The sequence below is a fragment of the Schistocerca serialis genome, chromosome 11 (assembly GCF_023864345.2).
Source record: "Schistocerca serialis cubense isolate TAMUIC-IGC-003099 chromosome 11, iqSchSeri2.2, whole genome shotgun sequence".
Taxonomy (NCBI): Eukaryota; Metazoa; Arthropoda; class Insecta; order Orthoptera; family Acrididae; genus Schistocerca; species Schistocerca serialis.
The window spans coordinates 109,860,698-110,004,876 of record NC_064648.1 but is presented as its reverse complement, the minus strand read 5'-3'; the positions used below and the strand labels follow the sequence as shown (position 1 = coordinate 110,004,876).

At 42.2% G+C, this 144,179-nt stretch overlaps 2 protein-coding genes across 2 annotated transcripts; both read right to left on the bottom strand.

Annotated features, from left to right (window-relative positions):
• Positions 1–18,792: 18,792 nt before the first annotated feature.
• On the bottom strand, positions 18,793–32,381 carry LOC126426905 (ankyrin repeat domain-containing protein 1-like). The gene is made up of 2 exons (XM_050089006.1): positions 31,750–32,381; positions 18,793–19,367 (listed from the first exon to the last, which is right to left on the bottom strand). Exons 1-2 carry the CDS (start codon positions 32,052–32,054, stop codon positions 18,881–18,883), a joined length of 792 nt encoding a protein of 263 aa, XP_049944963.1. The 5' UTR covers positions 32,055–32,381; the 3' UTR covers positions 18,793–18,880.
• A 19,167-nt stretch (positions 32,382–51,548) lies between these two features.
• Positions 51,549–117,772, bottom strand: LOC126426507 (TD and POZ domain-containing protein 1-like). Its single transcript, XM_050088413.1, has 4 exons — positions 117,733–117,772; positions 74,922–75,495; positions 68,097–68,243; positions 51,549–51,939 (listed from the first exon to the last, which is right to left on the bottom strand). The coding sequence occupies exons 2-4, from the start codon at positions 75,482–75,484 to the stop codon at positions 51,549–51,551; spliced, it is 1,101 nt and encodes a 366-aa protein (XP_049944370.1). The 5' UTR covers positions 75,485–75,495; positions 117,733–117,772.
• Positions 117,773–144,179: the final 26,407 nt, after the last annotated feature.

Here is a 144,179-nt window from a genome sequence, read left to right as displayed (position 1 = left end):
TATTAACAGGCCTAATTACATTAATAGCGATTTTGCTACTGTCTTCTTCTTCGCCTTAATACTTCCTGTTATAACTTCTCTCTTCATAATACCACTGACTTGTAACACTGCAAATTTCTGTAACCGTTGTTCTAAACTGAGTGGACTTGCCGTTATAACATCATTACTTCTTCCCGGATAATTGATGGTGTTGTCGAATAAAGATATGGCAAAAGTAAAATGTTCAGACACATGTGCATTACACAGTCTCCGGTACACAAAACATCTAAAATGGCTGATTATTTATCTAAATGAGATATTTTAGTATGCATATTGATTGTTGTCATTGTTTTGTTATAACTAATCTGTGCCACACTTTTGTGAGGTGCAAGGAACATGGTGCAATCAGAGTGTTACGAGAGACGGCAAAGACAAGGATTTTTTTTGTACTCTGTGCTAAAACTCTTCCCTTCACCTTCTCCCTCTCCTTGTTGTATGTTTTGCGCCTACATCCGGAGACTGACACTTTTGAACGAATGAAGCGGTTTCTCTTTTCTCATCTCTATAATGTAAAGTATCTGTCCTTACTTTATCCTTCTCTTTCGATGATTCTTCCCTTTACCTTTCCCGCTGCGGCGTTTGATAAATTTTGCTTTCTTTCCTTATCTTTGTTCATCCCTTTTTCTTTCTTTCCTCCCTGTGCGTCTGAAGACAAACCCACGTGTTCTCATACGTAGCCAGTGACGGGGTGACGCGTAATTCCCCACCTCGGGTAGACAAGTAAGACACATACGTACCACCTGGTAAAGGCCAGACCCAGGGAGGGGTGATTACTTGAGCTGGTACCTTCCAAACTTGCCGATTGTTCCCTCTGTCCGTTTCTTGGGAGCTGTGAACTGAGGTGTGGACAATCACTCAGAGAGGGCCCCCACTAGGAAGGAGCACGTTATCGGAGAGACGCCAGTAATCGTGGGGGATATGTCCGCAATTGTTTCTTCTACTTCTACAATTTCTGTCCACAAGATAAAACTAGATGACTCTCAGCCACAGAAAATTCTTCAATCAGTGCCAAAGTTCCTAGTTGTTTCTCGGTCTGATGGTCAAGACTTCTTAACAGTAAACACTTTCATTTTTCAGAAAGGTGTCGACACAACTGCAGATCTTGTAGTCTTGGTTCCAGTTACGAAGTGGCGCCTTGTTATTAGAAACAGGCAAAAAATTGCTTCGAACTACACTGTTGCAGGCCTTCCCTGTCTGGGTGGAAGCTCACCATGCTTTAAACTCAAGCCACAGTGTGGTTTATACAAGATCACTCGATGGATTATCAAATGAGGACATTCAAAATTACCTGTGTGATCAGGGAGTAACGGCCGTACATTGAGTAATGAAATGGATTGAGAAGGAATTGGTACCAACCCTCACTCTCTTCTTGACGTTTGACAGAGTTCAGCTTCCATTGAACATTGAAACAGGATATGAGATAATTTCAGTTCGCCCTTACATCCCCAATCCTACGCATTTCTGTCAGTATCAGAGGTTTAATCGTTCCAGCCAGTCATGTTCCAATATGGCCAAATGTGTTACCTGTGGTAGAGGTGCCCTTGAGGGTGATTGTCCACCACTATCCCCTCATTGCATCATCTGTATGGGCCACCACGCTGCTTCTTCTAGAGACCGTCCTATTTTTAAAAATTAACGAATTATTTAGGAAACCTGAGTGAAGGAGTGTTATTCGTCAGTAGTAAGCCCATTGTTCTCTCAGAGGGTAAATATAGCACTGTCCTCACCTCTCCTCCACCTACTAAGGAGGTAGCCATGCAGACTTGCGATCTCACCTTTAGCGCCACGGTCGTCATATCGACCAGCCCAAAGATCGCCCACCTCCCCATTATCACCTGCTGACTCTGGGACTTAACCTTCATCGGCTCCTGCTAAATCATGGGCCCCAAAATCGGACGCCTGGACTACCAAAAAGAGCCTACTCGAAGATTTTTTATGTAGCCAGACCTCACAATCATCTACTATTCCTTCATCTCAAAATCCTGCTTCAAAGTAGGCTCATAAGTAACACAGTTCCTCTGCCATGGCATGTCTCTTCTAAAGCGCCACCCAGCGGTATCCGCCCTCTGCCATCTTCTGTGTTCTCAGAGATGCAAAGCTGGTGGCCGATCAACAACCTGATTAGTAGCGGCAAGAGCTACTCCCAAACAATATATGGGTCAGGATCTTCTGCCTCTGACTAAATGCCATTCCATCTCATTGGCCACCAGCACTCAGTGGTCGCTGACCTTACGGCTACCATAGTGAGATTTTTCCTTTTTCTTCCACCATATGTCAATTATCCTTTTGCAATATGTCTTCCCTCATTTCCAATCAGTCTGGTTTGATCTCCTCTCTGTTGCTGGTGTTCTGGCACACAGGGGACTTATGATGCTATCCAGGATCACCCAATTCACTTACACTTCCTTCCAAGCTGGCGTTGGCGCTGTACATCTTTCCCTTCTCTGTTTGTACCATATACATCTCATCGTCCCCAGCAGTGACAATACCCGATGTGCTTCATCTCCTTGGTCAGTCCCCACCCCCCTACTTACTGGTATGGGACTTCAAAGCTGACCAGCCACTTTGGGGATCTCTGTGTCCTTATCCGAGATGCTCCCTATTGATTGACCTCTTCCACGAAGCGATTCTTGTTTGCCTCAGCACTGGGGAACCCACATTTTTGTCTGCCTCCACGTCAACCTACTCTCATTTTGACCTTGAATGGTTCGCTGCTGATACATGCTTGAGTGACCAATTTCCATGACTCCTTGGATGACAGCCACAAGTGCCATCTATGTGCCTAAGGCGCTGGAAGTTTTCCCAAGCCCATTGGACACTTTTCTCCTCTCTAGCAACATTTGATGACCATAAATTTCCTAGCATTGACGATCAGGTCACTCATGTTACGAAAGTTATTCTTACAGCTATGGAACGTTCAGTACCTTATACCTCCCCATTGCCCATGAGCCCCCGGTTCCTTGGTGGAACGAAGCGTGCTGTGACGCAGTACGTGTGCAGTGACATGCCCTTCGCGTTTTCCTCCATCATCTTATGTTGGCCAACTGTATCTGCCATAAGCAGTTACGTGCGCAATGTTGTGCAATACCAAGAAGGCAAGCTGGGACTTCTTTATTAGCTCCTTTAATACCTACACTCCCACATCAATTGTTTGGAGTCGAATCCGACTGTAACGTGCACATCAAGCCTCCCCTGACCTCTGGGCTAACTGTCATGCAGGATTCCTTAGTGGATCCACTCGCAATGTATAACTCATTGGGTCGACACTTTTCTGAGATTTTGAGCTTTTCTACTTACCCACCAGCATTTCTGCCAAAGAAACGATTAGCTGAAGAGCGACCTCTTGCTTTTTCCTCTCAAAGTCGTGAAAGCTATAATGCTGTTTTTCCTATGCTGGAACTCAGACATGCACTCTCCCCCTCTCGCTCTTCTGCATTGGGATATGATGATATCGACGTCCAAATGTTGCTGCACCTATCATATCCTAGTTATGATACCTCCTTCGCCTTTGTAACTGACTTTAGGCCAACAGTAACTTTCCCATAAGATGGCGGGAAGCAATCGTCATTCCTGTTGCAAAACCGGGAAAGGACAAACATCTCCCCTCCAGCTATCGCCCAATCTCTCTCACACGTAGGGTTTGTAATGTTTTGGAGCCTATGGTAAATTGCCATTTAGGGTGGTGGCTGGAATCCCGAAGCCTTTTAACAACTGACCAATGCGGTTTCCGACAGCATCGTTCTGCCGTTGATCATCTTGTTGCTCTCCCCACTTATATCATTTACAATTTCCTCAGGAAACGCCAAATTGTAGCTGTATTATTTGATCCGGAGGGGGCAGACGTAATCCACACATCGTTCTCTTGGGCTTTCGTGGTTGGCAACCCCTTTTCATTCGTTAATTTATGACAGAGCGTACATTTAAGGTGCGGGTGAACACTACTCCGTACTTTCTCCCAAGAACACAGGGTGCCCCAGGGCTCCATGCTAAGTGTTGTACTTTTTGCCATCGCCATAGACCCAGTTATGGATTGCCTCCTTCCCGATGTCTCAGGCTCGCTTTTTGTCGATGATTTTGCAGTCTACTACAGCTCTCAATGGACCAGCTTTTTCGGACCTTATCTTCAAGGATATATCGATCACCTCCACTCATGAAGCATCTACACTGGCTTCCAGTAAGATCGTCAGTGTAAATTTTTGGCGTCGTACGAAGTTTTATCCACGTTCCCTACACATAGGCTCTGTAGACCTTCCGTTACTGACGTCGCCAAATTCTTGGGACATGTTTGAGAGTGAGCTGTTCTTCCGACGTTTCAAATCTTTCGGCTCACTATCTCCGATCCCTCAACACGCTCCATGTTCTGAGTGGTATCTACTGGGGAACAGACAGTGTTCCTCCTCTGCGCAGATCGCGCCTTAGTGCGCTCGAAATTGGATTATAAAAGCATAGTTTACGTCTCTACATGGCTGCCTTTTCTTCAGCGTCTACATTCTGTCCACCACTGTGGACAGCGTTTAACATCTCGAGTTTTTACACTAGCCCCATGGAGAGCCTTTACGCTTAGACTGCTGACACTCCACAGTTCAGTTGGTGAGCTGTCCTTCTGAGTCGTTACGCTAGTCGTCTATCTTCCGTGTCTGCTCATATGACCCATGCCCTTTCTTTCGACCCCTCCTTGGATTTAGGGTATGCTGACAGCCCTTCCTCTCTACTATCACTGGGAATCTGCTTCTGTCAACTGCTACACTCACCACCTTGGCTTCTCCCTCGGACCTGCCTTCTCTGTGACCTTTCTCACCTTCCCAAGGTTAGCACCCCCCAACTTTATTGTTGGGCATTTGCTGCTCTGTTTGCACAAATGGAGGATGCCACATTTATTTACATGGCTCCAAGAGCACCTTTGGTGTTGGGAATGTCTATATTATTGACAACACCCCTATTAGATCTTGGCTTCCCGACCATCTCTCTATCCCATCCACCCTCTGGTCCACTGGATTCAGGACTGCCTACACATACTCCACTCAGGTGGCATCTCTGTGGCATTCTTCTGGATCCTAGGGCATGTTGGTATGTGTGGAAACGAGGGAGCCGATACAGAAGCAAAGGCTGCTGTCTCTCTTCCTCGGCCCACTGTTTGCATGGTTCCCTTTGCCAATATACAGAACGTGTTATGTTATCGTGTTGCTCTTTTCTGGCACACACACACACACACACACACACACACACACACACACACACACACACACACACATTGTTCTGTACATCTGGATAGTAAATATCGGGACACAAACCTTCTTCCCTGTGCTTGGACATCATCATCCCGGCCTCGTTGTCGGGAGGAGAATATTTTAAAACTAGACTCCAACACTGTCTTTTTAGCCATCGACATGTTTCTAAGTGGCGACTCTCCCCTGCTCTGTCCCCACTGCTCTCAAGAGACACCATTTACTTGAGTGCCCCTATTTTAATCCGCTATATGCCTGTTTACAGCTGTCGCCTGATATTCTCCCCTTTTAGAAGATGATGCACGCTCAGCTGATGGCGTCCTTGCGTTTATAAGTGTTAGTGAGATTCTTCTTTTGAAGCTCGTTTCGGGGAAAACATTCCCACTTCAGTAGCACTTTTCTAAGATTTCTTTCCGTTTCCAGTGCCCCTCCTCCAGTTTTGCTCCCATTGCTGCTGATTTATATTCCTGTTTTTACCCTTCACCGAGCCACAGAATGGGCGGTCGTGACGTTAGCTGTTTTGTGCCCTAAAACTATAGTAAAAAAAGTAACAACAGGCATGATAAACAGAAACTCAGCCTGCAGTAGATCACATTTCTCTCTGTCAACACATTTAGAGTGCTGAGATCACATCATTTATTGCTGGGAAGAGGGGTGCAGGGGCAGCCTCTTTACCCCAGAGCAGTATTTGCATCCAAAGTTTTCAGTTATTTGTTGGATATAACCCAATCATTGTCTCCCTCTACAGGTTTCACTCTCTACTGCTTTCATGGCGTTTATTTACTGATGTCTACACATGTATCCTATTATGCAATCCCTTCTTTTCACAGTTTTCCATGTACTGCCAGTATCATAAATCCTGCAGAGAACTTCTGCAGTTCCTTTATTCAGTTCACCTTATTCTCAACATCCGCATTTTGAATGCTCCAGTTCTCTTCTCTTCCTGTATCTCCCATAACCCATGATTAACTTTCATACAATACTGTGCTCCGAATGTACATTCTCACATATTTCGTCATCAGATCGCGGCCTATCTTTGGTACCAGAAATCCCAATTTTTCCTAAAAAGATGTTTTCCTGTGTTACTTTACTTCTTGTAACAACCTGGCTTTGTCTTTTTGTGAAAATTTGCATCCCAGGTAGCAGAATCACTTAAATTCCCTTACGTTGTGGTCTCTAATTTTAATAAGTTTGTCACTGAGCTGTTTCGCTGCTCTACGATACTTTCATCTTTCTTTGTTCAAATCACAATTCTGTGCTCATCCAACTGTTCACTGCATTCAACAGGTCTGGTAATTCTTCTTCACTTTTGGTGAACATGGTAATATCACCAGTGAATTTTATTAATGCAATACCTTTTCCCTCAGTTTTAATTTAATTCCTGTGAAGTTTATTCAGTTCCAAAAACGATTCCTTGATGTTAAGATTGAATAACTGGGGAGACTAACTGAATCCCTGTATTTCCACTTTTTAGTCATATTACTTTTTTAAATTTTTTACTGTTCCTTGTTGATTATTGTATATTCAGTTACGTGTATAATCTTCCTGTCGTGTAAAAAATTTGTATTTTTAGAATTTCACATGCCACACTATTTTACATTGTCAATCTTTTTGAAGGTGGGCTAATCCAAAGAAGTTTCCGTTGATATTCCTTACGCCTTGCTTCCCTTATCAAATGCAAGATCAGATCTACCTTTCTGAACCCTTTACCTTTGTTAAATACAATCTTTTCGTTCTCTAATTGATCCTCAGTTTTTCCTTCCGTTCTTCTACATATTAATCTTGCCCGAAATTCGAATTCATTAGCTGTTTAGCTCATTGTGCAAAAGCTTTTGCATTCACCGGTCCTTCCTCGCATCTCAAGTGTGCAGATGATATTTTTAGGGAAGGCTGCTGGTTTATCTCTAATGTCAGAGATGGTACAGATGAAGTTGAACAGTCGTTTCATTGCAACCTTCTGCAAGCATCATATAAGTTCCAAAGGAATGTTATTTAATCATTCTGCTTGGTTTTTATGCTAGTCTTCCCCTGTTATTCTCTGGGTCTAATGACTAATGTTTCCCAAATCGACTTTCATTTCTCCTCCTATGGCGTCATCCAGTAGTTCGTTTCCCTCATGAAGGTGCTGCTCTGCGTACCATTGTCATTGTACTGATGAGCAAATCCCACAGAGGACAATTCAGTAATGACAGCACATGTTAGGCCAAATGTCTTGAAATTTTTCCTGGATATGATATCCCAGAGATCATACACATTTCAAAACTTGTTGTTGAATAAGAAATTTTCTTAGTCGCCCAATGTGTTAATGTGATACTTTTCGAAGTTTCGAAATGTCACTTGTCCTTACCATTTTACTATCTGTTACTATTATAACAGTTATAAAGATAGACACTCATACAAATGCCTGTACCTGAAGCACATTGTTTGCTCCATACTGTTTGGTTTCAGGTGCCACACATCATGGATTGGTATCCACCCAATCCTAGGACGTTTATTCTGTATAGTAAAAGACAATATAGAAAAGGGAGCAGACGAACTGCAACACAGTTACGTTCTGTGGGCTACATACGAATAGCCACAACCCACTCGCATGGTACAACTTGATGTGATTGTCACTGCCAAGTCGTTTGCACTATCTGGACAGCTACTCTTGTTGTCAGCGTGTGTTCTGGGTTTGTGTGTGTGTTTGTGTTTGTGTGTGTAGGCCCACCGCCACCACCAATGCCGGCGCGTCCCGCCAGTCTCTTATTGCTGTCTCTCACATGGGGTGAGTTCCCTCATTAAAGTGTAAATTCTCAGTCTAAATTTAGTTTTCATCAAAGTGAAGTGGAAATAAAATCAGAACATACAGTCAGATGAATAATAGGGTGGTATCCACAGGATCAGGTCGTAGTATCATGAGAGAGGGGTTAATTAAGAACAGGTTGGTAGGGGAAATAGTGATTTATTGTCAACAGTTCAGTGATTAATCTGATCAAAATCAGCAAACCGATGCCAACAATAATTCAGACAATGCCATACACAGAAAATCTAGTCGCAGGGAGAGAGTATGAGTGCACTGAATGTGAAACACGCTGCATCACCAGAGATGTATTGGAATGGTCTAGTAGGGGTCAGGCAAACATACGTTTAGGAGACCATTTCGGGTGCTTGGCAGGATTGAGAGAGGAGAAAGAACCCAATAATTTGCCATGACATTTCTGCTAGTAGAAAGAAATATACTCGCCAAGCACCAAACAGAAGCAAACGTCAGCAGAGCCTCAACTTGTAACTGTAATTTTGGTGCTCACGGCGCTTTAAACCTGTTGCTCAAACTGACAGAAACATCATCTACAGCGGGCAGAGCTTTTGCTTCGCATATTTGTGGTTACTGGGACTGGCTGTTACGCCAAAGTCCACAATCATTTGTGGTATGCATTCCTGTCTCTGTCTTGCCCAACAGTCTCCTACACTCCTACACTCTCCAGCTACCTCTAGCACCATGGCAGTTATTCCCTGATGCCTTTACATGTAACCTATTACCCAGATGCTTGTACTTGTCACACTTTCCCGCATATCGCTGTCCTCACCTATTCAGCACAGACGTTCCAGAGTTCCTGTGTTATAAGTTCACCTAATTTCAACCTCCTCCTAAAGCACCGCATTTAGAATTCCCCAATTCCCGTCCTGTTTTTCCCGTAATCCAAGAGTCATTTTCATGCACTACTGTGCTGCAATCGTACATTCAGATTTGTCTTCCACAAATTAAAGCATCTTTGGTATTAGTAACTTTGTTTTGTGAGGAAATTTCTGTTTTTCTATGCTACTTTACTCCATACAACAACCATGCTTTGTCCCTTAGCGTGAAATGGCTTCATGGGTAGAAGAATTAAAATAAATATAATTCATCTACTTTGTGGTTCTTAATTCTGAAGTAAACTTTGCCACCAATGTTATTTCTGCCACTTCTCAATACTTTCCTCTTTCTTCTGTTCATTAATCCTAATTCGGTGCTCATTGCACTGTTCATTACATTCACCAACTCCTTCTCACTTCCAGTGAACAAAGAAATATCACCAGTGCATTTTACCAACATAGTCCTATTCACTTTCAATTTAAATGAAATTCCTGGAAGTTTCTTCAATTCCACCATCCATCCTTCAGTGTTCAGTCCGAACATCTGTGGAGACTACCTGCATCCGCGTCTTTCACCATCTTTCATCAGAGTACCAGTCCTTGTTGATTATTGTACATATTATGTTACCTGCGTCTCCCTTTGTCTCATATCCATTTTTAAAGAAAAAATTCGTACATTTTCACTGTTTCACATTGTCGGTCGTCATTTAAAGATTTACAAATCCAATAAAGATCTCTTGATTTTTCTTATTAATTTCTTCCTCAATCAAGTCGAAGTTCAGCTCGGCCGCCCTGGATCCTTTGCTCCAAATTTAGCGTACTCAAACCGGTCCTCAGCTTTGTCTTCCATTCTCCTGTGCGTTGTTACCATTCTTGTCAGTAATTTGGCCTTGCGCGTTTCCAGAATGTTTGGATTATCCTTTTCCGCAAGTCCGTTGTTATAACTCCTGTCTCATGGATTATAAAGACCAATGTGAATACTCATCTGATTGCCATGTTCCCCAATAGTCATGTGTTCCGAAGGAATATTAACTGACCATTTTGGCTTGTTTGTATGCGACTTTTCTGTAGCGGTGTTAAAATGTGACTTAACGGTCAGTCCCCCACGTTTTCCAATTAAGCTTTCATTTTTTCTTATGTCTTCAGATAGCTCCTCCCACTCATAAAGGTCTCTAACGTACCGTTTTCTGCCATCTGTTTTTCCCTGCACGTTTAACAGAGGAATTCCTTTCGAACTCTTGTTGACACTTGTGCATTTAGTTTCACTGAAGGTTGTTCCGACTTTCTCATGTGCCGAATGTGTGCTTCCTACGTTCATTTCTTCTAATTCTTCGTGCAGTCATTCTGCTTTTACGTCCCTCAAATTTCTACTGATTTCATTTGTTAGTAACCCATAATGCTGTATTCCTGCCGTGGCATTTTCCTTTTCGTCAAACAGTTCAAACGATTTCAGTTGCCTGAGACTGCAGTCATGTGTGTGAATTACGTTTGCCCGTGTGTGTGTGTGTGTGTGTGTGTGTGTGTGTGCGCGTGCGCGTATCTATTGTTGATGAAGGCCTATGGACGAAAGCTTCAATTGTGAGAGTCTTTTTGTTGTGCCTATCAACAACTCAGCATCTCCACCATATGGTGACTGCCAACTTTCCTTCTCATTATATTGTTACAAATATTTCTTCAGAGTTCCTCTCCTTGTACCTACATTTATTTGCCAAACTTTCGTTATTCATATTTTCGGAGACGTCAACCACTGTATGCCTGACCTACCAGCTATGGCATTCATTATCACATTATCTAGAGCTTCATAGAAATTCAAATTTCCATTCCATTACTCAGCACTTCAGTATCCATTTATTTACACATTGATTCCTCATGACAATTCTCTTAAAATTCACTTCACTCCTCATCATAACCAAATTTTGATCTGACTGCAAATCGGTTCCTTAGTACGCCTTACAATTCAATACCTGATTTCGAAAGGTGTGTCTGGTTGTGATGTACTCCAGCTAGAAACGTCTTTACCATCCATACATCCGCCTCCCTCCCTAAGAGCCGAAAACGCGGAGACACAGAAGCAGTCATGCAAATGTCACAGAATACAAGGTATAGCCTTGCAGCAAGTCCACCATCGAGAACATGTGGCGGAATGATGCAGGAGGGCTCCTCCACAGGGAGCGCTTGTAACAGTAACACCGACGACCTTAGCGATCGATGCTAACGTTAAACATCTGTGAGGAATTTTTGAGAAAGTTGTGGCTGTGAGGTAACCTAATGAGAACAGAACAATCAGGCTGGGATTCTTTTCAGAAACACACCAGTAGAGTATAACCAACAGTAAACAGGTGGGGTCAGGAACAGACGTTCTCCCAGCACAAAAGCCAGTAGTAACATTATGTATTAATATTGGTCACCAGCCTAATTAGGCATTCTTGTATCAAACAATATAATAAAGCAGACGGCTGTTTCTAAGGTTAACCCAACGTTCCTTCACACACACACACACACACACACACACACACACACACAAATTCTTTCTTTATATCTGTTCACAGTGCAACACAGTAACCAAAACCTTGCAGATAAATGTAGTAATAACTTGGAAGTCAGACAAACAAATGGCTAATGAGATAGCAAACAGTAACACATGCCTCTCCACAACATGTACCTTAAATGAATTAGATGCAGCAGTTCATAGAATCAGTCACCAACACACATGAAACTAATAGCAGTAGTAAAGAATTCTGATTTAAATGAAGGGGTCTTTAAGTCATAATCTATAACACCATTGCTTAGTATAGGCTCTATATGCCTGTGCATTAACCAACTTGAATTAGAACAGCTAACACAGGAAGTATTTATTTCTTAAGCTCAGTCTGAAGCAACTGAACAGAATGCAAATCTAACTGCATTGGCTCTGAAGGAACCTTTACTTTGCTACATTAACTAATTAGCCTACAACATGAGGGCCTTAAACTTTTGTGGTTTGAAGAACCATGCTTATTAACAAAACTTCACATGTGTGTATGGGAAATGGTAAGTATTCTCATCAATATTTATTAAGTGAAGCACAACAAAAACATAGCTCTCTAAATAACAAATGTGCTTTGATAAGCAGTCTTTTAACATACTCAAAATATATTTGGCTGTGCAAATGCCAACACAACATTAAAATCAAGTTCAGACACTTTCTCGTGAAATGAACAGTGATAAAACTTCGTAATTATGATCAAAGTTCATAAATGCAACAATTAATCATCTTTTTTGACTTAAAAGCCATATTACTTATCTTTTAACTAACAACTTTAATATTTTCGGGCAGCTGGTCAGGAAAGGCAAATTATTTAAGGAAATGACAGCAGATAGATGTAAAAATGCACTGGAAATGGAATATTTCTCAAAATAAAAAACTGAACTATCAACACTATAACTCCACAAATTAGAAAGAAATCACAACTATTTTTACAGCTGCCAAATAAGTCTCTGTCATAAGTTAGGACACACCGAATTGGTTTTTAATTTGGGATAATCATGGGTGTGAGGTGGAGCTTTTAGCAGCACCATGATTATTGTTAGAATCAACCATATTTCACAAATACTTGGCCCATTTACAGACTGCCAAATATAACAATTTCGTCGAAGGCAGGTGGCACTGGTGGCATAATTTGCAGCGGCTGTTAACATGGCGGCGATGCAGTCACAGCAGTACTGTTGGCCTCACTCTGCTGCAGACCTTGGCGTCGGAATTTTATTTTTACAGGTCCAAAAAGCAAGCCATGATATTAGTATCACCAAATACAGCACCCAACGCCCATAAATAACGCTCTTATTCTCATCTAGCCGCAAAACTCAAAGAATATTAGCCATAATGATGAGCTGCTGTTAACGAGATGTGAACTGCAGCACTGCTCAGCTTAGCTCTCTGGCAGATGTCACAAGACCTAATACATTCAGTGACCTTTCTACTCGCACTATTGGCAATCACTATAACATTAGCCAGGTTATCTAGACGGTACATTGGCTCACTGTGGTCCAACACTAAGCGAAAATAATCTGGCATCTGTATCAAATTGGCTAGACCAACACACCCTCCATTCGTCAGTAATGAACTCATTCCTTCTATAAAAGATATTTTTAAGAATTTTGGAATGTTTCTTAATCTGGGAATACTGTATGTTATCAAAATTTACTTCCATAGAAGTCGAATTCTCATTTTGGTGGTATCTCATGTTTTTGTAAATTTGTTCAGTTTTCTTTTTTGCATGAAACTTCCTTCATGTAATTATTTTGTAAAGTTCCATCTTCATTGCATTCCTTGGCTACCTCATCAATAGCATTGAGACAATGCATCTGCCACATAATTTTCTGTACCCTTTACATAGCAGGTGATGTGGGTCTTGTGATCACTGGCGAAAGCGACTGGGAGAAGGTATTGGAGGTCATCAGCAAATTTGAACTTGCATCAAGTGCGAAGCTAATCAACATAAAATCATGCATCATGAAAGTGGGGTGTGGAATATTTTTGCAAAATAGACGAGACCTCAATGTGGTTGCCCATACGAAAATTTAGGATATTGACTACTGGTCTGATATCAATCGTGCTACTGCAGCAAACTCTAGGAAAATCCTTCGCAGCGTTCCAGCTAGCATCGGAGAACATAGCGCGAGAAGACTCGACGACATCCAAAAGCCAGACTCTGCAGATATGTGCATGGTCTCTGAAGTCAACTGTGTGGCACAGGTTTTACCCGAAAAACGTGAAACAGCAGCAATATTTGTCACAGCTTTGGGTCATTTTGTAACTCTTGGTAACATTTTTAAGGTAAAGTTTGACATGTTGACCATTTCCGCTGGAAACCTGGGGGATAAAATCTCACCGATGTTATGGAAGAAGACACCCACGATCCTCACGTCCCACTTACCAGACGAAATTACTCTGACTGTCTTGATCCAACCCTAGATGTAGATCACATCCCCAATGGCTTTTATCATTGTGCACAATTTTCATTTGAACTCAGGTATACTCGAAACAGAGTTGGCCCATCGAATATGGTAGAAGTTAGGAACATATATGTGGAATTTATTGGGAAGCAAAAGCAGAAATGTGACTGTACAAAAGAGCTGCACTACAGCTAGAAGGTCATTTGGATAAATATCAGCAGCCCTCCCGTACCAACAACTGTGCAAACTACTAGCACAGGGCGGTAAACAGGAAAGTAGCAACCACAGCAAAACATTAAATCCATCTGAGAAATTCGCCAACACGCAAGAATTGCGACCTGATAGACATAGAGGAAGACACGATTGTGTGCGCTTCACCGAAGGACGTCTGGCGAGTTATCAGACAATTGATAGCCACAATAACGCGAACTCTACCTAGCCTGCCGATTTTTTGAATCCTGGAGATGTAACATGTACATTTATAATGAAGAAATGCTGTAAACAGAGTTAAGTCATGCCCTTGGTGCTACTCACAAACGCCAAGACTGCCTGTCTAGACAAGCACAGTGTTATGCTTGGGAAAGAAAGGTCATGTACAATCCGTATGTATGCAACAGAACAAACATAAACGAAATTGTAGTCACAAGGCCCATGTAATCAATGCAGTCTAGTCAAAGCCTGCTGGAGGCATCAGCATAACTAGCAAGCGAACAGTTTCTTCAGTGCAGTTTCTTCAGTGGGCACAAAAAGTTTGTGGGAAAACTTATTGTTCATTTGCACATTAGTGGAAAACATGTGAAATTTCAGTTGTACACAAGTGTCTCAGTAACACCGCTGAATCGTAACTTTTAGGTTCCCCACGCCTGTTGTAAGTAGGTTGTTTAGGTTTTCTTATTGGTAACGCCACGTAGCGCTCTGTATGAAAATCACTGGCTGTGCTGTGTGAAGTCTGTGGCTGGCAGGCATTGTTGGAATACTCGCCATTGTAGTGTTGGGCAGCTGGCTGTGAACAGCGCGTAGCGTTGCGCAGTTGGAGGTGAGCCGCCAGCAGTGGTGGATGTGGGGAAGTGAGATGGCAGATTTTTGAGAGCGGATGATCTGGACAGAGACAATACATTTGTAAGACTGGATGTCATGAACTGCTATATATATTATGACCTTTTAACACTATTAAGGTAAATACATTGTTTGTTCTCTAACAAAATCTTTCATTTGCTAACTATGTCTATCTGTAGTTAGTGCCTTCAGTAGTTTGAATCTTTTATTTAGCTGGCAGCAGTGGCGCTCACTGTATTGCAGTAGTTCGAGTAGCGAAGATTTTTGTGAGGTAAGTGATTTGTGAAAGGTATAGGATATTGTAAGTCAGGGCCATTCTTTTGTAGGGATTATTGAAAGTCAGATTGCGTTGCGCTAAAAATATTGTGTGTCAGGATAAGTACAGTCTTGTATAATTGTTCAAAAGGGGACGTTTCATACTGTATAAACCTAGCATGTACCTGATGGCTTACAACAGACAAGACATTCCTGTTCTCAGAAAATGTACTTTGCCTGTCATGTATCGCTCACATTCGCGAACTTTAACTTTCAGTGTGCTACAATCATGCGATTGTGAGAACTTATTTGGCCTTGACTCATTTGATTTCTTTGGCTTTCAAATTCAGTACAATGTGCTGGCATTCAATGCATTCAATGCTAAAGACAGTGTAGCTAGTTTGCTAAAAGAATTCCCTTAACTCTTTTCTGAACGTTTAGGCAAGGCTAACAGTTTTGTTCCACATATTGGTCTACTATGAATTTCTATGCTCAACCGACATTTTACCAGGCTAGAACTGTTTCTATTGCATTACTGGACGAAATAGCCGCTGGAAATAAAGAATTGCAAGCTATCGGAGCTATTGTTCCCATCGGTTTTTCTTCCAAACTTTCAGGTCGCATTCGCCTCTGCTTCGACTTCAAGTGCATGGTCAACCCACAAACTGTGATTCATACTTACTCCTTACCTCGCTCAGAGGATCTCTTTGATAGATTAGGCGCTGGTCGCTACTATTCAAAAATTGATTTGTGTGATGCGCGTCTTCAAATAACGCTCGATGAAGAATCTCGAAAAGTGTGTATAGTGAATACTCATTTGGGCTTGTTTAAATATTTGCGTTTGCCTAGTGGCAGTGCTTCCACACATGATGTTTTCCAATGTTATTAGGAACAGCTGACTGCTCAAGTGCCAAACTGTTCAAACTATTTAGACGATATCGTTGTAGCAGGTCGTACACCTGAAGAACACACTGCAAGTTTGCGTGCTTTGTGTGTTACCTGATGCAGGACTAAAGTGTAGACTGGACAAGTGTGATTCTTTTTTAAACATGAGTTACAGTATGTTGGTCATGTCATAAACAGTCAAGGTTTACATCCTCTTCAGCAGCATTTGTTAGTCATACGAGACCTGCAGTTCCTCGCAATGTCACAGAATTGCAGTCAGTTTTAGGGAAAATGAACTATTATTCTCGGTTAATACCGAATGCTGCAGAAATTGGAGCTCTATTCGACCGCTTGCGTCGCAAGAATGTCCCCTTTGTTTGAACAGATAAGTGCCAAGTAGCTTTTCGAGAACTTTAAGATGCGTTGCTCAGTGATCGATGCTTAGTTGACTTTGATCCTGACAAATCAACTGTATTGCCAGTTGACGCTTCCTCTTATGGACTCGGTGCAGTTCTTTCACATAGACTTGGTGATAAAGACAGGCCTGTTGCATTCGCATCAAAAGTGTTTTCCAAAGCTCAGTGTAATTATTCACGAATAGAGAGAGGGGCACCGGCTATAGTGCATGGTGTCACCACATTCCACCACTATTTGTATGGCATGAAATTCTACTTAGTAACGTATCACAAGCCTTTGCGGTCGTTGTACCTATTGGCCAAAAATTGCAATGATGGGCTTTGTTGTTGTCTCAATATCAGTACGAGATTGTAAATCTTATGACAGATCAACATGGTAATGCGGACGTACCTTCACGTATTACGATGGACCCTGATACAGACTTCGACGCTTCTGCAGCATTTTGTTGTCACATCGATGGTCAGGATTCTGAATTGCTTCAACCTTTTCCCCTGATCAACAGGATAATTGCACAGGCCACGGAAGCTGATTCAGATTTGGAGATTCTGCTAAACTACATTCGCACAATTTTGTCTCGGTCATAGTATAGCATTAAGAAGTCCGTAGCGCGACAATACTTTGCACGTCGGCATAGCCTCGCTATAAAGCGAGGGGTGATTCTTGTTCAGAATGATAGTGGACTGACACTGGGGGATGATTACGAAACAGCGCGTCGAGACTGTACTCGGGAGGGTATGGACAGCCAAATAGAACAGCGTCACGCATGTGGGGAAATTCGGTCCGCTCCACCATACAAATTCTCTTCTTGGCCGAAATCGCAATCACCATGGCAACGTGTGCACATAGATTTTGTGGGATCTTTTTGGTTGCTTGTGGTATACGCTTATAGCAACGATTTCTCACCTCCTATCGTTCGCATCCACAAGATGGACCATCGCTGGCGGACACTGCTCCACCTGCTCCACCCTCCTCAATATCCGGCGTCGAAGTATGGACGCAGACGGTGGGCGCGAGGTGAGATCGTTCGTCGACTTGGTGCTTGCGTGTATCCCATTTCAGGCCCAGACGGATTGCAGCGCCGAGATCAGGATCAAATTCGCCACTGTAATGTGCACAGTGATCTTTGTGTATCTCTTCGCCCAGATTCACAGATCCTGAGGACGCTGTGGCCACAACAGCTGTCAAAGGGTGTCGTCACGACACCACAGGACGACCCCGTGGAGACGGAGGCGTCGCCTCCTCCTCTCGTCCTACCCAAGGAGCTGGACCCGCCAACGCCGCAGCAGCTTGCGGCTTCTCCATCTGGTTATGGGTCTCAGGAGTTGGATGCGTGCCCTTCTGTGCGTTTTCTGGGGGACGTTTGCACCTGAGCGCAGGCCAGATGGCGGTCTACAACTGGAAGCCTGACGTCCGCTGCAGCCACAGTTTCCAGTCCACCGCTGCCTCCACACTCCTGCCTTCCCTCCCGTTGTCGCGCTCCTTATACGACGAAGGTCCGTCGTTTTGGGGGGAGGAATGTTATGGCGTAAAGTCAAGCGCCGGCACCCAGTCGGGAACGATAGAGCAGACAGGGCTGTGAAGAAGACGTCACCCAATATCACGCTGACCGACCTCTATCTAGGACCACAACGCGACAGCTGCGGCCTTCAGGGGAAGAGAACATGAGCGCCACGCCCAACTTGTCGCGGCCACTTCTACAGCAGAGATTAGTCACATCAAGACCAGTGACTTAGGAATTGTTTATACTGAAGAGATTTCTTTCTTGCATGTCGCCCTTTGCTTGCAGCACTTCTGTGTTATTGTCAGAGTTAAGTAATGTCATTGATTCATTTCGTAATAAAACTCTTTATTACGATTTGCTAGAAGTATTGTCTAGTGATCCGAGAAGGAGGTTTCCTAGGCCGCCGGTATTCGACGGCTTGACAGTATACAACAAAATTCAGTCTGGAATCGGAACTAATGTGTCGTAAGTACTGGTAATAACACCAATTTTTAACTGCAGACACAAGTTGCTCGACTGTCAGCACGTTAGGTACAGAAGTAAATTCAGTGAAAGATCTCAAATGAAGATGTATTTTAAGTACAGAGCTTATGTGTCGGCAATCTAGATATAAGGAAATTCATAAGAGTTTTATATAAGTTCCACATAGCACCAAACATGCGTCTAAAAATTATTTTTCAGTAAGAAAATATTGTAGAAAACTGGTGTTCATTAGTAATAGAGAATTATTCGGTTTGTTTTGAATTTTCACCAAAAGGAGAGTCCCTCTTTGAACTTATGGTAGTCCATAAACACACTTGGTGTTATGGTACTTGCGTCGTTGTATGTACTACGTAAATTAGGGTGCAAACCAAGACTGGAGGATAAACTTTTCTGTATTCTTTATTTTATAAGTAACAAAGATTACATAGAAGGCTTTATTTATTTTACTCCAGAGTCGTTTGCACTATATTTAGCTTGATCGTAGGATGTCTACGAGCCGCTGGTGGTTGTTCCACTCGGCTAGCGCCAGCGGCGTGTCCCCACCGTTATTCCTGACTTCCCTGTCGGCCCCTGCCTCCAGTAGCGCAGTCGCCGCGTCTGCTTGTCCACGCCGTGCCGCATCGTGCAGTGGTGTGTCCCCACTGCTATCCCTGGCGTTGCAGTCGGCAGAGGATGCCGCCAGCAGCCGCACCACAGCCGCCTTGTTATTCCATGCAGCATGATGCAGAGGCGTGTTCCGCCAGCGGTCCCTGGCGTTGACATCAGCTCCTTTCTCCAGTAGAAGCCTCACCACCTCCACGTGTCCCCTGGCTGCTGCCCAGACCAGTGCGTTGCGCTGGTTTTCGTCCATCGCCTCCACGTCCGCCCCCTCTGTCAGCAACGTTCGCACCTTGCTCACTGACCCCTCCTTAGCTGCCGCAATCAACATCTTGCCCTTCTCTCCTCCAGAAGGATCCCTGCAACAAACGGAGAATACTTACAAATATCTCCAAACACGCACGTCTGAGGACGAAACACTATGGCAGAAGCAGAACTGTGATGAGTCCCTAAAAGTCAAGAAGGTTACCGCAATGCACTGGTGTCCAAAATTAAAGCTTCTAACTGCGATTTTTCGTCCTGTGCCCAATTCACGATGTAATCATGCAAACTGTCAACAGATGTCTGCACAACCGTGTTCTACACGGAAGTTAGCATTCCAGTCAACGGACAACCACGCCCACGACGAAGTCAGCGCAGCTAGCAATGGGGTAGTGTTTGCTGGGTACTTCCACATTCGCAATCGCTGTAGACACAGTCACAGATGGTGCAGTATAATACAGAGAAGACACATCCCAGGCTCTCCGCAGTGGGGGGCCATTGGAAGAATGGGAGGAGGACAGTCACAACCTGATGTGGCCCGATGGCTTAATGTGAATCGCACTGTTGTTTATCAGATGTGGCGACGGTTTGTAGAGACAGAAACTGTATCTCGAAGACGAGGGCAGACCACGTATGATACGAGAAAGGGAGGACCGTTATTTGGTTAAAAGGGCAACACGGTACTGCCTTACTACTGCACGGCAACTGGCACCTCACCTTGCAGGATGCAGTGGATGTGTTGTATCTAGGCAAACGTTATACAGAAGATCTCACCAGAGTGCCACTTATTGTGAGGGGCCCGTTGTTTATGTACCTCTGACACTTCACAGAAAGAAATGTGTAGAGTGAAATCGTCAACATCCCACCGAATGGCCGAACAGTGGGCAAATGTTATCTTCACACGTGAGTCCCAAAATGGTGTGGAGAGTGTTTCTCGACGGATTTTCATATGGAGGGAACGTGGAACAGGATTTCGTGACCCAAATATCGTGCAAAAGAGACTGAAATCAGGGAGGTTCTTTAATGGTATGCTCAGCGATTACGTGGACTACCTGAACACCTCTTCATGACATTGTATGGGTGAATTGGCAAGGCTTAACTCCTGTAAGGTATCGTGACGAGATCTTGGAACCTCATATGCCGTCGTTGCGAGGTGCTGTGGCCTACACTTCGTATTGATGGACGATAAAGGTACGCCTCATAGAGATCACCTGATTGAAGGTTTCTTGGAAATTGAAGATATTGCACATCTGGGATGGTATGCTCGAGCTCCCAATTTGAATCCCATAGAGCATGTCACGGATACACACCTCTACCAGAAAACTTCAGTGAGTTTGTTTTTACTCTGCACGGCAGAGTATACGAGAGGATGTAGAAAATCGTACATTCAAGGCTACAGCGAAGAGACAAAAGAGAAATACGAAACGTATTGTGGTCTCTATGACGCCAACCCATTCTCCCCATGAACAATGGAGAAGAAGTCATAACAACAATGATTGAAAATAGAAGACAGAAGTGGTAACACACTGTAGAAAGCATTAACATAACTCACAGTAGTCGGAATGTGGAGACTGCTCAAAAATTAGGTGGTATACCTACAGGTACACCAGGCTTTGTTGGCAGTACAGCAAACCAAATAGCCTTCCAGTAGCTGAAAAACGGTAAAGCGAAACACAGACTGAAGAAAGGGCATGCGACTAGACTAGATGCTTTCCATGAAGAAAATAATGATACACGCGATCATACATTTACAATATCAGAACTGAAAGAAGCAGTCAAAAGTTTAAAGACTGGGAAGGCCGCATATTAAAAATGAACAGATGATACGTCTTGGTGTCGGCTCTAAATTGTGGCTGTTGGAGTTTATGAACTGCTGTTGGGCAAATGGATGAATTTGAAATCTGCAGACAGGCAAAAATAACTGCAATTCTTAAACCTGGTAAGGACCAAGACGATCCTAAGAGTTATCGGCCAATCTCTCTGTTGTGCACAACATACAAACTATTTGATACTAAACAGATTCAATGAGCTGATTGAGGGCACCCTAATAAAAGAGCAAGCAGGATTTAGACCTGGTAAATCTTGTACCAGTCAAGTTCTCAGCCTAACCCACTATACTGGAGATGGACTTGAGAAAAGACGAACTACAGGAATGGTGTTTATAGATTTTACGGAAGCATATGATACCATCAGTCTCAGAAATCTCATTGCAAAAGTGCAAAGAACAACAAAAAGCCCTCAATTCACTTCTGTACTCAAATCAGATCTATTTAACGGAAGGTATTTTGTTGAGTTCCAAGGTAACAAGAGCAGATGGTGACTACAAAAAGATGGGCTTCCCCAGGGCAGTGTTCTTGCCCCCAGGTTATTCAATATTTATACAAATGACCAGCCTATTAGTCCCTGGTCAAGATCTTTTATTCATGCTGATGATAGGGCAATAGCAGCTCATGCATAAAACTACAAGGATATTGAGGAAATACTAGCAGAGAACCTGGAAAATCTTACCAACTATTACAAAGAAAACCAGTTGAAACCCAATCCAAGTAGGACCCAAACTTGCCTATTCTATCTTAACAACAGAGAGACGAAGCAAGAACTGAATGTTTGGTGGAATGACACAAGATTAAAACACTGTCCTCTCCCTGTGTACTTGCGAGTTACTCTTAATAGGACACTGTTATTCAAGAGGCATATTGAGAAGAGCAAGGCAGAAATCCAATCACGGAATAACTTACTTGGCAAGCTAACAACATCAAAATGTCGAGCTAATCCAAAAGTTTTACGCACCACAGCAATGGCACTCTGTTTTAATATTTCTTAAATTTAAAGAACCTCTCACACACCGGCCTGATTTAGCTTCACTGATCAGGATAGTAAAAACATGCGTATATTAAGGGAATTTTCATTGACAAAGCAGGCTTATCACATTCACACAGTTCAATACTTTTCTGTCCTGATTAAATTAAGCTTAAATTCCATAAGGCAGTGAAGCAATTTCGAAGTCTCGGTGCGACGAAAATTGTCAGTCGATCTCCTGGAAACATTTGTAATAATTATTATTTTTCGGTGATCACATGGGGAAGACCGGAGATCTGCTGGTAAGACCGTGTTAGCCTGTTTATTTGAAGTAACTGGATATCTTGAGCATTCAAAACGGCAGGTTCGTCCAGTGTAAATCAGACGTTCCCCACTGATCCCGTGCAACACGGCGTAGTAAGCAGACACTGTCAATAATAATAATCCGTTAAATAATACTCAAACACACTTACTTTAGTTTAGTTCATGTATTAAACTCCTTCCCATACAGAATCTCATCAAGATGGCGACTCGCTCAACAATACATACATATAGATCCTTCTTTTACGACTAATCGGCAAGAAGTCCCTATTCTTTTCATAAGAGAAAACACAGATAGCAGAGAAGCTATTCCATGGAGTAAATGGACGCTCCAAGGAATAATTGGGGCTGAAACTACTTTGCATTGATAATCGGTAAGATAAGAAGAGATATTTCAAGATATGTACTGAGTTATATAATTTATAAAATTTCTGAAAATATCGTGGAGAGACCGCTGCAGGAGACATTACACTGTTACTCTGCTGCTGAGTTTGCAAGTCCTGCTTGGGAGCAATGATGCCACACAAACAAGCAGGACACTGTCCTGAACCAGATGTGTAGACATATTACTGGATGTCTTAAGCCAACAAGAGTAGAACACCTACAATCCTTGTCAGGAATTGCTCTGCCAAATGTCCGACGTTCAATACAGAGCAGAATTGAACGAACAAAACAGGTTCAAAATCAACGTCATCCGCTCCATGGGTACCAAATGTTACCTAAATGCCTTACGTCAAGAAGTAGTTTTCTCCACTCAACCCAACCACTCACAGGTTCACCAAAAACTTCTAGAAAAAGACTGTGGCAGGAACAACAAGAACATGCACACGATTCTGAGGAAGTGCTGCCATCAGGTGCGGAACTTGAGTGGGAGAGATGGAAAACCGTGAACAGGCTACGTTCAGGAATAGACAGATGTAACAGAAATCTGCACAAGTGGGGAATTAGTGAAAGTGCTTTGTGTCCATGTGGGAGCATCCAGACGATGTCCGTTAGTAAACCACCCAAGAGCGTGCACGGCCCAAGACCTGATGACATGCACCGAAGTAGTGAGGGCAGATGTGGACTTCTGGAAGAATGACATGTGAAACAAAGACTGTATAAAATTTTATTATATTGTATATAGGTTTCCATGAATTTTATTTTATAAATTAGAATTGCATTATTGTAAATTTCATAGAGGACAAATTATTCTATAATGTGTGGATTTATTGTAAATTGTTTATAGTATGCATACGAAATATATGTAGTAGTGAGATGGGTTGCATCACATAAGCATCCACCAACAATTCCATAAGACTTGCGAGTAGCTCTGCGGGAGAAATGGTGTTATTGCCTCCACATGAGATTGATGACATCATTCACAGCTTGCCTTGTCGATGTCCTTACCGCAATAACCATATCGTTGGTAAACTTTAAGTTTCATTTCTCAGTACTGCAGTATGCTATCCTTTTACACTGATTCTTCTGGTCGACTCTCTTAAACCTCACTCTACTCTTCATAATTACTAAATCTATGTTTACATCTGGGTACACCTTACATCCCATTATCTGATTTCGGAATCTCTGTCTCACTATGATGTAATCCAGCTGGAATCTTCCAGTGTCTCTGGGTCTTTTCCAAGCTTATTTTTTCCTCACATGTTTGCTGAACAGAGTATTTGTTATTACCATCTCAATTTCAATGCAGAAATCAATTAGACTTTCACCCCTCTCATCCCTATGCCAAGCCCATATACCCCATGACTCTTTCTTATTTTCTTTCCCCTGCAACTGCATTTCAGTTGCATACTTCCTCTCTTTTCTCATTTTGCTTGTGTCGTTACCATGTTTACCTGAACTATCGTTATTGGCGTTCGTTTGATTTCGAATCTGGTGAGAAAAACTCTGCCATAGAGCTATTCACAGTAGCCCACTCTCTCTCCTACTTCTTATACATAATGAATCCTACTCCCATTACAGCATTTTCTGCTGCTGTTGATTTACCCCAATGTGTCTTATGACAAATCCTTAGCCTTCTTCTGTTTCACTCCAATGACCCCCCCCCCCCCACCGTATCTCGACTGGGGCCTTTGCACTTCCGTTTTTAGACTCCCTAGCTTTCTAATTACGATCAAACTTCTGAATTCAAAGCTCCAAGTCGTAGAAGGTTAGCCCTTCGTAAATTATTCCGTCTCTTTTCCATTGTCACTTCGAACTTGGTAGTCCACTCCCAGAGATCCAAAAGGGTAACTTGTCCGGAATCTTTTCTCAATGCAGATTGTATCAAGACAGTTTCCCTGTTAACGACGTATGTCCTATGGATACACGTTATGTGGTTTTAATTTATTCGATTCCATTGCCTTCTGCATCCTCGCGTCATTGATCATTACTGACTCTTCACCCTTTTAAGGACAGTTTCCCACCCCAAGGGAAAGGAGTGCCATGAAGCTCTGTCGTTCCTCCACCCTATTTGACAAGGCCTTTGTCAGGAAATTGGCGACTTCTTATGCTGGTCGTCTTTGCTGACACTGCTGTTAATTTTTGTTCAGAGGTTAAGCAGTGCCTGTGCTAGAACCTGGGACACAGAAAATTTTGACCACTAGTCAATGGCGCACTCCTAAGCCATTGGTATATAAAAGCAGACACTGTCCCAACGTTTATTAGAGTAACGTATAGAAATGTGAAGTATGTCGTTCAAGAACTTTTTGAGATTTTGGTAACATTGTTAACAACGTCTTTTACTTTCGAGATAGTACAGCACCAAGAAGAAGCAGTGCGACATAAACGAAAGTTGGTAGGAGTGTTTCTAAATCTGGAATATTATGTATTTTCAAATTTCAAAGAAAGAAACAAAGCCAAACAGATAATTGCAGCATCCAAGAAGTAATCTTGGGAAGACTTTGGAAACAGGGTGGAGACTATGGGTCAAGCTGCTGGAAAACCATTCTGGAGTGTAATTAGCAGTCTTCGAAAGGGAGGTAAGAAGGAAATGACAAGTATTTTGGACAGGTCAGGAAAACTGCTGGTGAATCCTGTGGATGCCTTGGGCAGATGGAGGGAATATTTTGAAGAGTTGCTCAATGTAGGTGAAAATACGATCAGTAATGTTTCAGATTTCGAGGTAGAACGGGATAGGAATGATGATGGAAATAGCATCACATTTGAGGGAGTGGAGAAAATGGTCAATAGATTGCAGTGCAATAAAGCAGCTGGGGTGGAATGTAAGGTCTTAAATGGCTGCACAGGATAATTGAAATGGCCTGGGAGTCGGGACAGGTTCCATCAGACTGGACAAAAGCAGTAATCACACCTATCTTTAAACATGGAAACAGAAAAGATTGTAACAACTACAGAGGTATCTCTTTAATCAGCGTTGTGGCTAAAATCTTCTCAGGTATTGTTGAAAGGAAAGTGCGAGTATTAGTTGAGGACCAACTGGATGAAAATCTGTGTGGGTTTCGGCCTCTTAGAGGTTGTCAGGACCAGATCTTTAGCTTGCGGCAAATAATGGAGAAGTGTTATGAGTGGAACAGGGAATTGTATGTATGCTTTATAGATCTAGAAAAGGCATATGACCGGGTTCCTAGGAGGAAGTTATTGTCTGTTCTACGAGATTATGGAATAGGAGGCAAACTTTTGCAAGCAATTATAGGTCTTTACATGGATAGTCAGGCAGCAGTTAGAGTTGACGGTAAATTGAGTTCATGGTTCAGAGTAGTTTCAGGGGTAAGACAAGGCTGCAGCCTGTCTCCACTGTTGTTCATATTATTTATGGATCATATGTTGAAAACAATAGACTGGCTGGGTGAGATTAAGATATGTGAACACAAAATAAGCAGTCTTGCATATGCGGATGACTTAGTTGTGATGGAAGATTCAATTGAAAGTTTGCAGAGTAATATTTCAGAGCTAGATCAGAAATGTAAATACTATGGTATGAAGATTAGCATCTCCAAAACGAAAGTAATGTCAGTGGGAAAGAAATATAAACGGATTGAGTGCCAAATAGGAGGAACGAAGTTAGAACAGGTGGACGGTTTCAAGTACTTAGGATGCATATCCTCACAGGATGGCAACATAGTGAAAGAACTGGAAGCGAGGTGTAGCAAAGCTAATGCAGTGAGCGCTCAGCTACGATCTACTCTCTTCTGTAAGAAGGAAGTCAGTACCAAGACTAAGTTATCTGTGCACCGCTCAATTTTTCGACCAACCTTGCTGTATGGGAGCGAAAGCTGGGTGGATTCAGGTTACATTATCAACAAGGTTGAGGTTACGGATATGAAAGTAGCTAGGATGATTGCAGGTACTAGTAGATGGGAACAATGGCAGGAGGGTGTCCACAATGAGGAAATCAAAGAAAAACTGGAAATGAACTCTATAGATGTAGCAGTCAGGGCGAACAGGCTTAGATGGTGGGGTTATGTTATATGCGTGGGAGAAGCAAGGTTACCCAAGAGACTCATGGGTTCAGCAGTAGAGGGTAGGAGGAGTCGGGGTAGACCAAGGAGAAGGTACCTGGATTCGGTTAAGAATGATTTTGAAGTAATAGGTTTAACATCAGAAGAGGCACCAACGTTAGCACTGAATAGGGGATCATGGAGGAATTTTATAAAGGGGCTAGGCTCCAGACTGAACGCTGAAAGGCATAATCAATAAATGATGATGATGTTGATGATGACTCAAATTTCAATGCAGTTGCTCAAGAGTAGCACCACTACAAGGAAGCCAATCAGGCTTGCTTTAAAAACACGCTGTAACGGGCTTGAGCGTTAGTTACCTTTGAGTTTGTACGCAGTGAGTTGATGTAGGACAAAAATGCCTTTGAGACGACAAAGACGCTGTTAATAATATCTCATAGAGACTAAGCGAAGTCTGTACTAGGGCTACGAGATTCTGGTTGTTCCTTCCGTGATGTAGAAATATTTCACAGTAATGTACCCACTATACATGCCTGATGGCGGCGGTGATTAGAAGAATATCCGGTCGCAAGAAGACTGGGTTGCAGACGGCCACGTGACACTACTGAGAGGGAAGACCATCCTGTTCTGCGTATTACTCTGGCGCATTGTAATACATCTCCAGCAGCAGTCTGAGCAGCAGTTATCACCAAGTAACACAATGAACTCTTACAAATCGGTTACTTTAAAGACAGCTCCGAACCAGATGCCCTGTAGCATGCGTTTCACTGATCCCAAACCACCAGCCTCGGTGCCAGTAATGGCCATATTTTGATTAGGCCAGTTGGGGGCCTACAACCAGCCTTTCTGTGTGTTAACACACTGGACCTACACCTGGAGTTATGGTCTGTGGTGCGATTTCGTATGACAGCAGGAACATTCTCATGGTTATCCCACACACCTTGTCTGTTTCAACCTGGTGATTCGATCCGTTCTGCTGCCATTAACGAACAGGATTCCAGGGGTAGATTTTCAACAGGATAACGCTCGCTCACTTACCGCTCTTGTAACCCAACATGCTCTATAGAGTGTTGACAAGGCTCTTGGCATTCTCAATCATCAGGTCTGTTTCCAGTCGAGCAGATATGGGACATCATCATATAGTAACTCCAGCACCATTCACCAACAGCATTAACCGTCCCTGTACTGACCAACCAGCTGCATCAGGCATCCAACTCCATTTTAAATACTGATATCTGATACTTGAGCAACACAATCCATACATGTTTGCATGCCTGCATTCGACCTTTTGGCAGTGCTCCAGCATTTCACGTGTCCAGTGGCTTATCTCGCACTTACATTAACTTGCGATCCTGCAATGTTAATCAGTTAAATATGTTACCCCGGCAAATCTATTCCCGACGTTTCACTGTTCTATATAAAAAATTTTTGGTTTTGTGATTCTCTTAAATCCGTGTATTTATAACTGTAAACTATTTTTGTTTAAAGCTGTTCTTGCTTTTAGTCTTCCAAAGCCTATATTTATGTAGGACCTCTTACTAGTCACCACAGACGTCTGATGCCGAAGAAAAAAGGAAGCTTTGGCTCTCTTTCGCCCTGTACATTGTTACTCACATTACTACCATGTTACGCACGATCTGCTCTCCAGGCTGGTTTTCTTAACTCACTCTCAACAAACTTTTCACTCCATTATCGAGTATTGTCTTAATATGTTTCATTTCCTGCTCTTGATAGTTTATTTCCTCATGCTTATGTTTCTCTGTCGCATTTTAGCCAGCTATCTCCTCTTTTTGTATTAGTCTTTTTATGCAGAAATATTTTTCCCATTCCATGTCTTGTCTCTTATTCAACAACAATATTTTATTTTCTAATTTTTTTTCAGCTCCTTTTCTACTGATAATCTGCTAATTTTATATCTAGTACGTGTAACATAATTTACAGACTTTGCCTGAGATCATAGACATTAATTATTTTTGATTATGCTGCATCATCTTACATTGATGAGTTTCTGGTTTATCTACAAAGTATTCTTCGAGGTACTCTCTATCTTTAGTCTTTCCTGTTACACTTACTTCTCGTTGGTTGGCTTCTTATATCAAATGTCTGATGCTATTTGTATACAACAAATTGGGTAAATACCTATCAGGCTCTCAATATTATAAAATTTCAGCGTACATTCTCTGCAGCTTTCTATATTATCAGACCCATGGATGAAGTTTTGTTGACTGCCTGTGTGCATAAAGCTTTTAGACTGGGAAAAGTATTCTGAGAAGTATTTGCTCAATTTGTGGACCACTCGAGTAAATGATTTGGCCACATCTGTGGCTGACCATAATAGGTAATTAAAGCCCGAAATCCTTGAATCACTGGGAGAGAATAAGTTTTCTTAAGTCCACTGAAACATTACTGATCCCATTGTCATTGTTAAAATACCTGGTCGGGTTCCGTGTTTTCTCCTGAATAGGTACAGACTCCTCTATTGCCCAATAACTTGTTGGATTCTGCTCTGATTAATTGTAAAGGCACATTGAATACTCTGAATGGCCACTTTTGGGCCTGTTGAATTCAGGCATCAACTGAACTGTGTCTTGCAACAATATCAGTTCACTATCAGATAGGGTTTCTATTTCACAAAGCGACAGTAAAATATCGGTGACTACCACTATAGATCAATGATTTCAAAGAAGAAAAGTGAAGTGATGACGAATTTACGCTGAAACTTCTGTCACTTCGCCTGTAAAACTCCCTGAGCTACAGAAAGTTTTACAGCTGGCGACATATGGCTACTGTGTCCATCTCCACTCAACCATGCCCACACAATAGGATTGTCCTGATTTTTATTGATCCAAAATAGCCGCCTTTATCACTTGGACACCGACAGGTCCGACTTCCACTTTCGTATAAGCTCATGTTGCCACGAATGATTTCCAAAATCTGCCAATAGACGTTGTCACATACGTCTCTCGTAGTAGGATAAGCCACGGATCTCAACTCATTAAACTCCCCCAGCTACGGTGTTACCAGACACCCTGTGAGAGAATTTCTCATTATGCCGTTGGGAGAATAATCGTGGAAATGCAAGTGAAGGGTTCTTCCCTACATGGGTAATTCATGAGATAGGAAACCATGTACGTCTACGTCTACGACATTACTCACAATAAAGCGCCTGGCGGAGGGTTCAATGAACCACCACCAAGCTGTGTCTCTACCGTTCCGCTCTTAAACGAGGCGCGGGAACATTGAGTACTTAAATTTTTCTGTGCGAGATCTCTTATTATATCGTGATGATCATTTCTCCCTATTTAGGTGGGTGCCAACAGAATGTTTTCGCAATCGGAGGAAGGAAACTGGTAGTTGAATTTAATGATAGGATCCCATCGCAATGAAAATCGCTTTTGTTTCAATGGTTGTCAATCCAATTCACTTATCATGTCCGTGGCACTATCTCCACTACTTCGCGGTAATAAAAAATGAGCTGCGCTTCTTTAAACTTTTTCGGTGTCATCCGTCAGTCCCACCTGATACGGATCCCATACCGCACAGCAGTACTCCAAAATAGGATGGACATGAGTGGTGTAAGCAGCCTCTTTAGCAGACGTGTTCCACCTTTTAAGTGTTCTGCCAATGATTCGCAGTCTTTCGTTTGCTCTACGCACAACAATATCTACGTGATCGGTCCAGTGTAGGTCATTTGTAATTGTAGTCCCTAAGTACTTAATTGAATTTACAGCCTTCAGGTTCGTGACACTTATCGCGTAATCGAAATTTTGTGGATTTCTTTTAGTGCTCGTGTGAATAACTTCATACTTTTCTTTGTTCAGGGTCAATTGCCACTAATATAGACCAGGAACGATAGAGGACCTGTAACAATTCCTTGGGGAACGCCGAATATTACATCTGTTTTACTCGATGTGTTTCTGACAGTAAATCACGAATCCAGTCGTGCAACTGAGGCAATATTCAATAAGCACGCAGTTTAGCTAGGAGACGCTCTTGAGGAAATGTGTCGAAAGGCTTCTGTAAATCTAAAAATATGGAATCATTTTGACATCCCCTGTCGATAGCACTCATGACTTCACAAGTATAAAGACCTAGTTATGTTCCACACGAATGATATTTTATAAGCCCTTGCTGATAATGTGTCAATAAATCGTTTTCTTCGAGGTAATTCATAATGTTCAGACACAGCATATGTTCCAAAACCCTACTGTAAATCGACGTTAGTGATATGAGCCAGTAATTCAGCGTATTACTCGTATTTCCCCTTTTGGGTATTGGTGTGACAAGAAAAATTTTCCAGTCTTTAGGTGCGGATCTTTCTGTGAGCGAGCTGATGTATGTAATTGCTAAATATGGAACTTTTGTGACAGCATATTCTGATAGGAATCTGCTTCTATGTGTCTCACTTTGAAGTTATTCTTGATAGGAATTCAGGAATATTTATTTCTTCTTATTTGGTCAAGACGTTTCGGAAAACTATGAACAATAACTCTGCTTTTGTGGCACTGTCACCAGTGACTTCACCATCGTTATCACTCAGTGAAGGTTATTGACTGCTTCTTTCCACTAGTGTGCTTAATGTATTACCAGAATATCTTAGGGCTTTCTGCGAGGTTACTAGGCAGAGATTTCGCTGAAAACTGAAATTGATCCCAACACACCAGCAAAGTCGTTATTTTTGGGGAAATATTTAGTGTTATCTTACGCAAGTCAGCTGTCTTAGGAACTGAAAAGGAGTCATGCAACAAACCTGTAGAAGGGTGTATAGATCCCCTTATATCCTTGCCTCGTCGAACGTCACAATTAAGGAAAGGAAGAACTTTATACCTGACCTACAACTTCCGCTTCGTCAAAAACGTAAAATAGCGACATTCGATTTCTTGACTTTATCACTTGGCTAACTGCCCAACATGTCGCACTGTGATTGTGGACAGTCTACACATAAAGTGACTGAACTCACCGCAGGAGAGAGATGGCGACGTCATCAGGCTGGGGAGTCGTCTGGGGAGAGGTGGGGGGCACAGCTGTGGCTGGGCTCCGGCCGTCGTCGGTGTGGCCACTGTGCGGCTGCGAGGAGGGGCCGGTCCTGCTCTCTCCAGCGCTTGGCGTGCTGCACAGGAGGAACACTGCCTCAAAAAGGGTTTTCACATCGAATCCAGTGGTCAGATTACCACAGACTGTACATCTGAGGTACCGTCCACACACAGATAATAGAACACACACTGCCAACGACAGTAGTGGCCCACGTAAGACGAATGACAGCATTCAGGTAATCATACTTCTTCCTTCTCCTCATTTTCTCATACCTGTAGCCTAGCATATTACACAATATTTGGTACAAAATAAATATAAAATGCATACAAAGCTCAACAACTGTGCTTACAACACCCATTGGTCAACATAATTTCAATAGACAACAGCATAAATCACAAAGAAATTTGAATGACAGTAACCCTTAAATGCAGTTAATGTGGTACTACCGTCATGAGATGGTGTTTGTAGCTCGTATGTTAAGGGGGTTGGACGTCAAACGGACCGACTTGGAGCAGAAGAGGCATCACAAGATACTAAATTCTACTGTCTATATTTTTACAAATGAATTCATAGAATTTTTGTCTGCATGACCAGGATTCACAATCATAGCAGTGGAAGTTCAAAAACATAGGTAAATAAATTATTTTTACATGTGAAATTTTATAATTTTTTCACTTACTATTGGCTGCATTTTTTGCTATAGGTACACTTTTCTTCATAAGTAAGAGAGATTCTTCGATGAACTTTGCACAGCATACAATCCATACATAAAGGTGTATGAAATTCTAGAATTTATTTCAATTTCAAGAAAATGAATGACCTGTTACATTTTAAACTTCATGTTTAGAAAAAACTCAAATTTTATAGTTAATTATGTGAAACTTTACAACAGTTTTTAATAGAGATGGAAAATTCTAGAGTTTTGCATTAAGGAGTTTGTGTTTAATAAGGATACCACGTTGGAAAAGGAATGGCATATTTATTTTGGGTGTTACATGTACCTGAGAATAAAAATTTGTGTTTTGCAGAAAATGGCCATTAAAGCTTCTGGCTGCGTTTGGCATCTTTTAGAACTGTCCAGCAGCATAAAGAGGTTTTTTTTTCCAATTTGTAAATCAGTTTTCGTCTTTTCCACACTCCTATGATTCACTCATTCCGAATTTATCACTTCCAAAAATGATTTATGTTCTTTCACTACACGCTCTGTGTTTATTGCATATAAAGCTTTGATGCAGTTCACTTTTCCCTTGATTCCCATTTTCTCTAAAATACATATCCAGCTTTACACACTATCATAAAAAAAGGAAACTGCATTATAAACACCAACAGCAAGTACATCTCTTCCACACAAAAATTGGTTTTTGGCAATCTTTTCCATGCACATTCATTAAAGCTTTCATTGGGGTTTGGGTGCCGCCATCAACACGTTTCTTCTATGTCAATAGTCTTTTGTTACACGTATGACCATCTCTGGCGCAAATATAAACATTCGAATTTTACACAGCGAAATACACGTATGTATGACAGCAGACGTCTGTGGTAAGGGGTGTAGCGCTTAATCTGGGTACACACAGGACCAAATAGCGTGCCTTATAATCACTGAAATATATATGTTTTATACATCAAACTTTTCAGAAAGATTACAAAACAGACATATTTTCGAAAACTCGATTTTTTTTTAATTTTTGACTCCCTACCCGCTTAGGAGACAGGAATCCGACTATAGGGGAAAAAAATAGGAGATAGGTATCTAAAAATCTCTTTGGGTTCTTTCGTCGCTGTTGTCTGTCAGAATGATGCGAAAATAAACCCAGGACACGAAGAAATGGGATATAAATCAAGAAGGGGATGAATTATGCCAGTGATATGATGTTGTGCAACATTACTGATGGCCCAAAACAACACAGGGACCGCAACGCTCTCGTGACGCGATAGCACATGGGGAATGGCTCCAGTTCCGCCCTGGGGCCACGATGACGACAGCCTAAGTCGCCAGCTGCCCCAGGCGTCGCGTCGCCCCCTGGGTAAACGGCAGACAGCCCGGCGGCTGCATCGGGGGTCACCACTGGGTGAGGCGAATGCCCCGCCGAAAACTGGGGTCGACCTCCATGTCTGTGTACAGCGAGAGAAACTCGAAAGCGCCGAACTGCTCCTTTGCCAAGCAGACTACCGTCACAAGGGACGTCATTTCCGTCTCGCCGCTCGCTACTCGCTATCAAAGACAACTGAGGCGTAAGGTATTTATGGTATAATGAAAAAGTTGATCTATGAATACTAGAAGTACACATATAACATGTAGGGATTAATTCTTGTCACTTTACTGTTCCATCAAGTCGTTAGACTTCCACGAGCCTTAAAAAAGTGTGCTCGTACGCCATTGCCGAGTAATAGCTCCTCTGCGAGTTTTTTCTGTATGTTGGTATTTTAATGCCTCACAAGGAGGTGAAAAAATAGCCAAATACAGTATGTCTACAAGGCACAATGTCGTTGATAAATGTTGCATAATATGAAACGAATGAGGTACGATAGAAAACAGTTACCGAATTTTCAGATGTTTAAGTGAATTTCGCCCAATTATGGTAAATAGAAAGAAACGCTTGTTGCTTACTTTCATGTTCCTTCCATAAAACTGCACGATAGATCGTCATGTGGTCGAATGAGTCATTTTAGATGAAAATTGCCAGTTAATTTATACGTCTATTTCTACTCTTAACATCACCATACAATTACTATTCTTTCCCCCCAAAATGGTAACAAGAAATACAGATTGAGTTATCAGTTCCCATCCATAACTTTTTACACATTACAAACATAGAAGGTCTTCTACAGAGTAGAAGGAATTCTCAAGCAGAAACTTTTTCAGTTTATTTCCAAATTTTACCATACTGTCTGTTAGACATTTTATATCACAGGGTAAGTGGTGAAAATTTTTTGTTCAAACCTTAATGGCAACCTAAAGAAAACCTTAATGTTCAGTCATGAATGTAATTTTTTCTTCTATTATTGTGATCATGTACCTCATGGTTCCTTTTGAACTGTAGTAGATTGTTTACAAGTTTCATGAGTGAATAAATATACTGTGAAGCGGTAGTCAGTAGGCCCAACTCCTTAATCAGATCGCTACAAGACGATCGGGCGTGAGCGCCACATATTATTGTTACAACTCGTTTTTGGGCAATGAAGACCTTCTTTCTTAAAGACGAATCACCCCAGAACATTATTCCATATGACATTGCTGAATGAAAAGAAGCAAAATATGTCAACTTACTGATTTATCTCTTTTCAAAATTTGCTATGATTCTAAGTAAAAATGTAGCGAAACTAAGTTTTTTTAGGAGTTCCCAAATTTATGTTTTTCCAATTAAAATTCTCATCAATATGGACACCTAAGAATTTTAAAAGTTTTCACCTTATGTATTACTTCACCACCGTGTGTTACAGTTATCACAGATGCAGTACCCCCAGAGGTGCAGAACTGTATATAATGTGTCTTTGTGAAATTCAGGGTGAGACAATTTGCAGAAAACCAAACAATGATACTTTTGAGAACTTTGTTTACCATTTCTTCCAGTTCTGTATTAATACTGAGAGTGATTACAATACTGTTGTCATCTGCAAAAAGAGCTAATTCTGCTTGCTGTACATTAGACGATAGATCATTAACATATATGAGAAACAGTAGTGGACCTAAGATTGAGCTTTGGGGAACCCCATATGTGATTTCCACCCAGTCAGAATTATGTCCCTGAATTCTGTTGGTTGAGTTACTACTAAATACAGCTTTTTGAAACCTTTTGGTTAGATGTGATAAGATGCATTGGTTGACTACACCATCAACCCTACAAAATTTATCTAGCAGTGTATTATTATTTACACCATCAAATGCCTTGGATAGGACACAGAAAATACCCACCGGTGCTGTTTTGTTATTTAATGCTTGTACTATCTGGTGTGCGAACATTTAAATGGCATTCTCAGTAGAGCACCCCTTCTGAAAGGCAAACTGTGATTTGGTGACAATATTATTGTTGCCAAGGTGAGATAATCTTCTACAATACATCGCCTTCTCAAAAATGTAGGTAAATGATAGAAGCAGTGAAACAGGTCGGTAGTTGCTGATGTCTCTCTTATCTGTGAAATAAAAGGTGTCACATTCAAATTCAAAACTGAACGCTATTCAGTCTGTGAATCCAAAGAAGAGTGAAGACACCGATTGAAACAAGTGTACTGTTACAAGTCACTGTTTCAGAATTAATAATGCGATGCGTGACAGATAAATTGAAGCATACCGAAAAAACGGTGAGATGTCATTCTGGCTTCTTACACAAACGCGCCATCAGCTGCAGTGTAACTGATCAGGGTCTCAAATCTCCATGACAGGTAGACCGGACACCACAGCACGTTTATATAATGCCCATGAACAGTGTCAGATGTTGTGTGATACTTGTGAAGGATACAGAGACACTTTCTACGCATGTGTTACCTGCAACTGATATAATTTGGAAGCTGCTCCACTCTTGATCTCCAGTTGCGTGGCTGGTATAATTGTGCAGCTATAAGATTTTGGGGCATTTAGATGTTACAGTGTAGGACTGTTGAGTTGCACATGACCACGAGGGCAGGCATTATCGTTGTCAAGGTTACAGTCTATCACGTCTGGTCAAGACAAGGGAAGAATGCCATATTGCATACTGGGCTCACAGTGATCCCTTTACAACTGTGCCTACCACCTGAGACCAAATAATGGTCTTTCATCAGCAATGTGTTATCCTGCACCATGGTTCAGAGATTCATTTATTGGTTTATTTATGTCATTTTTGCAATACCCTCTTGGGTGGAACAGCGATCATTGCAATTTATAAATAACAGACTCATTAGCCATAACATTATGATCACCTGCCTATCATCGATTAAACGTGTACTGGCAATAGCAGCGTCACTTCACGAGGAATGACTGCTAGTCAGACGCATGTACAGTGCATGGGGGCTTAATTAAATATTTTGAAAATAATTTTTATATTTTTAGTAGCTGTAAGTCCGATTACGCTGTTTCGTAAACGGTTGGCCCTGACTAGTATTATTACGCTATCTGACTGCAAAGAACAACAACAAAGAATGAAATGAAATTTTCGTCAACACAATTAATTAAGTCCCCAGCAACTATAAAACCTACTAAACCAAAGCACAAGTGTAATTGTTCTGTGTGTGGGAGTGTGACTCAACGTACACATCTGGCACGGTTCTTCTTCAATAAGACAAGAAATTTCAAATACCATTTATACTGAAGTGATAAAAAAATAGAAATACTATAATTGCTCAAGAAAACCAGGATTGCACTCTAATACAAGAACACAAGCCAGATGCTTTGTTGACTGAACCTGTAATGACGCATTATTTAGGACACTGAAATAATGAGAAAAAAAAGTAGTTTGTTACCTTAATTTATATTCATGAAAAGCACTCTAATCATTACAATCTCTCCACACCGACTCGTTACCATCACATCTCAACCAGATCTCTCCAATATCACATCTCAGCAAGCACTGCCTACAAACACTCTCTGCTACGAGTTCTTAACAAGTACTGACTACCACGAGTCCTCGACAGGCACTCCCTACTACAAGCTCTGCCCAAGCACTGTGGAGGCGGCTGAATAATACTCTTTGGCGCAATCTCTGGCGCAGTGGCTCAGTGTAGCCACCTTTCATACGCCTCTCCTCCACAGGCCAGAATTTGATGGTATTTTTGCCAGCATTGGTGGTGAAAATACCACCAAATTCGTCCACAAAAATACAGACAAAAATAAAAGATAATATTAATACCTAAATATCACATAACTAGTTAAAATTTTGGCTTTGCACTGACCTTTCAATAACCTAATATATAAAATACAGTAGGCAATACAAATTCTTTCATACATGTGGCTTTACATAATAGTTTACACAATACACAAAAAAATCAGTTTATATAAATGTTCACATAAAATGCTTTGAATGATTCAAAAAAAAAAAAAAAAGAAAAGAAAACAAGTAGTTGATAGATCCAGCAGTAGCACCAAGGTCAACAGATGCAAATACCAACAAGTGACATCATTTTAGTAGAAACAGTCCATCAGTGGCACCCAGTAATGTTGAGCAGGTGCAGACACCAACAAGTGACATCTTCTCAGTTGAAGCAATTCCATCAGTGGCACCCAGCAATGTTGAGCAGGTGCAGACAGCAACAAGTGACATTATTTCAGTAGAAGCAGTTCATCAGTGGCACCCAGTAAAGTTGAGCAGGTACACACAGCAACAAGTGACATTATTTCAGTAGAAGCAGTTCCATTAGTGGCACCCAGCAATGTTGAAGAGGTGCAGACACCAACAAGTGACATAATCTCAGTAGAAACAGTTCCATATGTGGCACCCAGCAATGTTGAGCAGGTGCAGACACCTACAAGTGACATCATTTCAGTAGAAGCAGTCCATCAGTGGCACCCAGCAATGTTGAGCAGGTGCAGACACCAACAAGTGACATTATTTCAGTAGAAGCAGTTCATCAGTGGCACCCAGCAATGTTGACAGATGCAGACACCAACAAGTGACATCATATCAATAGAAGCAGTTCCATCAGTGGCACCCAGCAATGTTGAACAGGTGCAGACAGCAACAAGTGACATTATTTCAGTAGAAGCAGTTCCATCTCTGGCACCCAGCAATGTTGAACAGGTACACACAGCAACAAGTGACATCATTTCAGTAGAAGCAGTCCATCAGTGGCACCCAGTGATTTGGAAAATAAGATTTGCTTTAGTTTTAAGGTAGTTTTAAGTTTCTTGAGCAATAAAAGACTGCAGTCGTTGAATTGAGTAAGGGATGTGCCAAAGTGCCACCTGCTGTTTTAGTTTTAAGTTATGGCAAATCTCCTTTTTACCAAGTAGTAAAGGTTTTCTTTAAATCCCTCATTCAGACCAGAATGTCCGTATATGTGAAGTATTAACCTAAGTTAAGCTTTCAAAGGACTGATATTTTAAGTCGCTAGAACCATGTACGATGCAAAACTGATACATTGTAATCTGTAGATTACACAGAGTATAAGCAGCAACATATAGGTAATGTACAAAGAAATTAATAATGGTAACAGCAACTGTGAGTAGCTTTGACGACTTAGTATGAAACGTATATAATTCTATGTGCCTTATGTTATGTTTGTTTTGCTCCCTACAAGGAGAGATCCTTAAATACTTCATTCACTAAGTATGTGAATCCAATAATATTACGACTGCGCGTGAGTCGTAACGATCTTTCAGACTCATTACTCCTCACGCGGGAAGCGATGTAATATTATTGGTATTTCCGTCCTACGAAAGCTTTGAGTACCCTTTGAAAGACATTTGTTTTGTATAATTTACATAACTGTAAAGATGCGCATCTAGCGCGGACGCTAATACATCGATTGCACAGTCAAAGAAACATTTTAACAGAAGCTGAACTGTCGTTCCGCTTCGATCTAAATAAAAGATGACGGTAGAAAACTTTTGTAGATCTTCAGATTTTAATGTGCTTCTGCTTGTTATGTGAAAACGTAGAGGAGGTCGACTTTAAGTTAAAAAAGTGAGCGGTCTTGCTAAGGTGCAGACAACATTATTAATTAATAAAATTAAGGTAATTCATGTTCGAAACTGTAAATCAGCAAGTTATTGTTATCGGAGGTGTTGAACAGTGCAAGAATTGTCTTCAACGAAAGGAGAAAAGTAGGGACTATAATTTGTAAAAAAAAAAAACGTGAACCAAGGAGACAGCACAGGACAGGCTGAAATCTGATCGCACCATACTGTTAAAAAAAGTAATTATGTAAGTTGTATTGTTTATAAATAAGCCCTAATTTTGCTAGTGAGAATTGTTTGAATATATTTAGTGTTTACCAGACTTCTTATTCTGTTCTTTTCCTTTATACCTTTTTATCCTCTATGCCATATTACTTTTTATAAATGTCAAACAGCCTTTACTACAGCAGAGAATACTGCGGCATCCTGGTCGTAGACAGAAGGCCGCTCCTTGTCTTCTATACAATTCATAGCTGCCCCATTTATTAATGATTTCATTTGCAAATGCATTTTCTTTTTACTGTTCATTGTGAAAGGTCCCCTAGGTAATTATAAAATTCATACTGATTACGTAAAGAAATCCGGGTTGTTCTTTTCCAAATAATAGAAGTCTGCGTAATCAAAACCTAGCCTCCTTCTGACAACGATCAGGAGCCGACCAGAAGACGGACGTCTTCGACCGCTTTCGTGTCTCCTGTGGCAAAGCTGTGCCAGACTGGAAACACGACATTCTAGTATGAAATACAGATTTAAATTGATAGAACTGAAATATATTTAACGTAAGAAAAATAATATATTTTTTTATCATACTAGAAGCGTTTTCCTCTTCTCAGCTGCCTCTTTTGTATTAACTGTTGCAGTGTCTGTTAACGATGACGTAGGCGCTGTGACTTGGGGAGAGACACAAGTTCCTTTACTTTGTCTGGCTGATTTTTATCCTTCAAAATTAAATGTGGCGAGAGCAAAGTTGCATCAGTAGGGACAGAATTAGTGGTGATCTGAAAAATCTGTCCAATAGAGTGTGTTGTTTGGTTCGTCTGTTGCTGCTTCACAACTGTCTTCCTTGGGTCTGACTGACTGCGAAACGTCGAAATTTAATCCATCTGCATTGACTGTGGCAAAATACGTGTCAGTTAAAAATGATGTGTACCATTGGTTATTTTCTGTGTGTGAAGAAAGCTCTAATCTGTTAATTTCCCATTCGTGTATTGAAATGCTCTGCTGAAAGTGTAATGCATCTTCATAGTCCGAAATGTCATCATGTTCTGTTAAAAAACCCAGACGCAGCTTAGCTTCAGTTTTTAAAAAGTTGGACGATCCAAAAATCTGCATAAATTGTGTGGCTGTGAACAACAAATTTTAAGTGTGTGTGTGGTTTTTACATCTATTCTTTTTCCTGAAACTGCTCCTCTAACTTTAGTCCTTTGTAATGGGATTGTAGAGCAAGAATTATTCGCATTGCGTTTATTGCCCGCTGCATCACTATACGATGTAACTGGAGATCCGTAGTCAGTCAGTGCGGTGAAATTATGTCAGCCACTTGGTATGCTTCTAATCGCATGATGCACATTCTTTTGTGGCTGTTCTTTTCCCTGCAATAACGTGACTCTTATGTCTTCCGACGTGATGATATGTTGTCTTACTGTATTGATACCATAAAAATTGTAAACTGATTAAAACCTGAACTTTACTATTAATCTCTTTAATAAAAGCAAAGTGGTCCCCGTGTGTTAATGGTCTGCAAGTAATGCTGTTCGTGAAATGTTGCCTGTCCGTTGATAATTTTCGTAGCAAACAGATCCTGAAATGGAAACATCTCACCTCGTAATGTAATTGCTTGGAAACACAGTGCTTGGCTGCTCTCTGCGCTCCAGTTGCAAATTTCTGACTCCAGTTGCCGAGAGCCCAGTGCAGTGCTCCAGACAGCGAGCAAACTGTTTTATACACACCACTGAGTGTGACACTGCTTTGAATAAAAATGGCTTGGACCGAGGAATTGGTGAAATATGCCTTTAGCAAAATGTTTTTACGTTATCGGATATATTAACACCCGTATGCACTTCATATTACAACATTTATTAATATTGTCAAAGGAAGACACCGATACCAAAATCTTACTCTCACAAACGTCAGTGAAATAACTGACAGACATGAAACAACCCTCACAGTGAAAATCAAACAATCTTTAATCAAAAATCTCAATTTCCTTGATGTTGCTGTCTAATTTAACAATGAAACTAATGTAACTAGCGCGACTGCAGTGCCACTAAATAAAAAAAATGTTCCCTTCATTCCTCTTCATACTCTTTTCTGATGTCCTTACACCTCATTTCATTCTGAACCGTTAATCGTATCTCTCTCCTCTGTTTCACAGCATTCAAACACAGAGCACTTTACTTAAACGCAGGCGCTCTGAACTTCACGCCTGCACTGCCCAGAGCCCCCTGCTCGGCGTCTCAACTCACAACTACCCCCCTGACGCTGGAACTCCAGCGCCCCTCTCTCTCCCCGGCAGCGACGACAAACACGTGGACACCCTCCAGCGACGCAGCTGCTCCTCCCTTCTTCCGCTTGGTAGGTAAACAGACCTGGTTAGACACTGTTCATATGGGACCCTGCTGCCTCAAATGCTGTCTCCTGTTCCTTATCAGCAGTTTAATGAGCGCCACGTCGCTGCCGCCATTTATTCTGATATCGACTGCATTTTTTTATTTATTTTTTGCCAAGGAAAGATCCCCTGCCCTGCTCGGAAGGAGGCTTTTAAATGAAGAGAAATAAGTACTTCCTTCTAGCACTGGGTAAGTAATTACATGTGGTTAACATTTTTTTAATATTACTCTCTGCAACGTCAAAGGCTATTATCTACAGCTTCCTATTTGGAATGTGGTAACAGGGGGTATTCTGCTGTTCTTTATCAGCATTTAACGGACGTCTTTTAGTCTACTCTGCCGATGACTGCATTTTATCTGCAAATGGAAGATGCCCTACTCGAACACTCTTTTTGAGAACATCTTTTTTATAACAAATTACATCTGGTTAACGTTTTAAACATTACATTCTGCTGCCTCAGAAGTTTTCTACAGAGCCCCACATGAATTGTAGTAATAGCAGTGTTCTTTTCCAGCAGGTTATGAATGTGTTCTGGCTGCCACCATTTCCTCTGTCAACAACTGTGTTTTATTTGCAAAGCGGAGATGCCCTGCCCAAAAGCACGCTATGAAACGTACAGAAATCAGTACCTCCTCCTTTCATTTGGTCAGTGATTACATCTGGTTTAGACTTTCAATACTACGTTCCACATATTGAAAATGTTACAGTTCTCTTGACGATAATGGAAGAGAAAAACGTTGTAATTTTGTGTCGCGTCACCAACACCTTAGTGAGTGTGTCTGCAGTTTCTTTGCTTCAGTCTGTCATCAACTGAAGGCCGCGGCAGGCGCCTCTTGCCGACACACTGTGGTGACGTCACAACACCACCGCCCACACACGCTGGCCCCGTAATCGAGTGAGCCTGGCCTTGTTGCCTCTCACCGGAACAACAAATCAACACTTTGAAGTCTGGAAACAAACAAACTGAAAGGCATTTACTAAAAAATATCTTAATACACAACTAAATTAAATTACAATTTTTTTACAAATAATTTGTATACGTAATTGGCTTTCGTGTGAAATGGTTCAAAGCATTCTGGCATGCACAGCGCAACATCACACACTGGACAACAGTATGTTGTTTCTTTCCTTTCGCACACTCCAGTTTATTTTTTAGCTTTGCCACCAGACACTTTACACCAGGCTGTTCCAACCGAGCTCCAGGGAGCCGGAGCGCTCCGGAGCGCTCACTGCGGCAGCTCGGAGCCCGCGTGGAGGGGGAAAGCGAACCCACTGCCCCCTGGCCGCATGCAGCCGCGACTGACGCAATAATCCGTGTTCAATGACAGCTATGACTAGCCGCGGCAGCCCTGTACCTCTACTGGAGGATACCTTTCTATTCATTGAGAGGGATGGTCGTCTGCAATGTCTTGTATGTCATAAAGTAATTAATTCTGCGAAGAGGTACAATATACCACGACATTATTCACGTCTTCACGCAGCGCACTACGATCAGGTAGAAGGCGTTGCATGCAGAGAACTGGTAGCCAGGCTTAAGAACGATATACCAGGAGACGTAAGTTCAAAAACGGTTTCGTAATACGGAGGGTATCAAAACATGCAACATAGTTCGTGTTCTGTAATGCGTTTATGATTTTCAGGTGAATGAGAGCGGAGAAAACACTACTGAATCTGCAATTCGAGCAAGCTACAGAGTCGCTCACATCATTGCGACAAGTGGCAAGCCATTTTCTGTGGGACCACTCGTAAAATCGTGCAGGGTAGCAGTTGCAGAATGTTCGTTTCCAATGGAGGTGCAGGCAATTGGAGGGGTTTGCCTGTCGAAGCAACCAATGTCTCGTCGAATCCTGGACATGGCAGCGGATTTAGAGACACAGCTCAGGAAAAAGGCGGAGACCGTTGTTGCATTTTCGCTAGCGCTTGACGAAAGCACAGACATATCGGACTGTGCTCAGCTTGCAGCCTTTGTGCGTGGTGTCGACATGGAGCTGAAAGTAACTGAAGAACTCTTGGATGTGGTACCACTCGATGACACCGCAACAGGACGTGACATTTTTGAAGCTGTTTGTGAATCAGTGGACAATACGAATTTTCCGTGGGATAAGCTCCATTGTGTAGCGACAGACGGTGCACCACAAATGATCGGGCGTCACCAAGGTTTTGCTTCTCGTTTGAAAAATAAGCTCGGGGATGAATTCGGGAACGACATTTTGACTCTTCAGTGTTTTATTCACCAAGAGGCACTGTGTGCTGAAACAGTAGAGCTAGGTGGCGTAATGAAAGATGTCGTGAAGTGTGTGAATTCTGTGCGGCGTCACTGTATGAATCATCGCCAATTCAAAGGATTCCTGAAAGATATGGAAGCGGAGTATGGGGATATACCTTACCACAGTACAGTTCGTTGGCCGAGTCGGGGAAAAGTTCTTGATGTTTTCTTTGCCATTCGTGGGAAAATATCCCTTTTTCTCGAAATGAAATGGGAAGAAATGCGTTGTCTGAAAGATATAAAATCGATATCAGACCTGGCGTTCCTAGCTGATATAACTATGCATCTGAATAATTTAAATCTGTCACTGCAGGGCAAAGGGCAGCTAATCGTTGACATGCATGACCAGATCAAAGCGTTCATGGAAAAGTTACGTTTATTTGAGAGGCAGATGAGTAATGGAAATTTAACGTTCTTCAATCGTCTTGCTTCTTTAAAACTACCTGAAGGCACTACTTCCGGCGATTACCAAGCAAAGTTAAAGCAGCTCATCACGTCGTTTGAAACACGTTTCCGAGACCTCACTAGTTTCGAAATGGAACTTAAGGTGTTCAGCACTCCTTTTTCAGTTTCCCCCGATGACTTGTCACCGTCACTTCAATTGGAGATTATTGATTTGCAAAATTCAACTTTGTTGAAAGAGAGGTACTAGAATACGTTGGATTTGTCACGATGGTATCGTTCATTACAGCAAAAAACGTTTCCCAAGCTTGCTACAGTCTGGAACCACGCGACCGCTACGGTCGCAGGTTCGAATCCTGCCACGGGCATGGATGTGTGTGATGTCCTTAGGTTAGTTAGGTTTAAGTAGTTCTAAGTTCTAGGGGACTGATGACCTCTGAAGTTAAGTCCCATAGTGTTCAGAGCCATTTGAACCATTTCCCAAGCTTCATAACAATGCCGCTCAGATCATGTGCATGTTTGGATCTACGTATTGTTGCGAGCAGCTTTTCTCAGCAATGAAAAGAGTAAAAAGTAAGGAACGATCGTTTCTTCAGGATGCAACAATGAAGGCCATCTAATGAAAAGAAAATGTCAAGCTACAGAGGCCCAATAAATTCAGAATGCAATTTCTTGTAAAACAGTTGTTTCTTATTTATTTCCTGAACATCGTATTCCCTGATGTAGCATGTCACCACGTCTTAGCATCTAAGAGTATGCGGTTGTCGATCTTCTAAGACGCAGCTGGCACATCAAAACGCTTGCCTTGCCGCCTGCCTCAGCCAGCCATGCCACGGGCCGGCCCACTTGAATGGTCACAGCGAGCGACACGGCTCCCTGCAGCAGGGAGCGCTCCGCGGCTCACAACGGAGCCGACGAGCTGGAACAGCCTGCTTTACACCATCTCCACGGCCTCGCTTTGCTGTCAGTTGCAGGAAATTTTCTTCCAAAATGTCGCCCAGTTAGTCTGTCGCCTGCAGTCCAGCCACCGTGGCCAGTGTTTCTCCAGTTAACACACATGAGTTTACGTGCAGGACGTGGTTGCCTGTGTAGCATTTTATACATAATGTAACTGTTTACCATTCCCCAAATGAAAATTCTGTAGATAAGTAAGTCGTATGTAGGACTTGCCAACATGTTTTGTATTATTTTACAGTCTGATATGTCACGTGAACGAATTATTTTTTTGAGTGATGTAGTGGCAATTACTAATTATTCTTACAAGTATCAAATAATTCAAAATGAAATTCACGCTTTACGTCAATCCTGTAGCAGACATTTGTAAATAATTTCCGGACACCGGATTTTGCAAGGTTCAGTCGCCACTCACTCGCGTTACGGAAGAAACGTTTGCGGTTAACCCACGATTTGTACCGACCAATGAAATGTATATTCACCGATGTTATGTGGAGGAGGTTACAATTTAATTTCCAGTATTCTCTGCCAATTATTTTGGGACGAGGTAGACCTTTTACTTTCTCACTTACAGTGTCACGGTCGAAGAAGCTGACAGGGGCTGCGTCGTAATCCTGCACAGTTACTCACAGCCCGCTGTGGTGTGGAGTCTGTCAGGCCTCGAAGCCGACACTGGCGAGGCGTGCGTGCAGTGAGTGCGTGTGGCGGCACGCCGCTCAGCTGCGGCTTCCGTGTCCAGACCTGCAGTCAGATTTTGCAGGGCGCCACAGGAGGGTGTCGCGCCTTCTGAGTCGATCGCTGAAAAATCTTTCCCTTGGAGCTCTCTTGTTCGATGCGGAGGGAGTGCAGACGTTTAGAGAGGTGACCACATTCGCAACGCCTGTCACAGTTCGTCCTCACGGCTCTTTTTCTACATCCTTTAGTTACTGCGTTCGTGAAGAGTTACTCACTGAAAAAGGCGCAAAATCTGCATCACGAAACTGTGCACTTGGCCGGTGGCCATCCGAGCGAGAAGCAGAACGGGTACTTCTGCGCATGCGTGGGCGTATCGAATCCGTCTGCTGGTTCTGTGATGCTGGTACCCTTTCTGCCTCCAGATAGCTGTCGCGCTGGACCTGTACTGTACGTTTTTGACAGTTCGGTCACTCTCTTAATAGTAACTGGTTCCAGAACAGAGGAGCGTTCCGTTCTGACAGCTAGGCCAACAAATTTAATTACCATCAATGTTCATGTCCACCGTAAGGTACAGCGACTGTCACAATATATCTGTGAAAATATATCATTTTAGATGTTTCAAACAGGTAAATGAAGTCTAAACACAAAGCTTAACAATATTCAGGGCCAACATTTTAATCAGAGTAATTTGTTTTGCAGACAAATGACATACAAATTAGATTGAAATCGGCCAGCTCTCTTGCAGGCGAATTGTTTGACGTACTGACAAGCCTCTAATTCGCATCGTGTAGCGTATGCTTCACATATACATATTTACCAAAAGATGTGGGAAATCCTGATTAAAAAAAATAGTCCGATCGTGCATATGTAACGTCAGTCCCGGATGGCGCGTAAATATTTAAGCGGAATGTCTCAGCGACAGAACATGCAATTGCACGTCTGCTGGGATAATGTTGGACGTTTTCAGGTGTAAACCCATCCCTTAAAAGAACTGCCGTAGCGTTGTTTATTTCTGCATCGATAATAATGACAGCTTGAAAGCCAGCTGATGTCCCCACAGCTGCCGTTGAGACTTGCTGCAAAAATAATACATCAAACGCGACATCTTGTATTAAATCATCTAGCGCACTAATTGTAACAGAGGTTGTTATCGAAGTAATGTTTAGTGTTAGTACATCGTGGGGTGCCATTAGATAGATGTAGCTTGCTCTGACTGCGAAATTGCTGCGAGAGCGGGAGAAAATATCCTTGTAATACCGGGACATTAAATGGCAACCGGACGCTGGCGTCTGCGATCATCACCGATTTATAAACTGTTGAGTACAACTGGAGCTCTAATCGCTAAACAGTGTTACACATTTTATGTGGGAAGTGATCGTCCTGACTTAGTTTCGGCCCCCCTGTCGTGTGGCCGGTCTTCTCTCCGCCGCCGTGGTCGGACCGCACCTACCGTCTGCTCCCTTCCCGCCGCTGCTTCTGCGCATGCGCGGCCCTCTGCCGGATTCGCTGTCCGCATTCTGCATCGCGCCCCCACCTGCAAGTTTCCCCTCGGCGACTGCGCGGGCTGTCTGACGCCACCTGTTGCTGTTTGCACGGGAATAACAGTGTTGTAAGCGTTTCTGCGTTACAGACAAGACCGAATGTTTACACAGGCTTTCGTTACGTAGAGAGTAATGCAGCATGTTACAGATATGTTGCTCTTTCCGGAAACAACTTTCTTTCGCGTCATTTTTATCGATGAAATTCGGATCTCGGAAATTTCTTTGTTATCTCGTGATCTGGCGTGCGCAGACGCGCACTTAAATGAAAACAAGTGCCGTAAACTCATCGCTGTGAAACCGGGCTTGAAACGCATTTGGTCAGTACACACCTGTCTGAAGCGTAATTCACAACGCTCTTCCACTGACACCCGCGCTGTTGGTGCTGCAGAGGAAAGGAAAGCTGAAGCCTGTTTCTCGTCGCTCTTGCTAAGCACAATAATATTCCCTACTTATTTTCTATTTCTCTTTATGGTCGTATTCAGTGACACTGTAACGCTTTTGTCATATCTGATTCCCCACTCTACCCTAACAGATTCGAAAAGTTCGGGTCTATTTGTCACTTGCTAGTCTAAGATGCAGTCTTCACGACTCGTTTCTCAGATTAATGGCCCGAGGTAGTTTTTGAGTGAAGCACTTTGATCACTTTGTCCCGATTCCCTGGCCCTGCCTTCATTCTCAGCCACCTATGTCGCCCACTGCAGAGATGGAAGGTTAAAGGTTCCACCTAAAACTATAAATAACCAGGAAATGCACGCCAGTTGTTATCCGGGTTTCTTACTTTCTATTCAGAGCTCTTCATGGACGATATTTCTCGCATCGTCAGTGGGGACTAACCTGACCCGGTCTTTTTCTTAATATTCTACAATCCTCCATTCCGAAATCACTGATATCTGGGAAGCATGTCAATTTGAATGGCAAAATTTCAGCTCGGTTCTTGATTGGTGGCTGAGTTACAGTAAGCCTAGTGTGCGAAAGGACCCTGTCTGCCACGGTTCTGAGGCAGCTTTTAGGAAAAGGAGGACAATGCAATTACACAGTCAGTGTTTGAAAGACGTACTCGGCCCTTCTGCTAGTCTTAACGGGAACTGATAAGTTGGGCAAAGACAGATCAAAACTGTTTATTCTTGTCGACGTGAAATTTTTCAGTCGATTGCAAACATTTTTATGAGAGTACAACAGGGACATGAAGAAGACTGGAGCTCTATTTCAGTTTCTCTACACCTGACTCAACCGATATATTGCTACCTGCTGCGCGCGTCTCGGTAGAAGGAGCGTGAAAGTAAAAACTAAGGAGGGAACATGAAAGTAAAAATTAAGGAGAACGGAGGTACACGGTGGCTTACCGGCAGTGTTTCACACCGCGACTGCAACAGGAAAAGGCCGAAACAGCTGTGGTACTCAAACTATCCTCCGCCACACATCAGAATGTATCTGTGAAATTATCATTTCAGACTTTCCAAATCGGTAAGTTATTTCAGAAAGGCGTTATCTTGTGAATTTTGGAGCAGTTTTCACACAAAGTGGGATGCGTTACATTTTATCTTCGTTTGCACTACAGATACGGTAGCAGATCTAGGGCAGCTATTGTTAACAAGTCTGAAGACAAAGATTTACAGTATTCAGGACCAATATTTTAAATTGGGTTATCTGTTTTGCAGACAAATTGTATGTATAAATTACATTGAAAACAACCTCCTCTCTCGCAGGCGAATTGTTTGATGTACCGGCTAGCCTGGATTTAGCATCGCGTAGCGTGTGCTTCGCATACTTCCGTACAAAACTTAATTTTTACACTTTTCTGTCGCACTGGACTGAGATTTACGTATTTCGATATCAAAATAAATTTTAGCCATTTCTCAGATACCAACTACACACTTAGAAGCACTAGTTTAAATAAATGCGAACACATTTCAAAATATATGACATCTGTTTCGACAGCGGATGTCTGCCGGGAGTGCTATTGTGTTTGACGATGTGGAGAACACAGGTGGAGTTCTGGGCTGTTTTCCGTCTGCTGACGCGTGCCATACCGTTCCAAAGTGCCGTAATAGCAGAGTGCAACAGGTGAATGGCGTTAGGCGCGATCCGAATTTTGGGGAGTCACCGTTTTTTTAGGACGCTCTAGCGCAGTCACCACTCGCCGTCAGAAAATCACTGCTGATTGCTGCATGTTGTAGAAGAGTTTGTCCAATTTAATTTTGTGTTGGGTTTTCAACTTTGAGAAACACGTAGTCTTTGTGAAATAAATGAAAATCTGAGAAAAGTCGGAAAATTTTGGGGCTTTCGTTGTGAAGCCTACATACTATAGGGCAGGAAGCACGAAATTTGGATTTAGGAGCCCAAAACATATGATTATAGAATCGCTGAGGAAAGATCTGCCGCAGTTTCTTACCAATTGGTATTTTTGGTCATTGCACGTAAGGTGGCTCTGGATAGTTACTGCTAGATATTTTACGGTAGGTGACTTACTGTTTCGAGCAATTTGTGATCAGCAGTGTAATTGTACAGTAGTGGATTTCTTTTCCTGTGTATGTACAGTATATTACATTTATTTATTTTGAGGATCAAATATTCATCAATGAGGTCACTCACCAAGTCAATACTGTCTTCTGGCGTCGCTGCTTCCTCATAGAGAATGTTAAGGAGCTTCCGTGTGTAACGCCGCCACATGAGGGCCACAGAAGCTCTTGTTCAGAATGCAGTCTGCCACTTTGGTCACACATGCACCCATGGGGATGCCAAGTCTAATTGTATCACAGCAGACAGGGGAATGAATGTTTGAAGTGTGGTCTGCTTCCAAAGCGTGTACAGAGACGCAAAAGTGTATTTTGGGAAACTGCCGTATAATTCCAGTGATGGCTGCATGTCTCACGTGATTGAGTATAATTCCCTGAGAGATGGCAGTTTGTTCTGTAAGAGCAGCAAGGGAGGTGTTTAGGAGTCTAATGATTTTAGGTGGTTCTTCAATTCTCTTTATTTGAAGGTGGGCTGGCAGGAAGGCTGCAGATGGTGTGAGCATGATGTGGTGTGAGCACTGCTACCAATGTGACATTACAGTTAAACACGAAAAGTACTTGTGCAGTGCACGCACAGAAGTGAATTCAGTGTGAGGTCGCAAGTGAAGATACATTCTAAGTGAACAGCTTATATGGCAGTAATATGTGTATGGTGCAGTTCGCAGTGATGTGATGTAGCAACATAGACACTGCTAGCAAATGGTTTGCAGTAATTAGGTAATGTAGGAGACTGGTGCAAAGAACTAACATTAACGCACAACAAGCGGTATTCTCGCATTTGTGTCTTGGAAGAGATTGGGTGTTTACGTTTCGAAATACAGGTGGTTGTGAGAGACGTCGGCTGTATTCTTGTAAGCTGTTTGAATACTGTATATGGGACGAGAAACACAAGACAGAGAGGGAGAGAGAAGTGGAGTTTATAAATGATGGAGTATTTTGCAATTGTTGCCGAGCTTTTGCAGAAATTGTTTGTGAAATGTTTTACATAGTGAATTCTCAAAAGGAAGGTCTGTCACGTTGGTTTACAGATATCTCCTGTTGTTGCAGTAGTTGTGGTGTTACTGGAGTAATTGTGTGGACTGCAAAAGAAAGAAATGAATAGAGAAAGCGATCTTTTTTTTTTTCAATTTTTTTATTTTAATATCATGTACAATGAAGTACTACTGGCACGTATTAATGCTCTGTTAGCACCTCGACGAGCTGCCGCCGGTTGTGCCGCGTGGCGACGTCCAGGGGGGTGTTCCCACTATTACTCCTCGCCCCCCTGTCGGCTCCGGCCTGCAGCAACGCAGCCGCCGCTTCTGCATGGCCATGGTGTGCCGCCAAGTGCAGCGGCGTCTGCCCCCACAGATCCCTGGCGTTGGGGTCAGACGCCGCAGAGAGCAGCAGCCGCACCACAGCCGCGTCGCCTCTCAGTGCAGCCCAGTGCAGGGCGGTGAACCCGCCCCCGTCCTTCGCCCGCACGTCCGCTCCAGCCGCCAGCAACAGCCGCACCTCTTCCACCGGCCCCTCCTCCTTAGCTGCCTCTATCAGCCTCCTGCCCCGCTCTGCATCGGAAAGGCTCCTGCACAAAACATCGACACACTTGCTCTCTACTATCGAGACACACACACCAAATGAAAGAAACTGTCACAGCCGCAAAACTGCCAACTATTCTGAATACACTTCTTCCGAGCGACAAGTCACAAATCTAGAAATCTCGCTTCTGCGATACGGGTTAACCAGCGTATTACAGACAGATGCACAGCACCAGCCCATAATCAAAAACTTCAGCCATCTGCCATTAAAAATAGGTCCACTCCATCTCTTAACAAATTCATTAGGCACATTTCCTCATAATTCACTCCACAGATCCACCTCCTTTCACCTCGGCATGCAGTTGCTACCCAATCCTTCATCTACATTCAAACACACCCCTAAAACTACCTTATCTGGGTACCAATTCCTTCTGTCACTTAGGAAGAAAACACTGGAAACTAAACGCATCTCTAAGTACTGAAATACAATTTCCTCACGAGACAGCTAAGTGATTCAGACCACTAACATGGAAATTTCCTGACATACCGACAAAAAATATAAAAGTCACTGCTTCGTACACAATAAGTTGGTCCACATATTTCAAATACAACAAGGGCACCAGGTCGACTCTCCCTGACACACACACACACACACACACACACACACACAAACTACCCGCTGCATAATAATCATCACATGTGCTCATATACCGGTAATCATGCATGCAACAAGAGATACATCCACTGGAGCATTCATTTCCATCTACTTACAAACTTTGCAACCCACCATATGGTCTGTGGCAGGCGGTATCCTGCACAACTACTATACTCAGTCATGTTAACTTTGTGCAACTTTTTGCATTTTCTGAAAAGTCTGGACACAAAATAAGTTACACACCACTACAGAAGGCGTAAAACTTTACATTTATACTTAAAAAGGTCTAAGTAAACCTAAAAGTGTACACCAGCTATACCGCTTCCGAGTAAAATTTCTCTTTCAGTAGTAGTACAAACACTTAAACCATAACTTTACACCAGTCTCAAAAAAGTACTGTATTTCCTGTATGTAATGCTATGCATAAATTAGATCATGCCAGAAAGAAATCAGGTGCCTGTAACAAATACAAACAGAGTGTTGATTCATTATCGCATGTTCACTTACAAATATCAAAATACTTGTATAGATCTGGCATTGCTGAACTTTAACCGATGTCGCGGGAACCTCTCCCCACAGCTGATGCAAGTTAAAGGCTAATCCCAAGTGAGAGAGCCACTAAGAAGCTCCAAAGACAAGTGAAATACCAAGTAGAAACTACAGAGGTAATAAAACTGCTGCATTTAGTACAAAATAATCAATGTAGGTGGAGCAGCAACCATATGAAACAAAAGTAATAACTGGTACATATAAAAAGTTCTCAACTGACTGCAGTCATCTGCTTTTTACGTTCCGTTCCCAAATACAGCGAGGGAGAAACGACTGCCTGTATGCCTCTGTACGAGCGACAATGCCTCGCACCCTATCTTCACACGCCTTGTCTCAAGTGTACATTGTCAGAACTAGAATTGTTCTCCAGTCAGCCTCGAAAGACGATTCTCTAAATTTTCTCAACAGAGTTCCTCGACAAGAATTTCGCCTCCCCTCCAGTGATTCCGATTCGAGTTCCTGAAGCTTCTGCACAATACCTCTGCGTCACTCGAAACTACCGGTAGCAAATCTAGCAGCTCAGCTCTCAGTCCTATAGCTGTCTTCCTTTAATTCTACCTGTTGCCGATACCAAACTCTCGAGCAGTACTCGAGAATAGGTCGCACCAGCGGCCTCCATGCAGCCCTCATCTACAGGCCAACCACACTTTCCTAAAATTCTCCCAACAAACTAAAGTCGACCTCCCGCCTTCCTTACCACAGTCCTCTCAACCTCGTTCCATTTCGCTCAGACATTTAAACGACGCCTCTGTGTCTAGCGGAACACCTCTACTGCTGTACCTCAACACTACGTGTCTGTTTTTCCTACTCACCTGCATCAACTTACGTTTCTCCACATTTACAGCTGGCTGCCATTCGTCACACGAACTAGAAATTTTGTCCAACTCGCCTTGTGTCCTCCTACACTCAACGACGACATCTTACTGTACACTAGGGGACAATCAGCAAACAGCCGCAGATACCTGTCCACCAGATCATTTATGTATACAGACAGTAACAGCGGTCCCACCACCCTTTTCTGGAGAACTCCTGCCTCTGGCGAACACTCGCCACTGAGGACAACATACTGGGTTCTGTCACATAAGAGCTGAGGTCCACTCACATACATGGGAACCTATTCCATACGTTTCTATCTCTTTCAACAGTCGACAGTAATCCACCGTGTGAAAAACTCTGTAGACATGTAGGTGATGGATAAGCACACCACATCACAGGAAAATCTGCACAATGCAAAGAATTCCGATCTTTGGGGTAAAAATGGCTCAGTCACCTCTATTGCAATCACGGATTGTATTAAAGAGACGGCACACAAAGAACTGGGGGTAATGCTGCCCGTCTCAAAGAAAAGGATTGTAGTTTACATAAAAGTCAGCCTTGCCGCTATTGGACGCACCACAAAGGCGACCGAAGTTAAACCACGCGGTTTGCCAGAACCACCAAGAAAGTGCAAAACGAAATTTGGAGTATAAATCCATCATTGCAAGCAGCTTCTCAAAATCGGTAATTCGATCAACCATAGGGACTTTTGTATGGCTAAAAAATAGTGCTGACATTACACAAATTAGTTGTTGCCGTAAAAACAAAAAAAAAAAAATTTTCCTTTTAAGAAAGCTGTTTAGCGTAAGACACTGCATGAAATGCGATTTACTTGCAACAGACCTCTAAGCAAAGGAAAGGTCTCTCTAGAGAGAAGTCATTACTGACTGGCGATGCAAATACTTGAGACAAGTCAGGAAATTAACAGAACTCTTTTCTATCAACGGAACTTGGAAGGTGAACGAATGACATCCCTCTTAGAAGACGATGACAGGGTCATGACATTGGCACCAAAATGGACAATATGATAGTGCAAGCAACAGCGGTGAATGTTGAATCCAATACTTGGTTTATTTATTAGTCTACACCAATACCGTCTTCACCAAAATATTTCCTATTACATATTATACATTTATTCCAGTGGTTCTTCCAATGCTTAGAACTATTCTGGAACAATCCTTACAGTAGTGTTTAGTTCTCTCAGATGTGCAATTTGAATCTCATCTCTTATGTAAAAGACATCTCTTTAAGGTTTGTCTTTATTATTGGGAACAAAATGTCATGTTGGGCGAAGCACATCACTACAGTATTGTTTCTAGCCAAACGTGCCCAAGCACACAATTAACTGTGAGCAGGTGCGTTATCGCAGTGCAGAAACGGTGAACTGTTGCTGCCACAAAACCGGACACCTTTCCACGTTGCCTCAAACCATCAGGGTTGAGCTGGTGAGAAGATCTGCCCACTGGCCGTTTCATCTTGGGACGAGGAGTCGTGGTGCACTGTACTGTCAAAACCAAATATTACTATCAGAAACGTAACATTCACATTTCAGTGGTCTTGGCCATCTGTCACCGAGACGATTGAGTGTTGGTTTATGCATCGTTTGGTTTAACTCTCAGTTCGTCTTCTATTATGACCTTCTCATCATCCTCATCTTCTTCTTCGAAACGTTTATACCAGCCGTGAACACCTATTTCACTCTTGGTATACTCACCAAAAGTAGTATATAATATTTCTAAAACCACAATGCATTTTAATCCATTCTCATAGCAAATTTTAATACAAATGCAGTAATCCGTTTTTACAGTAAACAAATAATCGCCGATACTCTTAAAATACCAGTAACCTTTCTAACACCTGACAAAACACTAAATAACCGATACGCAGAACGTTGTACACACAATGACAAAAAGGAAGTAGGAATCTGAGTAATAAAACGCGTGAAATGACGAGTTTCCCGTATGACAAGAATGGTTGAGTTTCAATCCACCGAATCAAGGGGAACTTTTACCTCTTAGAGGAAACACAATGGAACAGCAAGTCTTCAGTTGTCCGGTATAATTACACCACATTTCGTTTATAATCGCTTTGGAATATATCCATCCATTTGGGAGGGAATTTTAGATGAAAATGCCTTCAGATGAACAGGCATTCGGTTCTGAGGTGTATTTGTAATAGATGTAGCAACCTTGGCTTTTGATTTCTGTTCCTGTGTTGATGTAATTTACTCCACAATGTTGTGTTCCGAAAGAGGGCTATCGTTTGCTGTCTCGCAGTGGTGCCAACTCATTTACCTAAAAATGAACACTGCCCGGATGGGTCTTCACAGTGCGTCGCCACCGATTTAAGGCGTGCGCCGCGGAAACGCCGGCACGGCATTTCGGAACCGAGGCATATAGGAAAAGCAGGCAGGCCATTCCGGCCCCCAGCGAGTAAAAAAAACTCGCAGACGCCCTCGCGCGCCTTGACGTCACGGAGAGGAGGCTGCAGCACCGTGCATTCAGTTTTGAGACAGCCACGAGCAAGGCTTGCTGTAACTGTGCCGTAGCACATTGCATTAATAGTGCTCGAACGACGACGGATGTTACTTATCACGTTTTTCCCAGGGATGAGCACTTGCGACGTGAATGGATAGTTCGATGCAAACGCAACGACAAAGTGAATGTGAAAACTGCACGTGTGTCATCAGGTTACTATCAGCCAGAATATTTTGAATGGGATCTGAGAAATGAGCTTCTAGGGTAACCAAGGAAGAAGTTATTACCAGCAGCAATCCCCTGCATAAACATTCCGAACTGGCGTGGACAAGAAATTGCGGAAAGCGGTGATGCAAACAAAGGGTAAGACGTCTGCACACACATAACACCTTCAATAATTGAAACTGAAAAATTACCATAGTACAAACGAATTCACATAAATGCAACACTTTTTGACGCATTAGTATATTGCTTTACGGGAGTGAATGACTCACTATATTGTACAGGCAATAAATAGTGTTGCTTAACTGTATTTGCTTTTCCTCCTGGGTATAATAGCTACATTTGTCTTAGAAATAGCCATTTTTTAAAGTATTCTCGATATGTTAACTATTTTAAAGCTAGTATATAGTTCAAATGACAAAATCAGCATATTTCGCATAATTTGTTTACATTTACTTCTGTAACAATAGCTGATGCTGACCAGTTGACTTTGCAGCGTAGTGGTGTGGGCTCTGACTCCCATGTTGGAGGTTATTGGTTCGTATACCTGTATTTCCTCTTACGTTGTATTTTTACATTTTATCAAACTAGGCTATTGTAGCCGCTTATGCCACTGATATTTAATCGCTTTTGTCAATTGATCTTATTTATAGTGAGAAATTAATGCAGTTGCATAGTACTTGGTCAAAAATTTTAGGAATAGTAGGCCTACTCCGTAAATAATTTTAGGAATAATAAAATTAAAATTAAATTCATTCCTTAGGGATCTGGAAGTCGTGCACAATGCTGTGGAGCAAGAAGTTTGCAAAAGCGAGCTTTGACGGCTTTAGAAACTGTCACCGAAAAAAAAAAAGTCGACCGAACCACATGTACAGATTCCGTTCATGCACCCACTGAACTAGTGAGTACGAATTTGGAAATTAAGGAACTGAGGGCCGAGACTGAATGCACAGAAAGAAGCGGCACCAAAAAATGTGATGCAACCTTACGAAGTAAAACGAAAGATCTCCGACGTGTTCTTTCGCTGAAGTGGGCAGAAAAGTCATCTGACGTGAAAGAAAAAGTCAAATTGCACAAAAGTTTAAATAGTGTATTGTCAAATTGTTTTACACAGGCGCAAATAAGATGTCTATTAAACGAAAATGAAAGGGTAAAGTGGAATTCAGAGGACATTGCCCATGCATTAACTTTAAGAGCTCTGTCACCTAAAGCATACACTTAGTTGCGAAAGCGAAAAATTCCTTTGCAATGCAGGGCAACGCTTCAGAAATGGACAAAGGAATTTAAATGCAGACTTGGTATTCTTGAAGATATCCTGTGTTTATTGAAAGCCAAGTCACACACTTACTACTCGAGAGAGAGACAAGCTGTTCTGACATTTGACGAAATCAATTTTGATGGCCGCATATGTTACGATTCATCTGAAGACGTAGCAGTCGGACCACATTCCAATGTACAAGTTTGCATGATACGTGGGTTGTGGAAGCAGTGGAAACAACCAGTTTACTATGATTTTGACACTGTGATGACCAGTAATTTGCTTCAGAGCATCATTAATGCAGTTGAGGAATCTGGAATCGGTGTTGTTGCTGTGACGTGTGATATGGGCGGAAAAAATATAAAAGTTTGGAAGGAACTGTCTGTCGATACAGAGAGACCTTATTTCGTAAATCAAGCAGACTGCACCACGAATGTATGGGTTTTCTTCGATGTAGCACACCTGTTAAAGTTATTACGGAACCGTTTATTGGATACAGGCATTACGCTACCTGATGGGTCCAAAATATCTAAGGCAGCTATACAGGAACTTTTAAAGCATCAGAAGAGTGACTTAACGATAACACATCACATTACTGAAGCGCACTTAAATGTAACTCGACAAGCAAGGCAGAATGTGCAGATGGCAGTGCGACTATTTTCACGACAAACAGCTCAGGCTTTCAAGTATGTTCTTCATAAAGACGTTGAAAGTAATTTTATTGAACTCGTTAACGACGTCTTTGAAGTCTTGAACTCTAGAGTTCCAAAATATGAATGCTCAATCCCTCCGTAGTGGGTTTGGAATCCATCTCTCAATTTGAGAAAATACTTTGAACAGATTCTTAGATATTTGTCCAGCAATGCGCGTTGGTGACAAAGAAAGAATGTTGCCTTTCCAAAAAGGTTTTATAGCTTCAATAAAATCTCCCTTTGGTCTTTTCGAAAGTCTGAAAAGTATGAAAGTCAGCTATATATTAACTTGTAGGCTGAATCGAGCTTTTTTTCTAGGGTACGATGATTAGGTATATTTCATAACAATCATACACCTTTTGAAGTAAGGAACAGGATACGTCTCCTTATACTGACAGGTAATGCAAGTGATATCTCTCTCTCTCTCTCTCTCTGGGAACACGCCAGTTACTAAAGATACTCTGTATATCAACAAGCTATCCCCCTCAGAGCAAGAACTGAAAGGAAAACGACGGATGTTCACGCCTCCCGACAACCACCGTGCTAGCTGCGGTAACTGCATGTAGGTCACACACTGAAAGATACCTCGTGGGTCCATCGTTCGGTATCGTCACGTATCGGATTTGTCCGCAACACTTCACGTCTACTTCCCCGCTTTTTCGTTTCTGCAAACGCCAGTGACCCTGCAGCTGTAGCGCCGAAACTGGGTGGCGAATCTGAAAGTTTGCCGTTTCTGTTGGCAGCGCTGGGCGCCGATTACGTCAGCAGTTCCCTCAGTCCACTGCAGCGACCAGTCTCGTCGTTTAGATTTTTGTTCATTTTCAACGTCTGTTTTTGAAGAATGTCGATGTGAAGAAAGAGCACACTAGTTACGATAAAAATTGTGTAACGCAACTGGTGTCCTGTTTTTTCGCATTTGAAATCATCTTATTCCATTCAAACCGCCCCTCCCCCAGGGCAATGGGTGTCACATATACTTACCTCACATAGTCAAAATTAAACACTGGACCTGATGAAAGTTCAAAAAGCAACAACACTCTTTGACAGAGTGAAAGTAAAATTATGACTCAGTACAAATTAAAAAAAGCAACTTCAATATTTTCCGAAAACTGAAAAAATCTAAATTAGAGAGACTATCTTTAGTTGCCATGGCGAGAAGACGTATTTCTAGTGATGCAGAATGTTGTCTGAATAATACACTACTGGCCATTAAAATTGCTAAACCACGAAGATGAAGTGCTACAGATGCGAAATTTAACCAACAGGAAGAAGATGCTGTGACATGCAAATGATTAGCTTTTCAGAGCATTCACACAAGGTTCGCACCGGTGGCGACACCTACAACGCGCTGACATGAGGAAAGTTTCCAACCGATTTCTCATACACAAACAGCAGTTGACTGGCATTGCCTGGTGAAACGTTGTGATGCCCCGTATAAGGAGGAGAAATGCGTACCATCACGTTTCAGACTTTGATAAAGGTCGGATTTTAGGCTATCGCGATTGCAGTTTATCGTATCACGACATTGCTGCTCGCGTTGGTAGAGATCCAATGACTGTTTGGAGAATATGGAATCGGTGGGTTCAGGAGGGTGATACGGAACGCCATGCTGGATCCCAACAGCCTCGTATCACTAGCAGTCGAGGTGACACGCATCCTATCCACATGGCTGTAACAGATCCTGCAGCCACGTCTCGATCCCTGCGCCAACAGATGGGGACGTTTGCAAGACAACGACCATCTGCACGAACATTTCGACGTCGTTTCCAGCAGCACGGACAATCAGCTCCAAGACATGGCTGCTGTTACCCTTGACGCTGCATCACAAAATGGCTCTGAGCACTATGCGACTTAACTTCTGAGGTCATCAGTCGCCTAGAACTTACAACTAAGTATACCTAACTAACCTAAGGACATCACACACATCCATGCCCGAGGCAGGATTCGAACCTGCGACCGTAGCAGTCGCTCGGCTCCAGACTGTAGCACCTAGAACCGCACGGCCACTCCAGTCGGCGCTGTGTCACAGACGGGACCACCTGCGATGGTGTACTCAATGATGAACCTGGGTGCACGAATGGCAAAACATTTTTTCGGATGAATCCAGGTTCTGTTTACAGTATCATGATCCTCGCATCAGTGTTTTGCGACATCGCAGTGAACGCACATTGCAAGCGTGTATTCGTTATCGCCATACTGGTGTATCACCCGGCGTGACGGTACGGGGTGCCACTGGTTACAAGTCTGTCACCTCTTGTTCACATTGACAGCACTTTCAACAGTGGACGTTACATTTCAGACCCGTGGCTCTACCCTTCATTCAATCCACGCGAAACCCTACATTTCAGCAGGATAATGCATGACCGCATGTTGCAGGTCTTGTATGGGCCTTTCTGGATACAGAAAATGTTCGACTGCTGCCCTGGCCAGAACATTCTCCAGATCTCTTACCAATTAAAAACGTCTGGTCAATGGTGGCCGAGCAACTGGCTCATCACAATACACCAGTCACTACTCTTGATGAACTGTGGTATCGTGTTGAAGCTGCACGGGCAGCTGCACCTGTACACGCCATCCAAACTCTAACTCAATGCCCAGGCGTATCAAGGCCGTTATTACGGCCAGAGGTGGTTGTGCTGGCTACTGATTTCTCTGGATCTATGCACCCAAATTGAGTGAAAATGTAATCACATGTCAGTTCTAGCATAATATATTTGTCCAATGAATACCCGTTTATTATCTGCATTTCTTCTTGGTGTAGCAATTTTAATGACCAGTAATGTATCGTCTAACAGAAACCGTAGGGTCAGTATTGCCTCATATATTCCTAGACATCTACAAAATCCAAACTGATATTCCCCGACATCAGATTCTACGAGTTTTTCCATTATTCTGCAAGGAGCTCACGTTAATAATTTGCAACCCAATGACTTAACTGGTATTTCATTAGTGCTCAAACCTGTCAGCAGCTGCTTTCTTTGGAACTGAAATCTCATATTATTCTTGAAATGTGAGGGTATTTCGCCTCCCTCATACATCTTTCACACTAGATAGGAGATTTGTGTCATACCAGATGGGAGAGTTTTGCCATACCTCGCTCTCCCAAAACCACACACACACACACACACACACACACACACACAAACACACACACACCTTCTAGACAGTCCTCCTTAGCCATTTTCCACTTGTCAATACTTTTTAAAACATTCATATTTCCTTTTTCCTGCTTTATTTGCTGAACTTTTATAGTTTCTTCTTTTAACAGTTTAACTCAGTATCTCCTGCATTAACCAAGGATTTCTATTTGGCCCTGTTTTTTACCTATTTGATCTTTTTCTACCTTCTCTGAAAGCAACCGATTCATCCCCCAAAACTTTATTCTTTGTTTTTCATTGTCCTAGTTTGCTATTGTGTGTGCTGTAAGTCCATTGCTTCCTCCTCTAACAGTAAGTTTCTCACTTTTCTCATTGTAACATAACCTGTTGTGTTTGCATCCCAAACATTTCCCCACTTCTTACCTTTCCAAGTCTTGCATCTCATCCTGGCATTCTTTTTTTTTCTGCTTTGTTTCACATTCTCTACGGAGCATACTGATATTGATATCAGCATGTGATGCATAATTAATACTATTATCCTGGACGCTAAGTATACAATTCGACACTATCGATGTTTTCAGTGTGCATGTAGCACATGTAGGTGTGTGTCATCTTATACTGAGCGTTTTTAAAATTTTTTTACTTGTAGGTATGTACTTCCTCTGCCAAATTACGCGTTATTACCCGCATGATTTGTATGCACGAAAATTGAAAAATTCCTGTTTATTGCCTGCTCCTGATATAATTTCAACACTAATTACATTGTGGGACCTTACTTCTTCCACGGTGTGATTAAATGGAAATACGTATTCACATATTTTTACTAACATTCAGCCTGTTCTTCTAGAGGTAGTTTCGTGGACAACCGACAGTGTATGTGGATCGAACACTGCCGCTGCCCAGACTCTTCGCCTGCTGTACATCGACCAATGAATGGAAAGTTTCCAGGCTGTTGGATGGGACGGAATGCTGCAGTACAAAGGCCAGGCAGGTACCCTGATCTGACTCAACTCTATTTCTTTCTACGGGGAGCACTGAAAGATGCAGTCTGACATGAACCCGAAGTATGTCAGGTGATACACGCCAGACCACACAATGACGTATTATCCAATGTAGCTTGTCCAGTACATCTCCCTCTCAAACAGCCATTCCAAATGTGTCTAGCAGTCAATGGTGCGCAATTTGACCACATTGTTCATTAAAATGTGAGACCACACTTCACTAAGGAAAGTATTTAGTTTGTGGATGACAAGGCATCAGTTATTTTGAATAAATGTTTAGCTTATTTAAAATCTATTCCATCTATGGACAATTTCGAGTAGTTTCTAATTTCTAACTGACAGCAGGTCTTTTCCGCTGTAGAACCACCCAGGTGCCTCCAGGCAGACAGCTCAAGTGCTAGACTGAACTGACAGAAGGTCGTGGGATAGCGATATCTACGCATACAGATGGCAGCAGTATCATGTACGCAAGGTATAAAAGGGCGGCCTGTTGGGACGCTGTCACCTGTACTGAGGTGACTCCTGGCAAAGGGTTTCCGATGTGTTGATAGCCGCACGACGGAAATCAACAGACTTCGATTGCGGAATTATAGAACTTGTTTACGACTGTTCATATTTTTAAAATGTAGTTTCCGATGTATTGAAATTTAATAAAATGCCGTTGTGGCATTATCTAAAAGCTCTGCCAACAAAGTGCAGTCTGTTTCACCTTCTTGAAAAAAGAGACAGCATTGGTCGTATATTTTTTACTATTGCAAAATCGATTTTCTGTCACTGAGTGACCATCTTCAGTGCTATATTGTATAACTTAAATTGGGATGCACTGTTGTCACTAAGCTTATGGCAATCACATAGACTATGTGATTGCCGTAAGCTTAGTGACAACAGTGCATCCCAATTTAAGTTATACAATATAGCACTGAAGATGGTCACTCAGTGACAGAAAATCGATTTTGCAATAGTAAAGAATATACGACCAATGCTGTCTCTTTTTTCAAGTATACCTGTTATCTGGTCGTAGTGCACAAGACAACATGTTTCACCTTCGCCACAATATTATCTGTGTGGTCATTCCAATTTAAGTTGCTCATAATTGTAATTCCTAGGTATTTAGTTGAATTGACAGCCCTTAGATTTGTGCGATTCATCGTATACCCAAAATGTATCGGATTTCTTTTAGTACCCATGTGGATGACCCTGCACTTTTCTTTGCTTAGTGCCAATTGCCACTTGTTGCACCACACAGAAATCTCTCTAGATCATTTTTTAATTGGAATTGATCATCCGATGATTTTAGTATATGGTAAATTACAGTGTCATCTGCAAACAATCTAAGAGGGCTGCTCAGATTATCTCTTAGATCATTTATTTAAATCAGGAACAGCAGAGCGCCTTTGACACTACCTGGTGGAACGCCAGATATCACTTCAGTTCTACTCGATGTTTTGCCGTCTATCACTACGAACTGTCACGTCTCTGACAGGAAATCATGAATCCTGTCACACAACTGAGACGATACTTCGTACGCACGCAATTTGATTAATACAGGGTATATACATGGACAAGGGAAAAAACTCCGGATTTTTCTCGGATCTCCCGGTTAAAAATACACTCTCCCCCGGGCGAAAATACATTTTTTTCCATGTTAAGTGGCAGTATACTTTCCCTCGGAACTGTAAAATTGATGTCATTTGAATGGTTATGGTTTCATACAACGGCTTAGAATTTCCCGGCACTTTAGAAAAGGAAACTCAGGGAAAACAAACACGTTTTGCAAAGTTCTTTGATGTGCAGCAACATATACACTACATATGTTAGTATTACGAAAGTACAAATCCGAATATCACCAAACACCGTTATGTTGCTTTCCGAAGCATTGAAATGGACATTGCGATGCGCTTTTGTAAGCCAGTCACAGCTCATGTCACATGATCTCGCCCGCAGATGACAGTGGGTATTCAGAACATAGGACACGTGATATAGTCAGTGAACAGCAACATCACTCAATTAGGGCAAAAACACAAACTGGACAAGTTAATGGTTTAAACTAATTACATAGTGTTGGTACAGGAAAAGCAAAGCTTTCATATATAATATTTGCTGCCAACATTAATAAGCTACAAGAGAAGCTAAGCTTTCACATATAATGTTGATCGTTCTTGCGTGTTTGCACTTTAAGATATATCACACAATGTGCCAGTAAAACGTTTAACACCAACATCAATCTCTGATGTTCTGGGTTCGAAAATATTTCTAAATGGCTTGTCATCAAAGAGTTGGTCTTTAAATTAGCGTCAAACGCTCTGCGATTTAAGAAATTCATCGTAAATAAAAGCCGAATTTCTTTAGCAAAGCGACAAAAATAACTTCGTTGTTCTGCAAGGCGATTAATGCTTGACTGTCAGAAAGGTGGATATTACATTAAAATCTGGAACTAGTAACATATTTTAGCCTTCCGTAATTATGTGAATGTATTTTAATTAACTTGATAGTTTCCAACGACAGAAATCACTTTTTTTCCATTGGCGTGAGAACAATAAACGAAGAGGAAACAGCAAAATCACTAAATGTAAATACGTATCAGGTGGAGCTCCCCCCCCCCTCCCCCCAAACCACTGTAAGTCAAACTGCTCTGCGTATCAGTCCCGGATTTATGAAATTTCGTACCAGGGCAATACTAGATCGTTACATGGTGGCTTTACTCCGCTCAGCTCGTGTAATCCCACGTCCTTTTGTCTGCAGGAAAGTTTATTTCTAGATGCGATGAGGATTCCCCTGGCAAGCACATCACGTACACTATACACGCATTCAAAAATCAAATTATGATTCATTTAGAAATCAACTTCAAATGTGATCAAAAATGTTCAAAATGCAACAGAGATTAGCTTCAAAATCATTTGAATAATCGATAGACCAACATGCACTAGATGCTAGGTGCTTTGTGAAAGAACGTTCTTTTTCCTCAAGAATACGAATTTGACCCCCTCGCCACCGAAATTGCCGCCCGGTTGAGATACTCCGGTTTGCTGCGTACACAACCAACAGCGACATTTCTGTTTCCAGAAGCGGGAGAAGGTACTACTCAAACATGACACAACCGCGCATGCGCGTGATTCCGCTCGTAACTGCTTAAATGAATCTGATCTAAACAGTTGTGACATCACGCTCATCGGAGGTAATTTGTTGTTACAAAGCACTGCATTGTCTTCCTACAGCCTTTCACACATTTTGCTGTTGGCAGACGCTTGTATGAGCACTGTGTTTTATTATATATATATATATATAAACACACACACAGACACACAGACACACAGACACAGACGCGCGTGCGCGCGCACACACACACACACACACACACACACACACACACACACACACACACACACACACACATATATATATATATATATATATATATATATATATATATATATATTATTCTGCAGTAGCGGGATACAGTGATGTCCTTTGTTAGAATATCTGTTATTACCAGTCAAAATGACAAAAAATTAACTGAAAACTAAATCAATGAAAAACTCCCGGGATTCTAGAAAATTCCCGTTTTTCCACAGTTTTCTCGCGGATGAAAAAATTCCTGGGTCTTTCCCGGATCTTCCGGGCCGTATACACCATGTAATAATCGCTTGTGAGGAATGGTATCAAAACCCTTCTGGTAATCAAGGAGTATGGAATCGATCTGAGATCCCTTGTCGACAGCACTCATTACTTTGCGGCCATAAATAGCTAGCTCTGTTGCACAAGAACGATATTTTCTGAATCCGTGTTGGTTATGTATCGATAAATCATATTCTTCAAGGTGAGTCATAATGTTCGAGTACAGTATATTCTCCAAAATCCTACCGCAAATTGAGGTCAGTAATATGCATCTGTAATTCAATAGGTTACTCCTATTTCCCTTTAGTATTGGTGTGACCTGTGCTACTTTCCAGTGTTTAGGAACAGACCTTTCGCCAAGTGGAGGGTTGTATATGATTGCTAAGAAACGCACTATTGTGTCTACATACTCTGAAAGGAACCTGATTCGTATTCCATCTGGACCAGAAGACTCGCCTTTCTTGAGTGATTTAAGTTGTTTCACAACACCTAAAATATATACTTTTATGTCACTCATGCTAACAGCTGTTCTGGTTTCGAATTCTTGAATAGTTACTTTGCCTTTTTTTGTGAATGAATTAAGGAAAACTGTATTTAGTAACTCCGCTGTAGTGGCACCATCATCATTGTGGAAACTCTGCTGTTGGTTTTATATATATATATTTTCAGCAGGACAAACTATCTTTGCCCACGTCGGTTGCTCATTTCTAAAAATAAAAGTTAACTATACCATGGAATTATACAAAACTTCTCCTCGGTGAATCAAATCCACTCCTCATCACACCTGGTGGCCATCATCCATCGAATACATGAGTTTGTTTACGAGTGACGAGCCATACAGTGCTGTACGCATCTCCACTCAGCCACACCCACTGCATTTCTCACTTCTCGAGAGCAGATGCCTCAACCATTAGACCAGCTTAGTGCGTTTGCTGGCGTAGATGGAATTACCATTGTGGATGATGTTTTTTACCCATGGTTTGCAAACACCACCACCAGAGGTTCTCATGTACATTCTCTGCAGTAAGATAACATCCACCAATTCGATTTTCCTCTTGCTACTCTTCCCAAAAGTGGATAAACTCTAGTGCAAGTGTCGATGAGGTGTGCTCAGGCAACCTACTGCTCAAGGAGACTGCCTGCAATAAGCAGCTAATCTGGGTTCCTGTTACAGTGCGGCACAGATTTCCAATAGTCACTACAGATGTAACTGACCAGAGAACCATTTAAGGAATATTCGAATTACATTTTAAGACATGCCCAAAACAAGCTGTATCCTCATTACTGTACTAAATATTAACTTTTTGTCATTATTACTTCTATTTCTGTTTACCTTATTTTCGCCATTTCTTCCTCAGTGTCTTCAATAACTTATACCTCCAAATATTCACATAAGTTTTGTTGAGGGGAATTGTGTGAAAAGTCCCGTTTCCATACCCATTTCATTCAGAATCACTTTGTAAGACACACAATCATCACTAAAAACAAAATCTAGATTTAACACATCAATATAAAAAGAGTCTTTGGGAATGGGTATGATTTGTATGCGACACTTCCTATGTAACTACAGTTGAGTGACTGAATTGAACGTAATTCTCACGGCAGATACAGAGAACGACAAATCTTCTGCATATGTGCTCAATCTTCAAAATATCATAGCTAAAAAAACATAAAAAGGAAGAATGTTTACTGGCAACTGTAACCTCTACCCAAATACTGAAGCAATCAAATTTTTATTTTATTTACTATATCGGCTGGTTAATGCCAAAATAAGCAATACTTTGAGGGTACAAATTGGGCACATGTGGTAACACAACTCACCGGAAGCGCGAGGCGGCTGCGTCATCAGGTGGAGGGGTGTGTCGGGCAGACGTGGGAGGCGCAGCTGCAGCAGGAGTCCGGCTGTGGCCGCTGTGGGGTTGACTGTCAGAGTTGGGGGTGGACCCGCCCCCTGTGGCGGTCGGCGAGCTGCACAGAGAAACACTGTGTGGGTGGGCACGTTCACACAGGGGCTCACTGCAGGCAGTACAGCTGAGGGACTGTCCACCGGGGCAACAGAACACACAGTGCCAACAACACCAGCCTGTCACTTAACGTGACTGTGCCACCAATTAACTGGTCTTTTTCTGCACTACTTCTGCTATATTCCCCACTGGAGTAGCTTAAGATGCAAAACAACAAATTGTTCAAAATGAAGCACAAACCAAATCCCAAACATAAGGGCCAACAATTTTGCTGCCCTGACAGAACAACTATCAGACAGAATTTAGAAGCAGTTAAAGTCAACTGGCTGCTACATTTGGTTGTGAGGTAATCTGAAAACTGATATATGGATGCTGAATTATTATCACTGGAAGGGGGGGGAGGGAGAGAGAGAGAGAGAGAGAGAGAGAGAGAGAGAGAGAGAGTGCCAGTGATAGGGAAACAAACTGATAAGCTGGGGCATCAACTTACTGTTGAAGCTATATGGTCATGGATATGCAGGGGTTGTTTGATGTGGAGCCTGAGGGAATGAAGAAGATGGACAAGAATTACAAGAGCTATGCTATAAAATTTATGGAGAGTATATTCAAAATTTGCATTCCAGTAAAGCAAATAGGACTAAATGTATCCAACGTCTTCATAATTCGATTCCTGGAAAAGACAGCAGTGGTGATGTGTTTCTTAAACAATTTTTTTGTTGAGCAGTTTGCAGCACAGACCACCATTAAAAGAAAAAAATGGGTTAGGCCATGTATGCAATTTTATCTGATGGACAATGGTTCCAACTTGTGAAGTAACCTGTTGTCTATTGAATATGGATTTTAAAATGTTTAAAAGGAAACGAAATAGACTTGTATGGATTAAATGTATCTAAGAGACAGAGGCAACAAATGATGGCTGGATGAAAACATCACATCAATACTGACGTTGTGGGAGATATGTCGTACACCTGCTGTATTCCGGTAGCAGCAAATCAGATAGGTTTCCCTGGACGACCTCTGGTAACGCCACAGGGAACTTCAAACAAGGCAGGAGGGCAGAGATTGCCTGTCTGTTTAGTGAATGGGAATGCACAGAAAATATTCAGGGTGATAGCTGAACAGAGACGAGAAGGAAATGTGATTGTAAGGCACAGCATTGAGTGTGACAATATTATTGTGCTGGCTGGATTATTCTCTTCTTGTTTGCCCCCAGTGTGCATGACTAGCCCCAGTGCTCATAGCTCCTGCTTTACTGGATATCTCAGGGTGTCATACCCTGCTCTTTGGGGCCAGTCACCCAGGGGTAGCGTCTGTTTTAGTAATCAGGAAAGTCCTCAGTCCCGGGTTCAAACCTCTCAATCGCTTAAATTTTGAATAAGAATAATCAGCATTGGTGTCTGAAGACTTCCAGCATAAGGTGTCACCCTCTTACGGCCAACAGCCTTTCCAAAGAGGGCGGAGGGGCCGACAGAGGTTCAGAGCACTCTTTCCCTTGAGGCTGGAAACTGCTCCTAAATGAGGACGAATTGGCAATGACCAACAACATGAGGATACAGAAGGTCATGTAAACCACTGCATAAAGATACATAACGTGCATCAACATGACATGTGGCATATGATTCAATAAGAGCCATAACGGTCTCTCCATTAGCAAAAGACTAGTCCCCCATTCAAACCTCCAGGCGAGGAGGCCCAAGGGGGAGGTGACCACGAGAAAAAGGTTGAGTAACCAACGTTGAAAAGCCAGAAAATAAGAAAAGGGAAATGCTGAGGACATATGTTGCTATAGTGGGTGTCAGTGATGTGGAAAGGGGAAAAGATTTCTGCCCACATGAGAATAGGGTAGTAGCAACAGCAGCAGATAACAGGAGTAGGGTTCAGTATCACTAGAAAGGCAGGGCAGAAAGTGAGATACCGTGAACGGATGAGTATAGATGTTCTCATGAGAATCTAAAGCAAACCAAAAACATCCATAGATCAGGTATACATGATGATGTCCATGGAGGGATTGAAACGCAACCGTACAGGAAGGAGTAGAAGAGAGGGTTACACGAGAATATGTACTTGATAATAGGAATAGGAGAGAAGAAAGGCTAGTTAAGTTCTACAGTAAATTTATCCTAGTAATAGCTGGTATAGTCTATTCAAGAATCTTGAGACAAGGGGGTGTACTTGGAAAAGGACCGAAATATGGGAGGTTTAAAGTCACACTATATTATTGTAAGGCAAAAATTTTGAAATCAGATACTGGACTGTAAAGCATACCCAGGAGTAGATAGAGACTCATAAAAATTTAGCAGAGATGAAGAGTAGGGTGAATTACATTTTAAGACATACCCAAAACAAGCTGTATCCTCATTACTGTACTAAATATTAACATTTTGTCATTATTACTTCTATTTCTGTTTACCTTATTTTCGCCATTTCTTCCTCAGTGTCTTCAATAACTTATACCTCCAAATATTCACATAAGTTTTGTTTGGGGGGAATTGTGTGAAAAGTCCCGTTTCCATACCTATTTCATTCAGAATCACTTTGTAAGACACACAATCATCACTAAAAACAAAATCTAGATTTAACACATCAATATAAAAAGAGTCTTTGGGAATGGGTATGATTTGTATGCGACACTTCCTATGTAACTACAGTTGAGTGACTGAATTGAACGTAATTCTCACGGCAGATACAGAGAACGACAAATCTTCTGCATATGTGCTCAATCTTCAAAATATCATAGCTAAAAAAACATAAAAAGGAAGAATGTTTACTGGCAACTGTAACCTCTACCCAAAAACTGAAGCAATCAAATTTTTATTTTATTTACTACATCGGCTGGTTAATGCCAAAATAAGCAATACTTTGAGGGTACAAATTGGGCACATGTGGTAACACAACTCACCGGAAGCGCGAGGCGGCTGCGTCATCAGGTGGAGGGGTGTGTCGGGCAGACGTGGGAGGCGCAGCTGCAGCAGGAGTCCGGCTGTGGCCGCTGTGGGGTGGACAGTCAGAGTTGGGGGTGGACCCGCCCCCTGTGGCGGTCGGCGAGCTGCACAGTGAAACACTGTGTGGGTGGGCGTGTTCACACAGGGGCTCACTGCAGGCGGTACAGCTGAGGGACTGTCCACCGGGGCAACAGAACACACAGTGCCAACAACACCAGCCTGTCACTTAACGTGACTGTGCCACCAATTAACTGGTCTTTGTCTGCACTACTTCTGCTATATTCCCCACTGGAGTAGCTTAAGATGCAAAACAACAAATTGTTCAAAATGAAGCACAAACCAAATCCCAAACATAAGGGCCAACAATTTTGCTGCCCTGACAGAACAACTATCAGACAGAATTTAGAAGCAGTTAAAGTCAACTGGCTGCTACTTTTGGTTGTGAGGTAATCTGAAAACTGATATATGGATGCTGAATTATTATCACTGGAGGGGGGGGGAGGGGGGGGGAGAGAGAGAGAGAGAGAGAGAGAGAGAGAGAGAGAGAAGAGCGCACCAGAAATAGGGAAACAAACTGATAAGCTGGGGCATCAACTTACTGTTGAAGCTATATGGTCATGGATATGCAGGGGTTGTTTGATGTGGAGCCTGAGGGAATGAAGAAGATGGACAAGAATTACAAGAGCTATGCTATAAAATTTATGGAGAGTATATTCAAAATTTGCATTCCAGTAAAGCAAATAGGACTAAATGTATCCAACGTCTTCATAATTCGATTCCTGGAAAAGACAGCAGTGGTGATGTGTTTCTTAAACAATTTTCTTGTTGAGCAGTTTGCAGCACAGACCACCATTAAAAGAAAAAAATGGGTTAGGCCATGTATGCAATTTTATCTGATGGACAATGGTTCCAACTTGTGAAGTAACCTGTTGTCTACTGAATATGGATTTTAAAATGTTTAAAAGGAAACGAAATAGACTTGTATGGATTAAATGTATCTAAGAGACAGAGGCAACAAATGATGGCTGGATGAAAACATCACATCAATACTGACGTTGTGGGAGATATGTCGTACACCTGCTGTATTCCGGTAGCAGCAAATCAGATAGGTTTCCCTGGACGACCTCTGGTAACGCCACAGGGAACTTCAAACAAGGCAGGAGGGCAGAGATTGCCTGTCTGTTTAGTGAATGGGAATGCACAGAAAATATTCAGGGTGATAGCTGAACAGAGACGAGAAGGAAATGTGATTGTAAGGCACAGCATTGAGTGTGACAATATTATTGTGCTGGCTGGATTATTCTCTTCTTGTTTGCCCCCAGTGTGCATGACTAGCCCCAGTGCTCATAGCTCCTGCTTTACTGGATATCTCAGGGTGTCATACCCTGCTCTTTGGGGCCAGTCACCCAGGGGTAGCGTCTGTTTTAGTAATCAGGAAAGTCCTCAGTCCCGGGTTCAAACCTCTCAATCGCTTAAATTTTGAATAAGAATAATCAGCATTGGTGTCTGAAGACTTCCAGCATAAGGTGTCACCCTCTTACGGCCAACAGCCTTTCCAAAGAGGGCGGAGGGGCCGACAGAGGTTCAGAGCACTCTTTCCCTTGAGGCTGGAAACTGCTCCTAAATGAGGACGAATTGGCAATGACCAACAACATGAGGATACAGAAGGTCATGTAAACCACTGCATAAAGATACATAACGTGCATCAACATGACATGTGGCATATGATTCAATAAGAGCCATAACGGTCTCTCCATTAGCAAAAGACTAGTCCCCCATTCAAACCTCCAGGCGAGGAGGCCCAAGGGGGAGGTGACCACGAGAAAAAGGTTGAGTAACCAACGTTGAAAAGCCAGAAAATAAGAAAAGGGAAATGCTGAGGACATATGTTGCTATAGTGGGTGTCAGTGATGTGGAAAGGGGAAAAGATTTCTGCCCACATGAGAATAGGGTAGTAGCAACAGCAGCAGATAACAGGAGTAGGGTTCAGTATCACTAGAAAGGCAGGGCAGAAAGTGAGATACCGTGAACGGATGAGTATAGATGTTCTCATGAGAATCTAAAGCAAACCAAAAACATCCATAGTTCAGGTATACATGATGATGTCCATGGAGGGATTGAAACGCAACCGTACAGGTAGGAGTAGAAGAGAGGGTTACACGAGAATATGTACTTGATAATAGGAATAGGAGAGAAGAAAGGCTAGTTAAGTTCTACAGTAAATTTATCCTAGTAATAGCTGGTATAGTCTATTCAAGAATCTTGAGACAAGGGGGTGTACTTGGAAAAGGACCGAAATATGGGAGGTTTAAAGTCACACTATATTATTGTCAGGCAAAAATTTTGAAATCAGATACTGGACTGTAAAGCATACCCAGGAGTAGATATAGACTCATAAAAATTTAGCAGAGATGAAGAGTAGGCTGAATTTTACGAGACTCTTAAGGGGCCATCGATGTACAAAGAAGTGGAATACAGTAGTACTAAGGAAACAAGATACGAGATTTATGTTTTCTGAGGCTACAGATACTGCGATAATAAGCAGCTCAAAAGGTAGTTCAGTTTAAGAGGAATGGAGATCTTTAAAAACGACAGTGAGAGAAGTTGGAAAGAAAAACGAAGGTACAAAGAAGCTAAATGCGAAGAAAAAGTCAAAGCAATCTTCCACATAATTAAAACAAGCGTGGTAACATTAAGAGCACAATGGGAATTCCAGTGTTAAATACAGAGGCGAGATCAGATAATTGGGAGGAGTACACTGAAGGCCTCTCTGATTGGAACAACTTGTCCGATGGGGTGACAGAAGAACAAGCAGGAGTGGGTATGGAAAATATTGGTGATTAGAATCAGATTTTAAAAGCGCTTTGGAAAATTTAAGATCAAAGAAGGCATAAGGTATAGACAACATTCAATCAGAAGTTCTTAAATCATTGGGGGAGGTGGCAAAAGGTCTATTCTCACTGGTGTGTAGAATGTATGAGCCTGGCAATATACAATCTGACTTTGAGAGAAATATAATCATGACGATTTGGGAGACTGCAAAAGCAGAGAAGTGTGAGAATTATCCCACAATCAGCTTAACAGCTCAAGCATCCCAGTTGCTAAGAAAGATAATACACAGGAGAATGGAAAAGAAAATTGAAGTTCCGTAACGTTCATAGGATTTGTGGTACTGGCGAAAGCGTTAGGCAATATCAAATGTTGCAAGATGTTTGAAATTCTGAGAAAAATACGGGTAAGCCATAGGAGAAGACGAGTAAATTGCAATATGTACAAGAGGCAAGAAGGTAAAATAGGAGTGGAAGACCAAGAACGAAGCACTCAGGTTAGAAAAGGTGTCAGACAGAGATGTAATCTTTCGCCTCTACTGTTCAATCTATATACTGAAAAAGCGATGATGGAAATAAAGGAAAGATTGAAGAGTGGAATTAAAATTCAGGGTGAAATGATGTAAGATTTGCTGATGTCTGATTCCCTCAGTGACAGTGAAGAAGAATTACAGGGTTTGCTGAATGGAATGAACAGTCTAATGAGTACAGAATATGGAATCAGAGTAAATCGGAGAAAGGCGAAATTGATAGAAGCAGTAGAAGTGAAAACAGCGAGAGAGTAAGCATTGTGACCGATGATCAGTAAGTAGATAAAGTTACGCTATGTAGGCAGCAAAGAAACCCATGACGAACAAAGCAAGGACGACGTCAAATTCACAGTAGCACTGCCAAAAAGGGAATCGTGCTTACCTGGCTTCTGCTGGTGGCTCACCGAGCAGACGGATGACTTCGTTGACTTCTTGTGGGTACTCGAGCACAGCGTCCGCCCAGCCCCGCGTGGCCATCACCTGCAGGTGGTCCTTTATGAAGGCGACGGCAGCCCTCATGGCGTCCGGGCACGAGTGCCTCACTGCCGTGACGGCCGTCGCCGCTGCGGTCTCGACGGCCAACTGCGAGATCAGCTGCCGCTCGCAGGCAACCTTCAGGGCCGACAATCCGTACTTGTCGGCCGCCGCCAGCAGCTGGGGGGCCGTGTCGGGCAGCTGGGGGGCCTGCAGGGTATACGTGTAGGCCACCAGGAGCCTCAGCACCGGGCCCTCCACGTCGTCGATGCTCACCTGGCCGCAGCTGGCCTCCAGCATGTCGTGTGCGAACATCGCTGCGAACACGGGGCTCGCGGCTGCCAACACGGCCCTGTGAGCCGTCACCCTCGTCTCGCCCGCCACCAGCGTCACCAGGGCGCCTTCACCCCCGTCTAGCAGGGCGGCCAGGGCTTCGGTTGTGGTGTTCTGAACCTCCGTAACTGCCGACATGGTGGGTGGTCCTGAAACACAGTGCCACTGAGCAGCCCTCACACTGCACCCTCAACACTTGTACGAGGCGCATGCAGACCTGTATGAAATGAAACAACAGCTGATGAGTGTTGTCCACCCTAAATCAATTGCAACGTCAGCAGTTTCCTTCAAATGACAAGGGTCTGTACTGCTTCGTGATCACCTAACGCTTGTAACTACCAGCGTGGTGCAACGATAGACTGCTTTCACCTTCTAAAAATGTTATCGTTCTCAGTCAAAAGATGGTTTATTTATGTCATAGCAAAAAAATGGCAAAGCAGCAAACTCCTTTCAGCACTGAAGTTACAAGAGTTATATTTAAATCCAAGCTCGTGGCACCTCTGAGAAAAATTATCTTCCTCCTTATGTTCCTCGGAGACCAGTTTCCTCGGTGAATATGTCAGGGTAGGCACGATTAAACTTGACCGGCCACCATGGCCGAGCGGTTCTAGTCGCTTCAATCCGGAACCGCGCACCTACTACGGTCGCAGGTTCGAATCCTGCCTCGGGCATGGGTGTGTGTCATGTCCTTAGGTTAGTTAGGTTTAAGTAGTTCTAGGTTCTATTGGACTGATGACCTCCGATGTTAAGTCCCATAGAGCTCAGAGCCATTTGAGCCGTTTTGAAGCACTGTAAGTCTAAATTCATTGGTATCTTTAACTCTCCTTTGAACAGATTGATATCTGCGTCTTCTTTCTTAAGAAAAAGATGCAGCGCCCACCTCCGTGGTAAAGAATGCTGCATAATACAATCATAAATCATGTCGCCATTTTATCCGAATGTTGCGAGCTATGGTGTACCCAGGTATTTCCAGGTTGAGCACTTTAGGAATGAAACTCGTTGCCTCCATTTCCAGAACGTGTGTTGTGGAACTTCCTTTATATCTCCTATTGGCGTGGACATGTTTGTATAGCATCTTTGCCCCACAGAACGTTCGGATAGTTATTAGATGACAGATACGTCATGGCTAAACCAAAGTAAGCTCTATCACAGCTCCGACATCACTCTGGACTCTCCTGGTCGTATGAGGGGGAAACGACGGAGTCAGTGAAATAGTTCCACACCCTACAGTGTAAACTGGTTTCGTAAATTCAGACAAGTGGGTTTCACGAGAACGGCGTCCACTTTTTTCGAATCGTGCCGAATTAGCACCTCCATTACACCAGCGTAAGACGTCTGCCGGACCGTTACGGTGCCAGGAGAGTGCCTAAGAATTCGTCCAAAGGCTTCTGTCGCGCCCGCTCGACGTGGATGGAGACGCCGAGGCAGTGCTGTACAGAGCGTTGCGCCGGAGGTCAGCGCAGGGTCGCAGGCCAACACGTACACTGCAGGCTTCTGGAAGCCACCCGACCAACCAAAGTCTTCCTTTCACATCCCTCGTTAGTTAATTGTACATTTGCTTCCGTTTTATATCGCTTTGTCGTTTTTTTATGCACTCAATGTTATAGGCTCAAAACTTTTGACACTGGCGTTGTAATCGCATAATGAACGACCTTTTACTGTTGTTTACAGGTATTGTTACTTTATTTTCCTACATTCAAGTGGTGCTGCATGTAAATAAACGAAGTGGTAAAAGCTGTAAAGCCGTTTACATTTCCATACAGTCTTCGAGCATCGACATGTTCCTCGTCTAAGAAACAGACGTCATTGTATTATAAATCTTTAATGTATCCTGAGAGCAGTGGTGTGGTGTTCTACTTTATTGTGACACACTCAATGCGACTGTAGTTTACACTGAGCTTTCGCAGATTCTTTCACTCAAACGGTTTTCTAAGTAATCACAAATTTGCCAAGATACTGAGCGGGATCGTGTCTGAATTATTAGTAGACAGAGAGCCATGGTTCCGATCACCTTCAGCATATTTTGGAGAGACAATCTTCGTGCGTGTCTGCGCCATGTAACCGGCAGAGAAACGTGTGTGAAATGCAAGTAGTGGCCTGGATATGCAGGGCGCGGCGGTGAGACACTCTGGACTCACATTCGGGAGGACAGTGGTTCGACCACACACCGTGCAGTGTGTCTGTGGCAGGTCTTCAGACGAAGGGTGAATCAGTGGACGTGGCTGCTTGTCATTTGTGTCTTCTGCACCGGTTTTCTGTTTGCTGTCCACCTACACAGGTTTTCCTTCATGGAGTCTCTCTCAATAGGAGTGCCGTGGTGGTGCCCTAGGAGAGGCATGACCTTTAAGGTAGCCCTACCGTTCTTCATTACCGAATGTTCCCCAAATTGCAACAGGTATTTAGCTGTCTGTGTGTCGTTTCCCAGGAAAACCATGAGGAAGTGGTCTCATTTCGTCCATCATTAAAGTTGCTTACAAGGTTTCCAATGAGTACGACGTGCTTTAAACTACTTTTCAATATTTATACAATTTCCAATGGTGGTGATGTTTCCTTCTACAGTGTAATTTCTGTGTGTGGGTCACACAAGTCAGAAATGATTTCACGGTGCCATCAATTTGGAATCATTACAGTTGTCTCATCAGTATGAATTGCAGACTTCTTTATTCTTTTTCCATCCAAATTAGAAATTAATCAGCGAAAGCACTCTACGCCCTCTCGAAGGTTTTTTATTAATGAGAAAACATTTGACTGAGCTTTTGATATTAATGTATCACTTTCTTCCACCCCTCAGAGGCGTTTTCGATGTGATGGGGCCTTCCACTGTAATTCTACATATCTGATGGCATCTGGTCTTTATCAACCAACTAGTCCAGAACTAGTCCAATGATCGACGAAACTAGTTTTTCAGACAGTATTTTCCGAATAGACAGCCAACCATGGTCCAATATTTCTAAGACAATATATCGTACTCCGGATAGATTGTTAGGTAACAATGTCTATCTTAGTTTTTCTTAAGAGGGGACTTCTTTCCACGTTGTTGATTAAAATTAAAATTGCAACTCGTAATATCTGGTTCAGGAAATAAATTTCCAGCTGATTGTAATGGACATTAGCAACTTCCAGAGTCATTATGAGAGAATTAGGTTCGATCCGAGCACATTATTTTCATTTGTTAAGTAATAGTAAATATTAGGACATACTACATAGTCTCATAGTGAGGTGCATTTTGACTCTTGTCATGTACGCAATTGTCTTTCATGATTCAAACCAACTGTTAGCAGTGGTTAAATTGTGCTCTGTGCAAAATTCTGCCACGCAGCTTCCCCTTTCATTCCCTTACTTCAGTTCTTTTCTCCTCCAACTTTTCTTCCACTTCGTATTCCGACTATTTCGAGTGCCCCATCACAATCAAGTTTTGATCTCGCTTAACAAGATGACCAATTTCTTTTCTCTCAAAAAGCATTTCCTTAATCTCTTCGGCGATTTTCGTAACTAGTTGACGTGCAAGCCCGTACTTCTGTAACTGGTTTGCCTGTGTGTCTGTCCTGGCTGTGGTAACGACTTCACTGTGCAATTGATAGCAGCTCAGATATCAATTAGATGTTAGTGTTTTCGGCCCAGAACGATATTAAACAAATTTCCAGTGACCTCGGGGAGAAATCTAAGGAAGAGCTATTCTCAAACACGCATTTCTTGGCACCAGATGCTGAGAAGAAAACAGGCATTGTGAAGAATCTAGCCACATCAAGACCAAGAGCCCAGATTAAAATACATAAGCACAATCATCGTCCAACTGAGCTACTTATAAAATTACGGGGGCGTTCGATCTGCAACGCTATACTTTTTTCTCGGCCACTTTCTGTTGGAAAAATGCGAAATTTGTGAGACATCGTGGAACATTCCCGCTTCAGCCCCTACAGCTTCATGGAATTCCAACAGCTCACAGCACCATATGTAGCCTCCAAAATGGCGTCCGTAAAGGAGGTGCGACCCAAGCAGAGAGCTGTCACTGAGTTTCTTTCGGATGAAAACCAGAGCATCGCAGATCTTCATACCCGCTTGCAGAATGTCTGAGGAGATTTGGCAGTGAACAGAAGCACCGCGAGTCGTAGTGGGAGGTGTCTGTCAGCGTCAGAAGAGCTTACTGGTGATCAACGCCTGGCCTAGCAGCGCCATCGTCTCAGCAAGGTTGTGCATATCTGGCCGACCTCCACGTGTCGGTCAGCTGCAGACGGCTGTGACTCCTGCCATGTGGGAACATGCTCTCATTCAAGGTGACCGGTGGATCACTCAGAGCTGAACAACCCGCATCTCGCACCTTCCGACTTCCGTCTGTTTGGTCCAACGAAGGATGCACTCCACGGCAAGCAGTACACGGATGATGGGCAGGTCACTGATGCAGCAAGACGTGAGTGGCTGGTCAACTGTCTACTCACTCTGTCAGTTGAATGAAACAACCAGACGAAACTGGCCATGTCAGCTATATGAACACTTTTTCAACCACTCTCTGGGTTTGTAATGTAGCTAATTATTACGAATTGTCATCTTACATCGAAAGCGTAGCTTACCACGGAGCTGGGAGGAGAGCAGAATTTTGGTTCTCACGCTGGCACAGCTGATTTCAAATGAATAACTTCCGTACTTTCGGAGATATAAATTTTTACCTAAGGGACGACTGTGATGGATTCATCTATAGCATCAACTGAAACTACAACCAGAAGTACAGGTCCACAAGATCTAATTGTCTGGAATTTTCTTTCGTTTCATTACCACAGATTTCGGACTAAATAAAAAGTACTTTGGAAAATAATTATTTCATCGTGTTTTGGTTATGTAAGTGTTTTGCAGGGTGTTGGAATTTTATGGAAATTAAGGAAATCTATGTGTGAGAAAGTTTCTTGTACAATAGTGGAATTTTTGGCATATGCCCGACTTAGGTCGATTTTGTAGAAGACAGCCAGAAGGGGCGTTGAGTATTAAATTTGGAAGTAATTTATGTTGCGGAATGGAATCTAATTTTTTCTTCATTAAATTTTATTTAGTTTCGGAATTACACGATTTCTCGTCTAAATCACCTGCAGTAATCTGATTGGCTGACATTAAAAATACCTGAAGTATACAAGTGCTTGAAATGATCTGTTTGGCTGTTTGGTATATTAGCCAATAGGAATCAAGCATATCCAGTGCGTATTAATATGGCTTTGTGCCTCCGATCTACGAGCCGATGAAGTTGTTCGGGAGCCATCTTCTGGTAAACGCCTGTGTTAAATCGCGCTGATCAAATTTATTCCAAAATAACGAAATTTGCGCGTTTTATTGCTTCTCTTGCCGTTGACAAAGAGCGGCTACAGTACTGAATATTTTGTGAAAGCTTGAGATTTGTGAGTGATTTATTTTAGGAGATACTCGCATGTGAACATTTCATTTCGTACACAAACACTGCGGAAGTGGCCGTGCGGTTAAAGGCGCTGCAGTCTGGAACCGCAAGACCGCTACGGTCGCAGGTTCGAATCCTGCCTCGGGCATGGATGTTTGTGATGTCCTTAGGTTAGTTAGGTTTAACTAGTTCTAAGTTCTAGGGGACTAATGACCTCAGAAGTTGAGTCCCATAATGCTCAGAGCCATTTGAACCATTTGAACAAACACTGCGCGGCGTGTTTCGTGCTGATTACGAGACATTATATGCAATATAGGAATGTTTCTATACTGAGTCTGGGTGAGTGATTTCACTGACTTTTGTTTTCAAGGTTTATTGGAGTGCCGCAATTGTTACATCAGCCCAAAAAATTTGGCATTCTGCATGCTTTTCGAGGAGCTGAGTACTGCACCGAGTGCAGGTGATTTCTGGAGGAGACAATATTCCACAAAACCACATTTAGAAAGCCTGTAGAGCCAACGTCAAATCCTGACTCTGCGAATACATCAGAACTCCATTCGTATTGTTCTCACACAGATCACGAAGACAAGTTTAGACTGATAATGCATGCACACACACACACACACACACACACACACACACACACACACACACACACACAGAGGCACTTAAATGATTCTTCACACACCCCTGAACGTGAATGGACCATGAGAAAGTCCTAGTAAGTGATACGATGGATGTACCCACTGCCATGCACTTTACAGTCGTTTCAAGGGTGTAGATAAGTGAGACTCAGTTTGGGAGGAGGAAGAATCACATTACCTTTTAAAAGACTGTAACTGATTGGTTTATCCAGTAAATACAAGGGCCTTGCTGCTGTCACACGTAAACAACTCAGGTAATACATAACGAGTCCGTAATTATGAGCAATACATCTTCCATCTGCAGTAACTATAGACTTTGCATTACTGTACTGAAACTTCCTCCAGAGCTGGAAGGAAAATTCAGAACTTAAAGGTTGTTAAATACTGGAAGAAACCCATAGTGTGTGGTTTTTTCAGTCCTTATTAGGACCATGTGCTCCCTCTGAACGTCATCACGTCATCAGCGCACAGAAATGCAACTGTGAGGCTACGTAAATGGACAGCTGTGTGTCTACCAAACGTCGGTTTTCGTCACTTGGTTTTTTTTCCCTGTATGCAGACATCGTAAAGTGATAAATGGGCAGAATTACTCAACAGAGTCAGTGCCCATACTGACACATACGACGAGTTTCATTATGCACTTAGTCGGGGAACTGCGATTGTGCAGCACTATTGCATTGTAGGTAACATATGAGACTTCGCCCGGCTAAAATCCAGGACTCCCTTCCTGCTGAAAAAGACGCACGCGAGATTCTCCTGTCCTCCGGCAAAGTGGCTCTGCTTCTCCACTCAAACCAGTCCTTAAAGGACTGCTTAAAACCTGTTCGTGGCTCAAAGTAGATCCCTCATCAGTGACGAGCCGTCCAATGACTTATCAGTTGAGCGGAAAAAGCTAGTCATGAGGTGGTGGTGTTATGGTCTTCAGTCCTGAGACTGGTTTGATGCAGCTGTCCATGCTACTCTATCCTGTGCAAGCTTCTTCATCTCCCAGTACCTACTGCAACCTACATCCTTCTGAATCTGCTTAGTGTGTTCATCTCTTGCTCTCCCCCTACGATTTTTACCCTCCACGCTGCCCTCCAATACTAAATTGGTGATCCCTTGATGCCTCAGAACATGCCCTACCAACCGATCCCTTCTTCTGGTCAAGTTGTGCCACAAACTTCTCTTCTCCCCAATCCCATTCAATACTTCCTCATTAGTTATGTGATCTACCCATCTAATCTTCAGCATTCTTCTGTAGCACCACATCTTCTTGTCCAAACTATTTACCGTCCATGTTTCACTTCCATACATGGCTACACTCCATACAAATACTTTCAGAAATGACTTCCTGACACTTAAATCTATACTCGATGTTAACAAATTTCTCTTCTTCAGAAACGCTTTCCTTGCCATTGCCAGTCTACATTTTATATCCTCTCTACTTCGACCATCATCAGTTATTTTACTCCCCAAATAGCAAAACTCCTTTACTACTTTAAGTGTCTCATTTCCTAATCTAATACCCTCAACATCACCCGACTTAATTCGACTACATTCCATTATCCTCGTTTTACTTTTGTTGATGTTCATCTTATATCCTCCCTTCAAGACACCATCCATTCCATTCAACTGCTCTTCCAAGTCCTTTGCTGTCTCTGACAGAATTACAATGTCATCGGCGAACCTCAACCTTTTTATTTCTTCTCCATGGATTTTAGTACCTACTCCGAAATTTTCTTTTGTTTCCTTTACTGCTTGCTCAATATACAGATTGAATAACATCGGGGAGAGGCTACAACCCTGTCTTACTCCCTTCTTAACCACTGCTTCCCTTTCATGTCCCTCGACTCTTATAACTGCCATCTGGTTTCTGTACAAATTGTAAATAGCCTTTCGCTCCCTGTATTTTACCCCTGCCACCTTTAGAATTTGAAAGAGAGTATTCCAGTCAACATTGTCAAAAGTTTCTCTAAGTCTACAAATGCTAGAAACGTAGGTTTGCCTTTCCTTAATCTTTCTTCTAAGATAAGTCGTAAGGTCAGTATTGCCTCACGTGTTCCAACATTTCTACGGAATCCAAACTGATCTTCCCCGAGGTCGGCTTCTACCAGTTTTTCCATTCGTCTGTAAAGAATTCGTGTTAGTATTTTGCAGCTGTGGCTTATTAAACTGATTGTTCGGTAATTTTCACATCTGTCAACACCTGCTTTCTTTGGGATTGGAATTATTATATTCTTCTTGAAGTCTGAGGGTATTTCGCCTGTTTCATACATCTTGCTCACCAGATGGTAGAGTTTTGTCAGGACTAGCACTCCCAAGGCCGTCAGTAGTTCCAATGGAATGTTGTCTACTCCCGGGGCCTTGTTTCGACTCAGGTCTTTCAGTGCTCTGTCAAACTCTTCACGCAGTATCGTATCTCCCATTTCGTCTTCATCTACATCCTCTTCCATTTCCATAATATTGTCCTCAAGTTCATCGCCCTTGTATAGACCCTCTATATACTCCTTCCACCTTTCTGCTTTCCCTTCTTTGCTTAGAACTGGGTTTCCATCTGAGCTCTTTATGTTCATACAAGCGGGTCTCTTATCTCCAAAGGTCTCTTTAATTTTCCTGTAGGCAGTATCTATCTTACCCCTAGTGAGATAAGCCTCTACATCCTTACATTTGTCCTCTAGCCATCGCTGCTTAGCCATTTTGCACTTCCTGTCTATCTCATTTTTGAGACGTTTGTATTCCTTTTTGCTTGCTTCACTTACTGCATTTTTATATTTTCTCCTTTCATCAATTAAATTCAATATTTCTTCTGTTACCCAAGGATTTCTACTAGCCCTCGTCTTTTTACCTACTTGATCCTCTGCTGCCTTCACTACTTCATCCCTCAGAGCTACCCATTCTTCTTCTACTGTATTTCTTTCCCCCATTCCTGTCAATTGTTCCCTTATGCTCTCCCTGAAACTCTGTACAACCTCTGGTTCTTTCAATTTATCCAGGTCCCATCTCCTTAAATTCCCACCTTTTTGCAGTTTCTTCAGTTTTAATCTACAGGTCATAACCAATAGATTGTGGTCAGAGTCCACATCTGCCCCTGGAAATGTCTTACAATTTAAAACCTGGTTCCTAAATCTCTGTCTTACCATTATATAATCTGATACCTTTTAGTATCTCCAGGGTTCTTCCATGTATACAACCTTCTATCATGATTCTTAAACCAAGTGTTAGCTCTGATACTGCACCTTACAAACACGTTTTCTTTTGCGAACTTCCAACATGTTGCAGTACCTTAGGGCAAGAACTACTATTCATCAGTAGCATAAAAAAAACAGTTCAAGTTGCAAATTTTTACTTTTTATTCATTCGATGACCAGTTTCGGGCCGACACCCATTTTGAAATCGTCGTAAATAATCGCAAATGACATTTCCGAATGTTTCAAAAATGTACTACGAACATTGACATGTTCGTAAATGCTATGATTTGAAAATGGGTCTCGGCCCGAAATTAGTCATCAAATAAATAAAATGCAAAAATTTGCTACCTTGACTGCTTTCCCATTCTACTCACTCTTTTTTGCCACAGACGTTTTGGTCGTAAGTTTCTCTGTATAATAAATGCATCTGAAAAACCTACACGAGGCAAAATTCTAACTTCAATAAAAGTCAAAGGGAAGAATCGTTAATCTCACGAAATAATCTTGATTCAACTGCCGATGTCGGTTATTTGAAGTGCACACACACACACACACACACACACACACACACACACACCAGACGTAGTCTTGCCTCACCTGGGTTCCGCGAGTTCCGTAAGCTGTACAGAAGAATGGAGTAGACAGCAACATGAACCTCATGTCCGCCCTTTTTATTGCTCATGAAAGCCACACATTGCATGATGTACCACCACACAGCGAGACCTTCAGAGGTGGTGGTCCAGGTTGTAATACCCAGTAGCACGTCCTCTTGCATTCATGGATGCCTGTATTCGTCGCGGCATACTATCCACAAGTTCATCAAGGCACTGTTGGCCCAGATTGTCCCACTCCTCTATGGCGATTCGGCGTAGATCCGTCAGAGTGGTTGGGGGGTCACGTCGTCCATAAACAGCCCTTTTCAATCTGTCCCAGGCATGTTTGGTAGGGTTCATGTCTGGAGAACGTGCTCGCCACTAGTCGAGCGATGTCGTTATCCTGATGGAAGTCATTCACAATATCTGCACGATGGGGGCGCGAATTGTCGTCCATCAAGACGAATGCCTCGCCAATATGCTACCGATATGGTTGCACTATCGGTCGGAGGATGGCATTCACGTATCTCACAGCAGTTACGGCGCCTTCCGTGACCACCAGCGGCGTACGTCGTTCAGACTGACCGGTTTGCCTCCAAACACGTCTCAGGCGACAGTCTGATTGAAGGCATATGCGACACTCATCGGTGAAGAGAACGTGATGCCAATCCTGAGTGGTCCGTTCGGCATGTTGTCGGGCCTATATGTTCCACGCTGCACGGTCTCGTGGTTGCCGAGACGGACCTCGGGAGTGAAGTTGCGCATCATGAAGCCTATTGCGCAGGGTTTGAGTCTTAACACGACGTCCTGTGGCTGCACGAAAAGCATTATTCAACTTGGTGGCGTTGCTGTCAGAGTTTTTGCGACGCATAATCCGTAGGCAGCGGTCACCCACTGCGGCCTGAGCGAGGCACGTCCTCGACAGTTCCTGTCTCTCTGTATCTCCTCCATGTCCGAACAACATCGCTTTGGTTCACTCCGTGACGCCTGGACACTTCCCTTGTTGAGAGCCCTTCCCGGCACAAAGGGAAACTACATAGAACACGAGCCGTGTACCTCCTTCCAGGTGGAATGGCTGGAACTGATTGGCTGTCGGACCCGCTCCGTCTAATAGGCGCTGCGCCCATGCATCGTTGTTTACATTTCTGGATGGGTTCGGTGACGTCTCTGAACAGTCAAAGGGACTGTGTCTGTGATACGATATCCACAGTGAACGTCTATCTTCAGGAGTTCTGGGAACCGCTAAACTTTTGGTGTGTGTGTGTGTGGGGGGGGGGGGGGGGTTGTAGTTACACTCACCGCACGAGAGAGCTCCCATGAAAAGTGAGCCATGGTAGGGCAATGAAATATTTGTGAGGACATGGGGAAGAGTAACAGTGAACAAACCATTAAAAATCGCATTTTAATTTCCACATGAGAGGGTAAACGTTGTTAATTGTGTTCAGTGTTTACATTCCACGTTACGAACTTCGATCAGTGTGGAGACGGTGTGCATCGAGCCGCTGTAGCGCTGTGGCTGCTGCGGACGTGTCAGCTCGTCACGCCTCCCCTGGACACGCGCGGCCTCGCCTCTTCCCTGCGGCGCCACGGGCAGTGCTGATGCGGCCCGCGCCACCGGCAGAGTGAGGCGCGCCGAGTCACAGCCTCCTGGGCGCTACGGACGTTCTTCCGCCCTGTTCTTCTCGTAGCTGTTTAGTGCTCGACTCTAGTTCGAGAGTGCATGTTGCTGTGTTCGCTCTCTGCAGAATCCGACTTACATTCCTGTAATTTCGTCAGTTTTCTTGTTTTCTACGTGAGAAACGTCACGTCGCCGTCGTTCCACAGATAAAGAAATCCTGGATATGCGCACTAAGAGCGACAGTGAGTGTGAATTATCTGACGTTGCGTCTTCAACAGAATCTCGAAGCTGTAGTCCTCAGCCATTTACGTCAGAGGGGAGAGCGAGGATTACAGTCAGCACTTCCTTTGAATACGAGGAATCAGAAAGCGACAGTGAAACAGTTCAGAAAAATGCGCACTTACGTGACACATATGACTGGAAAGAAAACCGATTTCCATCCATTAAACCATTACTTCGATGACGAGTTCAGGACACAAATACGAGATATTGACCCAAACATTCTTTCATTTTTTGTGATATTTATGTCTCAAGAAGTTTCAATTTATTGCAGACGAAACAAATTCGTTTTTACGTTTACACCAGAGAAAATACTACAGAATCTGAATTCTCCTGGGCCGGCCGGTGTGGCCGTGCGGTTCTAGGCGCTTCAGTCTGGAACCGCGTGACCGCTACGGTCGCAGGTTCGAATCCTGCCTCGGGCATGGATGTGTGTGGTGTCCTTAGGTTAGTTAGGTTTAAGTAGTTTTAAGTTCTAGGGGACTAATGACCTCAGATGTTAAGTCCCATAGTGCTCAGAGCCATTTGAACCATTTTTTGTGAATTCTCGACTGTCAAAATGGAAATGTATCGTTTTGTTGCTGTTTGCCTTCTGGTGGCGCAAGTTAAGAAGTTAAAATTAACTGATTATTGGTCCAGAGATACACTTTTGAACACACCAGTTTTCAGCGAAATTATGTCCCGAGACGTTTTTGTATGCTTCTGGGAATCTTACACTTCAGTGATAACTCTGCGAGTACTGGAAGCGACAGTCTATTTAAAATTAGGGCTAGTGTTGGCAAAGTTCGTAAGACATTTCGCAATTCATGTCGCCCACATCACAAGATTTGTATAGATGAAACACTCTTGCTGTTCGAAGGACGATTATCTTCTAAGCAAGTTATTCCAAGCAAGCGAAGTAGATTCGGAATAAAGACATTCGGACTGTGTAATTGTCAGAGTGGGTATATTTTAAATTTAATTGTGTATACAGGCGCACCAACAGAAATTCAGTTCTACAGTTTGCGACAAAGTGGCGACGAAGTGGCAACTCTTATGGGACCATATTTGGAACAGGGTCATATTCTGTATGTCAATGACTGGCTGGTACTGCAGCCGGACCTGTTCCTCTGGCTTCACATAATGGAACAGCCGCGTGTCGCACTGTTCGTGAGAACAGGCGCAACGTGCCAAAACTGCAGACGAAATTAAAACGAGGAGAAACTGAGTTTAGGTCCACTGACAAGGTCCTTGCTATCAAGTGGTGCGATACGAGAGACGTGTACATGTTGACCGCAAGTCACACAACACAAATGGTTGAAACAGAGAAGACTGACAAATACTAACGAAATAATAGAGAAACCGCAGTGTATTGTAGAGAACAATTCGAGTATGGGTGCAGTTGACCGTTGTGACATGTAACTCAGCTCAGTGGAATCAGCGCGTAAGACTGTGAAATTGTGTAAGAAGTATTTTTTCACATTCTGGATTTGTGCATTCCAAATGTTCATGCTCTGCACCAGTGGTAACAGGGCGAAAATTGGCACCCGCAGAGTTTCACCTTTCTCTCGTAAGGGAGATTCTAGAAAAATATGCTACAGAGCGGAGGAAAGTTGGTAGGGGAAGGTACTGCGATGACGAGAATCCTCTGCGATTCACACGGAGCCATTTCCCGGCTGTTGTGAGTGAACATTCGCAGGAAAGTACGCTAATGCGCAGATGCGTGGTTTGCACGAAAACAGTGAGTGCGCCGGAAACAAACAGAGACCGACGCAAAACTTGCGACGCTCCATTACGTGTTGCACCCTGGTTTGAGACTAATCATACAAACAAGCATTACTCATCATTGGGAACTAAATCTGACAAAATTTATTCACACTTCTGAATGAATCACTAAAAAAGGGCAAAACAGGTGTAAAATTATCTAAACGAAGCCTGACTTCATATGTAGCAGTTTACTAGCAAATCAACGGACTTGGTGATTGAGATGGCGCAATATCTGTACTGTGGGAAATTTAATTACGCCGAGTACATTGCGGCAGTATAACAAAACCCTTCATTAATCTGCTACGGTACATTTAAATTATTAACACGTAACATGGACACTTATATTCTTCCATCCTTAACAGTACAAATGTATATCACAGTCTACTTGTACAAAACATGTTTTCCGTAACTGATTTAAACGGCTTCGATCAACGAGAAACAACACGCGAAAGTTAAAACTCTTTTCTCAGTGCGATTTTTCTTGCTACTTTGCCTCTGTTGTCCGTGAATACTGAAAATTAAACTCTTTGTTCTGGGGAGGGTGGGGGGCTTAAAATTTGTTGTTCGAATGAGAATGGCTTTGAATCATTAATAGAAAACGGTGTTTGAAAAAGGAGTGTCTAATACACCCTCCTTTCATCTTTTCATGAAAATGAACATTTTTCGACTAATTTGTGGATTATTGGAAAATAGTAGGGGAATAAAAATTTATATTCCTTATCGTTGTGCAGTCAATCTATTGCACTCTAAATTTCATTTTCATCATGCGTTAACACTACTAGACATGCTAAGCCGAAGTTTACATTGTTTTTGGGCCTGATTTTCGCGCCCAACTTTCATTCCAGTTGTACAGCTTGGTATGTTCTATGGAGCACAGTTTTTCTTTTTAGCAAAATCGGAATGAAAATACCGCATTTTTGACGTTTTTACGAAATCCTCAATTCTTTGCTTAATTCATTCAGTACTGAAAAGTGCTTTGGAAATGTAACTTTGTATTTAAGAACCTGTTGTTGTTAGATTACTACATGGCAAGTTTCACGTTCGTCATAGCATTAGTTCAGGAGATGCAAGAAGCCAAACTGAAATTTTTTCGGGTGCCTAATTTTTTGGCCGATTTACCTACAATTTTCTGGCTGAATATGGCTCGTAAAGTTCTTTTCATTATTGTTCTTGGGAGAACGCATAAAGTTGTCCAAGATGGCAGGCCAAATTTTATTTCTTTACAAAAACGATTGCCCGAGATATTACAGCTCAAAGTCGGCACAATTTCACGCTGGCTCTGCGCGGGCCGATCCTGTGAAAGAGCTGCGTGCGTTAGTTCCAGTACGTCTGGGAGCTTAACAGTCTTTTCATTTCTGGGGCCAAATAACTTCACTCGGCTCCACGTCAGTTCTGTTGGGTTCATACTGTAATGGTACAGTAGCAAATGCAGAATTTGTAGGCTGTGCGCGATGCTGTGAAAATGATTGATATTCATGTTTCTACGACACACATCTGTGGCATGGAACGGACACCGTGCAAATAAGGAGTATTTAGCTTTTCATTTTTGCACAGAATAATTAAATTATGTTTTCCCAATTTGTTAACTGTCTTTCATAAAATATCGATAGTTGAGAATTTATAGTTGATATGAAATTTCGCGTGCAATATGCACTTAAAAACAAGAAGTTGTGCATTATTCATAAAAAATGATGAATTTTACAAATAAGAGATGCAGGTAATTCAAATTGAACGAGACAAACCTGCTCGAGGCAGTACTTGAACCAGTGAACCATGTATTGCAATAAATAACCAAGCCATTACGCTCCGCTGTTCATTCACTTTTAGTTACGTTGTAGTTATATGTGACAGTCCCTCGGAATACTTCAAAGCCGATTATCTCTGTGAATTTATGGCAAACAGCAAGAACAGCCAATTTATCGGCACTTCTTACCCGTGTTCCACGCGCGCGTCTCACCACGCAACAGGAAGCAGCCTCGGCCATTTTCGTACAGCGCGACAGTGGGAGCACAACGCTGCAGAGCCCATGACTGCACACGATGTCTGAAATAAAAACTACGTAGCTGAAGCGTGGTTAAGAGAAACGTTGGTGGCTGCTAATGCGTTTGCATATCTTCATGGACCTTGCCGTTGGTGGGGAGGCTTGCGTGCCTCAGCGATACAGATGGCCGTACCGTAGGTGCAACCACAACGGAGGGGTTTCTGTTGAGAGGCCAGACAAACGTGTGGTTCCTGAAGAGGGGCAAGCAGCCTTTTCAGTAGTTGCAGGGGCAACAGTCTGGATGATTGATCTGGCCTTGTAACATTAACCAAAACGGCCTTGCTGTGCTGGTACTGCGAACGGCTGAAAGCAAGGGGAAACTACAGCCGTAATTTTTCCCGGAGGCATGCAGTTTTAAAGTATGGTTAAATGATGATGCCGCCCTCTTGGGTAAAATATTCCGGAGGTAAAATAGTCCCTCATTCGGATCTCCGGGCGGGGACTACTCAAGTGGACGTCATTATTAGGAGAAAAAAACTGGCGTTCTACGGATCGGAGCGTGGAATGTCAGATCCCTTAATCGGGCAGATAGGTTAGAAAATTTAAAAAGGGAAATGGAAAGTTTAAAGTTAGATATAATGGGAATTAGTGAAGTTCGGTGGCAGGAGGAACAAGACTTTCGGTCAGGTCAGTACAGGGTTATAAATACAAAATCAAATAGGGGTAATGCAGGAGTAGGTTTAATAATGAATTTAAAAAAAATAGGAGTGCGGGTAAGCTACTACAAGCAGCATAGCGAACGCATTATTGTGGCCAAGATAGACACGAAGGCCACGCCTACTACAGTAGTACAAGTTTATATGCCAACTAGCTCTGCAGATGAAGAAATTGATGAAATGTATGATGAGATAAAAGAAATTATTCAGGTAGGGAAGGGAGACAAAAATTTAGTAATCATGGGTCATCGGAATTCGAGAGTAAGAAAAGGTAGAGAAGGAAACATAGGTCAATATTAATTGGGGCTAGGAAATAAAACAGGAAGCCGCCTGGCAGACTTTTGCACAGAGCATAACTTAATCATAGCTAACACTTGGTTCAAGAATCATGAAAGACGATTGTATACATGGAAAAACGCTGGAGATACTGACAGGTTTCAGATAGATTATATAATGGTAAGACAGATTTAGGAACCACGTTTTACATTTTACGACATTTCCAGGAGCAGATTTGGACTCTGACCACAATCTATTCGTTATGAACTGTAGATTAAAACTGAAGAAACTGCAAAAAGGTGGGAATTTGAGGAGATGGGACCTGGATAAACCGAGAGAACGAGAGGTTGTACAGAGTTTCAGGGAGAGCGCAAGGGAACAATTGACAAGAACGGGGGAAAGAAGTACAGTAGAAGAAGGATGGGTAGCTCTGAGGGATGAAGTAGTGAAGGCAGCAGAGGATCAAGTAGGTAAAAAGACGAGGACTAGTAGAAATCCTTGGGTAACAGAAGAAATATTGAATTTAATTGATGAAAGGAGAAAATATAAAAATGCAGTGAATGAAGCAGGCAAAAATACAAACGTCTCAAAAATGAGATCGACGCAAAGTACAAAATGGCTAAGCAGGGATGCCTAGAGGACAAATGTAATGATATAGAGGCTTATCTCACTAGGGGTAAGATAGATACAGCCTACAGGAAAATTAAAGAGACCTTTGGAGAAAAGAGAACTACTTGTATTAATATAAAGAGCTCAGATGGAAACGCAGTTCTAAGCAAAGAGGGGAAAGCAGAAAGGTGGAAGGAGTATATAGAGGGTCTATACAAGGGCGATGTACTTGAGGACAGTATTATGGAAATGAAAGAGGATGTAGACGAAGATGAAATGGGAGATACGATACTGCGTGAAGAGTTTGACAGAGCACTGAAAGGCATAAGTCGAAACAAGGCCCCGGGAGTAGACAACATTCCATTAGAACTACTGACAGCCTTGGGAGAGCCAGTCCTGACAAAACACTACCATCTGGTGAGCAAGATGTATGAGACAGGCGAAATACCCTCAGACTTGAAGAACGTAATAGTTGAATGCTAATTAAACATTTCTAATTTTCAAGGTGATAATAGACCTGCTTAGGCGATTACAAAAACGCTATTACTATTGCTTCTTTTTCGTTTACAGATAACTAGTCTGAGCTTACATTCGCATTTCACGCAGTTTAACAACATCATAGCTATGTCAGCTCTCACTGCAATGTAAAAGTGTTTTTCTCAGTTATTGGTTCAAATGGCTCTGAGCACTATGGGACTAATATCAGAGGTCATCAGTCCCCTAGAACTTAGAACTACTTAAACCTAACTAACCTAAGGACATCACACACATCCATGCCCAAGGCAGGATTCGGACCTGCGACCGTAGCGGTCACGCGGTTCCCGACTGAAGCGCCTAGAATCGCACGCTCACAGGGCGGGTTCTCAGTTATGCCCGAATTCGACAGCTGCAAGTAAAATCACGAGTGGGAAAACGAAATGTGAGGCATTATATGACGCTTCCAACAAAGGTAGCCCAATCAAAAAAGCTTATGTAAGCTGCTTCGATGCGCAAGCACAGAATTCTCGATTCCAAAACACAAGGTGAGTTTGTCCCAGGTTTCAAGTTTTACTGTACACAATGCAAATGCACACTGTGGGAAGAGGAACTATGTTCACTTAAAAAAGGAAAATCGTGCGAGAGTGAAATAAAATTGCTGCGCACATATACTCCATAATTGATTTAAATGTGGTACGAACGCTATGTCAACAGATACTGAAATGTTAGTAATTAAGACTTTCAACTATTTCTTAAATTCATCTAAAAGGTTATCCAAGTTGAAAGAGTTCTTTCAATTTGTTGATACAAAATACAATGCTTTGTCGAGATATGTACCTACAAGGTAGTTAAGCCTAAAGCCTGCCATAGAAATTGTGTTGAAAAATCTTCCTGCAATTATGCCATATTTTCCTAGTGTAGATGATTGCCCCAGCTTTATCAAAAACAACTTGATGGGTGGGTGGGTAGTTCAGGAATACAACTTATTTTAGTGGAATTATATGTTCAATTTTCCTTGAACTTGTTGTTGTGGTCTTCAGTCCTGAGACTGGTTTGATGCAGCTCTCCATGCTACTGTATCCTGTGCAAGCTTCTTCATCTCCCAGTACCTACTGCAACCTACATCCTTCTCAATCTGCTTAGTGTATTCCTCTCTTGGTCTCCCTCTACGATTTTTACCCTCCATGCTGCCCTCCAGTACTAAATTGGTGATCCCTTGATGCCTCAGAACATGTCCTACCAACCGATCCCTTCTTCTAGTCAAGTTGTGCCATGAACTCTTCTCCCCAATCCTATTCAATACCTCATTAGTTACGTGATCTACCCACCTAATCTTCAACATTCTTCTGTAGCACCACATTTCGAAAGCTTCTATTCTCTTCTTGTCTAAACTATTTATTGTCCATGTTTCACTTCCATACATGGCTACACTCCATACAAATACTTTCAGAAACTCCTTCCTGACTCTTAAACCTATACTCGATGTTAACAAACTTTTCTTCAGAAACGCTTTCCTTGCCATTGCCAGTCTACATTTTATATCCTCTCTACTTCGACCATCATCAGTTATTTTCCTCCCCAAATAGCAAAAGTCCTTTACTACTTTTAGTGTCTCATTTCCTAATCTAATTGCCTCAGCATCACCCGATTTAATTCGACTCCATTCCGTTATCCTAGTTTTGCTATTGTTGATTTTCATCTTATACCCTCCTTTCAAGACACTGTCCATTCCGTTCAACTGCTTTTCCAAGACGGGCGCTGATAACCTCGCTGTTGTGCGCCCTAAAACACTAATAATCATCATCTTTTTCAAGTCCTTTGCTGTCTGACATATTTACAATGTATCGGCGAACATCGAAGTTTTTATTTCTTCTCCATGGATATTAATACCTACTCCGAACATCTTTGTTTCCTTTACTGCTTCCTCAATATACAGATTGAATAGCATCGGAGAGAGGCTACAACCCTGTCTCACTCCCTTCCCAACCACTGCTTCCCTTTCATCTCCCTCGAGTCTTATAACTGCCATCTACTTTCTGTACAAATTGGAAATAGCCTTTTGCTCCCTGTATTTTACCCCTGCCACCTTCAGAATTTGAAAGAGTATTCCAGTCAACATTGTCAAAAGCTTTCTCTAAATCTACAAATGCCAGAAACATAGGTTTGCCTTTCCTTAATCTTTCTTCTAAGATAAGTCGTAGGGTCAGTATTGCCTCACGTGTTCCAACATTTCTGCGGAATCGAAACTGATCTTCCCTGAGGTCGGCTCCTACCAGTTTTTCCACTCGTCTGTAAAGAATTCGCGTTAGTATTTTGCAGCTGTGACTTATTAAACTGAAATGACATTTTTTCGAATGGTGTACTCAACTTTGAAGTAAAGAATAAAAAGAAACTTAATTTGTGAAATATACCGTGTGATGGAGAAAATAAAAATGGAGGTAGAACGTAGGATAAATTATTTTTTGTTATATGGTGCAACAGTTGCTAGACAAATTGGAGGACCAGATCCCACATGAAAGACAAACGCGACTGGAAAAATGCAGACATATATAAAGTCTGTGTGAAATATTGAAATAAATAGTTCGTTTTTTTTATGACTAACTTTCTGTCCTTAATGGATTGCATATCACTTGGAAAAATCCTGTGCTTCAAAATATTTTGAAATTAGACGGATCACTTGGCATTGTTGATTTCCTTGGTGTAGATAATGCTATGGTTTCCCATTTCTTTTGGGGGAGGGAACGAGCACTTGAGGAGAGCAAAGTTGGCTGCTGTAACAACACTACTGACGTGAGTCTGCATTATAGAAATGATTGGCGCATCAAAACTGTGCAGTGTTTTAAAGTACATTTTCTTCAAATGCATTCATGAAGAAAGTTTTCTCCATGGCGAACATTACACTGAGGGATGAGCGAAACAGAGCTTCAGTTGATCGACTAAAAACGGATTGTACACTTATTTCAATTAAAATGTAAGCTGCCGTGATTTCAAGACAGCATTGTCTCATGGAAAGTGTTGAGATTTGCACGCTCAGCCGAAAAGTACTCTTCATTGTGTTGAGTGTGTTCTGAAGAAAATGTGCAAAAAACAATTATTTTAAAAAGTGTCGGTTTCGATACATCCGTTCCCATTTTCCCTAACTGGAATCTGGGGTCACGAAGGCCATTCTGTGCTCCGTCGTCCCGTCAGCCTCGCTGCCGCACACTCCCCCACAGCAACAGGTACTTTTTTCCGCGGGTGTGGCCGCACTGCGCCAGCTGCCCGGGGAAGTCCCGGCCTCTGTGGAGCCTGGGCTGGCCGCGGCGGGCGGCCGCTCCCCCGTGGCAGACCGCTCTCTCTCTCTCTCTCTCTCTCTCTCTCTCTCTCTCTCTCGCAGTGGCTGTGTGGTGTCTCCTCAGTGTTTCGGCCTTGCAGCCGGAGTATTTGCTTCTGCGCCTATCAGCAAAGCGTCAACGACACCCGCGTACTCTGGCTTTTGAGTTTATATCCCGAAGGAGGATTCCGACGTGGAAGCCGGCTGAGCTACCCGCTCACGCCTTTTGACACAACCTTAAACGAATGTAGATATGCGAGTTTCATCTATAGTGCTTTGCGAAATTAAAATGTCAGCTATGTTTTACAACAGTATAAGCAACCCTGCCGTGTTCACGATTCATTGTTGTTACCTCGTTTATACAGAAGATTAAAAGCATAATATGTGAGACATTAATGAAAAACTTCCGAAATCGTCATTTATTCTGATTTTTTCACGATACGCAAGTTGGTAGGCGCTACAAAAGTATCTGTAGTAAAAACGTTCTTAAGTTCATCTGGATGCGAAACAGTTTTACATTTATTTCGGAAAGTATTCGTATTTTCCGGATCTGCATTGACTGCCGCTGTTTGCGAAACACGAAAATATATGCCGGTGCGGGACTAACCCGAATGCCGAACAAACTTTCACAGCCCACGTCAATCCCGATTCGTAAAATGCGAATCCATTTCGAAATGTTTACCACAGCTGTAATCGCAAGAGTAGAGTGCCTGCACCTCTGAAGGACATTGCAGTGTGACCCGGAGGTGGTATTAACACGGACGTTGTCACCTCCAGGTGAACGTATTTCAGAATAACTACGTATCACTGTATTTTGATTTAGAATCTCGTTGAGTACACTGGAATATGCAATTGGAATTATCGTGCATTGACGGAGACTAATGGGTTACGATTTCCCACAATACTGTTGTCACGGCGTACACACGCGACTGGAGCTGTGGCTTTACCACTTTCAGAAAGGTTTTTCTCTACTCCAAACCACGCTGGGCAGCGGCAGTTTTAGCTCTGGTTTTGTTTCGCAAAGACGCAGTAACATTTCTTACGCAAGAGGACTTTTCTGAGGGAAGCTGTAATTTTCTTTGACTTCTATTCCGACCTCCGTGACAAGTTGCTCTCGTAAATGGCGTTAGCAGGAGAGTTTCGTGTTCATTCCTGCCGTCTGGCATCACTTACACAATATGAAAAAAACTTCTTCCTTAGAGATTAAATGCAGCAAACATAGTTCATTTTGAAATTCGTTTGTGCTTCTTTCTCTTTAAACTGATGTCTGCATATCACTACCGAGAACAGGTATCACTTTTTTGGTGAACGAAGGTAACAGACTCCAGACAACAAGACGGACTGCATGTCGCACTGACAGATACGCCCTTCGATATTCTGCACTCTGTGTCGGCAGCTTCGACTGCACTTAGTCTGGGCTGGGAATACGACGTGACCCCGGTTTCAGCTGTAGAAACAATCTGTACCTGTCAGCGGCTGTTCCCGTGCATCCCTGTCCGACCAGAGGTGTACGGGTCTAAAGCGGCTGGTGTGTTTCCTCATCCATCCTTAGATAGTCACTGAAATCGCCACTCTCAAGAACTGGTAGCAGCTTTAAGTGAGAGAACTGGTCTCTTCTTCGCAGCCATTTCTTCACCCCAAACTCTGGTCTCTTCTTTTCCTCACGCAGTCACACAGTTCCTGCACACAGCGGCAGCAAAGTAACGCCATCGTCCGCCCTGCCCCACTCCACACGGCAGACCGGCGGTCTGCGCGGCGACGGGGGAAACAGCCCAGCATGCCGCGCGCTGAAACCTGCTGTGGCAGGGAGGAGGGAGACCCGCTGCACGCCACTGCGGGGGCGGGTCACTCAGTGGGGTGGCGAGGTGGCGCCGCCGGAGGCGGGCGGGGCGGCACACGACATTCCCGCTTCAACAAGTGCCACATTCTTAGGCGAACGCAGCTCTTCTGTGCGAATTACACTGGTGAGCTCTATTCGGGAAACTGGCCCAACGTAGTATTTCCGTGTCACCAGGAGGCGGGACGCAAGAATATTGCCGCAACGTTGCTCCAAAACAAACGCATCACTCGGCACATTTCACGAGAATTCGCAATTTTCAGTTTCTTAGTCCCTGTGGTGCACTTTCTCCAGCCGACGTGTAAACCGCGCTTTCGAAACACGGAAGACGACCAGCAGTTAAACGTCTGGAGCAGTCGCGACCAACACAGACTCAGAGGAAGGCCTCGGCGCTTGTTGGTGACGTCACGTCGGCTAGGCACGGCGAACGCCACGTCTGCTGCAGGCAGAAACGCCTGGGCGTGCTTATCACTATGAATCTCTTACTTTGGGACAAACTGTTTGGTATTGTTTTGGAATCTGCAGTTTTATTTAGATGAACGATTTTCTTACTATCGTACAGCTACAAATAAAGATCATACTTCTGAATTACTGAATCCTGTTGAAACAAACTTAGATCAATATGAGAAGGTGATTTGCCCCATTGCAAGCTTCGGAAATTTTACATTCAAGAAACTATATTTACTTGATCCATTTGTGATCGAAACTTATCCCAACCCCCTTACAATGAACTCTTTTCTTTTCTTTATTTTCGTTTGACATCCTCACTGAAAATGTGAACTAATTTACATGTGTCAATGTCCAACTGTTGCCAGTCATTAGATTACAGTCGTTTTCAACGAAACGAATTCTAAACAGGAAATAAAATAGCTTCATACATCGAAAATACTGCTGAGCTTAAACTTTTTTAAACATGCAGATTAGAAAAGATAAATATTTCCCTCTTGCAACTGAAAGAAGAAACTTTATAAGATAAAAAAAATTTATTTGATAAAACAAGCATCTCTCTTTTGCCTCTTCTTCTGTCCCCCACCCCCTCCTCCAGCGTGTACAATCGCAAGATATTTCATTAACATTCAGTGCTCCTCACCCCATAGTCAACCAAGATACCTAAAGAAGAGCACCAATATGTTCACAGTTTCTTGTAAAAGCAACCCAGTACAAGAGTAACTTCCTCAGATTTGCAAATAAGATAGAGAAGCACGAATTCTGTTGCTTCTGGTCCATGAAGTTGTTTTTGTACGTCAACCCCTAAAACAGGTGGAAATTTAAGTTCAGGAGTACACTATTTGTTAAGAAGTGTAATGAACTGCACAATTAATTGATTGCAGAAATCTCTCAGAACAACGTCTGTTGGTCAACTACAGCCAATAGTTTCACATTTTCCTGTGTCAGGGAAGGAGACACCACCATTACGTTTCTGCCTGCGACAGACCTGGCGTTCGCCGTGGCCAGCTGACGTGACGTCACCAACAAGCGGCGAGGCCTTCCTTTGAGTCGGTGTTGCCGCGACCAGGCAAGTGGATGTTTCTCAGACACCCGCCACTCGCCCCGGCCGTCTTATGTATTTTTTTTTTTTTTCAAAGTGCGCTTGTCCGTGACGTTCATAAAGGTACAAATATTTTGTTAATCTATTTTGATATTCTGTTGCAAAAACGTTCTCTCTCTTACATTCTCGCGTCACTTTCGGATGATGAACTAGTGATCGACTCCTTGGTGCCGAGTATAAGCAACTTTATTTCTCCATAATTTTTCAGAACCGGACAGCCGATAACTGAAAACTATCCTCTCACGATTTAGCACCTCCCGACTACAGGTGTTCATGAAATACGTCTTATGGCGAAGGCTTCATGTCCTACAAAACATACGGTAGTTCGTAATCCGTAACACAAGATTCACATGTCATTTTTAACTTATTTTTCTTCAGCCTTTTGTAAAATATTCTGTTTCCAATATCACTGTTACCGTGAATGACCGAAATTGGAGAATGTCGACTTTCTCTGGTGAATGCCAACAGATACCAAATACGTCGGTGAAAGATCGAATATTTCATTACACTGTTGCACATTCGGACCTTTCCAGTGTGTGTCGACAGTCACAGATATGTTCTGGTGGAGGTCCAAAACGGAAGAGTCAAAACAAAAAACAAGCGACTGGCTCTCTCCCGCCAAATCCTTTGTTCTGCTCGGAGTCAATCAGCTTTGTCAGTCTTACGCAAGCTTTGATAACGCCAGCAACCCTAATTTATACTAAATGGATACTGCAGTAAATCGTGTTTTTCATGTGAAGTTAAATGCATTAATTGCGGGTAATGGAGAAGGCACTGTTTTTATTTTTCTCAAGATAATGTTCTACAACGCTTTCTGAAGTGGTTGCCGCTAAAATTAAATGCAACACACCTTTGGATCACTGACGATTACAACGTTTTGATGTTTTAAAAATTAATGATGAAGAGAAGTTAATTGTACCATTAAAACAAGGGGAAATGAACATACAGTATTATCTTACCAATGAAGAATTGTACAGTATAGTCTAGTATATGAAACTCACATCAGAATAGGCCACCGAGGAAGAACACGCATGCTTAAAGAGTTGCAAGTTAAATACAAAAATATTACGTATGGACTTGTAATGAGGTATTTAAATTTATGCAAACAGGGTCAAATGGAACGCAGTGCACCTAAGAAAGGTATTGTTGTGAAGCCAATGGTTAGTTCTGAATTAAACTCAAGATGTCAAGTTGATCTGATAGATCTGCAGTCAAACAGAGATGGCGAATATATGTTGATAATGGGGTGTCAAGATCATTTAACTAAGTTTGTCCAGCTACGACCTTTGAAAACTAAAAGAGCTGAAGAAGTAGCGCATCACGTTCTTTGAATATTTTTAACATTTGGTGCACCAGCAATATTGCAGTCAGATAATGGTAGAGACTTTAGTAATCAAGTCATATCCGAAATATGCGCTATGTGGAAAGATGTTAAAATAGTTCATGGAAAGCCTCGTCACAGTCAAACAAGACTCAGTTGAAAGGTCCATTCAGGATATACAGAATACGCTACCTGCATAGATGAACGGTAACGACACAAATAAATGATCAGATGGTTTATCCTTTGTTCAATTTGCCAAGAACACTACATACCACGAAGGAATACGCCATGTATGGCGTTAAAACAAGAAGAGGCATAGCATCGTCTTTTTTGCCTGGCGAACACATCGCAAATATTGAAACTGAAGAACCCTAAGAAAGTGCCAATGCTTCTGAAACCGAAAGATAGCTTGAAGAAGCTGTTAATGCTTATATAAAAAAACTGGAGCTGTGGTCATACCGAAAATCACATTCCAAAGAAAAATATTGAAGAGGACCTACAACCTACAACGTCTTCACATCAAATTCTGTCTGAAAAAAACGAGTTGATTTCTAGAAAACGAGCGGCCGCGAAATAAAATCTTCTACTGCAAGCAACAAAGATTTACGAACCTCACAAAAACAATTTCCTCCTGCTTAAATTGGTGATAACGTACGAATACGAGGCCCTGACGTCGACCCTGGACGTACAGATAGCCGAAATGTGTTAGCGGTTGTTGCGGGAATAGAAGACTCCCACTTCTATAAACTGGCAAATAAAAATGGTACCTTCATGCAGCTTTACACACGTAATCAGTTCGTAATTTGTAGACAAAAGTTACTTTCCATAGATGAGATTTCTTTTCAAGAGATGTCGCTGGGAGATGCAGCTGCAGCTAATTCTAGAAGCGGGGGACAAGGCTATACAAGGCGTCGTTGCAAAAGGAAGAGTTCCACAAACAAATGCAGTTGTAAAAGCAAGGGGCTCGTGCAATTCAAAGTGTCATAATAGTTCAAGTTGTTGCAATAAATAAGATTTGAATCATATAATTAAGTAATTTTTTATAACTTATTTTCTTTTCTCATGTAGAATGCACTGTGTATTTTAAGTTCTTGGTCATTCCTTTCAGAAAGAGGCGAAAAAGTTGCGTCACACTTGTGACGTTTTATAGCGACTGAATTACGGAGAAGAAAATATAAATCTCCAACATGTTCACCTTTCACCATTAGTGCACGGTGAATGTCAACATTTACCGGTTTAAGTCAGAAATAAGGGTGTTTAGCAAATATTTCGGACATACACTAAGCGACTACGTGAATGTTGACATTCACCAGTGAAAGTCGACATTCTCCAGATTTCAGTGTTTCACTGTAACAGCACCACCACCAGATTCCGGCAATTGCTTCCGAAGTCTAAAATGATACACTCGTAATGTGCGTTTACTATCGCAGTCGAAAGCATGCTACGATTGCCCTCACATTTACTACTTGACAGTAGCGTGAGTTGGCTGTTGCAACTACCAATGAAGAGAACCACAACATTCATTCTGCTCCGTCTCCAAATTGCCATTAACGTTGATATCATTACCAAGATGGACATAACGTTATCACTCACACCACAGGCAATGAACAGACTGAAACAATGTACGGTGAAAGATTACTCAGTTAAGCGGGACAAAAATTTAAAATGTGGTGGGAGACTGGAATACGGTAGCAGGTATAAAAAGAGGAAATAGTAAGAAAATATAGACTTAGGGGGAAGGGATGAAAGGGGAATCCATCTGATAGAATTCTGCACGGACCATAATGTAATGACCGCAAACACTTTGCTCGATAACTATGAAAGAATAATACATACTTGGAACAGAAAAAAAATGGTTTAAATGGCTCTGAGCAATATGGGACTTAACATCTGAGGTCATCAGTCCCCTAGAACTTAGAACTACTTAAACCTAACCTAAGGACATCACACACAGCCATGCCCGAGGCAGGATTCGAACCTGCGACCGTAGCAGTCGCGCGGTTCCGGAATGAAGTGCCTAGAACCGCTTGGCAACCACGGCCGGCCTTGGAACAGAGTTTTCAAACCAGATTTTAAACTGTAAGCCATTTCCTGGTACAGACGCACGCAGACGATAATTTATTGGTTACAGACTGCAGTTTACAACTACGCAAAGTGACAGTAAACGGAAGCGATTAAGGACGTAGAGCCTGAATAAGTTAATGCGCAGAGTTTTTCGTTAATGTTACAGGCAACGGCTGATTGAAACTGAGGAAGGAATCGATTACAATACGAATAGATATCTTCATTGAGAGAAGAAGTGGTGAATGCAGCAGAGAATGTTAATCGGAAAAAAGGACAGTTCAAACTTTGGATGAAACACGAATGTTTAATTTAATAGACAAAATAATATAAAAACTTAGCAAATAAAGTAGACCATGGGGAACAGAGAGGTCTAAAAATACGCTGACAGAGTCGAAAATCGCGAAAGCGATTTTGCACTTGGAAAACTTGGGTGCCGACATTAAATAAGAAAGAAAACTTTGCCTAAAGGAGAAGCAACTGCCGAAAGCTCATTTGGGTACCCAGAACTAAGCAAATAAGAGAAGGATATATGGCGGAAGGAGTATGTAGAGAGGAGAGGGAGAGAGGCTATACGAACTGATATGAACGCAATGTTAGATTCCTGTAAAATGTCTGAACACGAGAGACAATACTGATCCTACCACTTAGCTAATTAGGCAGACTGAAGAAAGGCAAACCTATGTTTATAGCATTTGCATATTTAGAGACAGGTTTTGACAAAATAAACTGAAAGACACTCTTTGAAGCTCCGGAGGTATCAGTGGTAAAAAACAGGGACGCAAGATTATCTACAGCTTGTAAAGAAACCAAACTCCAATTACTTTGAAGTGAAGCAGTTATTGAGAAAGCAGGAGTAGAGAGGATACAAAATGCACACTGTCAGTAGCAAGAAAAGCGTTTCTGAAAAAGAACATTTGTCCACATCGAATAAATTTTAATGGTTGAGTGGTATTTCATAATGGTATTTGTGTGGAGCGTAGCCTCTTTCAGCTATGGAAGTGAAACATGGACGATGAACAGTTCTGTCAAGAAGACGATGGACGCTTTTTAACGTGATAATAAATAAGAATGCTGAAGATTAGATACGAAGATCGTATAACTAAAGAAGAGTTACTGAATTAGAGGAAGAGGAAATTATGGTAAAACTTGCCTACAAGAGGAGTTGGTTGACAGGGCATATTATGAAGCATCAAGGAATCGTCAGTTTGGTAATGGAGGCTTAATTGTAGGGAAAGACCGAGGCTTGCCAATGGTAAGCAGATTAGAATGGATGTAGGATGAAGTAATTACGTGGCGCTGAAGAGGCCTGCAGAGGATACACTACTGTGGAACACTGTCAACACACAGACGAATTATTTTTCTTATTAATGAAGCCCAACAGCAAATAACATCACTTTTCATTACGTCGGTCAGTTGCGTATTTATTGCCACAATATTTGTTTAATGTAGCCTCCAGCACATATACTTGTGATGTATTTGTGTATATATCTCTGTTAGTTTCTGCAAACGGCCTTAGGTTAGGAAAAAGTTATGACTAACGCAGTTTTCTTATGGCGACTGTTAGCAAATGATGAAGATTATTACAGGGTGTATACGTGCACAACGAAAAAGAATTCCCAGATTTTCCGGTAAAAAATAAACTTTCTCCCGGGTGAAAATACCCTTTTTTCCGTGTTAAGTGACATTATACTATTCCTCAAAACCGTAAAACTTATCAATCCTTTGAATGCTTGTGGTTTTATACACCGGCGTAGAACTTCCTGGCACTTCAGGAAACGAAATTTAGGGAAAAAAACACTTATCGGAAAGATGGCTGATGCGCCGCAACATGTACACTGTATATTTTCGTGTTACAAAAGTATCAATTCGAATGCCACCAAACACAGCATGTTACTTTCTGAAGCATTGAAATTGAGATTGCAATGCGCTTTTCAAAGTCTGTCATAGCTCATGTCACGTGATCTCGCCAGTCGATGTAGTGGATATTCAGAGCACAGGACACGTGATGTAGGCAGCTAACAGGAACATTACTGTTAAGTAGCGCGAACACACAAACAGGAAACGTTCATGGTTTAAATTAACATACATAGTGTTGCTACAAGAAAAGGAAAGCTTTCACCTATTAGTGTCTAAGATTAATTAACTGCAAGAGAAGTTAAACTTTTACATATAATGTTTATTTTCTTTTTTTTCTCTTTTTTTTTTTAGCGCGTGTCACTTGTAAGATACACTACACAAACGGGCCAGTAAAATTTGTAACGACATAAATGTCTTATCCTCTGGGCTCGAAATTATTCTGAATGGTCGTCCTGAAAAGGTTGATTTTTAAATGAGATCAAATGCTCCGTGATTTAAGAAACCCATCGTACATTCTCGCACATACATCATCTTGCGTAAAAGGAAATTCACTGTGAAGTAACGCTCTTCAATCAATCATTCGCATTATTTTCCCGCGACCTGTTAGAAATAGGATCGTTTCAGCAGTTGCCAGAGAGCGACAGGTAAGAGGCGTCACCGCGCTTGCGCAGCTACGATGACGCAGGAAGCCCGAATGTTCGTATGTGTAAAACATTGAAAGATCTTAGACTATGTCATAAAAGAAAAAAAGACATTAGAGAATACTCTAGGAGCATGGGAATTTCGTGCACCGTACTAAAATGCATAATTCGGCTTAAAGTGCACATTTGCATGCCCTGATTCGGATCAAAATTTTTTTTGGAGTACCGGTACTGTATTATCTCATCTTTGGTTCTTTATTATGGCATAATGCCAAACGTGCTAGAAGATGAAAATGTGCACTTGAAATTCAGTGAACAGTTAAAACTAGCTAATAATGTGGAAATATACACTTCGTTTCAAATAAGGTAACTACCTCTGCGAAAAAGGTTAATAAAGCCAAATTTCTTTAGCAAACTGACAAAAGTCACTTCATTGTTCTGCAAGGCGATTAATGGTTGACGGTCAGAAAGGTGAAAACAAAATACACTCCTGGAAATTGAAATAAGAACACCGTGAATTCATTGTCCCAGGAAGGGGAAACTTTATTGACACATTCCTGGGGTCAGATACATCACATGATCACACTGACAGAACCACAGGCACATAGACACAGGCAACAGAGCATACACAATGTCGGCACTAGTACAGTGTATATCCACCTTTCGCAGCAATGCAGGCTGCTATTCTCCCATGGAGACGATCGTAGAGATGCTGGATGTAGTCCTGTGGAACGGCTTGCCATGCCATTTCCACCTGGCGCCTCAGTTGGACCAGCGTTCGTGCTGGACGTGCAGATCGCGTGAGACGACGCTTCATCCAGTCCCAAACATGCTCAATGGGGGACAGATCCGGAGATCTTGCTGGCCAGGGTAGTTGACTTACACCGTCTAGAGCACGTTGGGTGGCACGGGATACATGCGGACGTGCATTGTCCTGTTGGAACAGCAAGTTCCCTTGCCGGTCTAGGAATGGTAGAACGATGGGTTCGATGACGGTTTGGATGTACCGTGCACTATTCAGTGTCCCCTCGACGATCACCAGTGGTGTACGGCCAGTGTAGGAGATCGCTCCCCACACCATGATGCCGGGTGTTGGCCCTGTGTGCCTCGGTCGTATGCAGTCCTGATTGTGGCGCTCACCTGCACGGCGCCAAACACGCATACGACCGTCATTGGCACCAAGGCAGAAGCGACTCTCATCGCTGAAGACGACACGTCTCCATTCGTCCCTCCATTCACGCCTGTCGCGACACCACTGGAGGCGGGCTGCACGATGTTGGGGCGTGAGCGGAAGACGGCCTAACGGTGTGCGGGACCGTAGCCTAGCTTCATGGAGACGGTTGCGAATGGTCCTCGCCGATACCCCAGGAGCAACAGTGTCCCTAATTTGCTGGGAAGTGGCAGTGCGGTCCCCTACGGCACTGCGTAGGATCCAACGGTCTTGGCGTGCATCCGTGCGTCGCTGCGGTCCGGTCCCAGGTCGACGGGCACGTGCACCTTCCGCCGACCACTGGCGACAACATCGATGTACTGTGGAGACCTCACGCCCCACGTGTTGAGCAATTCGGCGGTACGTCCACCAGGCCTCCCGCATGCCCACTATACGCCCTCGCTCAAAGTCCGTCAACTGCACATACGGTTCACGTCCACGCTGTCGCGGCGTGCTACCAGTGTTAAAGACTGCGATGGAGCTCCGTATGCCACGGCAAACTGGCTGACACTGACGGCGGCGGTGCACAAATGCTGCGCAGCTAGCGCCATTCGACGGCCAACACCGCGGTTCCTGGTGTATCCGCTGTGCCGTGCGTGTGATCATTGCTTGTACAGCCCTCTCGCAGTGTCCGGAGCAAGTATGGTGGGTCTGACACACCGGTGTCAATGTGTTCTTTTTTCCATTTCCAGGAGTGTAGTATGAAAGTAATACCAAACTTTAGCCTTCCGTAATTATGTGAATATTTTATTTCACTTGATAGCTCCCGGGCACAGAAAAAATCCGTTTTGTTTTCATTTGACGCGAGAGGAATAGACGAAGAGGAACAGCAAAATCACTAAAACCAAACATGAGCCACGTGGAGACTACCCGCCTCTCCACCACAACTCAAGACTGCTCTGTGCATAGCCCCCGTATCTACGATATTTCCGAACTGGGGTAATACAAGAGTGTTTTTTTTTTCATATTTTCAAAAAATATGTTCATTTTGTAGCGCACATCTTTCTGAAGGGTCTGATCCATAAAACACACGTGTTCGAGGAAATGTGAGACATGTTATTTGGCCAGCAGTGTGCCAAAGTGCAATGCCACGCCTCTTCACACAGCATTTTTCTGTCGCTCGTCACAGTATTTCGCTCTGTGAAATTCAAACGTGGAATATTGTGTAATGGAAGCCACCAAACTATATTCAAGACGGTGGAAATTAAAATGTCCTGCGCTGTCTCACCTGCCCCTCCTAAAAAAACTCTGAATTAATATTGGATGGGATTATTTGTAACCCGAAGAACAAAAACTCTTTACAAAATTTGCACTCTTTATTGCTTATTAGCCGACAACGTGCTGTTTTGTGACAAAATTATATATAGGATACATAAAACCAGTAAAGACAAGAGAGAAGCAAGACAGTACACATTTCTTCAATCCATAAGTCCCAGCATTTTTCTCCCTACTCTTGCTACAGCTTTACATGGCGTGCTTTCTTTTCTGGGAAAGAATCTATTACCTCATCAAAGTTCGTCAAACGTTTTGCTACATGAGAAAACGACATGTCGGTGTCTAGTACTGAAAAAAGCTGTTAATACAAATAGTAACAGACTACTTTGGTTTCTCGATATGATTACGCGTATTTTGTCACTGACGGACGAAGTAGGCCTGCCTAATATTGCAGCAGTTTTTACACACACCAAATAAACAAGATGTTTTGCCATTTTTTTTATAACACCACATAATAATAATTCACAAAGTGCCAATATCAAATTCGTTATTAGGCCACCTACAAGCAAAACGTTTGTGTGTTAGGAAACAGTTACACATTTCAATCACACTCTCCAGCTGCTCAAGCATGAGATCGAAAAGTAGTAGTACGAAACTTGATATAAATTTGGAATCGTCATATTTTTCCGTAATATGTGTGATGTCCCCGTTTCTTCTCATTCCTCGTCCGAACAAACAACCTTGTTATCACTTATTTTGTAACTATTCCTGACAGTGTCAAAAATTATTCTCCGGTTAACTCCACTAACCCTACCGCAGTCACCGGTTTAGTTATCCCACGTTTATTCTCCGGTTAGACGTTATTTTGTGTTCGTACAACGCGTTTTCCGCGCTACTACCAGAATACAGCTTTAGCGGCTGCTATCCGGGAACTGTACGACTGGCCCTTACTAGTGTAACGGTCTGGCCAAAACTTTCCTGTCAACATTTCCTTTTCATGGATACACCGAAAAGATAAGAGGTAATAAAGATGACTTGTTATTCCTGTTACTCGTTTATTTCCACTCTGGTAGTCTCAGCCTGTGGATTTCGCTAGTAATTATAACAACGCTGATCATTCGCAATCCTAGTCAGCCATATAAACAGCGATTGGCATTCACCCGTTCGGCTTTGTTCCGCCCAGCTTGTGTAGCCCTGTCCCCTTTTGTCTGCAGGAAAGTTTATTTCTAGATGCGACGGGCATTCCCCTGGCATACACATCACGTACACTACGCACGCATACAAAAATTCAACTTATGATTAATTCAGAAATCGACTTATAATTTGTTCAAAATCCTACAGTGATGCGTTTCAAAATCATATGAAGACTCGATAGACCAACGTGCGCTGGATGCTAGGCGCTTTGAGAAACAATGTCGTTTTCGTCAAGAATATGAACTTTACCCCCCACCCCGAAATTGCTGCCCGGGACAGATACCGCGGTTTGCCACTCGTCCCCTAGACCCGGGCCTGTTACGCATGCGTGAATGTGCCAGCTTAGGCGCGCGTCAGTGAAATTTTTCCGGGTAGCATCTGGCTGCTGGCTGCTTGCTGCTATTGCTCATACAACTAACTGCCACACTTCTGTGACCACAAACGGGAGAAGGTACTGCTCATACGCGACTCAACTGCTCAAAAGAATCTAATGTAAGCACTTGTGACGTCACGATCATCGGCGGTAATTTGTTGCCATGAGGTCTTTCTAAAGCCTTTCACACATTTTGCTATTGGCAGACGCTTCTATGAGCACTGTGTTTTTATGTTGTACATGGCGCATTTCCTTCGCAACTCAAGTGCTATTTTCGTTTTTTATTCTCTCGTTCAAGTTTTACTGCTGCAGTATTATTCTGCAGTAGCGAGATACAGCAATAGCCTTTGTTAGAGCGTTGGTTCTTACCAATCTAAGTTATAAAAATTTAACTGAAAACTGAAACAATGAAAAATTCCCGGAATTCTAAAGTATTTCCGGGTTTTCCCCGGTTTTCTCCCGGATGAAAAAATTCCCGGATTTTTCCCTGATCTCCCAGGTCACACACACACACACACACACACACACACACACACACACACACACACACACAGGTTAATAACCATTTTGGCCACTGCCATTTGTATCATTTTCCATAAGACATGTATTCCTTCATGAGGCAACAAACAATGAATGGTTACGTATTATCCATGACTTTAGAATGCACTGGCAGTACAGACATTTTTTCTTATTCTTTATTTTTTTGTTTACACGTCAAGCTCCGTAGGGCCAAACTGAGGGACAAATCTCCACGGTCATGGAGCCTGTCAGTACATGAAATTACAACATAAAAGTGATGACAAAAATAAAATGTTAACGAACGCGAAAAAGTCAGTCCATAAAGTCAATCAACAATCACCTTAATTTTTCAAGGAAATCTTCGACAGAATAGGACTGGACCCATGAGGAAACACTTCAATTTCGATTTGAAAGCGCGTGATGTACTACTAAGATTTTTGAATTCGAGCGGTAGCTTATTGAAAATGGATGCAGCAGTATACTGCACACCTTCCTCCATAAGGGTTAACTAAGTCCGATCCAAATGCAGGTTTGATTTCTACAGAGTATGAACTGAGTGAAAGCTGCGACATAAGCACATATTCATATTAATTTTTTTCTTTACAATTTTAATATTCTTTGCGCTATTTGGTGTGGACCACAATTAGACTTCTATCACTAGCGGTGGATATTTTGCCAAAAATTGATTCAGAGTCGTAACTACCGTGTGTTCAATTTATGTCTCTTATTTGATTTATCTACACGTTGCCAACCTAACGAAGTATATGCTGAAACTGAAGTCTGTTCCCTTTGAGTGTGTGTGTGTGTGTAGTTAGGGTGCGTTGTAGGACGTTGAATGTGAATGTAGTATTTGCCAGAGCGTAGTTAAGAGTTTTCATGTTCAGCTGCTTTTCGATTTTTTGTTTAAATGTTTTTGGAAGTGTTCATGTAAGAGTAGGGACAAAGGGGTTGGGTGTCTTCTGATAATAATCATCCTTTGAAATGTTATTCTACTATTGCAGGGCTTCACAACATACGTTCTCGCGGAGCAAGCTGTGAGCAGCAAGGCGCGAGCAGGGAGCAGCGCGAGCACGCTACCCCCACTACCGGACCAGAGCGGAGAGTGGGGAGAGTCACGTGGGGCACACAACAGCTGCCGCCAGTCGATGTAAATCCGCGGCCACCTGCAGGGATATCACTCACGAATTATTACTGCCACAAATGAAACAAATAAAGGAGAATGTACACGTGCCACATAATTTTATTAGCTTAGTGTATGCCTCTACCATCTGTAGACACTGAAACTAAAGAATTCCACGACATCCTATATTTTCAACACTACTTAAAATATCACCTCCGGTTGTAGTGTTCTTCATGGCTACTACACCGAGGAGCTCCTCCCTCACCTGAAGATCTCTATTAACACCTCTAATAAATATGGCAAGCTGCGCTGTTCCAGTGATATCAACACTTTCGTCCAGAGCTAGAAAATACGCCATAAAATCTTTACAGATATTTGCAAGCTGGCTCTGGACGTCGTCTGCCATCTCCTGTATGCGACGCATAATGGTCATGTTAGATAATGGCACAATCCGAAACTGTTCAACTTGAGATGGACACAATGTTCCGCTGCAACTACCAAACATTCTTTTATTAAATCGCCATCAGTTAAGGGGCGCAGGGATTTTGCTAAAAGCAAAGCAATTTTGTAACCCACTATGAGAGCTGCCTCAGTTGATTTTTCTTCATCGTCCAGATCTTCGGATAGCTTCCTTTTGAGTTTAATAGCTTCCTGCGTACGATCTGGTCCATCACATTTTCCACGTCCGTAGTCTTTCGCGTGGTACGACATGTAATGTCGCTGCAAATTAAATTTCGTAAACGAATTCAGCGTTTTGTGACATACTAAACATTTTGCAACACCATCTTTTTCAGTAAACAGATAAAATTCCTCCCAATGGGGGTTGAACTGCGAAAGCATGGTTGGGATTACACAACGGCGACTTGATATGAGTCTTAACTAGCGAAGTGACTGTTAAGAGCTGATCGTAGTATTTTAAACGTTACACAGTCGGCGTGAATTCAATAGGCACGCTGCGGCGCTATTCAAACGTGCGCGCGCAATTGCCCTCCCTCCTACTCCGTGACCTTGCAGCTGCTCGCGAGCACGTGCCTGAGCAGACGCGAGTACTCGCGCTCAAAGCCGGCCAGTTGTTAAGCCCTGTACTATTGTGTCTAAACCAAAACTGAAATCAGCTGAACACCAAACTTTTCAACCACTCTGACAATTATTGCGTTCACTTCCAACTTTCTATAACTCACTGAACAGAAGTAAACAAACAGTTTTCAGCATATAATTCGTTAGGTTGGCAGCATGTACATAAACGAAAGAAGAGGAGACATGAATTGAACACACTGTAGTTACGACCTTAACTCTTTTTTTCTCCTGTCAGTAGCTGTTGACATTTTACCAAAAGCTGTAATTTAACACAAAAATGTGTTGACCAGGTGAGAAGAAACGCAGATTTCCGCCAAAAACTATTTCACTGTAAGTAATTACCTTTTCACACAAAAAAACGGTTAACTTTTATAATCTACAAGGGTCACATATCAAAACAAAATCATTTAACATTCCACCAAAGATGCCTTAAAGCAAAGGGCAAAACGCGTCTTAACAAGTACAGTACACTGCAGCAAGAAAAAAGGATTCATTACTTAACAAAGGAAACGATCAACAGCTGTAGATACTTAGCAAATTACATCTTATGACATACCATTAAGTTAGTTTCTGTTTAACTTCTGTGCGTCAATTTAGAGTATTGTAAATATTAAAGTGTTCCATGTCACTGTAATTCTCATTTCACTTGTTATGAAATGCCGTTTAAAAAATTAAATCGATCCATGCTGAAGAACTGTATTTACCTTCACATCTCGATAGGTAAATAAATTTTGGATATTTATCATGCAATGAAATATTGGACTCATTAGAAGTTACCATTCGCAAAAAAAGAAAGTTTCGATTTCTTGAACCGCTTAGGAAATCTGGGGCCGATAACAAGCACGTGGTTGACGAGGAGCGGGGCCAAGTGTGGGCCGCATGGCGGGCGACCCGCCGACGTACCACTGAATATCTCGAGAACGCTGATAGCTACCGCTCTGCTCTCAACTTTAAAACAATTTCGGTATGTTGACTGTATTTCATACGCAATAATGTATTACCTCAAATGAACTATAGGCAAAGCCCACGCAATGGATTTTGACCTCTGAAAGTTCATTGAAAATTCGAGTAATGGTTTACGTAAATACGATAGAGCACGCAACCACGACGAATAACGTAAAGAAATTCAGTCCTTTATCGACAAAAGGCATCAGGCCGTAAGACGCAGAAGAATAAAATTTTTTCACCGAACCGTTTCCTTTAAATCGGATGGTAAGTGTTTCATACCTGCCGCCGCGTCTCCGCCAGAGCGCTTCGGCGAAAGTTCGTGTGGCCCGGGGTTGTGTGAGTGACGTCACGCTCAGCGCGTTCTGTGATTGGCGGCGCGGCAGCGGTTCGTGTGCAAACAGCGACGCACGTGGTAACCGAGGCCCAGCCCCGCGGTTTTTTTTGTGGGAACGGGCCTTAGGCCGGTATTACACATCAAATTTCTTTGTCAAAGATTTGATCAAAGATGTGATCCAATATTGCGTCCAATATATTTGACAAATCTGGTGAGCACGATGTATGAGACAGGCGAAATACCCTCAGACTTTAAGAAGAATATAATAATTCTAATCCCAAAGAAAGCAGGTGTTGACAGATGTGAAAGTTACCGAACTATCAGTTTAATAAGTCACAGCTGCAAAATACTAACGCGAATTCTTTACAGAAGAATGGAAAAACTGGTAGAAGCCGACCTCGGGGAAGATCAGTTTGGATTCCGTAGAAATGTTGGAACACGTGAGGCAATACTGACCTTACGACTTATCTTGGAAGATAGATTAAGAAAAGGCAAATCTACATTTCTAGCATTTGTAGACTTAGAGAAAGCTTTTGACAATGTTGACTGGAATACTCTCTTTCAAATTCTGAAGGTGGCAGGGGTAAAGTACAGGGAGCGAAAGGCTATTTACAATTTGTACAGAAACCAGATGGCAGTTATAAGAGTCGAGGGGCATGAAAGGGAAGCAGTGGTTGGGAAAGGAGTGAGACAGGGTTGTAGCCTCTCCCCGATGTTATTCAATCTGTATATTGAGCAAGCAGTAAAGGAAACAAAAGACAAATTCGGAGTAGGTATTAAAATTCATGGAGAAGAAGTAAAAACTTTGAGGTTCGCCAATGACATTGTAATTCTGTCAGAGACAGCAAAGGACTTGGAAGAGCAGTTGAACGGAATGGACAGTGTCTTGAAAGGAGGATATAAGATGAACATCAACAAAAGCAAAACGAGGATAATGGAATGTAGTCAAATTAAGTCGGGTGATGCTGAGGGAATTAGATTAGGAAATGAGACACTTAAAGTAGTAAAGGAGTTTTGCTATTTAGGGAGTAAAATAACCGATGATGGTCGAAGTAGAGAGGATATAAAATGTAGACTGGCAATGGCAAGGAAAGCGTTTCTCAAGAAGAGAAATTTGTTAACATCGAATATAGATTTAGGTGTCAGGAAGGCGTTTCTGAAAGTATTTGTATGGAGTGTAGCCATGTATGGAAGTGAGACATGGACGATAACTAGTTTGGACAAGAAGAGAATAGAAGCTTTCGAAATGTGGTGCTACAGGAGAATGCTGAAGATAAGGTGGGTAGATCACGTAACTAATGAGGAGGTATTGAATAGGATTGGGGAGAAGAGAAGTTTGTGGCACAACTTGACTAGAAGAAGGGATCGGTTGGTAGGACATGTTCTGAGGCATCGAGGGATCACAAATTTAGCATTGGAGGGCAGCGTGGAGGGTAAAAATCGTAGAGGGAGACCAAGAGATGAATACACTAAACAGATTCAGAAGGATGTAGGTTGCAGTAGGTACTGGGAGATGAAGAAGCTTGCACAGGATAGAGTAGCATGGAGAGCTGCATCAAACCAGTCTCAGGACTGAAGACCACAACAACAACAACAACATATTTGACAAAGATCTTTGACGTAGCGCTAGAAGGGGTATTACACTGTCATCAAAGTTTTCGTCAAAGTTCAAGATGGCTGACAACAACTTGTTATAAAAGTTTTCAGAGTCCAAAAGCGTGTAATACGTATTATTTGTGGAGTAAATTCACGGACGTCCTACAGAAACCTCTTCAAAGAACTGGATATACTAACTACTGCCTCTCAGTATATTTACTTCTTAATGAAATTTGTCGAAAATAATATATCTCTTTTTCCAACAAACAACTCAGTTCAAACATGATCTGCACAAGGACTTAAAAGCACTTACTATAGTTCAAAAAGGGGTCCACTAGTCAGGAACACTCATCTTCAATAATTTGCCAGAAACATAAAAAATTTAGTTAGAAATAAAGATCAGTTTAAAAGGAGCCTGAAAAACTTACTACTAGCCTACTCCATTGGCGAAATTTTTAATAGAAACAAATGGTGTATTGTATTTATTCATACTATTAGTATTGTTATTTCAGCTTAAAAAAATCGACATGTTCCACATCCACGAGGATCTCCTCAGCACGGATCTATGGAACGAAAAACTAATCTAATCTGGGTGAAGCCGTGGGTTTTACGACGACACGATAAAAGCATTCAACAAAACTTGTTACGTGAGCTTACAGTGGAAGACGTCAAGTCGTACATCAATTACTTAAGAATGGGTGAGCATACATTTCTGTATGTGCTCAATGAAGTGTATCCTCATATCACAAAGCACAATATTCACTTAAGAACTGCTACATCTTCAGAAGACAGGCTCGTTGTAACACTCCCATTCCTTGCTACAGGAGAGGGTTATGTTAGGCTAGGTCTCCAATCTTCTTAATCTACTTTTGTATTCAGGGTGCCTCACGTTGTAAAGCGCCTCATCAGCTTTAGACATCTTTATTAATTTTGTAGTTGTCGGCACACACCAATTGTATTTACCGGCAATGGTTATAAAAACACTACAGACGACAGAACGCTGCAGCGATGCTAGCGCTCCATATGGTAACATGTCACATACAGTGAACAGAAGACAAGCGGTTTCTTTGATCAAATATACAGCGAGGCCCTAGATTTGATCAAATATTGGACGACATTTGACAAAGTCCCTATTACACTATCACATATCTTTGACAAAGATATTGGACAAAGAAACTTGATAGTGTAATACCGGCCTTACAAAAGTTTCTGCACATGCGCAACTGGCGTGGCGTATAATTCCCTACCGGCCTAACACATAGGGTTTGATGAACAATTACTCGTTACGTCAATGCCACCACTTGGTAGCACCCGGCAGCAAATTTATCTACGTTCGCCATAAATCCCGCTAGCGGCAGCATACACCACAGATACACACTATACATAGTAAAATCAGATCGGACATCAGCGTATGTTATACTGAGGGGGAAAAAAAACTTATTTTCTGAAATTCTGAACGAGATGTTTTGGAATTTACCGTACAGTAATACATTTGTGGGGCTGAGAACCATGAAGCACCTAATCGTCGATTGTTAGACAGTAGCATTTACTCATGCATCTGACATCTGTTGGGTCAGTTTATCTGTACTGTAGGGCCACATTGTACTTACATCTGAACACTCACTGAGAGCTGGCACTGGTTTCTCTGATATTCACTTAAATATAGGGGGTCGAAGACTAAGTGCTCTTGGCCGTTACGGCTCTTCGCGCCTCACTTGTGTTCTAGTGAAGTCACCTTGTCGGCAAATGGTACCAACTGAATTTAATCATTTACGCAAACGGCTGTTTATGTCTGAATTGGCTGTCTACTGTGTAGAAATCGGATTTCCAGTGGAGTAGCTACATGAACTCTATTGAACGTGTATTAAGTGCTAACAGAAAAAATAATTACCTGGAAAAGTTGGCCGCAAAGAATTTACGGCATTCAAGACGACATCCGTTGTCACAGAAAATGACAAAATCAAGCGTGACTACAAGCCAACATTTAACAGGGAAGTGTATAATAACCATAAGTTTTTAAGTGGATGCAACGTAAGAATGCCCGATTTTCGGCCCAGTTGGTTAACTAACAACACATGAATTAGGAATCTTGCCGAAAAAACACAAAACCACGAAAACTCAAAGTTACACAAAAAACGCGAAACGGAGGGTAGTGGAAGCTCTAACATTATTCCGTTCTTACCATAAACTACTTAAATATGGACAAAACAACAAAATCAAGAAAACCATTCCTTCCTCTTTGCAGAGAAGTGACGCCTATTATTATTATTATTACTATTATTATTATTATGGACAACTGCTGATGAATGTTGATGAGCATAGCTGTTAGATAGCTGATGTTATTAATTTCGAGCTATCACATTTATCTGAATTTAAAAATTTGTCAACACCCAGAACGTATACCTGCGAGGGACTACAGGCACATAGAAACAATGCCCGACGGAATGTGGCGCTATTTTCCGTTCGTTCCACATTATTCTATTGCAAGCTTTCAGCGATCATATGACTGTAGCATTACGACAACTAACAAGCAACGAATTATTAAACACTCGACAGTTAAATTTAACACTATTCGCCATTCGTTTGTTGGCAACAATTGTATTTTGTAATTGAAGTACGGCAATGGATTAGGAGCAGGTCTGCCGTGAGTTAGGCGACAAACCAGACACAAGCGTGCAGAACAACACCCACAGCTCCCTGAAACTCCAGCGCAGGCCAGCTGCCCGCCTTACCTTCCCCTGGAACTCTCGCGGCGCGCTGCTCTCCGTACGGCTGCTGCGTCACAACTGGGCCGCAGTGACAGCCGGGGCGCGCGGCTGCCCCCACCCAGCTCTGACGTCACGGGGCGGCGTTGCCAGGCAGGCGAGGAACGGCTGCAGCAGAGCGTCTACGTCGGTGTCGGCACTGCCGGGCCGCCTGCCTCCGAAACCCCCTTCGCATGGCGTTCCAAAAACCGGCTTCCTAATATCGACTTCCCGATACCGCTTCTGGGTGGTTATGTAAAGCCTTAAAGATCTATTTTTGGAAACCGCTTCTAGTTGCCTGTTTTCCAATTCCGCAATCGATTTTCGCTTCCATCTAAACGCATCCGGTTTTGAAACATGCTTGGGCTGAGAGGTTTCTTCTTATTTTTAAAAACTTTCAGGTAATATGGACGGAGTTGCTTTTTGTACAGTGAAGGACAAGTAGAAATATTAGACCAACTATTTACACCTCGTCTACGTGCATAGGAATAGCAGTTTCACAGACTAAATCAGATACCGTAACAGCTCTTATCCTGGTGCCATATTTAACTGGGCAGCAAATGCGTTTCAGCCCGTAACATGTAACCACGAGACCGAAAAGCAGTTTGCGAAATTCGGTTTTCGTCTTTCCGGTGAGGTGTCGCATGTAGAAGCCATTTTAAGGCATGTACACACTAGGACCTAGGCTAGCGTCACCAGAAGCCCTGTCTTTAATGGGAATGGCCATTTTTTCGTTCTGTCTCCCGTTGACTATCCAATGGGAGGCAAAATGCCCCGGCTTTTTCGTAATCAGAAGTGACATTTTGTTTCATTTTGTGTTTTTAATTATTTCTACGTCAATTTCGCATGACAGACATGTTTTAACATTTTCGTGAGTCTTGCTTTGTCTAGAATTCAAAGATGGAATACAGAAGCTGTATTTTGGTCACAGGATGAGGAGAGGTGTGAACAGAAGATTTCCCGTCATCACGCTCGGTGAAAGTGACTCAAGCTTGAGTTTCCCGACTCGTATCCATCACTTACTACTGCAGAAATAACGGACGGATGTAACAAGTTTTCGTTAAAGAACGTTACAGGGCTATCAACGTGCAATTGTACTTGCAGTTACGAACTAGCTATTCACTGGTAGATGACATACATTTGCAGTAGATGCGACCGACACGATGTCTTCGGACTGTTTGAGAGAACAATGAGAAGCAGGCGGCAGTTTCAACACTAGATTTGGCAAACTTGCTTCAGTGCGCTCCATTCTCTGTTGTCCGTTGTGTGAAACTAGCTTGAGCCCGTTAAAACGGGGAAACGAAACTCGTCTTGCTCTAAAACCATGGAAGACGAGTTCGCTTTTTTGAAGGAAACCACGACTATACGAAGGTAAAATGTGTGCTGCGACGTTCAGATTTTTCCACTGAACAAACATGGAGGGCTTGCCGATATAACGCATCACACGAAGAAAAAGAAGTACCTGTGTGCAGTTTCTTCGGGAACTGACTTGCTTTGTTAGTACGAATGAACTACAAACAGGCGAAGATTAAAGCACCGTTACCGCAAAACATACACGTACTTACACATATTTTCCGTTAAAGGACTGCATGGTTCTTGTCATCCGAGACCTGTCTGAGAAGAAACGCATATGTTCTAGGACAAAATGCGAGTCGATCTTAGTGAACGTTTTATGGCCTTACGCAGTACGTTAAGTTCATTCCGGATTTGAAGATGCAATGTCCCTGTGATGGCTGATGATGCATCAAATGACAAAACCTGGAAGCTGATGCCGATTCTAGCTAGATAATTCATTCGTGCAGAAAGTTGGTCAGCGCAACGTAATCTCTCTTCAGAACAATGGCGGAGAAAAGGTAGCATTATTAGCTAACTGTAGTCTGGGTATTTTAAAAAAGAAAAATATAGTTTACGAGATTGTCACATTTCGTGCATATAATTGTAATTTCAACGTTGGTAGGCACAAGATGGCAGGAACAAACAATGTTTATTGCAAACTGAACAGCGTTCTCGAGATGAGCACTGAAGGCATCCGATGTGCTGTCCGCGTGGTACAGGGCGGAGGTCGAGTGCAGAAATTCTTCCCACCGACACAGAAATGACAGCGAATTAAATTTTTCCAGTATTTTCACATTGACACTCAGCGTGTGGAGAAACTGAAATCCTTCTGTGATTTCGTTGATACTGAATACAAACGAGTTCTAGGTAGTATTAGCACTAGATGGTTGTCATTGTTGCCCGGAGTTGCAAGAGTTATTGATCTGTATAAACCTCTGAAATCTTATTTTCTGTCTCAGGATAGGTGTCTTACATTGGGGCAAATTTTGTGAGAACCCACAGACACGTCTTTGGCTTCATTTCACACAAAGCTAATGAAAATCTTTTCAGATTCAATCCATAAGTTTGAAACAACCACGATTTCAGTTACACATTCAGCTAAAGAGGTAGAGCTCCTTAAAGAAAAAAAAATCGGTGACAGGAAATTTGGTAAACTTCAGTTGGTTTTTCGATTTTAATTAACTTTGTAAAGGAAGGCATTTTCAGTCCGGTACGAGCCAGTTATAAATTTATTTTACGACACTTTTGTGACTTTTTTAGAGAAGGGAAGAACTTGTGTTTCATCCTCTGAAATAGTTTCATTGGGTGACACTGAAAATTTCCGTTTCTTGGGCTTAACTTTTAAATTGTCTGAAATTCTTAAGACAGTAGACTGATGTGCAACATTTCAGTTGAGACAGGATGCCTGAACCAAATTGTATCCCAGAAACTTGAGGAATGGGAAAAAAGCTAATTTGAAAACTCTTGAGAGATGGTGTGATGTATTCCATACACTTTAAAGTACAGGTACTTCATGTAAAAATATAGAGACGCATGTGAGGTTTGCTCGTGCTTTACCAGGCACAAATGCTGTTGTGGAAAGGGTATTTTCAACTGTGAATTCCTTTTGGATTGTTAAGAAAAACCGTTTTACGACAAACTATTGAAGCAATTGTAATAGTTAAGACTCGTTATGAAGATCTCACCTGCAAAGATTTCTGCAATCTGCTACTAACCTAGTCAAAGCTTTCGAAAGCTGTTAGGTATTCTAAGGCTAGGCGCAAATTGAGAAGCGTACAGCACGTGTGACATGACAAGACACTACAGCGCGACACCCACGTGCCGCACGGGTCGCGCGGTTCCAGCGCATACTGCGACGCGTACACCATACTTCACACGCGCCGACTGGCGACGCTCTGCGCTGACTGAACCGAAGCGCGCGCAACCTCTTATCTTTCTCAAACGATTTTACAGAAACTATTCTCTGAAAATATATGATTTTTGCCTTATTTTTAGTGTTATATGTCAGCTTCGTGACGAAGTGCTGATCACCTCGCTAATGACCATTCTTATTGTGATGTACACATTTTAGTAAGACACTACGCAAAACTCAAAAAGTTTGTAACGAAAATTAGGGGTCGCTATGATTTTGCGTTTGGTGCGTATTACACCATATGTTGCTGCGTATGAAATTTAGCTAACATTCTGAATTTTTGTTTAGACTTGGGAGGAGGTCTCTATCTGCCTCCGATCTCGAGAAAATGGATCCCATGTAGCGCGCTCACTTCCGATCTCACGCCAGCGAGAATGAAATACTCGCAACATCTCTCGTATCTCCTAAACCGCTCGAGACATCGAAACGAAAGTTTGGCGAATGATAGCACACAAGGAGGAGAGTGTTTTGCCAATTATTAAACACACGGAACTTTCTTATCTATGGCGATATCACTACTTATACTTCTTTTTTTATTTATTTCACTCCAGTGACTAATTTTTTAAGAGTTATCGACAGCTAGCGAAACAAGAGCTTCCTAGTATGAAAATAAACATGAAATTTCTTCTTTTATGTTACTGCAGACCGATACTATGAGGTTTTTCGTAAGCTATTGAACTTTGTGAGCCGGCCGCGGTGGTCGAGCGGTTCTAGGCGGTCCAGTCCGGAGCCGCGCTGCTGCTACGGTCGCAGGTTCGAATCCTGCCTCGGGCATGGATGTGTGTGATGTCCTTAGGTTAGTTAGGTTTAATTAGTTCTAAGTTCTCGGGGGCTGATGACCACAGTAGTTGAGTCCCATAGTGCTCAGAGCCATTTGAACCATTTTTGATGCTTCTTCGAATGAGAAAAGGTTAACAACTCACACAAAAATAGATTGGCAATTCTGTTGGAATTTTGGTGGAATCCCCGTAACCCATCGTGTTTTTAACACTGAGCGACGGGAATGGAAATTTACGAAAGGATTTTATTCCTTCTCTTGATCTGAGCAGTATTAAGATAATGACGAGCGTTCCTTCAGGCGGAATGATAGGCACATGCCAGATACTGGTCACTCACCTAGGGCTTACCAAACTGACAATGCGTGATCGCGAATAAAATAGTTGGTATTGAGAAAAATAAAGAATTGGTCTGTCGCACAACACAGTGGTCAGTGTATTGTCAGCAGCGAAGGATAATGCGCCCGACAGGAATGCACAAGCTAGCCATGTGTGCCTTGTGAGATGTAGTTCGAAAAACATTGCCATGAAAGTAGATCTGCCTTTGACAGCAGCACATTTCAACAAATTAAATATATCTAATCGTAACACTCTTTTAGAATATTCTTACTTTCGTAATAATACCGACCATTTTCTTCATTTGTGTAGCCTGTTGTTGTATAGTTAGTTTATTAATGCTGATAACGTCCATGCAACAATTGAAATGCTTCTTCTCATCACGGCGAACCAATTAAAACATTGTTATTTGCGACTGCTTTTCGACTGTTTCTAGCTTGCAGTGGAAATGTGATGTTCACATGCACTTAGTACAGTGTGTGGTATTACATTATTACATCCATATCTAAGTAATCACAGAGAGACTTTTATGCTTCAGATCTTGGACGCTTTTTACCAGGAGCACAAACGGATCACACCTGTGGAGATTCTCTGTTTCTAAATTTTTGTAGCAGATCGTACAGATACACGAGCATACTAGGCAGCGAGAAGAGAACCTTCTTTTACTCTCCTGCCTTGATTCTTAATCACATGATAATATTCCTTGCCTCCTTATTCACTACACTCTGTCTCTTCTTGCGATCTGAAATCATCGCGGAGGCATATGATACAATTCCAGCGGCCAATGGCTCATTAGTTACTGAAGTATGCATTTTTCTTTACAGAAGAAAAACAAAACAACAAAACAAAACAGAACTATACAGATATAAATAACAGAAAAGTATAGTGTACTAACGAAGGAAGCTGGATCGTTTAAATGGCGAAAAACGAAAGACTACCCAACGGCAATAAAATTCAGTACACAGTAAGGCAAAATTTATCGTACGGGCAGTGCTACCACTGCTGATATGCGCCGTTCCGATGTGGGCACACGGCCGGGCTACTTCTCCGCTCCCCGCCACAGATTTCCCACGCTGCTAGCGAGGCAAGCGCGACGCGCTGCGCCAGAAACTGTGCCGCAGCCACAACGCCGCGCGACCTGGCAGTTTGCACGGTGGTCCCATTTGAACCTGTGGAGCTACAAAAACACGCGCTGCGCTGCTCCGCGCCACACGCGCTATACGCGTCTCAATTTGCGCCTAGCCTAATAAGTACCAAGTTACTAGCAGTGCACGCCGTACAGTAGCTGAACTGTTTGCTTATTTTTGATGTCTGCATTATCGTTCATTTGTCAGAAATCGTTCTATCATCTTCTCAGTATTTTCAATTGTAATCATTTTCTGGAAAAACAATGAATTATGAAATGAAGCAGTGGCGTTACAATCATGTTTTGAAGTGCATTGTTAGAATGTGTCTTTATGTGTATGAAGTTTAGTTTTTATGTATGTTAGTGAAGCAATGCAGTCATATATGCAGAATAGTTTCTTTTTGTCCAGTGTCCTGTTTATCCCAATTTCCGCAAATACCCCGTTTCCTCGTGTGTGAAATGAGTCCGAGAACTGTTCAGAGTGTGCAGACGGCAACTCCGGCCGGCCTCGCTTGCAGCTGGGTCTGCTGGCGGGAACAGCAAAGCGCCGCCGTCTGGCTGCCGCCGGGTCCCCACTGCCGGTGCTCCCGTGTCCGTCGGCTCAGCAGCGACTAGCCGTGTGTCCGGGACGGGACGGCTGTGGGAGTTTTCGACGATAGCCACCGGTCGCACTGAGTGTGTTTTGTTGCCCGGTTTCGCTCTTTAAGTGAACCAGACTGCCATGAGAAGCTCTGGAATTTACAGTATCAAATGCATTATTCTACGACCAGCATGAGAGTAAACCGGATGTAAACATTACACTGTGTGTTATTCCGCTTCTGCTGGGATCTCAGTGAGTCGCGTTTCACGAGGAGCGGCAGCCGAGCTGACTGCAGTGCAGTAAGGATACGTTTTGCGCTGTGCGTTACCCGTACGTCGGCTGAGCGGTAATAAGGGACCACAGCTTTACCGGCGGATCTTGTCCAACTAACCTGCCGTGATTTGAACGCTGCAGTTAAATCGTGAGAAGGGACGAGCAGACAATACACGTAGCTTAGAATGTCATTTAGTTTTTGAAGAGAATGAAGTAATGTTCGGCACTATTCCAGCAATACCGCACGCTTCTTGGCTGACCGAACAGAATGCGTAGGATTATCTCGTTCTTAGCTAACATAGTGTTGTAATTAAAAAGAAGAGTGATGGAAATTCTAACTCAAACACCGGAAAATAGCTCTCCGTCAGATACGTGTAATGCAAAAGCGTATTGCACAGATCCAGTACGTGAAGGTCAAGTGTTGTCCGGGAAACGCCACTACGTGCCGGTAACGTTGGAAGCGAAGATAAGAGCGTAGCCAGTCAGAAGGCTGGAACACCCTCGCCTGGTATAAAATATTCTGTACACCCGTATATCAGTGGTAAGATTGTCATCAACCGTATGTTTTGATATCTATGTAAAGGTTCCACAAGGCCATTAAGTCATTTGACGAAAAATCTTTGTAAGAGGAGAAACGGCGAGATCGGAATGTTACTACGACGGCCTGGACGGAATACAACTAAATAAAAAAGTATGAGAAGAAATTATCCTGGTATGGCACCTAGCCAAGAATCGCTCTGAAAGATGCGATGAATGGTGAAGTATGGCTTCTGGGTGAAAGTGGCCGTCGTGAGTACTCGTGACAGGTTTATTGTAAATTGTTGTATTTACATTCGTTATGCCGAGGTAATTGTTTTCATTTAAATATTATGTACCTCGTAATGGAATGTTTTCGTGTGTTTCAGGAATGCGTCCACCGGAACCACGTGCTGGGTACGGAGCGCCTGGCCCCCCTCAGCCCGTGCCGCTGGCTCTGCCGCCGCTCTCTCGTGGCGACACATCTGCCGCGCAGTCAGCGTTCCGAAAAATTTACTCAGTCGTCTTTCTTGCTACAAGAAGACGACAGCCACATGTTACGTCTGTCCGACGAGGCGTCGTAGCCCAGAGCCTGGATTCGAACTGCACCCTCCCCTTCTCCGTCACATTTACTTCCAGGCTGGGCTGTCCGGCCGCGCTTCGCGACACACACGGCGTCCCTCCAGGCGGCCTGACCAGCCGCTCTGCTCTGCCCCCTCTGACTCCCCACACACTTACACCGTTTCAGAATCAGTCTTCGGAAATCAGTTTCCTGATCAAGTACTAAACAACTCAGTACTAAACAACACTGCAAAAAATAGAATTTGAAGATTCCCCAGCGCCATTAAGCAATACTGGTTTTTTATTTACTAATAGCGCCAAAATAAGGTACTTCGTAATTAATTAAAATTTTGTAGTAAACTGAAAAATTACTCACTTTTAAATGAAGAAACTATAAATTCTTCATTTGTGTGGCTATAGTGTCTGTAGTTGCTTCATAATTCTCGAGTGTATTTTTGTTCTGTCGTTCCAACTACAAAAATGTGTGATTTTTTCACCGGACACGTTTCGCTTTACTAAGGTACAGCTGATAATGTTTTTCGTCAACAAAGTGAAACGCGTCTGGTGGAAAAAGTCACGCATTTTTGTAGTTGCAACGAGAGAAGAAAAATACCCTCGAGAAGAAACTATAGTGTACACCAACAGTACTAGTCAATGTCGAGCAATCACGTTGTATTTCATTTAAAATTTGGAAATTCGCACTTTTTTGTACCGGATTTTAACTTCTTGTGATTACGCGTGTTTTCATCCGATTAGAAATCACAAATAAAAATTTTCTATTTTTGTTAATTAAAACGCCAAAGTGATTATAAAATTATAAGTTAAGTAATACAGAATGTTACTAGCGAGAACTGCATTAGAGTTTACACTAGTTTAAGATTACAGCGGTACGTTCTCACATCCAGACATATTGATTTGAAATGCTCAGAATGTTTTGTACTTAAAAGCCGTGCGAACCCTTGAACGCCGGTATTTTCGGGTGTAATTCGAAGTGTGCCGTACTACTGTAGTAAACAGAGGTCTGAACGCTGCACTTGGATTTTTGTTTTTCTTTATTTTTGAAGGAAGTTAGCCACACGATTACCCTCACAGCGTGTCCCACTATTTCGCGTGAATCGGTGCGAGGTTCACCTTTCAGCTAGCGCACTTCATCACGAAGTATAATTTAACGTCTTCTTCAACCCGAAGGGAGTTTCAGAAGAAAAATAGTTTGTGTGAGCTACATGGCAGCTGCCAGATGTAACGCTATCGAAATTTCAGCAGACCTGTTCTGTTACCAGTGGACGTGGAAAATATAGTTACGAAACTTTATTCGAACTTCACCCTTCTTTTCCTGATGATGCTTTGTATAAAAACGGCAATTCAGAAAAAGTTTATCAAGTCTAGAAGGATCATCGCCGGTAAAACGAACCCATTTGCTTCTGAAAGAACTACCAGTAACTATTCAAACTACTTTAAGAATGTCCTAATACTTGTGATCCGACGCCAAACTTCAATGTCTCGGCTTCAAAGAATGTCATTTCACTATCGTCAGATGTCTGAGTTCCACTCATCTACCACAAACAGACTGCCTCAGCTTGCACGTGTAGCTGCAAATACGCCATTACCTTCCGGTGGACGCAATGAATACAAATGTCAAGGTTGATTGACAACATAGGAAATACAAGTACGGGCATTACAGAGACACTTCGGTGAGAAAAAAATGGTAGGAGTTTTGTAAGTGGAAAGTACAGTTACGGAAACGCTCGATGTTCCAGATACAGAACCTGCACAGAAGCCTTAAGCGAATGATAAATACATACAGGCAGACCACTTACACTGGAATCATTAAAAATTGTAGGAATTCAAAGTACTTGCGAGTTGAAACGAGGAACGAAATAAGATAATTCTGACAGAGAAAATGGGAGCTCAGCTTGGAATCGACTAAAGTACAGGTACGAACAACTGTGGATGAATAGCCGGCTCAAGAAAGTGCAGAAGAAACCTACAGCAGAATTCCTGCGTCTGTGGTGAAACGAAGATTAAGATGCACTGCGATTTAAAAACAGAAGAAAATGAGAACGAGAAGGGACCGAAACGACGAAAGACGCTATGATAATACGATGCTAAACTGCATCTTCTACATCCGCTTCTGCATCTATATACTCTGCAAACGACCGTGGCAGGGAGTACGTCCCACTGCACCAGTTATTAATGTTTCTTCCTGTTCCATTCACGAATGGAGAGAATGACTGAATGCGTTTGTACGTGTAGTAATTATTCTAATCTTATCTTCACGATTTCTATGTGAGCGATACGTAGGGGGTTGTAGTATATTCCTAACATCACCATCTAAAGCAGCTTCTTGAAACTTTAACAGACTTTCCGGGATAGTTTGGGTCTGTCTTTACAAGTCTGGAAGTTCAGTTCATTGCGAAACTCTGTTACACTCCCACGGGTGAGAGAAACCTGTGACCATTCGTGCTGCCCTTCTCTGTATACGTTCAGTGTCCCCTGTTAGTCTTATTTGGTGCGGGTCCCACACACTTGAGCAAAATCTGGAACCGGTGGTACGAGTGGTTTGTAAGCAGAGTCCACCGTATGCTGACTGCTCTTCCCCAGTATTCTACCAGTAAACGGAAGTCTGTCACCTGCTTTACCTACAACTAAGCGTATGTCGTCATTCCATCTCATACCAGGTACTTTATGTGTGTCGGCCGATTCCAACATTGACTCGATGGTATTGTAGTCACAGAATAATACTTTTTTCGTTTTCTGGAGGCACAGTTTTACATTTATGAACATTTAAATCAAGTTGCCGTCTTTCCACCGCTACGAAATCTTATCAAGATCTGACTGAATATTTATGCAGCTTCTTTCAGACAATACATCATAGATAACTGGATCATCTGAAAAAAGTCTGAGGTTACTATTAATATTTCGTATTCCGCAGAGATAGCGATGTGGTCTGACCTTGCAGCTGTGTAAAGGGCAACCTACAGTTCACAGGAGTTTCTGCAAACGTGACGTCATTTTGACGACAGAAGTTCTGCATTCGTGTGGATCGGGCTGTGGATAAGGGAGAGATTAAAGTGTTGGCCACAATTAGCTCCGACACATATCGAAAAAGTTGTCGCAACTGCTTTTGCTAATACGCCTTCATCAACACCAAAAGTGAGACCACTTACTGATTCACAAGCGAAAAGAATCTGCAGCTAAGTCAGCAGAGACTGCAGTAACGTGCTCATTAAAGTGTCTCAACAAAATATATTGACTTCAGGGAAGTATTTGACACCGTCCAGCTCTGCCGCTTGGTGGAAAAAATACCAGCTTACTCAATATCGGACCAGATGCGACTCGATCACGAACGAAGTGGCTTACAAGGCGCTTGTTCAACCGATTCTTGGTGGTGTTCATCAACCTGGGATCCTTAACAGATACTACTGATAAGAGAGACAGATGACCCGAGAAAGAGCTTCACGTTTCGTCATGGGATCGTTTAGTCGGCGCGAGAGCGTTACAGAGGTGCTCAACCAATCCAACAGTAGGTATTTTACAAGAGAGCCGTTATGCTTTGTTGAATGATTTAATATTTAAATTGAGATAGAGCTCTTTCCGGGAAGAGTCGATCAAGGTATTACTTCCTCCTACGTACAGCCACATCTCGTGAAATGACGGCGAGAAAATACGAGACATCAGAGCTGATACACACACATACCGACAGTCAATCTTCCCACGCGCCATTCGTGAGTGGAACAAGGAATGGGGGAGCGGGTGAATTAGTGGTATCAGAAGTACCCTCGGCCACACACCGTTAGGTGGCTTGTTGGATATTTCTGTAGGTGTGTGTAGGAACCCGCCCCCTTGGACAACTTTCCACGATGCTTAGTCAGGAGATTTGAGTAGACTGCTCCTGTGACGGTGTTCCCTTTTACAAGCATAATCTGTTAACACACCGCCTTGGCAGACCCTCCCTCAATTCTCCCAACCATAAAAAAAAACCACCAGCACCTTGCCCAATGCTGGCTCTTCACCTTTTTCGGCGGTAATGAAGTCACTTTTCCACTGCTTACTCGCTGTTCCCCTTTGTCTTGGGATGTTTAGGTGGCTAAAGAAGTTGTTACGATCAGAAGAAACTACAGTCGTTCAGGCATAGCTGTAGGCTCTTTGATTGCCCTGGGAGAGGTATGCTTGAAACTACAACATATGAAACATTAGTTCACTTTATTACAAGAATGATAAAAAGATTTACTTAACTTTATAAAGTCCTTTGCCACACGGATGATCCGAATATTTATGACTGTCTTCGAACAATAAAGCATCACTTGATGCACACAATTAGGAACTGATCCCTTAGAGTATAAGCACAACATTTACAAAACAGTTCCATCTGAGAGTTTAATAGCACTCGTGTCGTAACTAGATGAGGACTGCTTCATCGCAGGTCACTAACTGAGCAGAGCGAGTCCTTGTTTGGCTCAATACCGACCTCTGTGTGGTGGCGCTGCAGTGCTTAGAGGCAGGGCGTGTTCTCAGGAGCCTTTCTCATTTTTCATTGCGGATTGCAGCAAGACTTCGCTCATGTCTGTGGTATCAATACGCTTTGCCGATTTTGGTGTGGTTCGCGATCTTCGGACGATAAAGAAGAAGTCACCTGTATTGGCCTGACATACCCACAATATTTCCACCGATGGCTCTCAAAGCTGATGTGTGGAGTTAGTCCGTTGTCAGAAAAGGCGGGCAGCCATTCTAACAGGCGGAGTAAACCATCAGCTCGTTTACATTGTGTCCAGTGAGTAATGCCGTTTCGAAACACTAACACCAGCTAGCACATCTCGAAAACACGTCACTATCGGTAACATTAGTTGTAGTAAAATGAAGAAAAGCGTAATTTTAGTGGTTGAAGATGTACTTTAATCTGGGACGTTTATGTGGGAAAGCCGGCCGCGGTGGCCATGCGGTTCTGGCGCTGCAGTCCGGAACCGCGAGGCTGCTACGGTCGCAGGTTCGAATCCTGCCTCGGGCATGGGTGTGTGTGATGTCTTTAGGTTAGCTAGGTTTAAGTAGTTCTAAGTTCTAGGGGACTTATGACCTAAGATGTTGAGTCCCATAGTGCTCAGAGCCATTTGAACCATTTTTTTTTATCTGGGAAAGACGTGGCCTAGAAAAACTAGCCCGTAAATTGTCTTTTTTTACACTTTACATATGGCTACATTTTATGTTTAGCTGAGACTACGCCACCTTTTTATTCCGTTGCAAATGTGTCGTTCAGTTCTATGCTTTTTATTTTGAATGGCAATTTGCTTTTCCAGATGATCAACGTGTGAATATTCACATTTGCAAGCTTCACACGTCATATGTAGATTTGTAAATTATTGACAATGACAACCCAGACCTGATACGCACACCTCCAGAGAGAGGGAACTAGTGTATGTACAAAATATCTAATATTTAAGAACTAACTGCAATTAACTTAATAAAGAAGTCCCAGAACCTCTGCAAACGTGAAGGTGAGATGGTAGGACGCGAGTCACCTCCGTAGCTACCCTCTGCTCTGTGACTCGACGCTTACAGCCGCTGCCTCACAATCAACCGCTGGAAGATCAGCCCCCGCACCGTAAACTGAATGTAATGAAGGCTTTAGCAGCCGATACGTCCTTACATGACGTCTGATTATAAAACATCCGAAAGAAAGTGACGTGTTTTAAAAAATCTTCCATGTACAGTTGCCTTGAAACGGTGCTGTTTCATAATACGGAATTTAGGACCTCCTATCCAGTAGCAGCCATGACAAATGACAACTTTTTTCATGCATAAATAATTATAACAGTCACGTGCAAATGTCGTTAACTCACGGAGTAACAGTGTGATAAGTTTCTTTTTTTAACCATTCTTCACGGCCCACATGAAGTCTGGTCTTCCGCCATTTACTTTGTTTGTTTTCACAGGAACACAGCCGACCAAGCGAGCAGAACCGTTGTTCCTGCTCCAAGTACTGGAAACGCTGTCCAATGCTCCGTACTGCATGCCTGGACTGCACATTTGCGAAGGGTGTTTCAGTTTTCCAATACCTATGTACCCTAAAATTGTAAGTAGGCTGTTTATGTTATCTTTATGTAAGTAGGCTGTTGAGGTTCTTATGTAAGTAGGCTGTTTAGGATTTCTTATTGGTAACGCCACCTCTGTATGAAAATCACTGGCTGTGCTGTGTGCAGTCTGTGGCTGCTTTGCATTGTTGTAATACTCGCCATTGTAGTGTTAGGCAGCTGGCTGTGAACAGCGCGTAGCGTTGCGCAGTTGGAGGTGAGCCGCCAGCAGTGGTGGATGTGGGGAGAGAGATGGCGGAGTTTTGTAATTTTTCATGAACTGGTATATTTATATATGATGATATCAAGGTAAATACATTGTTTGTTCTCTATTAATATCTTTCATTTGCTAACTATCCCTATCAGTAGTTAGTGCCTTCAGTAGTTTGAATCTTTTATTTAGCTGGCAGTAGTGGCGCTCGCTGTATTGCAGTAGCTTGAGCAGCGAAGATTTTGTGAGGTAAGTGATTTGTGAAAGGTATAGTTTAATGCTAGTCAGGGCCATTCTTTTGTAGGGAATTTTGAAAGTCAAGATTGCGTTGCGCTAACAAAATATTGTGTGTCAGGTTAAGCACAGTCTCGTGTATAATTGTTCAAAGGGGACGTTTCATATGTCGACCCTTAGCCTAGGATACCTCACTGGAATCTTCTGATTTTTTCTTGTAGTTTGTGTGCAGTCTTTCATTGTTGTATAGTAAAACAGTTGTGGCATGCATGTAGATTTGCACCAAGTATTTCGCAGCTGCGATTGCAATTAACTAGATATTATTTTCAGTGCTATGTTAATGTGTTCTTTTATTTTTGATCTTCAAATTGTGTTTTTCTGTGTTGTCGTGTGAAATACTGTGACAATAATGGCGTGTGAAAAACGTAACACTAGGCTCCAAACTAAACTGAGAAATAATAGTGATGACGAGCGTAGCTTATCAGCGCCGCCGAGTAATGAATTTACTAATGTTCAAAGTAGTAATTTGGTAACTGTGCACAGGGAAATGGAGTGGGCGTCAAACAATGGCGTGGACAGTGAAACAATTAGTGAAGAGGGAAGTATTATCGATCGACCGGTCGGCAATAGCTCGCCTCAGGAAGCCGAAATGACACGACACGATCTCGCAAATACTGTAGATTCAGGTTTTGGATCCTCACCGTTTTCTCAAATAAGTCAAGACACATTTTCTGCTTGTCAAAATGTGAATGTTTCCGGTGTAAATTCACTGCCGAAAAGCACTGAGGAACATGTTTCAGACACCAATGCATTGTTATTACAATTAATACAACAAATGGGACAGACACAGCAAAAGCTTCAAAAGTTAGACACAGTGGAACAAAATCTTAAAAAGTTAGACACAATGGAACAACACCAGAGACAAACACAGCAACAGTTAGACACAGTGGAACAAAATCTCAAAAAGTTAGACACATTGGAACAAAATCTTCAAAAGTTAGACACTACACTTGAACAAACACGTGAAGATTTAACCACTGAGTTACATAACATTGAATCGAAATGTCAAAAAGTCTGTAATGACGTAAAAACACAAATTTGTGAGCATTTTCAACCTATTTTTTCGCGGCATGAAAATGCATTACAGAATCACGAAGCAGCCATAAAAGAACTGCAAGCCATTGTTCATGAAAATCATGAGACCTTGTGGGCTAAAATTGACTCAGTTGCATCTACCGATTCGGTTACGCAACTTGCAAAAACTCAGGAAAACTTAAAGGACACAGTAGATACTCTGAAACTTGGTTCAGAAAAACACACTGAGGAAATGTGTTCACTATCGGAGAAAGTAGCCGAACTTTCGGATCAGGTCACTAACTTATCTACAAAGGTAGATGATGATCTGAATGACACAAGACCTGTAGCCTTCACTGACACTGAAGAGTGCGAACAAATTAGGAAATTCAAACAAAATCAGAATCAGATTAATACGCAACACCAAAGAGAAATCCGGGAAGTACAAGATCAGCTGACACAGTTAATACAAGAATTACGTATTTCAGAGGATACTCGTGCCCCAACTTGGGAAGAGGGACTTAGAAACACGGAAAAGCCGCAAAATAATAACACAGGGCATTTCGGAAGTTATGAAAGAAATTGGCAATGTGCACCGAATTTTGAGATGGAACGGCCGACACGACCTAACAATGACCGATATGCGACTCGCCGACATGATGATTTTGACTATAAGCTGTTCATTACTACACGTAAATTCAAAACGTTTAAGAATTCTGCCAACGACATTCATCCACAAGCGTGGCTCCATCAATTCTCTCATTGTTTCCCTCCCAACTGGTCATTGGAGCACAGGTTAGAATTTATGTGTGGCTACTTAGAGAATGAACCAGCTGTAAGAATGCGATCGGTCATTCACGATTGCCACAGTGAAGGAGAATTTTACCATGCCTTCCTCTCAGCATATTGGTCTCAAGCCACACAAGACCGGGTAAAACATGGTATCATAATGATGAAACATTTCGAACAATCTGAATTTTCCAGTCTTGTGAAATATTTTGAAGACATGTTGCACAAGAATCAATACCTGTCAAACCCATACAGCCCCTCAGAACTCATCCGCATTTGCTTAATCAAACTGCCTAAACATTTACGACATATTATTTTAGCAGGACGTTGCAAAGACGACATTGAAGCTTTTCAGGGACTGTTACAAGAATTAGAAATTGACACTGACAATCGCGGAACGCGAAACCAGGAACACAACAATTACAGGTCACATCCGTCGCAAATCCGCGATGAAAGAAGTAATAACTGGACACGACAAGGCTATTCTCACAACACAAATCGTGACCAAAATAGACACCACCCGTATGACAACCGTTGGCAGAGTAGTAATAACTACAGGGAAAGATCACCTCTCCGTGGTAATGACTATCACAGAGACAATCAGAGAAACAGACAATATGGGAATCAAAACAAGTATTATCAAGGGAGGCAGAATAACTTCAGACGCAACAGTTCGGCGCAGAGTTACGATTCAGGGAGAAATTCTCCACCACATGACCGACAAACAAGAAACTATGTAAACTACCGACAAAACGACAGACGTCAATTGCATCAGAACTGGCGGGATTCAAACAGAGCAGGGCACTTTCGACAACGTGAATTTGTAGAAGCTAGGTCTCCTAATCCCAATAACGACGCGCGCCAACAAAGGGACAGACAATGACTTGCACCGCAGGCAGCCACGTTCGCCGGCTGGCTGGGAGAAAAATAACATAGTTAACCTTGAGAAAAATTCCAGTATTCTTTACCGATGTATACGACATGATAATTCCGTTGAAGCTCGAGCTTTGCATAGTAGGAAGAGTAAAGGCTTGCACCACATTTCACATGTAAAACCGTTTATCGAAAGATAATCTGCTTTTTAGCTTTGTCATTGCCATAAAACTTTTCACTTTACATTACTAATATGCTTTGTCAGACTTAGAATCTGTTAACATACAACAATGTTTGAAGTTAAATATCCAATCAAGAACCAAGAGAACTTATTTAAACAGAAATGACGAATGCATTGTTATAGTGAACAGACGTCACAGTGTTATTGTGTGTGTACATTCTTGCTTGTTTGTTGCACGATTACGTAACGACTATAAGGCTCACATACTTAGAACATTTACCAGTACTGCTAATGAGATTTTAATGCAACATTTTGGTTTATTTGAAAATACATTCTGAATTTAAAGTGCTTTCTGAGAGATACCAGATGACACAGAGGTTAGTTTATGTGACAACTACACGATTTTATCACGACGCTACTAATGAGTGACAATTTACAATGTTGATTTTGCGGTGTTTCTGTTTTATATCTGCACAGTTTTCTGAATTCTTCTGGAAAGAAAAACATGTTTTAGTAGTAACTTTTGTGGTATAGCAACAATGAGACAGCCTTGTTCGTGGCACAACATTACGTTACTGTACAGAGCTTTCTTCATCACGCCAATAAGTATAATAACTACGATATCTATACGCAAAGCATTTCACTTTTATTTATCATGAGGTAAGTACATTGGCTTCTGCAGAACTTAGCTTTCGGAGGAAAATAACTACGACACTTCCACAGAGATTATCTTACAACAAGATGCACATTTAGCGCTACAGGACACGCATTTCAGTGATCAATTTTATACTTAAAACATTTATTTTTAGAGATTTTTGAATTACAAAGAAAGTTTTCCGTGATATATTTCATTCCATTGGTGTAATCTGTAACACCTGAGGGTATAATTACATTAATCCTCAGGGGGGTACACGCTTACTTTGTGTACCATGTGTGTGGCAACCACAAGGAACCCTAGCTAATATGGTATTTGCTTATACAACTTTACACATCGGTACCATATTTCTCTAACACACAAACTACACAGCTATCTGATCATTTAACTGAGAGAGACAAACATTTATTTTTACTATATCAGTGACACATGTTTACGCAATTACACAGGTGGATAACTTCACACTTATGAAACTGTATTTTGTCTGTACTTTGTAAACTGTTCATATTTTTTCGGAATCACTGTGATACTATGAGAGCTTTGAATGATATATTGGGTATGAGATCATGATTTTTAAAGTACGTTTGAGGTAGATGACACTATTTAAATGAGCAGAGAATTCTTTTTAGGCTTAGAAATTATTGGAGGAAGCTACGACGATTTTGAGATTTGACTGAGGTGTTATGATATTATTACGACGACGATGTGTATTATGTTGTTGAGGAATGTTTATTATGCTACGTATTTCTTATGATGAAATACTGAAGAAGTGTCGACGAATAAGGTAAGGAATAATGAGTAGTGTTTAGGGACTCTGATTTGTGGAAAAGGTTGTTGGAAACCAAGAATCGTACTTTAAGAGTTATGAAATGTGTGTGTATATTCGTGAATGTATTACAATGCAGACGAAAATTTTTTTGGACACTGTTATATCAATAGCATTTTGTTTCTACAGATTTGCAACGCTAATTCTTGACCTGTGAAATATTTCTATGTGAGACGGTAGCAGAAACTGCTGTCGTAAATATTTCCGTACGAAAGTTAAGTGACCACCTGCACGTAATGCGTCGCGGGCACCCAGCTGTGTCAGACGCCTGGAGAACAAGCCATTAGTGTGAGTGCCTCGTCAGAAGCACAGGTAGAAAAAAAAAAAAAAAAAGAAAGGGAAGGCCATTGTCCGCGCTACTGACATCTCCTTGTTGAAAGCATACTGTGGAGCTCGTAATTTATGATATTTTACTGAAATGCCTAATGAAACGATGAGAAACATTTCACAGCTATTGTCTTGCTAGTTAAGAAAAATGCCATATGGCTTGCTTTATGTATTTATTTACACATTTTGTTTAATATCAAGTTTCTAGCTGCACTGCAGCATTGGTTAAAATAAAATTTAATATATGTACTAATATAGTTATTTTATGCCTACAGATCCAGTCAATAAGAAATTTATGATCTACTTACAAGAAAACGAGGACACATAAATAGACATTTCCCTTCACAGGAATTGCATAAATAATTTCTTTACGATTTGGTAACTTATCTGCTAGTGTAAGTTCTCGTGATGCATCACTCTAGTGTTAAGATGTGACATAGGTTTTAGACATGGCCATTTTAGTGTAATATTTTTTCTGCTTGAGCTATGTCATGTCTAGGTATAAGTTGCTGCTGTTTGCCAGGCGTAGTGCTACTGAATTTTAATTTGTGTTACTCTGCTAAGCCAGGTTTAATGCTGCTTGCTTTGCAAATTTGAATTTTTTTCGTCATTGATGTTTGTGTTAATTGTTTTGTGCTGCTGCATTGCCTCGTCCCTTAGTTTAGCATCTGAGCTCAGTAGATTTAAGTTAGCTTAAGAGGGGGTAGACTATAGAAGAGAATGAGTTGCGATGAATTGGAAGAAATGCATTGAGAATCTATACGAAAAACGTACAGAAAGCAGGTATAGGTAGGATTTTCTAGGAAATAAATGATGAGGTAAGATAATGGAAAATAAAAATGAGGTAAGAAATGTGTGAACATATAAATACAGAAAGCATGCTTAGATCGAATTTTTTTGGTGGAAACAAAGGATGAAATAAGAGGAAAGATATATGAAGTTTTGGGTTGGACTGCAGTACCAAATGTTACACTGAAAACGAACCCTGTCCTTTCCTATTGGTGTTATCCCACTATATGTTTGTGTACCCTTGTGTATTTGTTTTCTTCCTGTCTCTGTGTAGTTTCATAGAATTTTTTTCTTCTTTTAATATTAAGCTACATTCACTATGATGAGGAATACTGTTATCCTCAAATATAATTGGCATTAATAATATGTTATTTACCTTATAAATATGCTTACACATTATTTATTCTGTTTAATGCTCATGTGTAAAGTTGATGTTTCAAAAGTTATTGTGATCTTTTATGTATGTACTCATGTCATAATTCCACTGATGTATATGTTAGTTCGATTCTTTTGTAAAGCCTGTACTACAAATGTTATCTGTATTATTATGTTCTTTAATGATGTATTTTGTACCTTTGTAATTGTATTCTTATGTTATAAAATTGTAATTGTCACCAGTTCATGATATTATTAACTTGTAAGTTACATTTCACTGCACACGTTTCTGTTGGTCATAGTATATGGACAATATGTGAGAAGTAGGGACTGTCAGTGTTTGCAAGTGTATTAATAATTCAGCAAGGGACTGGATAACAGCATTGCTGGTTCTAAGGACAATTCCAGAAACTTTGTGAGTGCACAAGTGGTGGTTTATGGACTTGCTACATTATCCGCAAGACTCTTCAGTGGTGATTGTGCACCTGCACAGTCACAACAGATGGCTGCTGGCCATCTTTTCAAGGACTACAGTGGGTCTACATCCTTGATGATCCATCAATACCATTATTTCTACAAGGACTGCAGTGGGTCTGCACCTCTGGTGGCCCACCAGTATCGTAATCTCTACCAGGACTACGGTGGGTCTGCTCTGTGATGACCTACCTCCAATGTTCTTCAAAACGAATGACTCTGCTGTGGGTTTGCTATATTGTGGCCCATTACCTGTCAGCATGTCAAGAGTCAGCACTGTCTTTCCGTTGGAAGGACAACACTGCTTCTTCAAGACTCCATGGAAATCCACTACTTCCGTGTGCATTTTCTTTTACTGCTCAGACTTTGAGAAAAACACTGAAATTTTACAGTGATGAACAATCTGGACTGTCTTTATGGACTGTGACAAAAATTTTAGTTTTTGACCAGCATTGTATAAATAAGTGTGTGCATTAGATATCTTTGTTATTGTAATTATGAAAAATTTTTTCAAATCGTTATTGGCCACTGCCCAAAAAAAAATTTGTAAAATTTTTGTGGGGAGCATGGGGGCTATGTAAGTAGGCTGTTTATGTTATCTTTATGTAAGTAGGCTGTTGAGGTTCTTATGTAAGTAGGCTGTTTAGGATTTCTTATTGGTAACGCCACCTCTGTATGAAAATCACTGGCTGTGCTGTGTGCAGTCTGTGGCTGCTTTGCATTGTTGTAATACTCGCCATTGTAGTGTTAGGCAGCTGGCTGTGAACAGCGCGTAGCGTTGCGCAGTTGGAGGTGAGCCGCCAGCAGTGGTGGATGTGGGGAGAGAGATGGCGGAGTTTTGTAATTTTTCATGAACTGGTATATTTATATATGATGATATCAAGGTAAATACATTGTTTGTTCTCTATTAATATCTTTCATTTGCTAACTATCCCTATCAGTAGTTAGTGCCTTCAGTAGTTTGAATCTTTTATTTAGCTGGCAGTAGTGGCGCTCGCTGTATTGCAGTAGCTTGAGCAGCGAAGATTTTGTGAGGTAAGTGATTTGTGAAAGGTATAGTTTAATGCTAGTCAGGGCCATTCTTTTGTAGGGAATTTTGAAAGTCAAGATTGCGTTGCGCTAACAAAATATTGTGTCAGTTTAAGGTCAGTCGTGTATAATTGTTCAAAGGGGACGTTTCAAAATGTATCACTAAGAGTTTCGTGGCGTGCAATTTAGTAAGTAAAGACTACGAAATGCACCAGTTAAGCTTCGCGGAAACTGAATGTAACCTGGCGTCTACTGCGACTGCTGTTTCCAACCAACCACAACACGACACAACTGACGTCTTGGGAGAATTCACTGACTTCCCGTTAATTGTAAATGACGGGAAAATTCTCCGTACCACTTCGTATGCATTACGTAGCTAAAAATGAAATTTCCATCCAGATGACAAATTTATTACTGTCTGTTCATTTGCATACTGATGAGTGAACCATCATTTGAATTCTGGGTTCCATATAACACTTTACAGCTTTGCATCAGATCACATGATCAGAGACACCTAAAGAGTGAATAGTAAAGATATTGTTTTCCGACGCAGACTGAATGCACATTTAACAGCACATGACGATTCTTGCTGCACGAATTTGCCGGCCGGAGTGGCCGTGCGGTTCTAGGCGCTACAGTCTGGAACCGAGCGACCGCTACGGTCGCAGGTTCGAATCCTGCCTCGGGAATGGATGTGTGTGATGTCCTTAGGTTAGTTAGGTTTAATTAGTTCTAAGTTCTAGGCGACTGATGACCTCACTAGTTGAGTCGCATAGTGCACAGAGCCATTTGAACCATTTTGCACGAATTTCGTGAAAGGTAATACGGACCAGTACTCTACGAGATGTGTCCACACTAGGAATAAGAAAATACCGCACCTGTTGCTACCGCTGCCGATCTTCTTTGACCGACGACGAAAATGCCGGATAAACCACTAACCAAAACGCAGTAAGCGTAAAATACATCTAGTAACAAGGACTATTTAGTTTGTTTCCATCACAGCACACTCATACACTTCACCAAATCACAAACTGCCCTTTCAGTCTCAGCTGCAGAAAGGTGTCATCACACCCTACCATCCAAGCAACAATGTGGGAGGGAAACAAACGTCAGTGCTGTGTTCTACCTCTGCACTGGGAGTAGAGAGAGAGACCCGTGAAATAACGACACAGGTCAAAGCCAGTGTCTGGCATCGGCAGGACACTCGGTGGGGAGTCTTGTTTTACGGTACGTGGTTGTGCCCTAGCAGTTTAAGATTTTCATTTGGAAGGCATGATATATACGGCAAAGTGCGTTGAATGTATTGCAGATCTGGACATCGGAATATACTCCGTTCATCACATTAAACTTCATGTAAACATTACACTATGTACTCTTCCGCGTTTGCTGGAACCTCTTTGGATTTAGCTTCAGGTGGAGCAGATGCCAAGCGGTCACAACTGCAATCAAGTACGATAATGAGGATTCGTTTTATGCTGTGCGTATCGACTTGTGCTGTAATACGGGGCAACAGCTTTACCGGCGCGTTTAGCTTTGACAGCGCTGGCCGGGCAAGTGGTCCAGCTAACGTGCACTGGTGTGAGCAGTGGCGGTTCAGACGTAAACAGAGACGAGCAGAGGACAACACAGCTTTCAATTTCAATTTTTAAACAGAAGAAAATAATATATGGTAAAACTCGGGTGACTTTCTCCTCAGGTGACCGGACGGAAAATATAACATGCCGTCGATATTAGCGAACATAGTATTTTAATTAAAAGCAGGAGTGATGAAAATTCGTGACTAACGAGGGTAATTTTTCTACATTAGCTGTGTGTGGCGTAAAAGCGCAATGTAGTAAAATACTAAGCCACTGAAGGTATCGGAGTCAGTTGTCTGGTAATCTCTGAACTCCTTCCACATCGGACACCGCTGAACACACTTCAGTACAGCTAGGTTCACACAAAATCGTTAACTCACTGAAACGAATTCCACTACAAACACAGCTGACACACTAACAATTCTGGATAATGAGCAAAAGCAAACTGAGCCCATTACACCACACAAACGAAAACCCTGAACATACCACCAGGGAGCACAACAAACCACAACACGACATCTACAAACACGCCACACTCAAACCAAACTCCGCGCCGTCATGATGTCACACACAACACCCTAACGTCACGGGTCAAAGCTGACCCGTGGGATCGGACGCTTCTGTCGACCCTCCTGAATGACAGCTCCTACTGAACAGATGAATCTTTGGACGTGAAGTATTAACTATAAAAATATTTACTATTTTGTGTAAGGGAAACTTATGTTCAAGTGACACACCCCACATCATTACGAAATGTATTAATGCTCTATGCAACAAGGATTAATGTAGGCCTATATATGTATCTATGGATGCAGACCAATTTGTCAACACAACCCATATTTCAGGGAGGTGGCTATCGTATCAGCCCTTCTTTGTGGAAGTTTGTCTACAACCACCTGCATTGCTATTTTTCCATTTACTTACACAAAAGACGATGAAATTACTCCCAACATATTAATGACAAGAGATCCGCTTGCTGTGATATAAAATGGATATTCCTTCCTCTACGCAACAACACACTTTATACTGTAGACAACTACAGATGTAACAATGCGTTCTTCTTAAAGCCGCAACAGTTGAATAATTCTTTATTTGTCCTAATAAAGTATTACTCAGCCTATCAACAAATACCACACAGCTCTTACTGCATATTTCTAGTTAGACAAGCACAACGATGAGAAGGAGCACCCGTTTGGTTTGACAAGAACGTGTATGTGAATCTTCAGTGTCTCCGAACTTATTTTTTGATGGAACAGTCCACAGGTGAACTGCCTGTTCGTAGTGTCCAACGGGCACGCTATGAACCGAAAGTACAGCTATGGACTGTTCCATCAAGAATATGTACAATGGCTGAGTTCTGCAGTGAGATTTGTAACTGATACACTGAATTTTGATATCGTTCTGAGCACTGACAAACACTTATCAGAAAAAATTCTGAGGATGGCTGGTTTTACTGCAAAAATGTTTCAGTACTGGTCCTTTACGTGGGATACTGCTTCACGCATCCAGATACCCCCTTAGCAGAAAACCGACTACTTTTTTGGTAAGTGTACGGCACAGTCATTGCCTGGAGATGCAGGATTATTAACAGAAGTGAAGACTAAGCCCGTAACGCCGGGAATTTTGACAACATTTCTAGCAAGAGGATCAATTTTAGGTCAACGTAATAATTCATTCATTTCTGCACTTACACATATAGAACAAAGACGAAATGGACGATAACATTATCTGTCTTACTGACTACCTAGCAGACTATCTTGTCACCAAAAACATTACTCTAGAAAAGTGAAAATATCGAAATTCAATGAAACAGCGTTCTGTATTAAAACACATTTGCGTGACTTAACGTGCTGACGATTGCTAATGCAGGACTGGGGGAAAGATGCTAACAGATTAGTTGTACTAAATTCGGCAGTTTTCGTGGAGCTGACTGCTTCGGGAAATACCGGATTCAATGCTCTACTATCGAACTGTCAAAATGCGTCTAGCTTGGTTTGATTTCAAGCCATTAGGAATAGGATCAGACTGTCCCAAGGTCTACGCAGTATCCTGACGGAAAGGAATTGTTTAATTCCTCTATAGTCGAAGTTGCCATAGCATCTTATCTTCTTGTAGAAGCAGTGTTCCGTCATTCTGTTCTGTTATTCCTAGCACGCAGAATAATCCTTTTATGGATCACTTGTGTACAAATACGAACCTATATTTCGGGAAAAAAAATTCAACAAAATGGCGCGAATACGAGTAGAAATCTCGTCCGAGCCTATGCTTTTCTCTCATGCCTAAAGTCTGTAGAACAGCAGAATTAACAGGAATGTCGGTAGGACTTTAAAATAACAAGATTTGTTATAAAAAATTAGTTAGTATTTTGAGAGCGTAATAAACGAACGCGGTTTGTTTTATACGCGATAGTCTCCATAGTGAACCTAAATGAAACCTTACAGCTACCGTGACTTTGCAAAAACAAACCAAAAGAAAACAAAGAAAATAATTCAACACTACAGGAACGCATGAAAACAGTCGTCCTTACCTTATTAAGGGTGTGGGTGTAGCACAAGAAATTCTCGGCGCAGAAACAGCAGCACGAAATCCCAACGCAGAACGTCACACTGGACACGACTCGCTACTACACTTGGCCACTGTTTCTTTGTTTCGAAACAGTGTATCGATACGTGGAACTGTTTCAGTGTTTCGGAACGGCTACGGTTCACTGTTTCGAAACAGTGGTGTTTCATTCCACCCCTGTCTCGGATAAGTGGGCCACATTCGGTCTCGAGCCGGACACAGAAACTGTATCGTTGTTTCAAAATAAGGCTGTTTCAATCCACCAGTGCTTGGAACGGACTAATTGTATCGAAACAGTGGTGTTTCATTCCCCTCTGTGTCGGACGAGATTCGGGCTCGGCACAGGTACTGAAACACAGTTAACATACCACTTCATGAAACACTTTCAAGAGTGTCAAAATCTTTGTGACAAACAATAGCATGAAGCTTAAGATATCCGAAAATAAAGCTTCGTTTCTAGCTGACTGTCATATTCCGAAATGGCGTAATATCTGCTTTATAAACACTAACCAAGCAATAAAACAACGCTTACTATTCACATTCAAAATAATAAATATGTGAAAATCATTCAGATAAATTACACTTTTTGATAACATACGCTTCTCTGTTCATGTACAGTAAACATATTAAGAAACGTAAGTAAGCCTACAACATTTTGAATTAAAAAAAAGGCGTAGAGTGACAGTTATTAGACATATACATAAATCTGATGTAGGTATAACTGCAAGCAATCTGTTTGACATATCACTGATAGTGTAATGGTGAACGGGAAGGACTAGGAAGCATGGTGAATTTATAGTAACGGTTCGAAACACCTTGAAAGACAAAATTTTTTTCTGTTATATTTTGTTATTTATTCGAATTATTTGGCGTTATTTGTGAGTCTATAGTCACTGCGCCTATTATCCTCAATGATTCCCTTTGTGTGCATGGAAATTAGCAGGATGGGTATATTACCCATACTAACGGAATGTGGGAA

Bases quoted from the DNA above. Each gene is read 5' to 3' on its own strand.
- LOC126426905 (XM_050089006.1), bottom strand. From the start codon at position 32,054: ATGCTGTCATTCGTCTTACGTGGGCCACTACTGTCGTTGGCAGTGTGT. The intron at 19,368-31,749 runs GTGAGTTCAGTC...CGTTTGTTGCAG, and splicing joins GTCGCCATCTCTCTCCTGCG to GGATCCTTCTGGAGGAGAGA.
- LOC126426507 (XM_050088413.1), bottom strand. From the start codon at position 75,484: ATGTCGGCAGTTACGGAGGTTCAGAACACCACAACCGAAGCCCTGGCC. The intron at 68,244-74,921 runs GTAAGCACGATT...TTCTCTGTGCAG, and splicing joins GAGCCACCAGCAGAAGCCAG to CTCGCCGACCGCCACAGGGG. The intron at 51,940-68,096 runs GTGAGTTGTGTT...TGTTTTGTGCAG, and splicing joins GCAGCCGCCTCGCGCTTCCG to GAGCCTTTCCGATGCAGAGC.